Source organism: Bos taurus, chromosome 11 (genome assembly GCF_002263795.3).
Source record: "Bos taurus isolate L1 Dominette 01449 registration number 42190680 breed Hereford chromosome 11, ARS-UCD2.0, whole genome shotgun sequence".
Classification (NCBI taxonomy): domain Eukaryota; kingdom Metazoa; phylum Chordata; class Mammalia; order Artiodactyla; family Bovidae; genus Bos; species Bos taurus.
In genome coordinates this window covers 47,432,028-47,576,206 of record NC_037338.1, presented here as the reverse complement: position 1 = coordinate 47,576,206, position 144,179 = coordinate 47,432,028, and the positions used below count along the sequence as shown (strand labels likewise).

The 144,179-nt window shown below is 41.7% G+C and overlaps 2 protein-coding genes across 4 annotated transcripts; one reads left to right on the top strand and one right to left on the bottom strand.

Annotated features, from left to right (window-relative positions):
• The first annotated feature begins 30,676 nt into the window (after window positions 1–30,676).
• TEX37 (testis expressed 37) lies at window positions 30,677–35,763 on the top strand. 3 transcript variants are annotated; one of them, XM_024999192.2, is made up of 4 exons: window positions 30,677–31,145; window positions 32,083–32,119; window positions 32,836–32,948; window positions 35,234–35,763. In XM_024999192.2, exons 3-4 carry the CDS (start codon window positions 32,892–32,894, stop codon window positions 35,654–35,656), a joined length of 480 nt encoding a protein of 159 aa, XP_024854960.1. In that variant the 5' UTR covers window positions 30,677–31,145; window positions 32,083–32,119; window positions 32,836–32,891; the 3' UTR covers window positions 35,657–35,763.
• Window positions 35,764–60,465: 24,702 nt separating this feature from the next.
• EIF2AK3 (eukaryotic translation initiation factor 2 alpha kinase 3) lies at window positions 60,466–142,254 on the bottom strand. Its single transcript, NM_001098086.2, has 17 exons — window positions 141,751–142,254; window positions 124,571–124,700; window positions 99,797–99,991; window positions 97,656–97,789; window positions 95,089–95,323; window positions 93,879–94,041; window positions 92,613–92,753; window positions 91,639–91,761; window positions 89,433–89,650; window positions 88,952–89,064; window positions 83,882–84,004; window positions 79,675–79,824; window positions 77,198–77,975; window positions 73,753–73,920; window positions 69,394–69,495; window positions 63,898–63,960; window positions 60,466–61,670 (listed from the first exon to the last, which is right to left on the bottom strand). The coding sequence occupies exons 1-17, from the start codon at window positions 142,059–142,061 to the stop codon at window positions 61,470–61,472; spliced, it is 3,348 nt and encodes a 1,115-aa protein (NP_001091555.1). The 5' UTR covers window positions 142,062–142,254; the 3' UTR covers window positions 60,466–61,469.
• Window positions 142,255–144,179: the final 1,925 nt, after the last annotated feature.

Here is a 144,179-nt window from a genome sequence, read left to right as displayed (position 1 = left end):
TAAAGTAACATATTGTCAAATTCTAGAAAGTAGAACCCTAGTATCTTTGCAAGGCCAGTATTTGGCCTACGCACCGTACGCACCAACTATCTCAAGTATTTACGAAACTGGGAACTGAAAGTAGGGCTTTCAGAAGCAATAGCTAAGATGCAGACAAAGAGTTGTGTATGCACCTGGCACGCTCTCCTTAGCTCACTGGAGAGAGCAAGCTTTTCTGTCTGAACCTCAGCCCAAAGCCTTGTACCTAGCAAGTCACCACTGCTCTGCCCCTCGCTGTGGGATGGGTGAAAGGGATAGGACTTAATATGACTTTAAGTGAGACTGTTTAACAGTTTCATCAGATGTAAAGGGGGAATAAGAAGACACAAGAGACTTGGGTTCGATCCCTCGGTCGGGAAGATCGCCTGGAGTAGGAAATGGCAACCAGCTCCAGTATTCTTGCCTGAAAAAATTCCCATGAACAGAGGAGCCTGAAGGGCTACAGTCCAGGAGTGACAAAGAGTCGGACGCAAGTGAGCACACGCAAATGGTAACAACATGCATTCCACAGCACCTCCAGGGGATGAATGAGGTTGGTGCTAACAGCGCTTCATAAACTAAAGACTGGGTAAAAGTATATTGCAGTCAGACTCAGGGTATAAACTACATAACTGGAAGACTGTTAGAGGAAGAGGCTTGAGAGCCATCATTACTAACCCTCATGACAGATGTGATGTCTCGGGTTTATCTGGCTTCACCTGGCTGGAACCTAGATATCTGGACTCCTGGCTCCGTGTTCTTTCCATTGCATGCTGACATAATGGTGATGTGCTAAACTCTGTACATAGTGATCCATCCACTGGGCTGCTCTCTCCAGGGTTGTCCTGGGTCCCCCTCCATTGTTACTGCCAACCAGACTTCAGCCACCACCCTCCTGCTGTGTTATTTGAAGAGTGAGTAAGGCACCGTAGAGTCTGCCTGCAGTGCGCGAGACTCAGGTTTGATCCCTAGGTCCGGAAGATCCCCTGGAGATGGAAATGGCAACCCATTCCAGTATTCTTGCCTGGAAAACCCCACGGACAGAGGAGCCTGGCAGGCTACAGTCCATGGGGTCGCTAAGAGCCAGACACGACTGAGTGACTTCACTTTAAGGCGCCATGTGTCTCCTCTTCTGTTTCTCACATTGAGTGCTTGCTTGATTATCTCTTCTCCAGCTCCTACTTTGTTTCAAATCCTTTAGTGAGTTCTTGCTTTTCACCATTTTCAGCCTCTCCCTAGTTGTCTCTGCCTCCAAACTCAGTGCCACTGCATTTGTCACCTGCAGGATGTCAGTTCCTAATAAGCTTTGCATAGTATTTAAAATGTGTCAAACTTTTATTTTACATTTGACTTTTTATTAAGTAACAATTTACATACATTAAATTCACCATGTTTTTAGTGTACAGTTTTGTGAGTTTTGACAAACATATATAGAGGAGTAGCCACCCCCACAAACAAGAAATAAAACAAGTTCCTTATGGACATGTTTTTTTAGTCTTGTATCTGAAAAATCTTTGCTTATCCCAAAGGTTTTCTTCTATATTTTTTTCAGGAAGTTTTATAGTGTAAGATTTTACATGTTAGGTCTGTGATTCATTCTGAATTAATTATTACAAGGTATAGAATGAGATTCTATTGTTTACCTTATATACTATAATCTTGCCAAATTTTAGTTTTTGGAGCCCTTTTGTATATTCTTTTTTATTTTCTACATAGGTAATTCTGTTCTCTGCAAAAAGTGACAATTTCTTCTTTTCCAGTATCTATGGATTTTGCTTCTTTTTCTTGACTTATTGCATTAGCTAGGACTCCAATGACATTGAATAGGACTGGTCAGAGTGGATATCCTTGCCTTGTTTCCAATCTTAAGGGGAAGGTATGTAGTTTTGTACCATTGAGGAAGATGTTAGCTGTAGGTTTTCTAGTTGAGGAAGTTCTCCTATAAGTCTACCTGACTAAGAGTTTTTGTCAGGAACATGTGTTTAATTTTGTAAATACTTTTTCTGCATCTTTTGAAATGATGATAGGTTTTTTTTCTTTAGTCTGTTAATCTGATGAATTATTAACTGATTTTCAAATGTTAAACTCTTCACTCCCAGAATAAACCCCATATAGTCCTGAAGTATTATCTTTTTTAAAAGAATATTTCTGGATTTGATTTTCTATTTTGGTAAGAATTTTTATGTCTATGTTCATGAGAGATATTAGTATGTTTTCTTTTCTGGTAAGGTCTTTATCTGGTTTTGATATAAGGATAACGTCACTTCACAAAATAAATTGGGAGATGTTTCATTGTCTTCAATTTTCTGGAAGAGTATGCATAGAATTGATATTTTCTTCTTAAACACTTGATAGAATTCACCAGTGGAGCTAGGTAGGCCTGAAGTTTTCTTTGTGGGAAATTTTTAATTATGAGTTCAATTTCTTTAATAAATATAAGACCATTCAGGTTATTATTTCTTCTTAAGTATGTTTTAGTAGTTTGTATCTTTCAAGGAATTTGTCTATGTCATCTAAGTTGTTAAGTTTACTGACATAAAGTTGTCCACTTTTGGTTTTTTTATTGGCTGTGCTGGGTCTCTGTTGGGTTTGGGCAGGCTTTCTCTAGTTGTGGCAGGCAGAGGCTACTCTCTGGTTGTGGTGCGTGGGCTGCTCACTGCGGTGGCGTCTCCTGTCGTAGAGCACAGGCTCCAGGAGCTCAGGCGTCAGTAGTTGGAGCACTTGGTCTCAGTAGTTGTGGCGCTGCAGCTCCGAGGTATGTGGAATCTTCCTGGGCCAGGCATCAAACCTGTGTCCCCTGCATTGACAGGCAAATTCTCATCTACTGCACCACCAGGAAAGTCCTGTTCATAGTTTCTTATTATCCTTGTTATATTTCTAGGATTTGTAGAGGCATTCCCTCTCTCTCATTCCTGATGTTTGTTTGTTTTTCTCTTCTTCTTTTTAAAAATCTTTTAACCATGTGGCATGTGGGATCTTAGATCCCCAAACAGGAATTGCCCTATACTGGCAGCGTGGAGTCTAACCACGGGACCACAGGGGAAGTCCCGTGATATTTGTAATTTATCTCTCTCATGAATCTAGCTAAAGATTTATCAGTTTTATTAATCTCCAAGAACCATGTTTGGTTTCATTGATTTTCCCTATTGTTTTCTTGTTTATTTTTGCTTTGAACTTTATTTTTTCCCCCTTTTCCTAGTTCCTTTGACTTTAATTTGATCTTCTTTTTCTACTTTCTTAAGGTGAAATCTGAGAGCATTAATTTAAATAGATTACTTGGTGGAATATAGGCTGCTCAGTTAAATTTTAGCTTTACATAAAAAATGTTTTAATTTATCTTAAATATCGCATGGGACATACACTAAATAAAATTTTATTGTTTATCTGAAATTCAGTTGGGTATCCTGTATTTTTATTTGCTAAGTCTGGCAATCCTAACTTAAGACATTTCCTTTCTACTGTAGGTATTTAAAGTAAAAAATCTCTCTCCAAGTGTTATCTGTATCATACAAATTTTGATGTTACATTTTTGTTTTCATTCCATTTAAATACTTTTTAACTTCCCTTTTTTTTTATTTCTTCTTGAGTTTTTAGAAGTGTGTTGTTTAGTTTTCTGATGCTTGGAGATTTCCCAGAGAGCTGCTTAATTTCTAATTTAACTCTATTGTGGTCTGATAACATGCTTTGTATGATTTAAATCCTTTAAAATTTCTTAAGACTTGGAAACTTCCCTTGCAGTCCAGTAGTGAAGACTCCACGCTTCCAATATGGTGGGCATGGGTTCAATCCCTGGTAGAGGAATTATTCCTAATGACGCATGGCATGACCGCCCCCCCCCACCAAATTTTTTTTTTTCCTTTTCTTGAGACTTGTTTTATGGCCCGGAACATAGTCAACCTTGGTAAATGTTCTATGTGAATTTGAAAGGAATGTATATTTTGCTACTGTTGGACACAATATTCTATAAATGTTAAGTAGATTAAGTTTGTGAATTGTATTAATCAAATCTTCTATGTCCTTACTGATTTTCAGTCTACTTGTTCTATCCAACATTGATAGATAAGAATTGACATTTCCAACTTTAACTGTAGGTTCATCTGTTTCTCCTTGTATTTCTCTCAGTTTTTACTTTATTTTCGAAGCTGTGATATTAGATGCACAAATGTTTAGGATTGTTCTGTATTCTTCTTGAAGTGACCTTTTCATTATTATCTTTATCTCTGGAATCTGAAATCTTTATCTGATATTCATATATCCATACCATCTTTTCATTTCAGTGTTAGCATGGTATATATTTTTCTATACTTTTTTTTTTATTGTATCTTTATATTTAAAGTGGATGTCTCGTAGGCAACACCAACTTTCTGACAAAAGTCAGAAATCGAATAGTTTCTGACTTTTGTGGTGTTTAGGTGTTTATCATGTATTTACATGTCAGACATTTAAAGTAGCTCTTTTGCCTGAAAGAAGGAATACCAAGATACATATATTGAACAGAAAGGCTGGTCTTGAGTCCTGTAAAAAAAATTAAATGTTTTCAAGATTCGCATTTCAGTCTTGGTGTATTTATTTATTTGCATTTAATCTCAAACTTGAATAAATAAAATAGCACCAGGTCTTAAAATTCAGATTCTTGGCTCCACCCCTGAAGAGACTGATAGGAGTCTGGGTCTGTTCCTGGAGCCTGTACTCTATGATACACACTACCCCTCCCTCTGCCATCACCATGCAGAAGATTCTCAGATCAAGGCTCGAGGAACACTGGAAAGCAGGCAGGTGCACTAAGCATAATGTCATCTATTGTTCTTTTTGAGGTTACCAAAACTACTGAACAAATATCCTGGAGTTCACTTCATACCCAGCTGTGTGACAGCATGAGCTAACTTCCATTTAACTCAAGTCCATTTCCACTGAGAGAAGTTGAACCTTTAGGGAGGCAAATTTATTCTTCACGGCTAGATCTCCATCCTTTAGCAGAACTTATATCACCAAGAAATAGAAGAACAGAGGCAGCTACTAAGCAAGATCTGGTTTTTCCAGTAGTCATGTGTGGATGTGAGACTTGGACCATAAAGAAAGCTGAGCACTGAAGAATTGATGCTTTTAAACTGTGGTGTTGGAGAAGTCTCTTGAGAGTCCCTTGGACTTCAAGGAGATCCAACCAGTCAATCCTAAAGGAAATCAACCCTGAATATTCATTGGAAGGACTGATGCTGATGCTGAAACTCCAATACTTTGGCTACCTGACTCGAAGAAATGACTCATTGGAAAAGACCCTGATGCTGGGAAAGATTGAAGGCAGGAGGAGAAGGGGATGACAGAGGATGAGATGGTTAGATGGCATCACCAACTCGATGGACATGAGTATAAGTAAGCTCTGGGAGTTGGTGATGGACAGGGAAGCCTGGTGTGCTGCAGTCCACAGGGTCACAAAGAGTCGGACACAACTGAGTGACTGAACTGAGCTGAACTAATCTAATGAAGACAAAAGGTTTGGATGACTTATTCATTTGTATTTATAATAGCATACATACCCACAGGGAAGTATCCTGTACTTGGTGAACAATCATCTATTTTAAAACTATTTTTCCCCTTTTCTTTCTTTTTTTTGTTGGAAATTTTTTTGCTCTTGCTGGTTCCTTCTTCTGGAATGTGCTTTTTCTTCCCTCCCTTATCATCGTTCATCTGAATTCTGCCCATTCTCTAAGATCTAGCCTAAATAATTCCTTTTCACAAGTCTGCATGGACTGTATAGTCCATTGAATTCTCCAGGCCAGAATACTGGAGTGGGTAGCCATTCTCTTCTCCAGGAGATCTTCCCAACTCAGAGATCGAACCCAGGTCTCCTGCATTACAGGCAGATTCTTTACCAGCTGAGCCACCAGGGAAGCCCAAAGATAGGGCTGGTTCAGCTAATTGGTCGTTTGGTAAATTGATTTTCACCCAGTGGTATGCTGGGCCCGTGACATTATAACAAATCAACAGTCTTAGAAACCAGATGTGAAATGAAGAGAAGAACATTTTTTAAGTTCTCCAGTACTGGTTCCCTGGAGGATGCTGGGTTAGGTAGAAATCCCACCTGCCAGAGCAGGTACTGAGAAGGAACAACGAATATAAGAAGAGAATATTGCTGAATGCAGTGCATTAAAGCTTTTTTTTTTTTTTTTTAATTTCCTGGTGCTAGTAATTATATATATAATAAATTCAATAAGCTTTACCATTCCAGCAGCAAGGAATCATTCAACATCTCCCACACCTGGATTTTCAAATATAGTCTCAGCCTGTCTGAGATAGGAGTTGGGCGCATAAAGAGAGTGCTGTGAAAATCTGGGGCAATCAGAGAAGGCTTCTGGGCCAGGTGGCATTTGAGCTGGCTGATTGCTGAGGAAGGAAGAATGAGCATTTGGGACAGAATTTTAAGAAAGGAAGATGACAGATGGTAAGGAGAAAAAATCATCTTGGAAAATGAATGGAAGTGGTAGATGAAATTGGAGAAATGGAGAGGCAAGGTTGGGACCAGGCCAAGAAGAGCCTAAGATGTCCAAATTTTCTAATCTGTAAGAAGCCAGGATGCTTCCAGTTGGTGATGAGACCTCATCAGTTCACTCAGGGTCTAAAGGGAGCCATACAGAGATACAGAGACAGTATCTTGCATTTGTAGAGCAATTAAGTCAGCATTTGATTTTTTAAAAAATGCTTGTTGAAGTTTCTAGGCCACTTCACCAAGGATAGGCAGTGATCCGTGCACAAACCAAGCAGGGCACGAAGATAGATCACCCAGAGGAGGACTCTGTTTATCCACAAACACCCTGACAGCTTGCAGTGATGGAAGAGGAGACACAGCCAGAATGTCAGGTGGACTAGGCAACAGTCAAACTGGCAGTGCTTCTCATAAACCTCTCGGCTTTATTTGTTCTTCTCCTAACAGTGCTTCTGGCCCCTTGTGACTGCTCAGTTTTCTATGTGAATGACACTAATGCAGAGATCTCTTCAAAGTCTTCCTTCAAGCAGATGTTTATGTACCACTGAATACAACCCAGACAGTTTCAAATCCAGGAATAAACCCAGGAAGACAAAACAGGGATGTCAGACTTCCCAAATTGTATTATTAAAATATGTGCCACTATGTAGCATCTCCCCAGCTATCATTCAAACTGTGTCCAAGCCCTTTTTGGTCCTCATGCAATTCAATGTATTTCACACTCAATATTCCATATAGAATAGTATCTAGTATAGACAGTAGACATTCAATTAAAAAAGGACTTCTCCTGGTGGTTATTTGAATCTATACTTGATAGTAGGAGTCTCCTCATAGAAATAAAACATGAGAAAGATTATGAAAGGAGCACTGGACAGATGGAACTTGCATATTTTAAATACTAATTCAGATCATTGGTAAAAATTTCTTTAGAAAAAAACAAATTTATGTAGGCTGGCATCCGGACTGGAGTCTCTGTTGGTCCCTGTACGTTTATCTTCTTAGCATCTGACCTTGTTCTCTGGTATAGGCAGCATTGAAAGTTAGTTGGGGACTTCCCTGGTGGACTATTGGTTAAGACTCCACACTCCCAATGCAGGGGGCCCAGGTTCCATTCTGGTCCAGGAACTAGATCCCATATGTCTCAACTGAGACTTGGCACAGCCAAATAAATAAATAAATATTTTTAAAAGTTAGTTGGGGGATAAGAGTCAATGTGGCTATAAAAAAATTTGAAGGGAAACATATGTTTTGACCTTATAGATGTCAGTATCTTGTTACGCTATCATGCTATAGTGTTTTAAATTTAATTTTCGTTTTTTATTGAAGTGTTGTTGATTTACAATATTGTGTTAGTTTCAGGTGTGCAGCAGTGATTCAGGTATACATATATACACATCTATTCTTCTGATTCTTTTCCCTTGTTAGTTATTACAAAATATTGAGTATAGTTCTCAGTGCTCTACACTTAGGTCTTTGTTGGTTATCCATTTTATATATCCTGGTTGTTATCTATTTTACATATACATGTGCTGTGCTTAGTCGCTCAGTCATGTCCGACTTTTTGCAACCCCATGGACTGTACCCCGCCAGGCTCCTCTGTCCATGGGGATTCTCCAGGCAAGAATATCAGAGTGCCATGGGTTGCCATGCCCTCCTCCAGGGGATCTTCCCAACCCAGGGATCGAACCCAGATCTCTCACATTGCAGGCTGATTCTTTACCCTTTACTGTCTGAGCCACTAGGGAAGCCCATTATGTATACTGATCGGTTATCTATATTATATATGCTCAGATGCCCAGTGGTGTCTGATTCTTTGCAACCCCATGGACTGTAGCCCACCAGTCTCTTCTGTCCATGGGATTTTCCAGGCAAGATTTTACACATACTGGTTATCTATTTTATAGATTCTGGTGGTATCTATTTTATATAAAATGTTAATCCCGATGTGCTACAGTTTTTTACCATGTTGTTCTTGGGAGAAAATGGGGAAGGGTACACAGAATCTACATATTTCTTTTCCTTTCCTTTCTTTTTTTTTTTGTTTTTGGCAATACTGTGTGGCTTATGGAACTTTCCCAACCACCCAACCAGAGACCGAATCCATGACCCTTACAGTGGAAGCTCAGAGTCTTAACCACTAGACCACTGGGGAATCCTCTGCATATTTCTTAAAACTATGCTGGTCTATAACTATCTCAATAAATTTAATTTTTTAAAGCTCAAAAAAAAGTTTATACAGTATTATAAACTAATACATGTATATCAGAAAACTTAGAAAATATTCAAATGTTGAAAGCAAAGAAATAACACAGAGTTCCACCAATCTAAGACAATTACCGGTAACATTTTGGTGATTTCTTTCTAAACTTTTTTTTCCCTGCACACGGTTTTGAAATCTTTCTTAAATAAGAAGAAAATAAACTTCTGTCCAAGTGTTTAGGCACAGAGAAGCAGTTCAAGTCTCTGAGAATTACTTCTCACGTGCAGAGCACACCCTTGGACTGATGTCACCCAACTTCCAGATGTGCCAAGAGGAACACCTGGATCCTGGAGGCTTTAATATGAAACTGAACCCAGGCCTCTATTTCCTTAGTCAACAATGAGCCCCTCTTCTGTGCCCTGCGCAGTACCTGCCAGGCACAGGGTAACCTAAAAAACCACCCAGTTCTCCACTTAAAAAGCCACTCAGCTGGCTGAGTGTGAAAGTCAAGATGAGCTAAACCAAAACTTACAATCTCTAGAACCCAGGAGCATTCATTAGTCAACAGAGAATTTGACTGACAGCAAAGGCAGTGCCCAAGTCTGGAGTATAAATGGAAATCACAGAGAGAAAACACTTTTCTCAATGAAACAAAACCATAGGGGCTTCTCTGGTGGTCCAGGGGTTAAGACTCTGCACTTCCACTGCAGGGGACACAGGTTCAATCCCTAGTCAGGAAACTCTCTTGCATACCATGCAGTGTGGCCAAAAACAACACCCACGTGTGGTCAGCGCTCAGAAGATGCAACAGGATGTTTGGCTATAGGAGCATGATTGAATTGCCTCCTCAGGTAAACTTCCTCCAGTTTCTGGATCTTACTTCTTAAAAAGTAGGATCTACTTTTTCCTACTTCTTCCCCAACAGGAACAGACCAGTAGTGGAGACAGGTAGCCAGATGGCTCATCCATTTCCATGTCTCTCCCATGTCTCTTAGCTCCCCTGGACACTAATAACACCACCATAATTTATTGATGGCAGCTGAAGTCCAGAGAGGTCCTGGAACATCTACAAGTCCACACAGCCCAGCAAGTGATTTTTTTTTTTTGCTTTTCTGTTTGTTTTCTTTTGTCCATACCACTAAGTTCCCTGACCAAGGATTGAACACCTGCCCCCTGCATTGGAAGTGTGTAGTCTTAACCACTGGACCACCAGGGAAATCACCAGCCCAGGAAATGTTGAAGCCTGTGTCCAAATGGTCCTTGAATAAAGAAATGCCTTGTCTCTCGGAGCAAAATCACTGCCCTATTGGGGATAGAGGGGCATAGGGAAACATAGCTATCACCCTATCAGCCTTTCAAAAAGCTGTATCTACACATCAAAAGGGCTTCCCAGATGGCTCACTGGTAAAGAATTGCCCACAATGCAGCAGTCTAAGGAGATACAGGTTCGATCCCTGGTCAGGAAGATCCCCTGGAGAAGGGCATGGCAGAATCCCAGGGACAGAGGAGCCTGGCGGGCTATATATAGTCCATAGGGTCACAAAGAGTAAGACATGACTGAAGCAACTTAACACTCACACACATATCAAAAAGCAGGAGCTCCACATTTTAGTCTGCCTTCAGTAGCCAATCACTTGCATCATTGTCTTCTTCAAAATTGTAATGGCAGATAGTTTATTTCACAGTTGCACAGGGTAAGAAATGAAACCCTGGAGTCCTAGGGAGCCCATGTTTTTGTCTGCAGGCTATGGCTTTGACAAGGATGCTAGTGACATCCCTGCTCTTTTCTAGGACTTCTGATTTCTAAAATTGAGATGAAAAAAAATAAATAAATAAAAATGAGATGAAAGTAATTTTGATGACTGTGGTGGAGTAGGGTGGAAGGCGTGGGGGTAGGGGACGACTTCTCTGGTGGTCCAGTGACTAAGACTCTGGGCCCAGTTTCCATCCCTTGTCAGGGAACTTGATCCCACACGCCACAACTTAGATACAAGATCCCAAAGGCAGCAACTAAGATCCAGTGCAACAAAATAAATAATTTAAATAAATATTTAAAAAAGAGAAGAAGAAGAAGGGTAGGGTCAGCATTCCTGGGATAGTGGCTCTGCTTCCCTGGTCCCTTATCTCTGCTCTGTCTAATCATTTTGAAATTAACGGAGCCTCAGGGTTTTGTGGTTGGGGGTGGCACAAAGATGTAAAGAGAGAGAATTCCAAATTTTACTGCGTCGTTGATGGTATGAAGACATAGGAGCAAAAAAGATAAGAAGAAAGCTTTAAGGCTAGAAAAAGTCACTGGAAATCTTTAACCTTTCCCCTCAGCCTTTCAAACCAGATAAAAGCCCTCTTTTTGCATATGTGTGTCTGTAGGGCCCTCAGTGTGAGGTAATCTTCATGGAATAAGGGATAAAAGGAGAGTTGTAATTGAGGGGTTCAATAAAATGCTGTGACTCTTACTTAAATTCTTATGATGACAATTTTCAGTAATTCAGAGATGTTGTGTTTAGATTCTGGCCACAAAACACTTTCTGCATACAAAAACAAAAAACTCAGAGAAGCCTCCAAAAAACCTCACAGAGTGTTTTAGAATACACAGCTTTCATGGTATTTCAGAAAGCAATAACTTCATTTTGAGCTTCCTAAAGTTTTGGGAAAGGCAGCTGAAGAATGCCAGGGTGGGTTCATTAAGGAGTATGGAGGGTAGATTTTCACTAGAGAGGAAGTGAGATGAGATGTCTGGTGAAAAGCAAACACTTCACACTTCAAGGTGGACTGAAATTTCTCTCTTGCCCTGCCCTCTTCTCCCATGACCCCTAAGATCTGTGATGCACCTTAGCTGAAGTATAGATCAAAGGGAGAGGGTGACTCTTGACACAAACTAAAACTGTCCAGTTGCTTAATTATCTCCTGATGCAAAAGGCCACGTCTTGCTTTGCTTGTCCATCAATGAAAGCAGGTGGTTGTCTGGTACCATAGACTTTTTTTTTCTAGGACAGGTTTATGTTACCTAACAGAGAAAAAGTGGGCCAATGGGAGAAAATCTTGGATTTAATTATCCACTTGGGAATGATCTTAGAAGAAAACAAATTTTTTAGGCATACATGGAATTGAGACTCTGCTCTTTCAGTTCAAAATCAGCCTCTAGCCCTGCATGAGCTTAGGTTTAAAAAAAAAAAAAAAGTGTTCTGAATTAAATTGCCAAATTCCTTGCTTACTCTAAAAATAAACAGGTTGTATGGTAGTGCTAAAGACACCAACTTAAAAATATTCTATGCCAGTTCCGTTGAAGGATCTGTTTTGTCAGTTTCAAGGGTTTTTTGTTTGTTTGTTTTGTTCTTGTTTTAGATTTTTTTTTTTTTAAGTGAACCATTTTTAAAGTCTTTATTGAATTTGTTACAATATTGCTTCTGTTTTCTGTTTTGGTTTTTCTGGATCTTAGCTCCCTGACTAGGGATTGAATCCTCAGTCCCCGAATTCGAAGGAGAAGTCTTAAACACTGGCCCACCAGGGAAGTCCCAGTTTCTAGTTTTAGTGCTGTAAGACATTTCAGTAGAGGACTGTTCAAGGATAAAATGAACACTTCTACTTCCAAGGGGGTATACTCTATAAACATGTGTCCCCGTCCAAATTGAAGCCAAAACCAGAGAGGCAACATGGTAGCTGAAAAAGAGTGGCCTTTTAAGCCAAACAAACCATGGGTCACTTCCTAGCTATGTGCTCTTGGGCGAAGTCCTTAAATTCTCTGGTACTCAGTTTCTTCATCTGTAAAACTGGCATTCTCATCCATTACAGGATTGTCATGAGGACTAGTGATAATATACATGGAGTAGGTAGTGCATGATCACTTTTTAAAAAAAATTTTTTTGGTCATGCCACATGGCATGTAGGATCTTAGTTCCCTGTTGTTGTTTTGTTGTTGTTTTAGTCGCTAAGTTGTGTCCGACTTTTTGAGACCCCATGGACTGTGGCCCACCAGGCTCTTCCATTCATAGAATTCTCCAGGCAAGCATACTAAAGTGGGTAGCCATTCCCTTACTGAACCCATGTCTCCTGTGTCTCCTGCATTGGCAGGCAGATTCTTTCTCATCTGAGCCACCAGGGAGGCCCCTTTAAATTCCAAGTCCCCTGCAAATAGTAACCAGAAGAGATGACTATATTGTCAAGAGTCTGTATTTCTCTTATGTGAACAAGTGGCCTACTTTCGTAGCAAAGATGTTTCCTATCCCCTGATTGCTTCCTCAGATGGATTTGGTTCTGTAGCTCTAGGACTATAGCAATACTGAACATATTTTGCAAGAAACTTACAAATCAATTCAAAGGCAAAATCAGTTTAAAAATTAAAGATCTACAGTATCAGTTTAGCCAAATGATGTAGCTTAAATTTTGCTTAATTAGTGTTTAGTGAGATGGAAGAAGGGCTTATTATGATAACATGGGTTTGCAATATAGTATATAAAAAAGGGAAAACTACTCTGATAATGAATAAAGATAATAGTGGACAATTCATGAGCAAATATACAGTGATGTGTATGTGTTTAGAGGGAGAGATACAGAGTGAGAAGGAGAGAGAGAGTTATAAAATGCAAGTCAGAGGAAGAATATTTGCTTCACAAAGGATTTGCCTATTTGTAAATCTGTAGAACAATGTCTTATCACTGGGGTCAATGGATGGGCCTCAGGGGCTCTGAGAAGTCCTTGATGGTGCAGATAGGATTTTTTGCACATAAAATCCACATTTTTGGAAAAAGTTTCCATGGCTTTCATCCGATTATCCACAAAAAAAAGTGTGGAAGCACTAACTGTTGCTTTAAACATTGAACTTTTAAACCATTTCAAATGGGTTTTTATTACCTGTTTATGGGAAATGTAGTTAAAGTTGACTGTAAATCATCTTTGTATTTGGGCTTCCCTGGTGGCTCAGACAGTAAAGAATCTTCCTGCAATGCAGGAGACCGGGGGTTAGATCCCTAGGTTGGTAAGATCCCCTGGAGGAGGGCATGGCAACCCACTTCAATATTCTTGCCTGCAGAATTCCATGGAGAGGAGCCTTGCAGGCTACAGCCCATGGGGTTGCAAAAGGTTAGACACAACTGAGCAAGTAACACACACACACACACACACACACACACATACTCATTTTCATTTTCTTTTCCTTTTTTTTTTTTTCATTTATTTTTTACTGCACTGGGTCTTTATTGCTTCCGGAGGGCTTTCTCTAGTTGTGACAAGTGGGAGTTACTCTCTAGTTTAAGTGTACGGGCTTCTCATTGCAGTGGCTTCTTTAGTTGCAGAGCATGGGATCTATCGCACACAGGCTTTAGTAGTTGTGGTGCACAGGCTTAGTTGCTGTGAGACATGTGGGAGCTTAGTTCCCAGACCAGGGATCAAACCCACATCCCCTATTTTGGCAGGTGGATTCTTAACCACTGAACTATCAGGGAAGTCCTCTATTATGTTTTATCACAGGATATTGATATAGTTCCTGTGCTATACAGGACCTTGTTGTTTACTCATTCTGTATATACTAGTTTGCATTTGCTGATCTCTAACTCTCAGTCCTTCATTCAGTTTCTGGCTCAGAGAAAATGCTCGCAGATGTCTGCTGTGGTCCCTGTGAGTCAGGAGACAGAAGAACCATGTGCAGAAGAAGCACCCAGGCATTTCCCCCTTACTACTGTGAGCTCCAGGGTCTTTTGAGCTGGGCCTTACCAGTTGTTCTAGGTAGAACCAATAAAATTCACTAGGTGGTATGTAAATATAAACGTCCTTTGTTAGTACAGACACTGCCATCTGCCATCAGCAGTCTTGGAAATATGCCTCATGGTTGGCTTTCTCAGCTGCAGGGCAGAGCAGTGCCCTGGGCCAGCACAGAGCTGGCACAGACAGCAGCTGGCAGAACCCAGTAACTGAACTGAATTCAATAGCAGTGTCAGAGGCCATGAAGCAGAGTGGCAAAGTCAACTGAAGTTTGACCCTCAGTGCCTCAGTTCTTTAACTTTGCAATTTAAGGCAAGTTACCTTTTTTTGTCCAAGCTGTGTGACCCACGGGGAAGGACAAAAAGAAGTGAGCTTTGCAGAGTGTTTTGTAAAATGTCTGGCACGTCATAATAAATGATGTTAAGTGGCATGAATTAAGCATTGGTTGCTGAGACTTCTCTGGTGGTCCAGTGGTCAAGAGTCCATCTGCCAGTGCAGGGGACATGGGTTCAATCCCTGGTCCAGGAACTAAGATCCCTCATGCACAAAGCAGCCAAGGAAAAAAGAAGAAAGAAAGAAAGAAAAACAACTACAACAAACGAGTAATAGGTGCAGGTCAAACCTGTGAAATCTTAATAAACTCCATGGATTATATCCATGTCAATTTCCTGGTATGACAGCATAATATAGTTACACAAGATGTTAACATTGGGGGCAACTCGAGAACACTCTGTACTTGTAACTTCCTGTGAATCTGCAATCATTTCAAATAATAAGTTTTTTTAAGGAGTTCCTGGTCTTTGTGTTGAAGAGGAAGAGTGGATGTCAGTGGTAATGTTATCCACAGAGACTTGATGGAGGTTGGATGGGGTAGTGACAGTGGAGGTGTGAAGCTTGGAGGGAAAGGAGAAAACTTTTGAGGCTGTGATGGAGTGGATGTAGAGGTGGAGGAAAGGCAGGAAAAGAGTCAGGAATAAGCCCCCAGGTCTTAGACCTTAGTAACTGGATGGATGGTGGTGTCACCAATTACTGAAATGGTAGAGAAGGGAAGAAGACCAGGCTTGAGTGGGCAACACAACTTTTCCTTTTGTTGATTGTGGAAAAAAGTTCACATAAAGAAAATTGCTTGGGGCTTCCCTGATGGCTCAGTGTAAAGAATCTGCCCGCCAATGCTGAAGACACGGGTTCAATCCCTGATTCGGGAAGATTCCACATGCTGAGGAGCAACTAAGCCTGTGCACCACAACTACTGAGTCTGTGCTCTAGAGCCTGGGAGCTGCAACTACTGAGCTCACGTTCTGCAACTACTTAAGCCCATGTGCCCTAGAGCCTTGTACTCTCAACAAGAGAAGCCACTGTAATGAGAAGCCTGCGCACCGCAACTAGAGAGTAGCCCCCATGCCTCGAAATTAGAGAAAAGGCTGAGCAGCAACAAAGACCCAGGACAGCCAAACATAAATAAATAAGGAAAAAGGAAAATGCTTAAAATGTACATGAAAGTGTTAGTCACTTAGTCATGTCTGACTCTTTGTGACCCCATGGACTATAACCTACCAGGCTCCTTGGTCCATGGGATTCTCCAGGCAAGAATACTGGAGTGGGTTGCCATTTCCTTCTCCAGGGAATCTTCCCAACCCAGGGATTGGACCCAGGTCTCCCACACGGCAGGCAGATTCTTTATCTTCTGAGCCACCAGGAAAGCTCTAATGTACTAATGTAATGGATTATTCTAACATATGTAAGTAATCTCTACCCAGATTAAGAAATGGAACCCTGCAAATCACTCCATCAGCATCCTTCCTGATCACAAATATCCCTCCCCACAGAGGTAACTGACATCCTGATTTCAAGTGTATTGCCTCCTCGGTTTTCTTTCCATGTATCCCCCCCAAATATGCATCAGCCACGTTCAGTTTGAGATGCCATGAGACGTTCAAGTAAATGTCTGAATTCAAAGAGCTCTAAACTTCTAACACCTTGAGGCTTGGAATATGGTCAAATCTTCATATCCTTTAAGGCTTTTATTTCCTTTTTGAGGCTGGAAGGAGGAGAGCCATTCATGACAACATCACGCAAGCTTGGATATTATAAATACTTGAGGAAGACAGCAAGAACTTCAGGGCTTGCTGCAAAGATATCCTTTTTGTCATGCTATTTCCTTTACTACTTGTAAAGTCTTAAATGTCAAGTTAATGGGACTTCCCTGGTGGTCCAGTGGCTAAGACTGTGCTCCCAATGCAGAGGGCCTAGGTTTGATCCCTAGTCAGAGAACTAGATCCCACATGCCGCAACCAAGACCCAATGCAGCCAAATAAATAAGAATTTGTTTTAAGTCAAGTTAACTTCCACACATATTTCCATAAAATAGCTTTGTGGGGAGTGCCCTGGCAGTCCAGTGGTTAGGACTCTTCACTGCTGTCACCCAGGGTTCAACCCCTGGTCAAGGAACTAAGATCCCAGAAGCTGCCCAGCACAGCCAAAACAAAACCAAAAACTTTCTAATGTAATTCAAAAGATCAGTGGGAGCATAGAACATTTGTTTCTGCAAAAGCGTGTGTTCTTTTAGCTCTCAGGACCAGGAGATATGAACAGCTAAAATGCTCTGTCTATTCTGATGGCCCTGGGATGGGAGCCTCCTGTCCAGTTCTGGCAGCACTGGTCTCATTCAAATGACAAGACCCATCCATGTGGCCAAATGAAGGGCTCTGTAGGTAAGTCCTTTTCACTGATATTGACATTAATAACCATAAAGATAGGATTGTTGGGTGGGTGTTGTCGCGAAGTCCAGGTCCCCTAGTGTTAACTCAGAGGGCACTGATTGGGCCAGAGAGTCAAGGCAGGGCCAATCTGGCTGCAGAACAGGGTGAGTGGGGGGTTGCGGGGGGACCTGACCTGCCATACTAAGGCAGCTCCTTCAAAAGTTCCTTCAGACATTGGCCTAGGCCAACCAATACCCTGAGGTGAGACCCTAACCTCAATGCTACAGGGTATCTTTATTCCTCAAAGGGCTCTGACCCTCTCACCACAGCCACTGACAGCATCAGTTCTGACTGGGTTCCTCCAAGCACACTGCTTCTTGGAAGCTCTTCTGTGTTGGTAATCCTTCATCAGTGTTACTTGTGTTTCTGTCTCAGAACCCACAGGCTTGAACCCACATAATAATACCAGAGCCCCCCAATAAATGGATCCCAATCATCAAATGATCTATTACTATGCTCATAAATCACGACCTATGCACACAAATATTTTCTGAAGCACAAATGTCTTATGTACATATTTCTATGTGTCCACACACAAGACGCTAGACAAACCTAAGACATTGCTGTTTTACATCCATTTTGTGAGTTCTGAGTAATCTACTCAGTGGTCTAATGTCTAAGACTCCATGCTCCGTGGCCTGGGTTCAATTCTTGGTCTGGGAACTAGATCCCAATATCACAAGTAAGACCAATGTCGCAACTAATTACCAAAGTAATTAATTCATTAATTTTTTTTTTAAAGATACAGAGCTGTTCCATCACCACAAGATCTTCCTTATGTTACACTTCATAGTGTCACCCAGTCTTCTTCCCCTGACCCCTGGCATCCACCCTATATGGGTGCCTGCTAAGTTGCTTCAGTCATGTCTGACTCTTTGCAACCCTATGGACTGTAGCCCACCATGCTCCTTTGTCCATGGGATTCTCCAGGCAAGAATACTGGAAGTCCACTCTATAATTGTCTATAAACTCCTTGTCTATCACGTTGTCATTTTGAGAATGTTGTATGAATGGGATCATGCGGTTTGTGACCCTTCAAGATGGGCTTCTTTTTTTCATGCATCATTTATATCCTTGGGATCCATCCGAGTCATTGCATGTATCCATAGCTGTTGCTTTTGCATTCAAAGATGGCTGTCACCTTCAGAAACAGAACCTGTCATTTCTGGTACAAGAGGGGCTTTCCCATTGCACTGAAACCAAAATCTACATACCTGGCTGACACATCTCTGCGGGCCTGCTGCCCTTCCCCTCCTCCTCACACACCATCCTTCTGCCCCTCCTGAAACCCACCCAGCCTGTTTCTCTGTGCTTCTCCCCTGGGCTGGTCTCTCCCACCTCGCCTTGTCCTCCAAGTCCCTGCTTAAGTGTCAGTCCTCAGAGAGGCCTTGCCTGCACCTTCCTGGGTAAATGCTGCCCTCCTTTCCTGTTTTACTGCTTATTTCCTCCTTTGCACTAATTCTATCTGGTATCAATTTTCTCTCTTTGATTACTTGTATAGTGTGTGTTGCCCTCCCCCTGGCAGGGTGACCAGTGTGTTATTCAGTTGCTCAGTCATGTCTGACTCTTTGCCACCCCATGAACCACAGCATGCCAGGCTTCCCAGTCCTTCACCATCTCCTGGAGTCTGCCCAAACTCATGTCCATTGAATTGGTGATGTCATTCAACCATCTCATCCTCTGTCACCCTCTTCTCCTCCTGCCCTCCATCTTTCCCAGCTTCAGGGTCTTTTCCAATGAGGCGGCTCTTCATATCAGATGGCTAAAAGTGCCTTGAGAACCCTACGAACAGTATGAAAAGGCCAGTGGGTAACAGACACTAACAAAGGAATGAGTTGAATCAAGCAGTTCAGTGGTCTCCGAAAGAGAATGTTGATGATCAGTAAGGTACATGTGTGTGCCTGGCCTTATTCTAGAAGGGTTCAGGGTGATTTGCAAAAATACAGACAACATAACAAGATACAAAATAATAAGGAAGGAAAAAAAGGATAAGAGACAATGAAGCCAGGGTGGAAACGCCCACAGTCTGCAGATGGGAGTCAGAGCTGGCTGGACTCCTGGAAGTGGTGTTACAGGTGTGAGAAGAAAAGAACAGCTTCTTCTTATTTCCAAATGAGGTGCTAAGGCACCATGTCCAACTGAAGCAGACAGATTCACCAGCAAGGTGTGAGGGTTATGAAGAAAATAAAAGTTAAACATGGTCACAGGATCTGCAGTACCCTTGAAATTTAAAATAAGTCTGGTTTGGGATAAATAGCAAAGTCCCACTATATAGCAACAGGGAACTGTATTCAATATTCTATGATAAACCATAATGGAAAGGAATATGAAAAAGAACATATGCACATATGTGTATAACTAAGTCACTTTGTTGTACAGCAGAAATGAACACAAATCGATGATACTTCAATAAAATAAATTTAAACAAATAAAACAAGTTGAGTTTGTTATTCCTGATTCAGAGAATCGAGGGGAAATTTTACCATAGATCCTAACATTTTTATTTTGAGGATAATTTTTTTTTTAAGACACAGTATAGTCCAACCCTAGAAGTATAATAGACAATAAAATGATGAGAGCTTTGGAACTTTCCCTGGTGGTCCGGTGATTGAGAATGCACCTTCCAATGTAGAGGATGCAGGTTTGATCCCTCGTTGGGGAACTAAGATGCCACATGCCAGGGGGCAACTAAGCCCATGCACCACGACTGAGACCGGACACACCAGATAAATAAATAGTTGGGTTTTTTTGTTTTTTTTTTTAATGACAAGAGGTTCTTGTCTTCTAGAAGTCTGTGTCATGGGGAAACAGGTCCCAGGTACCAATGATGTCTCTCTCTCTCCCTTTCTCCTCACTAGGTCCTGTTGCTCCTACCTCGTTCCTGCCCCCTGAAAAATTAAATGACCAGAGTGACACAGCTGGTTAGTGGCAAGCTGGGCCATGAAAACAAGTGTTTGGCTAGTCGGTCCACTTTCTTTCCACAACATTCACCCCTCTCATCAAGTGTTGAAGCTATTATAGTCTCAGCCTTGGCTGGCCTTAGGCCCCGTGTAGACTCCACAGCTTTTCTTTGTTAGTTCAGTTCAGCTCAAATGAATACCAAAGACAGCTTCAGATAAGGGGGTTGATTCAGCAAAAACCAGCTTACCTGCTGAGAGGTGTGCTTGTGTGTATGTATGTGAGTGTGTGAAAGGCAGAGCCCTAGCCATTCCCACACCTCACCTAGGGCTCAGCTCCCCCAGGAAGCCTTTGTCACCCTCAGCCTCCCCTTCACACACTGATTCTGAGTTCTGAGCCCTCCTCTGTGTCTCATAAGACAGTGAAGTGAAGTGTTAGTCGCTCAGTCCTGTCTGATGGAAACTGTAGTGTTTTCCAGAGGAGGAGAAAGCCTTGAGTTCACAGTGGGAGGTGTGCAGTGTTGGTGTTTAAGGTTTAGAAGGTGAGAGAGATGGTAGATGGGACATTGAAGCTGACGTAGAGGACGGGAGAACATCCCTGGGATGCAGGAGGTGACGCAAGGCTGAGACTGGGCTGTGGGATGGACCTGGTAGGGATCTGGGATCATGCCTGACTTGGAAGGAGTGGGATGGAGAGGAAAACCTGTGCTCAAGTCTGATGGAAGTCAGGAACTGGGTAGATGTCTGGGGCACATCGGGGCTTTGAGAGGCAGAGCCAGGTGTTACTGCCTTACTGAGTAGGGACCATCTACAAAAGCAGACGAGGAATGCTTCAGACACAACTGTCCTGGAGCTGGGAAGGGGCCTTCCCTGCCTAGGACATTCTGGTATGTGAGGCCTGGAAGAGTGAAAAGTCGTCACTGAAGGTTTGGCACCTGTGTCCATGATACTTTACAAATAGACATAAACAAGGAGGGAATCTTAGAACTAAGGGTAATTATTTCAACTTTTAAAATCTTTCTTTTTCATAAATTTGTATCTCTATCTCTGAGCTGTTCAATAAATGTTTGCTAAGTATCAGTAAATGCATATTGGACTTGCCTGGCAGTCCAGTGGTTAAGACTCCTCACTTCCACTGCAGGGGGCATGGGTTCGATCCCTGGTTGGTGAACTAAGATCCCACATGCCATGAAGTACAGCCACACACACACACACACACACACACACACACACAGAGTAAATGGCTTGTATCTATACAATATGTCTTGAAATTTTCTTATTTCTCTTCCTAACATTGTTTTTGGTGTTATCTTCCGTCTGATATTTGCTGGAATATACACAGAGGCACCCACTTAAATCAAGCTTCATTTGTTTCTTAAAGATTTTTTTTTTAATGTGGACCATTTTTAAAGTCTTTATTGAGTTTGTTACAATATTCCTTCTGTTTTATGTTTTGGCTTTTTGACCCTGAAGCATGTGGGATCTTAGCACCTGGAGCAGGGATGGAATCTGTACCCCACTGCATTGAAAGGTGAAGTGTTTATCCCCGGACTGCCAGAGAAGTCCCAAGTTGCATTTTTTACTTCTAGTTATTCTCTACCGCAGGATAATCGAGACATAAGGTCACTTGACTGTCTGCAAATGCTTCACACAAAGATATGATCAATCATCATGGGTTGCTGAAAGACTTGCCTATGGGCAAAATATCACCAAAGTCTGTCTAGGTTGTCCTCAAGCTTCAGGGCACAAAAGAATCTTCTTGAGAACTTGTCTAACATGCTGACTCCCATGCCTGACTCCAGCTTCTCCCATCAAAATCTGATTTGGAAGCTAGGGAATGGGATTTTGAGACTGTTTTTAGCAGTTACTTGTGGAGGTCCAAGGACCACACTTAAAGATCCACCAGCTTACCCTGAAAGTGTTTGTGCTCAAAAAAGTCAGTCTTTTTTCCCAACCTCTCGTGGCCAGGTTTGTGGTATGAGGTATGAGGGGGTCTGACCTCAAGGTGACTGACCAATCTGTCAACGGGGTTCCTTTGGAAGATGCTCCTCTCGGCACTTCATTCCAACGTGATGGCATAAAGGCAGATCCTCTCACAGATTACGGTGCCAGTGCCAGGTCAGGTAGGGAAGGGATGGGAGTGTGACTTACTGATCACCTTGCCCTTTCAACATCTAATAGCCCGACCCACCACTGACCCCAGACCCATGGCCCAAAAAGCACTGGAAAGAATTTAGAGAAGGCAACAGAGATAAACGGAGACAAAATAAGGGCTGCTAATATGCTGGAGTAACTGTTAGGCAAAGTAAGATCTTTTAGGGATAGTAGTGTTCTAATTCTTTGGGGCATAGAATCTTTACCACTTCTTTCTTCATCATCAACCATCACAATAATCACTAGTTACTGAGCAGTCAAGGGATACAGTTTAGATTTACTATGGAAAAGAGACCCCGAGAGGTGTAATTCTCCATTTCACCTCCAGGTCTTTAGGCAAAAGGATTTTATCCAACCATCTCTAAGGTTATCACAATTATTCTTTAATATCTTCTCAGAAATAGTATCTCCTTCTCATGGACATGAACATCCTCTCATTTCAGTTCATCTGAAGGTCTATTGTATTTCCTTTAAAGGTGTGCTAATATTTCAGTGTGGATTTTTCTATGTTTATTTAATCAGCTCCTGCCAATGTAGATTTCATTTGTTGCAAGTTTTTCCTGTTTCAAGCAATTCCGTAATGAACCATGCTATGCCTGTCTTGGTACATGTGAGTGATAATTGATGTCAGACCAACATCCAGGAGTGTAACTGCTAGGTCAAAGAGTACAGCCTTCTGATCTTTAGGCAGGTAGCTCTAACTGCCTTTGAAAAAGCTATGGTCGTTTATACTCATGACTATCATGTATGAAAAAGTGCCTGTTGCCTCATGCCAGTACTGGACATTATACTTATTAATAAAACTTCCTTTTGGCACTCATAAGTAGGAAATTTCATATTTATTTGCATTCCTTTGATTTGAAATGATACATTTATTGGTCATTTGTGTATTTTTATTCTGAGAAATGCCTAATCTTGTGCTAAACACAAGAAAAAGATTGTTTAATATGACACAGTTTAATTTTTGTAATATTCAATTTTTAGAAGAGTAAGCTTCATTATTGGGAAAAACGTATGATATAGGGGCACTCAATACCTCATTCTTCACCTATATTCCATAACTTAAGCCTTGTTTTAATACAGAGAAGCCAGTAATCTGGATGAATTTTTTAAAATGCTTTTGAGCACTGCTGAAATAACAATAAAATGAATTAAGAATTGCAGTCTAAGCTCTTTCTGCCAGTCACCATGCTAGACATGGCTACATGTTCTGCTGTTGAATTTTCTTTAATAAAAAAGTGAAAGTAGCTTAGTCGTGTCCAACTCTTTGCGACCCCATGGACTATATACAGTCCATGGAATTCTCCAGGCCAGAATATTGGAGTGGGTAACCATTCCCTTCCCCAGGGGATCTCCCCAACCCAGGGATTGAACCCAGGTCTTCTGCATTCCAGGCAGATTCTTTACTAGCTGAGCCACCAGGGAAGCCCTATATATATATTTGGCTGGGTCAGGTCTTGCTTGCTGCACACAGGCTCTCTAGTTGCAGCTCATGGGCTTAGTTGTCCCAGGGCATGTGGGATCTTGGTTTCCCGATCAGGGATTGAACCCTTGTTGGAAGGTGGATTCTTCACCACTGGACCAAAGTCCCTATTGAATCTTTTTAACAATTTGTTGATGTCAATATGATCCTCACTGTCACTTGAATGAAGAATTCTTTCTCTTTTCTTTAAAGGAGATTGTGTGTGTGCTCAGTCCCTCAATTGTGTCTGACTTTTTGTGAGCCCATGGACTGTAGCCCACCAGGTTCCTCTCTCCATGGGATTTCCCAGGCAAGAATACTGAAGTGGGTTGCCATTTCCTTTTTCAGAGGATCTTCCCAACCCAGGGATCAAACCGGAGTCTCCTGCATTGGCAGGTAGATTCTTTATCACTGAGCCACCTGGGATTACTACTACTACTACTACTACTACTACTACTACTATGTTGCTTCAGTCGTGTCCGACTCTGTGCAACCCCATAAACGGCAGCCCACCAGGCTTCCCCGTCCCTGGGATTCTCCAGGCAAGAACACTGGAGTGGGTTGCCATTTCTTTCTCCAATGCATGAAAGTGAAAAGTCAAAGTGAAGTCACTCAGTCATGTCTGACCCTCAGCAACCCCATGGACTGCAGCCTTCCAGGCTCCTCCATCCATGGGATTTTCCAGGCAAGAGTACTGGAGTGGGGTGCCATTGCCTTCTCCAACCTGGGATTAGGGGAACACAAAGATAATTATAGTGACTCTTTCTGAGGCCCCAGTCATGGCATAGCCTGACCAAGATCCCACTTCTGACAGAGAGAGGCAATCTGGGAAACAGCTTGGATATTGAAACACTGGGATTTCCAATGACTTGTCAGTGACTTCCATCCAGGAACCTGCCTGGGACTGAACAGCTGGGTTTTTGTCCAGAGAGAGAAGACACACAAGGGGGAGTTGTTAGAATGGGGTGTCAGGAAGTACTGATCATAGGATTTGGCCTTGAAAAATTCCCCAGACAATCAAAGAGTGTCATGGAAGACCCAGCATTTACAGGTCTAGTCTAGGCTCAGAGGGTGTGGAGAGGCAAAAGGCAGTTCAGATCTCTTGAGGAAGTAAAAAATGCAGGAGATCAGATCAGATCAGTCTCTCAGTCGTGTCCGACTCTCTGTGACCCCATGAATCCCAGCACGCCAGGCCTTCCTGTCCATCACCAACTCCCAGAGTTCACTGAGACTCACGTCCATCGAGTCAGTGATGCCATCCAGCAATCTCATCCTCTGTCGTCCCCTTCTCCTCCTGCCCCAATCCCTCCCAGCATCAGAGTCTTTTCCAATGAGTCAACTCTTCGCATGAGGTGGCCAAAGTACTGGAATTTCAATAGCATCTATAAAGTGACAGGTATCTGCTGGAGTGTCCTAAATGTTCAGAGAAAAGGAGGGTGGGTGAGCAGGGGTGGACAGGAAATGGAACCTTCAGAGAAGGGCCAGTTTCTGGCAAAATAAAGCTCGTCATTTAAGACTTGGTTTCACCACCACATCTCTGCTAGGTCTCCGGGCCCCATTCTATACCACATGGTCCTGCCTCCACACTTCCACCTGTGCTGGTTCATTCTTCCTCCTCCCCCCGACTCACCAGGTTATAAAGTGCTAGATGGCAGGAACCTGGTGTTTTTTTTCTTTTTCTTTTTTTGGTTGCACCATGTAGCATGTGGGATCTCAGTTCCCTGACCATTGAAAGTATGTATGCGCATGCTCAGTCATGTCCAATTCTTTTGTGACCCATGGACTGTGGCCCACCAGGCTCCTCTGTCCATGGGATTCTCCAGGCAAGAATACTGGAGTCGGTTGCCATGCCCTTCTCCAGGGGATCTTCCACACCCAGGGATCAAACCCACATCTCTTGTGTCCCTGCCTTGGCAGGCAGATTCTTTACCACTGCACCACCTGGGAAGTGCATTACCATTGGAAGTGCAGAGTCTTAACCACTGAACCATCAAGGAAGTCCCATGTTTTCCATTTTTTATCATCATTCCAACAACACACCCTTCCTACTACTACTACTATTACACACACATACACACACACAGCAGCAGCAGCAGCAGCATTTAACACGTCTCGCTCACCAAAGGTGGTCATACATGTGTGTTGAACAAATGGAGCCAAATGCCCCACATTCTTGTCCCAATTTAACAATTTCCCCAGCTCTTTTGGCATCATTTCTGGAGTACCCTACACATCCACCAGTGTACCAATCGCAGCCAGTCGATTGACTGCCCTTGTACAAGATCCTGGAAGGCTCTGGGTCTCAGCTTCCTCCTGCACAAAGGCTGGGGGTGGCCCAGCCAGGATTTCCTTCCAGAGGAGTGTAGGAATCCTAAGAATCACCGGGGAGGCTTGCGAAAAGGTAGATTCCCTAGTTGGCTCCCCCTCCCAGAAATTCTGACACTGAAGGTGGCAGCAGAAATCTGGTTTTAATACGCATCCCAGGCGACTCTGAAGCAGTCACCGCGCTGCCCTTGAAGAAATCCATAGCTTGGCGACCCAGGAATTTCCCAGGAATCTGGCGTGGAAGGGGCTAGCAGACCGTGTTGGGAGCTGGCGAAAGCATCCGTGTGGAGACAGACCTCGCTGATGCACAAACACAGCTTAATTTTCAGAGCCGTCCACTTCAAAGCTAATGACCCGGTGGTGAGCGTACAGGGAAAACCTAGAAGAGCGAGGCGGTGGGACCGTCCCGCGGCCCCTCCCCCCCCTGAAGATGCTTCCGCTGCTGCTGAACTCCACGGATCGACTTTTGTTTGTTTGTTTGCTCTTGGCGTGAAGGGGTTTCTATTTCTACTGAGGGCCTTCCCGGCTCAGATACCCAGTTTGGGAAAAGCAGCGTTTGCTAAACCCTCCGAGACTCCGGGCTCCCGGAGGGGGATCAATATCCCCACTGCTCTGGGAGGAGGCCTTTGTAGTGTCGACTCGCTGTTTGTGCTTCAGGCTCTGGGGGAAGGTTTGCTCCTAATTAAAGGCGTAAATGCTTTAATCCCCGGCCTGAGGGCTTCCCAGAGCGCATTAGGCGAATTAGGAAGGAAATGGATTGTAATCCCTTTAATATAAGCCTGGAGGAACTCGAGGGCTTCCAGAAGAATTTCCTCCTGTGATTTAACAACATTAGCAAGCTGAATTTGCATAGACAGAAACTGCGGGCCCAGGTTTTTCTTCAGAGAAAGCCAATAGGAATTTCTCTCAGATGAATGAAGGTTGCAATAATTAAACTCCTACAGCATATCAGATCAGGTGCCAAGGCATTGTGCGCGTTTTTCTCCTTTGTTTGCCTAATCGCTCAGCCCTTTCAGACTCTTTGCAACCTTAAGGACTCTATCCCAACAGTCTCCTCTGTCGGTGGGACTTTTCAGGCAAGAATACTGGAGTAGATTGCAGTTTCCTTCTGCGGATCTTCCCCACCCAGGAATGGAACCTGTTGTCTCCTGTGTCTCCTGCATTGCAGGTTGATTCTTTACCGGCTGAGCCACTGGGAAAGCCCTTTTCTCTTTTAGCCTTCCCTTCCAATCTATGAATATGTATTTTGTCAATAAGGAAACAAAGATGATTTGCAGCAACAGGGAGGGACCTAGAGATGATCACACTAAGTGAAGTAAGTTTGGACAGAGAAAGACAAATATCATAGGATATCACTTACATGTGGAATCCTAAAAAAAATAGATACAAATGAACTTTACAAAATAGAAATGGACTTACAGAGAGGGAGAAAAACAAATTCATGGTTTCCGAAAGGGAAGGGGAGGAGGGATAAATTGGGAATTTGGAATTAATAGATACACACTACTATATATAAAATAAACAGCAAGGACCTACTATCTAGCCCAGGGAACTATAGTCAATGTCTTCTAATAACCTAAAATGGAAAAGAATCTGAAAGGAATGTGTGTGTGTATGTGTAACTGAATCACTTTGCTGTATACCTGAAACAGTGTAAATCAACTGCACTTCAATGTAAAAAAAGAAAAGAAATAAAGATGCAGAGGTTAATCTCCTCCCAGAGGCAGGAGGGGAGGATTTTTTGAGGGCCTTTGCTGTGCCCTGTGCTTTGTTACTGGAGAAGGAAATGGCAACCCACTCCAGTATTCTTGCTGGGAGAATCCCATGAATGGAGGAGCTTGGTGGGCTACAGTCCACGGTCGCAAAGAGTCAGTTTATTGAATCCTGTCCACACACTGTCTTTTGGTGTGTGCTTTTTAAACAACATTTACTTCAGGAATACACTTGTGTTGGTGTATTATGAACTTATGTTGGTGTATTATGAAATTTAGTTTATCTTAGCCCACACAATTTGAAGCTAGCACTTGTATGTGATTTAGGCTTAAAAATAACAACCAGGATTTGCTTTCTGGTTTCTTTTTCATACCTAATGAGTGTGGACAAGATGCCCCCTGCCCCCCTGCCCCGCCACACACATGTGCTGTTGAAGGAGAAGGCAAGAACCATGAGAAATTTACCTGTGTTGTGTATTTCAGAAAAATAACATGTATCGCACTATAACTGTTGTTTTTATCAGACCCAATCTGGCCCTGTGCATGCATGCATGCTCAGTCATGTCTGACTCTGCAATCCCATGGACTGTCAAAACAGTGACGGACAGGGAAGCCTTGCACGCTGCAGTCCATGGGGTCTCAAAGAGTCAGACATGACTTAGCAACTGAAAAACAGTCATCACACTGTACAAACTTAAAAATTGGCACCACGTGATATTTTGCATGGTCCATCACAAGCTTTACAAAAATCCCTGACTATTTGAAGTCTGGTTGGAGGAAGTCTGAAACATAACAGTGTTTCAACTCTCAGTGAAGAAATAGGGACCTTGAGGTATGCTGTCTCAGAAAGAGAGATCCTCTTCCCCAAGAGCTGGGGATGGTACTCACCAGCCCACCTTGGGTCACCATCCTCTCCTTGAATGGCAGCCTAGAGCTGGAATTTTCTAGGGACAACAACACCCATTTAGAGCTGGGGTAGGATCAGCACCACTTAAACTACATGATTCCTGAAAGGGAGAGAAACAGCTCTCTAAAGGGAAGCTAGAATGAAAAATGGGAGAGTCACAGATGCACAACATGCTCCCTCTCTTGGTTTCATGCCCTCACCCACTCCTTTCCTTGGCTTTTCTTGTTCCACTCTTGATCCTGTCTTCCAAGCTTTGCAGTCCTGACCCCTGTGCTAGGAAGCCCTTTTCTCCAGGTCTTTCCCCACTGAATTATTGGGAAAGCCTTTTCTCCTTTAGTTTTCTCATCCAATCTATGAATATATGTTTTATCAATAAGGAACTAAAGATGATTTGCTGGCAACAGGGAGGGATCTAGAGATGATCATACTAGGTGCAGTAAGTTTGGAAAGGGAAAAAAAATATATGCTATCACTTACATGTGGGATCCTAAAAGAAAAATAGATACAAGTGGACTTTACAAACAGAAATAGACTCACAGATACAGAAAACACATTCATGGTTAACAAAAGGAAGGGGAGGAGGGATAGATTGGGAATTTGGTATTAACACATACACACCACTTTATATAAAATATATAAACAACAAGGACCTACTGTATATATAGAACTATACAGTTGCATGGCTGGTTCTTTCTGTGCTTAGATTGCTGCTTTAATATCTCTCTCCTTTTTGGACAACTTCCACCCCAATCTGAAGTGCCTCAGTCATTCTGCCATCTTGCTTCTTTAAAAAAAAAAAAATTATTTATTTGGCTATGCTGGGTCTTAGTTGTGGCATGTGGGATCAAGTTCCCTGACCAGGGATCAAACCCAGGCCCCCTGCATTGGTAGCACAGAGTCTTAGCCACTGGACCACCAAGGAAGTTTCCCTCACCTTGCTTCTTTGCTGGATCTAATGGAGGCTGAATCACTTAGTACTTGGTTTACTCTGTGTCTTGTTCACACCAGAGTGTAAGTCCTATGCAAGCAGGAATTTCCATCTGTTTTGTTCACTGATGAATCTGCAAGGTTCAGAACAGTGCCCAACACCAAATAAGTCCTCAATAAATATTGGTTGGGTCAATGAAAGGAGTCTATGGTGTATCTAGAGAGAAACCAAGGAAAGCTTTGTGGAAGAGGTGGCCCTTAGAGTGGAATTTGTGTGTATGAGAGTAAATATATTAACATTTATGCAAATGGTATATATATGTAAAGTTTATCATTTGAACCATTTAAGTTCACAGTTTGGTGGCATTAGATACTTTCACAATGTTGCACAATCATCACCACTCTCCATTTCCATAACTCTTTCCTCTTTCCAAACTGAAACTCGACACTCATTTCTCCCAGCTTCCTGGCAGCCACCGTTCTACTTTCTGTATCTATGAATTTGACCACCCAGGTGTTTTATGTAAATGGAATCATACAATATTTGTCCTTTAAGGTCTAGCTTATTTCATTTAGCATGTTTTCAAGGTTCTCACATGTAACATGTGCCAGAATTCCTTTCCTTTTGAAGGCTGAGTAATATTCCATTGTGTGTCTATATCACAGTCTGTTTATGCATTCATCCACCGATGGATTATTGGGTTGTTTCAACCCTTTGGCTATTGTGAATAATGCTGCCAGAAACACAGATGTATAAATATCTGCTTGAGTCCCTGCTTTCAGTTCTTTTAGGTACATATTCAGAGGTGGAATTGCAGGATCAAACAGCAAATCTATCAGAGAAGGAAATGGCAACCCACTCCAGTATTCTTGCCTGGAGGGTCCCATGGACAGAGGAGCCTGGTGGACTACAGTCCATAGGGTTACAAAGACTCATACATGACTGAAGCAACTTAGCACGAATGCACACACGCACGGCAAATCTATGCTTAATTTTCTGAGAAACCGTCAAGCTCTTATCCACTTACGCACAGTGGCTGCATCATTTTACATTCCTTCCAGCAATGCACAAGTTTCTCCCCATTCTCGTCTATACTTACTTTGTTTTGGATTACAACCATCCAAATAATTGTGAAGGAGAGTGGAATTTTGACAGACAGAGGAGGGATAAGCCAGGCTTTCAGGCAACAGACGCTTGGGAGGGCTCTGGTATGAGATGGATTCAGTCACAGAAAGTCTAATGTCATAATCCCCAATGAGATTCTTTTTAACCTGCAAATAGACTGATTCAGCAGAGCGTTGGAAAGCCTTGCATTCTGGGTACCTTTCGATGCTGCCAGGGTTCATGTTGGCTCAGGTGTGCTGGAATACCATCAGCTCTCCGTGAGAAAGGGTGGGGCCAGGGATAAAGGGACAGACACACAGGAGGTTGGCCAGTCACCCCATCACAATGCCCAGGGACTGTGACCAAAATAGCCAACATTGTATGGGTCAGGGTTCATCTCACAGACTGCTGTGGTGAGGGACACAGCAGCAAGCCTGTCCAGGTGGCAGGGACACTTGGAACTGGCAGGGCTGAAACATCATTATCCTCTCGGCAGAAGGAAGGGTAGGTGCTCTTTGCATTGAAGTTGGCTTCCTGTCTGGGAGAGGAGCTGTCTATGCACAAAAAGGAAGGGACACAGGGGCTATTTGAGGTCTCTCAACCACCCTGATGGTCCACGGACCCTGAATGGAATGGCGCTCAGGGCAGGATGCCACGGGAATGAAATGGAGGAGCCATCCAGAACCTAGAGAGCCAAGTACGTGAGATGGAGTGGGCTCAGAGAGCTCCCCCAAGCCCAGGTAGAAAGGCCTCCCCACTAAGATATCAGGAATAGGGAGTGATTGGACCCATCCACAGCTGTTGTCCACCAAGAATACAGAGCCTCAAAACCATCACCCTGGATCCCTTCAGTCTCCACTAGAAACATAGTTTGTGCTTCCGCATCAGGATGCCTCTAAGTTCCAGGCCTGACCATTGCTTTCTCAGGGCTGTTCAGAACCCTGGCTCCCAGGGACCCCATGCACTGGAGTTATCCCGGCTCTGGGAGCACATTCTGTTTGCATGAGTGCTAAGTCGCTTCAGTCGTGTCTGACTCTTTGCGACCCCATGGGATTCTCTGTCCATGGGATTCTCCAGGCAAGAATACTGGAGTGGGTCGAAATGGGCCAGGGTGGAAATGACTTAGCAGAACTTCGCAAATGCTATAACCTGGGGTTTATTTGCCTCCCCCGCCCAAAAAGGAGATTGCTAAACATTTACTAGCACAGCACTTGCTATCAGGTTCACCTCTGCCTGAGGGGTAAATCTGATGTTCTCAACAACTGATTCCCTCTGAGTCCTGCTGTAGCCCCTGTGCCCCAGGACCCCTGTCCACCAACCCATTTATCCCTGCTGCCATCACCAATGCCTGGCGATTGAGTCATATGATTGGTTGGTGGAGCTTTAGACTATTTTCCCTGCCTGTGGCAGAAACGGGGCTAATCATCTTGTCTGTGTCTAGGTCGTCTGCTATGTCAGGTGTGGTGTTCCCCGGACAGGTGAGTGTTGTGGGCTTCTGACCACTGTGACCACCTCAAGATCGGCAGCATTGACAAACAGCCCCAGGGAGGGCCAGGCTCCTTGAAGCTCCCTCTGGTTACCAACCCTGCATGGCGTTCTTTTTTTTTTTTTAAATAAGCAGAAGAAAGTTAAGAGTTTATAGTTTTCTGGAGATCCCTTTACTTGCTTCGTGTACATTTATTGTTCACCCACGGTGTGTCGGGCAGTGCATTGGGCTTTAAGGTTGAAAAGATGCCTAAGATTAAATCCTAATCGAGTATCCTTCACTAAGTCAGTGATAGCACACCGTGATAACTACTGTAGTGAGGGATGTAAAATGTGCCGTAGAAGCAGAGGAACAAGAGTTTAATTGTTGGAAGGTAGAGAGAGATGGGAGGGAGAAATTTGGGGGGAAGGGATTTAATATGGGTTTTGGAGGATGTGTAGGAATTTGCCAGCAGGTGAAGAATACAGCTCATGTTTTCAGCTGGAGATAAGAATATGTGCCAGCCACCTGGGAAGAGTCAAAAGCAGTGAGGCTGGGGTAATGGGCATAGAGTTGGGCCAAGGGGGTTTAGATGGTAGAATCAAGTAGAAACCAGATCATGAAGAGCTCCAAATTCCAGGCTCAAAAGTTAACCTTTGTCCTACAAACAATGAGAAGTCACTGAAAGCCTTTAAGTGGAAGAACGACATGTTGAAATCTCTTGTTTAGTGTTCTCCCTTAACCTTTAGGCCCCTGTGGATTTGGACATATACCAAAGCTCCTACATGATCGACTACAAACCTTATGGGAAGCACAAATATGCCAGGGTCACATCAGAAGTGGTAAGCAGTCACTCAGTCCTGCCTTCCATTCAACGGCCCACTGAAATCCTCTTTATCCATTTTTATTGTGAGTGTGGACATTGAGGGCACTTACTGAGAACAGTGTCTGAAGCCAGGAGATCTAAAGAGGTATTCTGTGTGTACGTGTGTGTACTGTTTTATTTCATTTTTGGCCATGCCTCGGGGCATGCGGGATCTTCCCTGACCAGGAAGGAACCAGTGCCCCCTGCAGTGGGAGGGCGGAGTCTTAGCCACTGGATCACCCGGGAAGTTTGTGTGTATTGTTTTCAAATATACACCAAGTAGGTCACCCATACAACACCTAGTAAATAAAAAACATTTACAGTTTAAATAACGTTGATAAACTCCAACGTACCTATTATCAGCCAGCTTAAAACACAACACATTAGAGCCCTGCGTGCCCCTCCCTGTTCCCACCCCTCCCCTGACTTCCAGAGGTAATCATTCTTCTGAGTTTTGGGTTAAGCACTCCCTTATATGTGTGTGTGTTTTAAATAGTTTTACCTTTATGTATGTATCTCTTTAAATGGGAAGCTTGGCATGCCGCAGTTCACGGGGTCTGGAAGAGTCAGACAAAGCTTGGTGACTAAACAACAGCAATCTCTTTAAATAAATTATTTAGGGTTGCTCTTTTGGAACTTCATTATATAATTGAATCATATTATTTGTCCTCTTCTCTGACTTCTATTGTTTTGCTGAACATTATGGCATGTTATTCATTTTCTGCGATATAAATATTATATTGCACAAAGATGCCATGACACATTTGTCCCCTCTCCTGTCAGTGGACATTGGGGTTATTTATTTTTTGTGACTCCTCCCACCCACAAATACTGCAATGAAGATGAGGCAGGGCCTCCTGTGCAGGCGTTCACCCCTCCCAGGAGTGGAATTACTCGTTGGAGGTGACATCACTGTTCCAAAGTGGATGTAACAATTTACTTTCCCACCAGGACAGTCAGGTAGCTCTCCAATCTTGTCATTCCTTGGGAGTGGTAGACTTCTTTTCAGTTCAGCCGTTCAGTTGTGTCTGACTCTTTGCGACCCCATGGTCTACAGCATGCCAGTCTTCCCTGTTCATCCCCAACTCCTGGAGTTTGCTCAGACTTATATCCATCAAGTCGGTGATGCTGGGCTTGAAATAATATTTTCTTGTGGTCATAATTTTCATTTCAGTGATTTCATCTTTCATTTGTTCATGGCTGTTTATTTTTCTGCTTATGTCACTTGTCCACTTTTCTATTGAGTGGCTTGTCTTCTTCTTCTTAATTCGTATGGGTTCTTTAAACATTCTGGACTCTTACATGTGTCAGTTATATAAGTGGCAAAATTCAGTCTGTGACTCGTCATGTCACTCTTTCACTGAATAGAAATTCTTATTTTAATATAGGTAGATGTGTCAGTCTTTTCCTTTATCATTTGCTCTTTTCATTGTTGTTTAGTTGCTAAGTCGTGTCCAACTCTTTTGAGACCCCATGGACTGGAGCACCACAGGCTCCTCCATCCATGGGATTCTCCAGGCAAGAATACTGAAGTGGATTGCCATTTCCTTCTCCGGGGGAATCTTCTTGACCCAGGGATCAAAACTGCGACTCCTACATTACAGGCAGATTCTTTACTACTGAGCCACCTGGGAAGCCCTTGCTCTTTTTAAGCCTTGTTTAAAGTTCCTATCTTGAGGTAACCCCACTAAAATTAATAAGATCTATACAAACAAAGGTGGAACCGTTTCTGAGATTATTTAGGAGAAGCAAAGTGCAGACTGGAATGATAATATGTATCACTTGTGTACAGATGGAAGGCATCTGGATATATACGTGTAAGTTTACATGTACATCAAATATTTCTAATAAGACACAGAACACTCTGATGACAGTGGGTGTCCCTGGAGAGGGGACCTGAGAAAGAAGGAGGGTAGGAAATAGACTTACTTTTCGCTATAAACCCTTTTGTACTATTTCAGTACGTCCTTCTGTTGTATATATTGCCACTCAAAAACTAATCTCTAGAAAGTAAAGAAAAGTATACCCTGTCTCATTTATTTATTTTTAAATTTAATTTTCTTTTTTTGGCCACCTTGCGGTATGTGGGATCATAGATCTCCAACCGGGGATTGAACCCATGCCCCTGTAGTGGAATCATGGTGTCTTAACCACTGGACTGCCAGGGAAGTTCCAAGTGTGCTCTGTCTTGGAGACTACCTAGGAAGAAGCTTCACTGTTGCCTCGCTCAGCCCTCTTTTCGTATATGATTTATTTCCACAGCAAGCAAAGCTGGACACCCAACTCCGGGACAAAGAGTTCTACAGACCCACCCCCAGCCCCAACCCCAAGCTAGAAGATGGATACCCTGCCTTCAAAAGGCCCCACATGACTGCCAAGGACCTGGGGCAACCTGGCTTCTTCCCACCCCAGGGCCGTGTGGGCCCAGTGGAGGATGAATGGAGGTTCACCAGCACCTGTCCATCTGTGTACCCAGCTTCCCACGCTCTGTACCTGGCCCACGGCGACCCAAACCGGATTCAACAGAGCGCCGACTTCCCCTGTCTTCTGGAGCCTGAGCACCAGCCCGCCCCAGACGTGGGCAAAGGCTACTTTCTACTGCCCGGCTGTGCCTGTACTTATCACTGTACAGTCAAGGTTCCCATATTGAACCGATGGGGCCCCTTGATGCCATTTTACCAGTAGGTAGGCTGAGAACACCTTCCAAGGGCCCTGTGGAAATTCCTTCTTCTCACAAGGAAATCCCTTGAAGTACGGATTGGAGAACTAAAAATAAAACTCTGGAAAGACGATCCAGTGGCACCAAGACTGTGCTTGTTTGACTTGGCCTGCCTGGTTTGACTTGACTCCCTGGCCTGCCCCGGGGCACAGCATCCCCGCCATAGAAGGAAGATGGGAGGGAGGGAAGAAGGGAAACTGGTATGTATGAAGGGTGGAATATGTGTGTTTCAGTATAAGTAAGAACCTTGCTGTAAGGAGTCTTACAAAAGGGAAAATAATCATGTTTCCCATAGTCATTGAAAGTTGGGTAAGATTATAAACCTTAAAATGCTGTTGGATAAGTTTTTACCTCAATGCTCTTAATTCATTCCGCACTCCCACCCTCGTAGCAATCAACAGTAACCATTTAGAGGGCTTCATTTCCTGTATTTCTTCTTGCTCAGTGGACCTTGGGGAACACAAATGTAAGGGTCAGTTAGGAAACAGGCTAAGGTGCTGTAACAAAGAGAACCAAAGTACAAAGTCTTGAAAAATGTACTAGTTTGTCTCTCATCTAACAGTTTAGAGGTAAGCAGGTGAGAGAAGAGGAAAGGGCGTTCTTTGTAGCAGTTTCTGGCTCTGAGTCCCAGGTGACTGCTGTGGAGTCCATTGTGCCCCCATCCAAATTCATATGTTGAAATCCTAACCTTTAACGTGACTGTATTTGGAAACAGGGCCTTTCAGTTCAGTTCAGTCACTCAGTTGTGTCCGACTCTTTGTGACCCCATGGAGTTGGGGGTAATTAAGGTTAAATGAGGTCAAAAGGGTGAAGGCTTAATCTGAAAAGACTGGTGGTCTTTAAAAAGAAAAAGAAAAAAGTAAACACACACACACAATGAGAGCTCTACACACACACACACACACACACACACTCCAAAGAAAGGCTATGGGAAGATACACACACACACACACTCTCTCTCTCTCCAAAGAAAGGCTATGTGAAGATGTAGCAAAACGTTAGCCTGGGAGCCATAAAGAGGTCTTACCCTGCCAGATCTTAATCTTAGATCCTCCAGCCTCCAGAACTGGAAGAAAGTAAATTTCTGACTGTTGTACTTTGTTATGGCAACTGAACAAACTCATACAGTGGCTGATTTTGTGACTGATAACTTTCAGTTAGCAGAGAGTTAGAAACAGGGCTTCCCTGGTGGCTCAGTGATAAAGAATCCACCTACCAATGCGGGAGACATGGGTTTGATCCCTGGTCCAGGAAGATCTCAGTGCCATAGAGTGGCTAAGCCTGTGTGCCACAGCCATTGAGCCTGTGCTCTAGAGCCCAGGAACCACAACTACTGAGCCCATGTGCTGCACCTGCTGAAGTCCGCATGCCCTAGAGTGGTTCTCCACAAGAGAAGCCACCACAATGAGAAGCCCTTGCACCACATCAAAGAGTAGCCCCTGCTTGCCACAACTAGAGAAAAGTCCTCATAGCAACAAAGACCCAGCAGAGCCAAAAATAAATAAATAAAATAAGTGCACACTTAAAAAAATGTAAGTAAGAAACCACCAGGGGGATTCAGTCAATGTCCCTTTTAGGGGCAGAAGTGACCCTCTTCACTTCCAGTCGTGTCCTCTTGGCCAGAGCTCAGCCACATAGTCCCACCCAACTGCAAGAAAGGCTGGGAAACATAATCTTTGTCCCAGGTGGCCATGCACCCAGCTAAAAGTGAAAAGTTAATGTAGAACTAAAGGTCGGACTTTGGTAGATCAGATCAGATCAGTCACTCAGTCATGTCTGACTCTCTGCGACCCCATGAATCCCAGCACGCCAGGCCTCCCTGTCCATCACCAACTCCCAGAGTTCACTCAGACTCACGTCCATCAAGTCAGTGATGCCATCCAGCTATCTCATCCTCTGTCGTCCCCTTCTCCTCCTGCCCCCAGTCCCTCCCAGCATCAGAGTCTTTTCCAATGAGTCAACTCTTCACATGAGATGGCCAAAGTACTGGAGTTTCAGCTTTAGCATCATTCCTTCCAAAGAAATCCCAGGGCTGATCTCCTTCAGAATGGACTGGTTGGATCTCCTTGCAGTCCAAGGGACTCTCAACAGTCTTCTCCAACACCTCAGTTCAAAAGCATCAATTCTTTGGTGCTCAGCCTTCTTCACAGTCCAACTCTCACAACCATACATGACTACTGGAAAAACCGTAGCCTTGACTAGATGGACCTTTGTTGGCAAAGTAATGTCTCTGCTTTTCAATATGCTATCTAGGTTGGTCATAACTTTCCTTCCAAGGAGTAAGCGTCTTTTAATTTCATGGCTGCAGTCACCATCTGCAGTGATTTTGGAGCCCAGAAAAATAAAGTCTGACACTGTTTCCACTGTTTCCCCATCTATTTCCCATGAAGTGGTGGGACCATTTTTGCCATGACACATGAGAAGGCATCCCCTTTATAGGATCGCACTAAACACTGGTGTTTCTGTAGGGAATCTTGTTAAAATGCAGATTCCAGTTCAGTAGGTCAAGGATGGAGACGAGGGACTTCCCTGGCGATCCAGTGGTTAGGACTTCTCCTTCCAGTGCAGAGGATGTAGGTTCGATTCCTGGTCAAGGAGCTAAGATCCCACATACCTCGCAGCCTAAAAAACATTAAAAAAGAAGCAATATTGTAACAAATTCAATAAAAATTTTTAAAATGGTCAGTAGTCCACATCAAAAAAAAAAGAAAAAGATTAAGAAAAAAAAAAAGAATGAGAACAAGATTCTGTATTTCCAAACAAGCTCCCAGATGATGCCAGTACTGCCGGGAGATAAATCACACTTCAGTAGTGATGCTATACACAGTACTCTATTCCTTTTCACACTCCATTACTTACAGATCCAATTCTTTTTCATGACAGCCTGATAATCCATTGACTTGATTTTTTGATATATTATTTTCATATTGGTAGATAGTCATGCTTTTTCCAATTCCCTCTCTACAAATCATGCCACAATAATTATTCATAAACATATATCCTTACAAATGGTGCTTTGATTTCTATTAGGCAGAATTGTACAAATGGGATTTCCAGGTCAAACCATGTGAGTATGTAGTGTTAATAGATCCTACCAGAACAGCCTCCTTCCTGCCAGCAGTGGGTAAGAGTGCCTCTTTTCCCATCTCCCCACCAGCTTGTGGATATTATGAATCTTTAAAAATTTTGCTAATTTGATAAGATGGAAAATGGTATCTCATCATGTTTTTGTTTTGGCGGTTTTTTTTGTTTGTTTTTGGCTTTTTTTTTTTTTTTTTGGCCACACCACAAGGCATGTGCGAACTCAGTTCTTGGATTGAAACCAAGTCCCCTGCAGTAGAAGCATAGAGTATTAACTACTGGTTCATCAGAATGTACCAGCATAGTTTTAATTTAACTTCTAGCAATATATTGAATCTTTTGGCTACTGAATCTAACCATTGGGTTTCTGAGTTGCATCTTTCTCCCTTGAATTATTTATCTTTTTTCTCATCAATTTATAGGAGATTTTTGCACATTGGTCGATATAAACATTTATCTAGCACATGCTCCAAATATGTTCACTATTTAGTTTCAAATATAAAAGGTTAAATATGTAATCTGCATATATTTTCTCTGGAATATGTTGCAAAATGAAGAAAAGTGTGAAGAAGAAAAAGAAACCACCTGTAATCCCACTGCTCACTGACAACTTTGGTTGACTTTTTGATGCCCAGGGAGTCAAGGTAACTCTTAAATTATTGTGCAGTGGAGCCAGACAAAACTGGAAATCCACCGGTTTGGGGGAGCCAGGCAAAACTGGGGTTCCTGAGTTCACAATTTACCAGCTGAGGAGTATTCTAAAGACTTATTTCATCTCTCTGAACGGTAACTTACTCATCTGTAAGGGGTATTAATAATGCTCATACCTTTTGAGTGAACATAACACCTGTGATACAGTCTGTGTTTAGTTATATGCACATTTTACATGTTTATATGCATATTTACAAATCTCACACTGAACACATTATTTTACATTCTGCTTGGTCTTGTTGCATTAAGTATACACACTGTTACTCAACCTTAAACCTTCATAAATATTATTGCACGGACTAATTATTGCATAATTAGTATTGTTCAACATCCAAGTTTCCAATGATGTATTTTCTCTTACAAGTAACGTCACAGAATAAACTTTTTTCTCCAGTTAGGTAGAAAAAGAAAGATGAAGTTACTGGGTCAAAGTGTATGAATATGTTCTTGATGTATATTACCAAATCACTTACTAAACGGGTTTGGTTTTAAATTTTTATTGAAGTTGATTTACCATGTTGTGTTGTGCCTCTTAGTCCCAAAGCCCAATCTCTGGCCCCTCCCCCTTTCTTCTTCTCACAGGTAACCTCCAGTGTGTTCTCTATGTCTGTGGTGTGTGTGTGTGTTTGTCACTCAGTCGTGTCCAACTTTGTGACCCCATGGACTATAGCCCACCAGGCTCGTCTGTCCATGGGATTTCCCAGGCAAGAATACTGGAGTGGGTCGGCATTTTCTTGTGTGTGTGTGTGTGTGACTGAATATATGTATAATGGAATATTAGGCTTCCCTGGAGGCTTGGATGGTAAAGAATCCACCTGCAATGTAGGAGACCTGGGTTTGATCCCTGGGTTGGGAAGATCCCTGGGAGAAGGGAATGACAACCCACTCCAGTATTTTTGCCTGGAGAACGCCATGGACAAAGAAACCTAGTGGACTACAGTCCATGGAATCGTAAAGAGTCAGACACGACTCAGCAACTTACACTAACTAATAATGGAATATTACTCAGCCATAAAAATGAATGAAAATTTGCCATTTGCAACAACACAAATGAATCTGGAGGGTAATATGCTTAGTGAAATAAGTCAGACAGAAGAAAGACAAATACTGTATGCTTTCACTTATATGTTGAATCTAAAATGTAAATGAATAAATATAACAAAACAATTGGACTCACAGACATTTGTCTCCTCATCAGTTGTGAAATGCTTCCTACCTAGTATGTTCCCTTCTCCCTTACCTGTTATATTCTTTAGTGAATCTCTTTTATCCATGATGCCTTCCAACATGTCCATAAAAAAGGTATCTAAGAATGAAATTGCACTACTTCTCAGTACTTGTTAATAAATAACATTTTCCCCAGTGTTGTCATGTGAATCAGCTGTTTGAACATATAGTTTCTTCCACAAAATGACTTAGTTGAGGTGAAAACATGAATAATATTGTTTTCTTTCTTTCTTTTTTTTTTTTATGTCTCCCTCTCTCTTTACATGTTTCTTTTTAAAAATATTTATTTTTGACTGTGCTGAGACTTTGTTGCTGTGCACAGGCTTTCTCTAGTTGCTGCCAGCAGGGGCTACTCTCTAGTCGTGGTGCTCGGGCTTCTCAATGCGGTGGCTTCTCTCCTTGTGGTGCATGGGCTTGGTTGTTCTCAGGCACGTAGGATCTTCCCAGACCAGGGATCCAACCAGTGTCGCTTGCATTGCAAGGTAGATTCTTAACCACTGGACCACCATGGAAGCCCCCTTTCAGGGGTTCATCCTAGCGTTACAAGGGGTATGACTGGCTCTGCTTAAGATAGACAATTGAGCGTCCAGACGTACCTGGACAGCTCCAGGACTGGACAGGGCAAGAAGACTAGCTGAGCCCTGGGTCACATGGAGCAGGAGAGGACAGTGGAGGGGAATTCCAGGAGGGATCCGCTCAAAAGAGGAGGATGAGACCCCAACACGTTGCATATGAGGCACTAGCTTCACGTTCTCAAGTCTGAAGGCTGATAAATTGGGCTTTCTCTGAGCAACAGCCACTAAAGTCCCAAGTTTCTGCCTCAGAAATCTCTTGACTTGGCTCTTCCTCCGGACGCCGCTGCAGCAATGTCCTCTGTTGGCACAGGAGCGCCCCCTGCAGTTCCTCCTTGTATTACCCCTAGAGGAACCTTAGAAAAAAGGTCGGATTATTTCTCATCTCCCTGAAGAACCACACCTTTGGGGTCGTCACTGTAAAGGCCCTTCATATGTGGCATCAACCTTTCCAACCCCACCTCCCTGCCTTCCCTATACACACACACACACACACACACACACACACACACACACATGTTTCACACTTCTGTGCTTTGCACTTGCTGCTTCTGTCTGTCTGCTAGAAAGTCCTGCTTTCTCCCAACTGCATTATCACCTCCTCCAAAGAGCTTGCCTTGATAATCTCCTGTCCCAAGCAGTTTGGGTTCCTACGTCCTTTCATTTTTCCACACTTTATAGGGATGCTGTGAGGGTTACATGAGTCAATGCCTAGAGCCTGGCAAACAGTGAAGGCTCAATAACAGTAAGATATTTTTAATTTTTATTTTTATTATCTTTACAATTATTAGGGCTTCCCTAATATTTTTTTTTATTTTATTTTTTTATTTTATTATCTTTACAATTATTAGGGCTTCCCTAATATTTTTTTTTTCATTTTATTTTTAGGGAATATTTTTATTCCCTAATAAAATTCAGACAGTAAAGAATCTGCCTGCAATGCAGGAGACCAGGTCAATTCCTGGGTCGGGAGGATCTGCTGGAGAAGGGAATGGCAACCCACTCCAGTATTCTTGCCTGGAGAATCCTATGGAAAGAGGAGCTGGCAGGCTACAGTCCATGGGGTGGCAAAGAGTTGGACATGACTGAGCAACTAACACTTAAGATTATTATTATTTTTTTTTTTAAGATTATTACTTAAAATATAAAATTGTTTTATTTATCTTGGTGGCTCCTGAGACCTGGCACACAGCAGGTGCTAGATAAACACCGAAGGAATGAATGGCAGAGGACAGGCTTTCCAAGCCGAGACATAGAAAGGAGGTGGTCCCAGGCCTGACCTCCAGACATTTCTGTAGCTGCTTTCCATGCTCTGGCCTCCAGCTGCATCAGGCTCCAGACAAGGTGGTCTGTCCAACTTCAGCCAGCGAAGTTCTCTGTACCTGGCCATGTCAAGTGAAATTACCTGGGCAGACATTCTCGAAGATGGCTCACACCTTTGCCCACTGAATTCTACTCTCTACCAATCAGAGTCATCTTTGGGAAAAGCAGGATGGTGAGAACTTCAAATATAGTTTTTCAACCCCCCGTGCCACCCCCCCACCCCCAATATCCCTGGCCCCATGCCTTCCCAGTCCTGATCCTAGCCTGGACTGGTTGATCAATGGATCCAGGAGAAGCCTGCTATGGCCAACAGACATGGCAATTTTCTCAGCAGAAGGCTTTTAGCTCCATGCCTGGTTATTCCTGCAGCAGAACATGGCTGGGTACTAGTAGCCACCCCATCCGTCTTCATTGCTCTCCATGTTTAGAGCTCCCTGAGGTCCCCGGGGAATAGGAGTAGAGCACAGAATAGGGAGCAGGGGCTATGGAGGGGACCCATGTGCCAATCCCAGTGTCAGGCCAGGCACATGCCTTATAAAATACCCCTCATAACCATTGAGAAGATAATCTACCTCTCACTCTGCTTTATAGCCGAGGAACCTAAAGGATCAGGTGATTTAGCCAAATGTCACAGGATCTGAAGCGTGGCTTCTTTCTTTCATGAAATCCCATTTCCATGAAAACCTTCAGTTTTCTCATCTGTAAAATGAGGATAATTATACCCATCTTACAAGGTGCAAATGTGCACGTTAGTTGCTCAGTTGTGTCTTTGTGACCCCATGGACCGTAGCCCGCCAAGCTCCTCTGTCCCTGGAATTCTCCAGGCAAGAATACTGGAGTGGGTTGCCATTTCCTTCTCCAGGGGATCTGCCCGGTCTAGGTATCAAACCAGGGTCCCTGCACTGCAGGTGGATTATTTACCATCCAAACCAGTACATGAAACATGATAACACAGGGAACTATACTCAGTACCTTGTAATAATCTATAGGGGAAAAGAATCTGAAACAGAATATATATATATATATATATATATATATATATGTATATATATATATATGTATGTATATAACTGAATATATATATAACTGAATATATATAACTGAATATATATATGTGAATCACTCTGCTATATACCTGAAACTAACACAACATTGTAAATCAACTATACCTCAATTTAAAAAAATAAAGAGGTGTACTTAAAAGAAAATAAAAAGAATGTACATTAATGGATATTTAAAAATTTTTGGTAAATGTTAGTAAAGTGTTTTACTTCATTTGCTTAAGACATGACACATGAACTGAGCTCCCCGCCCCCACCATGATGTCAATCTGATGGGATGTTTTTGTCATTCCTTGGCCTGGGGTGGGGCCTTGATGATGAGGCTGCAGAAACAGGACTGGGAGGCTTCTCTGAGATAATACTAACAGCCCTTACATGTGTATATTCTTCAGTGTTTACAAAACACAATCGCAGATGCTATCTCCCAAGATGTTCATCTCATCTCTGTGACTTGGGAATTCTTAGCCCCATTTCACAGAAGGATAAGTACCTAAGGCAGGGCGGGGCTGCAGACCTCAGGCTTGTGCTGCAGTGTGCCCTCTTCTGGATCAAGTGGCCATCCACTGTGGATTGGAAACTCTGAAGTCACGCCTAGCAGGCAATACTATCTGAGCACCTTGATAAAATGCTGATCCTCAGCCCCAGCAGGTGTGGGTGGAAAGTCACTAGGTCTGGAGCAAATGTCAAGCATCTGCATTTTCATCCAGTTTACCTGGAGATTGGCTCCCTGGTGCTCTGAGAAGCAGCAGAAGAGAATGCCGAGTTCCTGGAAGTCTTGACAAGATCAGCCAGTAGTAAATCTCTGATGGAGCTAAATCACAAAGTGGGGTGCAAGAGACAGCATGGAGGGGTGGAGGTGGATCAGAGTAGCAGCTTTTTTTTTTTGACCGAGACACACTGGCTTATGGGATCTTCCTTCCCTGATCAGAGATTAAACCTGGACCCTTTGCAATGAGGGCTTCCCCTAGTGACTCAGCAGCAACCCGTTCCAGTATCCTTGCCTGGGAAATCCCATGGACAGAGGAGCCTGATGGGTTACAGTCCATGGAGTCATAAAAGAGTCGGATACTACTTACAGACTAAACAACAAACAACAGCAATAACCTTGGCAGAGAAAGCCCCAAGTCCTAATCACTGGACCATCAGGGAATTTCAACACCTATTTAAATGTCTCAAGAGTATTTTGGCCACACAACAAGCCAGAATGTGTGCATTAATTTCCAAACATCTCCCTTGTGGCTCAGCTGGTAAAGAATCCACCTGCAACATGGGAGACCTGGCTTCTATCTCAGGGTTGGGAATATTTCCTGGAGAAGGGAAAGGCTACCCACTCCAGTGTTCTGACCTGGAGAATTCCATGAACTATACAGTCATGGGGTCATAAAGAGTCAGACACAACTGAACGACTTTCACTTTCAAAACATGTGTGTATGTGTATATACATATGTATGTACACACATACACATATGTGCACATACATGTACACATGTGTGTATGTGTATATATGTATATGTTTCACTTATAAGAAGTGCTTGGAGTAGTCAAACCCATAGAGACAGAAAGAGAAATGGTGATTGCCCAGGGATAGGAGGAGGTGGAAAGGTGATGATGTAAAAGTTCTGGAGGGGGATTGGTGATGGTTACACAAAAGTCTGAATATACTCAATGCTATTGAACTATACACTTAAATGTGGTTTGAATGGTACATTTTATGTTATGTGTATATTTTATCACACACAAAATATATAAATATGTGTGTGTGTTAACTCACTTAAGTCATGTCTGGCTCTTCATGTCTGGCCACCAGGCTCCTCTGTCCATGGGATTCTCCAGGCAAGAATATTGGAGTGGGTTGCCATGTCTTCCTCCAGGGGATCTTCCTGACTCAGGGATCGAACCCACATCACTTTATGTCTCCTGCATTGGCAGGCAGGTTATTTCCCACTAGTGCCACCTGGGAGGCCTATATATATATATACGTGTGTGTGTGTGTGTGTATTTAGAACACAAATGAAAGAAGCATCTGAGTCCCTTACATACCAAAAAAGAAAAAAGGCCAACAGTGCAGGAGAAAAATTATTTTTGAATTCAACTCCTTACTTGTTTGCAAATATTTGTTTAATGGTATATGCCAGGCACAAGTCTAAGGGCTGGGAATACAGCAAGAACAGTAAGACAAGGAGATTCCATACCAATTGGAAAAATGATAATAAACTAAAAAGGAAAGCAAGAAGGCTGAGCACTGAAGAATTGATGATTTTGAACTGTGGTGCTGAAGTAGATAGACTTCAAGAGAGTCCCTTGGACAGCAAGGAGATCAAAGTAGTCAATCCTAAAGGAAATCAACCCTGAATATTCATTGGAAGGACTGATGCTGAAGCTAAAGCTCCAATCCTTTGGCCACCTGATGCAAAACGCTGACTCATTGGAAAAGATCTTGATACTGGGAAAGACTGAGTGCAGGAGAAGAAGGAGGCGTCAGAGGATGAGATGGCTGGATGGCATCAATGACTCAATGGACATGAGTTTGAGCAAGCTCCCGGAGTTGGTGATGGACAGGGAAGCCTGGTGTGCTGCAGTTCATTGGGGTTGCAAGAAGTTGGACATGACTTAGCGATTGACCAACAGCAGGAGATGCTGGTAGAATTAACCATGGCCCAGTTGTTTATGCTACTTGTAGGTGGCTACTCATAGTTCCAGTCTTCTCTCCACACTATCATTCTGAGGCTAGGCTACTGGAGGAGTGCTGAAATAAATGGAAAACCTCACCCACATCTACCTCAAACGTTAATTTGCTTATGAATCATTTGGGGGCTCCAGTTAAAGTGTGGATTCTGAACCAGCCAGTATGAGGTGTTGAACCTGAGATTCTGCATTTCTGCCCACACTCCTGGGCCAGCAGGACTATGACTGTTGAGGCTTGTGGTTCCCAGCCTTGATTGTATCTGGGAATCATCTGGGAGCTTAAAAAAAAGCCTGATGTCTGGATGTCACAGACAGAGAGTGTGGGTTTTTAAGGCTGGAGTGTGGCAGGGGGTTAATGGCATTTTTAAAGGTCCCAGTATTCTAACCTGCTGCAGAGATAGAAAAGCAGAGCTTTAAAAATCATCCAGGGAGTTTTTGTTTGTTTGTTTGTTTTAATGTAGGTTCCCAGGTGGCTCAGTGGTGAAGAATCCGCTTGCCAAAGCAGGAGAGGCAGGTTCCATACCTGGGATAGGAAGATCCCCTGGAGGTGGGCATGGCAACCCAATCCAGTGTTCTAGCCTGGAGAATCCCATGGACAGAGGAGTCCATGGGGTCGCAAAGAGTTGACAAGGCTTAAGGACTAAACAACATGTTCTAGGATAACAATTCCTAAAGCCTTTGATTTTTCAAACCTTAGAAAAGGTTCCCCCAAAAATGTGCGTTTTAGCAGACACCCCTAGAGACTCCACTGCCCATGAATCGCATTCACGCGGGAGCGCTCCCCCTCCCCCGCTCCAAACGATGCCCAAGGCCAGCGATTATCTGAATCAGATACAGCGGGTTTGGACTCCAGGCTCATTCAATAGCTGCATAATTGCAGGTAAATCACCTTAAAACAAAACAAAACAAAACAAAACCTTATTTGCCTTTCCCACTAAGGTTAATATAGTGTGTGGCTATTTCTGAAAAATAGATTCCACAAGGGGAATTTCTGTATCAAGAAGAATTTGCTTGCAAATTTCAACAGTTACCAAAATTCATTCAAATGCATTCTTCTTTGCATTCCTAACACTGTGGAGAATTCTTTTTATCACACACGCACCCCCACAGGTGAATCTTTCAAATTCTTGCCATCGACGAGTGGAAAAATGGGATCCCCGTTGTTGCTTTCGTTCGTATTTCCCTGTTGAGCAGGGAGGTTGAGTTCTCTTCATTCATATATTTGTTTTAAAACATTTACAATCCGCCTGGTGTGCCTGATTATCCCTATTGTGGGTAAATCCTTCGACTTAGTTTTCCTTTCCTCCGCTATAGAATGGAGGCAATACTATCTCCCAAGGCGGTTATGAAGATTAGGAGATCTCATGAATATACAGTGCTTAGTATAGGAGTGGATGTACAGTAGGCTTTCCAGGAATGTTTGCCTTTGAAACTCGCGCAGGAGCCCACCCTACCGCGGGCAGCAGGTCTGAGCCCCAGGCAGGTTCATTCTACCCAAGGGAGGGGAGAGGGAAAGAGGGCCGGAGGTGGGAGGTAATTAACAACGCGGAGGTACCAGCTCCTCCGCGCAGTGCGCACCATTCGCGCAGCGTCCGCGGTCCATCACATCCCCACTAAAGTGTCCCCTGTCCAGTTCGCCTTCCTGCATCTGCCCCACATAGGGACAAGCCACTGGACAGACTAGGTACCACCCAGTCAAACCCCACGGTCCGCGGAGCTCCAGCCTTCCCTCGGTGTCTTATCGCCCCCACGTGGTCAATCTGAGCTCTCTTCCTCCCGGACCGGTCTTTGCACCAACAACAATTCCTGGCGCCGCTCCCGGCTGCGCAGGAGCCAGACATCAGACTGCGGGCCAGAGAATAGATGTCTCATTCACATACCTTTGGTCTTCAAACCCTCTGGCCACCCTGCGCCCCGGCTCCCCGCGGAGTCAAACCAAGGAAGATTCTCAGGCTGCCCTGTTGACCTGAAGCTTAGGGTCAAAGTTCTGAAAGAAAGGGGGAATTTTCAGCACCACCCCCCTCCTGCCTGGCCCCACAGGGCAGCCCCACACCCCTCGGGTAACAAAGGGCGTCTCTTGATTACTTTAATAATAACCACACTTTCATCTTAACCTAACACATTATCCTCGTAACATCAACTGTCAGCCTCTGGTCTTTGTCATATGTATATTCAATGTCTGTAGTTTTGCAGAAACAGTATGAAATTTATAAGCTACTTTGGGATCTTTCCTGCTTTCGTCTCCTGTTTCCTTCTTTTCTACTCCTTGAGGGCAGTTAACAGCCAGGGGTTCTTTCTCTACCTTCCTCTCTCCCCCATCAGGTAATCGTAGATTTGCATATATGCACTTTTGTGTGACTCTTTAACTGAAATTATGTCACTTAATCCTCATAGTAACTCTGCAACAAATTATGCCCATTTTATGTATTTAATTTTGACTGTGCTTGGTCTTCTTTGCTGCTCCGGCTTTTCTCTAGTTGCAGGCAACAAGTGGGGATTAGTGTTCAATGCAGTGTGTGGGTTTCTCATTGCAGTGGCTTCTCTAGGGCACTAGGGCACTCTGGCTTCCGTAGTTGCAGCTTGCAGCCTGGGTTGCTCTTTGGCAACTGGGATCTTCCCAAATTAGGGATTGAACCCCTGTCTCCTGCATTGGCGGGTAGATTCTTTTCCACTGAGCCACCAGGGAAGCCCTATTTGTTTACTTCTATTGTTGTTTAATTTTTTGGCCATGCTGCACGGCATGGGGGATCCTAGTTCCCAGATCAGGGATGGAAACCGAGCTCCCTGCATTGGCAGTGGGGAGTCTTAATCACTGGACCACCAGGGAAGTCCCAAATTATACCCATTTTAGAGTTGAGGAAACTGAGGTTATGATTTTGTTTTCATTTCTATTTATTGAGTGTTTACTACTTGTAGGATTCTGTGCTAAATGTTATATATCTTATCCCCTTGATCTTCAAAACCTGTTACTTGCAGTTGTGGAAACAGATTAAAGAGATCAAGGAAAATTATACTAAACAAGTAAATAGTAATATGGCTGATTGTGATTACAAAGCAGTCTCTCTTGTTACCTGTCACTCTTCGAAACTGCCCTCTGGATTGAAAGAAATCAGAAGTGAAATTGTGGGTAGTGGGATGATAAGTGGATTATTACAAGCTTCCTGCTTTGTGACTGTAGTTATTTTAACAATGGTGTTGGTTCCTTATGGATAAAACTGCTGTGAAAATATCTGAGTTGCAGAGGGCCCAGCAGAATTAAATGAGACCATATCACGTCTGTCTAAACTATAAGCAGCAGGATACAAAGATGAGATCAATTAAAATAGTGGAAATAGTTTATTGGTTTCCTTTTTCTTGTTTTATTAATTGATTATTCTTTGATCTTTTATAATTTTATTTTTATTTACTTGTTTAGTTTTGGCTGTGCTGTGTTTTCATTGCTGTACAGACTTTTCTCTAGTTGTGGTGAGCGGGGGCTGCTCTAGTTTCGGTGTGCTGGCTTCTCATCGTGGTGGTTTCTCTTGTTGCAGAGCATGGACTCTAGGTCTCACAGGCTTCAGTAGCTTCGGCTCCCAGGCTCTAGAGCACAGGCTCAGTAGTTGTGATGCATGGGCTTAGTTGCTCCGTGGCATGTGAAATCCGGACCAGGGATCGAACCCATGTCCCTGCATTGGCAGTCGAATTGTTTATCACTGAGCCACCAGGGAAGCCCTTGAATATTGTTAATCCTGAAAATAGTGCCTCTGTTGAAAGAGGTCAAAGGATGGGTGAGATGAAGATTGGAGTTAATAATCTCTTCCTTTGACCCTCCTCCCCTATTCCTCTCTCCTGAGATAAACAGTGTGGTGTTTGGTGTAGGTACTTCTAAACTTTATCCCAATGAAAATATTCCATTTAAACAGATATAGAAGCCATTCCATTTGGCTGCAATCATACTACTCACACTCCTTTGCAACCTGGAGATTTGTCACTTATCTGCTTTAATCATTCCATCTAGGCTGCTGACTCATTTGCAACATATCAGAGTACAAATGTATCTTCATCTATTCAGCCTTTAGTCTGAGTATTTCTTCAAAAGATACTTTTGAAGAAAGAACACCCTTTCCCCTTCATTACTTCTCAGAATTAAAGCCTCTCTCTGCCACTGGGCAAATTTCTGACCTTTCTGGGGAGTGCGGATTTCCTCTGTCTCCTGAAAGCACCTGAGTTCTGACTAGTGAACTCTGCAGTGTCTGGGCTCCTCTTCCTACCCATGTTCTTTCTGCTTGCAACAAAGCAGATGCCAAGGTTGAGCTGATCCCAACCTTGCTGTTATCCTTGCTGACATATTCTCTGAGTGAGCTCTTGTTGTTCAATAGCTCAATCATGTCTGACTCTTTGTGACCCCATGGACTGCATCACACCAGGCTTCCCTGTCCATCACCATCTCCCAGAGTTTGTTTATTTCATGTTTACTGAGTTGATGATGTCATCCAACTATTTCATCCTCTGTCACCCCCTTCTCCTCCTGCCCTCAATTTTTCCTAGCATCAGGGTCTTTTCCAGTAAGTTGGCTCTTTGCATCAGGTGGTAAGGATTGGAGCTTCAGCTTCAGCATCAGTTCTTCCAATGAATATTCAGGGTTGATTTCCTTTAGAATTGACTAGTTTGATCTCCTTGCTGTCCATGAACAGTATGAAAAGAGTGAGTTCTAAAAGTCCTTATCTCCCAGTTCATCCCACCCGCCTCCCTTCCCCATTTGGTATCCATACATTTGTTTGTTTGTTCTCTGTGTCTCTATTTCTGCTTTGCAAATAGGTTCATCTGTACCATTTTTCCAAATGAATTGTGAGATTGGGAATGACATATATATACACTATTGATACTGTATATAGCAAATAGACAACTAATAAGAACCTACTGTATAGTTCAGAGAACTCAGTACTCTGTGGTGACCTAAATGGGAAGGAAATTTTTAAAAAAGGAGGGATATATGTATACATATAGCTGACTCACTTTGCTGTACAGTAGAAACTAACACAACATTGTAAAGCAACTATACTCCAATAAAAATTGATTTTAAAAAAGTTAAAGTAGAACTACAAAAAAATCGTAAAATAAAAGCTCCCTGGACTTCCTTGGTGGTCCAGTGGCTAAGACTCCAGGCTCCCAATTCAGGGGCCCCAAGTTCAATCCCTGGTCAGGGAACTAGATCCCACATGCTGCAACTAAGACCTGGTGCAGTCAAATGAAGAAATAAATAAATATTAAAAAAAAAAGCTCCCTTCTTTTCAGGAGGCAGAAGACAGGGAGCCTCCCACTGTAACAGCGCCTGGAGAAATCCTTCCATACCCAGCACTAAAGAGTGATGACAGAAGAGTGGCCCTGGGCTCCTGGGAGCCAACCCAGGCTTAATCACTGGACAAGAGGTGTCTTCTGGCTCCCACAGACCAGGCTCAGGCCCTTTGCCCCCTCTTCTGGGTGAAGGCCTCTCTCTCCAGTCCATTCTCTTCCTCACTTGCCACAGGGATCTTAAGGATCACATCACATCTGAGCCTCCCTGGCTCAGAAACTTGGAATGGTTTCCCATTTTCTCCTGACTAAAGCCCCGGGTTTTTTTTTTTTTTTTTTTACCACAGAGACCTGGGAAATCCATTATTTTCAAAAGGCAGCAAACCAAACCATCTCCTCCTTCTTTTAGATTCTATGGAAGTTTCTGCGCTAGAAATCCAAGAGCCTGGGAAAGGAGGTGGGAGGGAGGTTCAAGAGGGAGGGGACATATGTATACCTATGGCTGATTCATGTTGATGTTTAGCAGAAACCAACATAGTACTGTAAAACAATTATCCTTCAATGAAAAATAAATTCATAATAAAATAAACCTTAAGAAAAAAAGAAATCCAAGACTCATCTTTTTCTCCTCTACCATTTATTCACTGACTTTATTTTTTGGGGCTCCAAAATCGCTGCAGATGGTAATTTCAGCCTTGAAATTAAAAGACACTTGCTCCTTGGAAGAAAGTTATAACCAACCTAAACGGCATATTAAAAAGCAGAGACATTACTTTGCAGACAAAGGTCCATCTAGTCAAAGCCATGGTTTTTCCAGTAGTCATGTATGGATGTGACAGTTGGACTATAAAGAAAGCTGAGTGCTGAAGAATTGATTCTTTTGATCTGTGGTATTGGAGAAGACTCTTGAGAGTCCCTCAGACAGCAAGGAGATCCAACCAGTCCATCCGAAAGGAAATCAGTCCTGAATATTCTTTGGAAGGACTGATGCTCAAGCTGAAACTCCAATACTTTGGCCATCTGATGGGAAGAACTGACTCATTTGAAAAGACCCTGAAAGGGTCAGTGATGCTGGAAAGATTGAAGGCAGAAGGAAAAGGGGAAGACGGAGAATGAAGTGGTTGGATGGCATCACCAACTTGATGGACATGAATTTGAGTAAGCTCAGGGAGTTGGTGATGGACAGGGAAGCCTGGCGTGCTGCAGTCCATGGGGTTGCAAAGAGTCAGACACAATCGAGCGACTGAATTGACTGACTGACTGACTGAATTATTCACTTAATTCCAGTGTCCCTGGCCCTCCTGCCTCAAAAATAATTGTCAAGTTCTTTTATTTCTCTCCACTCCCATTACAGAGATCTCACTTTCTCATTCCTCCCCTCCCCACCAAGCCTTTGATTGGGCTGTTCCTCCTGCCTTCCCCATTTTTCTTATTGCACCAGCCCGAGCAGGGGAAGCAGCAAAAGAAGATACTCTCTTGCTCTAAAGAGGGATGCTGAGCCAAGGATGAGGGATGCTAAAGCTGTTGGAAGTAGCCAGTACATATTGCCCTAGGTTTATTATTTTAAGTCATTGTTCACTTGAGGAATTTAAAAGTAGCTCATGGCAGAGGCATTATGGGACTTGTGATGGTTGAATTTTTTTATGTCTGGCATGTTTAAGTCAGTCACTGTGGACCTGCTTGTTATGGTGTTCTCATGATGTCTGGAGGAGGGGCAATACCTTTACAGGTGGAAGAGTGTTTTCTATTCCAGCTCTCAACTATAGATTTTCCTCAACTTACCATGGAGTTACATACCCATACACCCCTAAGTCGAAAATGCATTTAAATCAGCCAACCTTCTGAATATTATAGCCTCACCTATTTTAAATGTGCTCAGAATATTAGCCACAGTTCAGTTCAGTCACTCAGTCGTGTCCGACTGTGCGATTCCCATGGACTGCAGCACACCAGGCTTCCCTGTCCATCACCAACACCTTTAGCTTACTCAAACTCATGTCCATGGAGTCAGTGATGCCGTCCAACCATCTCATCCTCTGTCATCCCCTTCTCCTCCTGCCTTCAATCTTTCCCAGCATCAGGGTCTTTTCCAAGGAGTCAGTTCTTCACACCAGGTGGCCAAAGTATTGAAGCTGCAACTTCAGCATCAGTCCTTCCAGTGAATATTCAGGACTGATTTCCTTGGGATTGACTGGTTTGATCTTCTTGCACCTCAAGGGACTCTCAAGAGTCTTCTCCAACACCACAGATCAAAAGAATCAATTCTTTGGTGCTCAGCTTTCTTTATGGTCCAACTCTCACATCCGTACATGACTACTGGAAAAACCATAGCTTTGACTAGATGGACCTTTGTTGGCAAAGTAATGTCCCTGCTTTTTAATATGCTGTCTAGGTTGGTCATAGTTTTTCTTCCAAGGAGCAAGTGTCTTTTAATTTCGTGGCTTCAGTCACCATCTGCAGTGATTTTGGAGCCCAAGAAAATAAAGTCTGTCACTGTTTCCATCGTTTCCCCATCTATTTGCCATGAAGTGATGAGCCCAGATGCCATGATCTTAGTTTTTCGAATGCTGATTTAAGCCAGGTTTTTTACTCTCCTCTTTGACTTTCACCAAGAGGCTCTTTAGTTCCCCTTCACTTTCTGCCGTAAGGGTGATGTCATCTGCACATTAGTCAGGCAAAATCTTCTAATACAAAGCCTATTATTATTTTTAATTGCACTGGGCCTTTCATTGCTGTGGCAGGCTTTCCTAGCTGCGGTGAGCGGGGACTACTCTCTAGTTGCGGTGCGCATGCAGGCTTCTCTCTGCAGTGGCGTCTCTTGTTGCTGAGCACAGGCTAAGTGCACGAACTTCATCGGTTGCAGCACACGGGCTCGGCAGTTGTGCCACTGGAGCTCTAGAGTGCGGGCTCAGTAGTTGTGGCTCACAGGCTTAGCAGCTCTGTGGCACGTGGAATCTTCCTGGATTGGGAATTGAACCTGTTCTGCTGCTTTGGCAGGTGGGTTCCTATCCACTGAACCACCAAGGCAGAGTTCCAAAGAATAGCAAGAAGAGATAAGAAAGCCTTCTTCAGCGATCAATGCAAAGAAATAGAGGAAAACATCAGGATGGGAAAGACTAGGGATCTCTTCAAGAAAATCAGAGATACCAAAGGAACATTTCATGCAAAGATGGGCTCGATAAAGGATAGAAATGGTATGGACCTAACAGAAGCAGAAGATATTAAGAAGAGATGGCAAGAATACACAGAAGAACTGTATAAAAAAGATCTTCACGACCCAGATAATCACTATGGTGTGATCACTGACCTAGAGCCAGACATCCTGGAATGTGAAGTCAAGTGGGCCTTAGAAAGTGTCACTACAAACAAAGCTAGTGGAGGTGATGGAATTCCAGTTGAGCTATTCCAAATCCTGAAAGATGATGCTGTGAAAGTGCTGCACTCAATATGCCAGCAAATTTGGAAAACTCAGCAGTGGCCACAGGACTGGAAAAGCTCAGTTTTCATTCCAATCCCAAAGAAAGGCAATGCCAAAGAATGCTCAAACTACCGCACAATTGCACTCATCTCACACGCTAGTAAAGTAATACTCAAAATTCTCCAAGCCACGCTTCAGCAATATGTGAACCGTGAACTTCTTGATGTTCAATCTGGTTTTAGAAAAGGCAGAGGAACCAGAGATCAAATTGCCAACATCTGCTGGATCATCGAAAAAGCAAGAGAGTTCCAAAAAACATCTATTTCTGCTTTATTGACTATGCCAAAGCCTTTGACTGTGTGGATCACAATAAACTGTGGAAAATTCTGAAAGAGATGGGAATACCAGACCACCTGACCTGCCTCTTGTGAAATTTGTATGCAGGTCAGGAAGCAACAGTTAGAACTGGACATGGAACAACAGACTGGTTCCAAATAGGAAAAGGAGTATGTCAAGGCTGTATATTGTCACCCTGTTTATTTAACTTATATGCAGAGTACATCATGAGAAACGCTGGACTGGAAGAAACACAAGCTGGAATCAAGATTGCCAGGAGAAATATCAATAACCTCAGATATGCAGATGACACCACCCTTATGGCAGAAAGTGAAGAGGAACTAAAAAGCCTCTTGATGAAAGTGAAAGTGGAGAGTGAAAAAGTTGGCTTAAAGCCCAACATTTAGAAAACAAAGATCATGGCATCTGGTCCCATCACTTCATGGGAAATAGATGGGGAAACAGTGTCAGACTTTATTTTTCTGGGCTCCAAAATCACTGCAGATGGTGACTGCAGCCATGAAATTAAAAGACGCTTACTCTTTGGAAGGAAAGTTATGACCAACCTAGATAGCATATTCAAAAGCAGAGGCATTACTTTGCCAACAAAGGTTCGTCTGATCAAGGCTATGGTTTTTCCTGTGGTCATGTATGGATGTGAGAGTTGGACTGTGAAGAAGGCTGAGCACCAAAGAATTGATGCTTTTGAACTGTGGTGTTGGAGAAGACTCTTGAGAGTCCCTTGGACTGCAAGGAGACCCAACCAGTCCATTCTGAAGGAGATCAGCCCTGGGATTTCTTTGGAAGGAATGATGCTAAAGTTGAAACCCCAGTACTTTGGCCACCTCATGTGAAGAATTGACTCATTGGAAAAGACTCTGATGCTGGGAGGGATTGGGGGCAAGAGGAGAAGGGGATGACAGAGGATGAGATGGCTGGATGGCATCACTGACTCGATGGACGTGAGTCTCAGTGAACTCCGGGAGTTGGTGATGGACAGGGAGGCCTGGCGTGCTGCAATTCATGGGGTCGCAAAGAGTCGGACACGACTGAGCGACTGATCTGATCTGATCTGAAAGTGAAAAACAGGATAGCTGTCTGCGTGCAGAATGATTTTAAGTGTACTGGTTGTTTCTCTTCCTAACTGTGTGGCCGAATTCCCAGCATTACTAGAGAATACATCACGCAATGTATCACTAGCTCAGGAAGAGATCAAAATTTTAAATTCAAAGTACAGTTTCTACTGAATGTATATCATTTTCACATCAATATAATGTCCAAAGATCCTGTTTGAAAGGTCTGTGAAAGTGAAGTGAAAGTTGCTCAGTCGTGTCCGATTCTTTGTGACCCCATGGACTGTCCATGGAATTTTTTAGGCCAGAATACTGGAGTGGGTAGCCTTGCCCTTCAGGGGATCTTCCCAACCCAGGGATCAAACCCAGGTCTCCCACACTGCAGGTGGATTCTTTACCAGCTGAGCTACAAGGGAAGCCCCTGAAAGGTCTGTACTACTACTACTACTAAGTCATTTCAGTCGTGTCCGACTCTGTGTGACCCCATAGACGGCAGCCCACCAGGCTCCCCCGTCCCTGGGATTCTTCAGGCAAGAACACTGGAGTGGATTGCCATTTCCTTCTCCAACGCATGAAAGTGAAAAGTGAAAGGGAAGTCGCTCAGTCGTGTCCGACTCGATTTCTTGGGAGAAAAGGTGAAAATGAGCCCCCTGGTGGCAGTTACGGTAGTTGCAGGACTAGAATCTGGATGGGGAAGTCTCCTTAGGCAAAGTGCCTTACAAATCTAGTTCTCAAAAGAGCAAACGTCCCTGGAAGTGATCCAGAAAACATCCAGAGTTCCTGCTTTGCCCTTGACTTACTCCAAGAGTAAGACTGAGTCACTCCATGATCCGTGATTGCACTGGAAACTTGTTCTGTCTCCACTTCCTTGGAGAAATACAATCGCTTTTGGTGTAAATGCTTCCATAGGAAAGTATCAGTGAGAAACAATCTGGAAAAAGAAAACTGCCTGGAACATGCTAAGTGTCCGCTTTTCTGTTCTTCTAGGAGGCAAAGGGCAGGCTAGATAGCTCGTTTTCAGAATTTCTCACAGTCTTCCTGACCTCTGGACCAGTACTCACTGCCAAGGTATTGCTTTCCTGAGGGAAGCTGGAAGCTGGAAGCTGTGTGCATGTGCTTACTCCCAGCACAGAGTCTATAAGCTGTGTGGCTTCCCTATGGGACCCCACCCCTGCAGGGGTGGGGGATGTAACCCACTTCAGTGAAAAATGGAGAAGGTAGTAGGCTAAAGCAACAGCATCAGGCAGAGCCAAATGGATGCTCAGGGTCCCAGCCCACTTTTCCTCTCATTTAAATTAAACCCTAAGATCTCATTCCTTTAGAAAACTTCCAGGATTTGAGATTTTTAAATCTGTTTTTAACATTAGGATTGTTGAACCATCTTTTCTCCTTCACTTTGCAAATAGTTATTTATTGCCATGACTGGTACATTTCCTTTCTTCCTCATTTGGCTATTTTCTGAGGGCTGCAGCTATGTCAATTACATGTTATGTTCTCCAAATCCAGTTTGACAAATAAGCGATCAAGTACCACACCTTATGCTGGATGCTGATGGGATTACAAGAAGGGGTACCCATACCTTCTGAGATCTCAGCTATTAAGGAGATTGGTTTGTACCAATTACTGGCTCAACTGCATCCTGTGGGGCAAGTCTGGAGGGAGAGGGCTTGAAAAGATGTCAGAAAAGCAACAACTTGGAGGAGGAGGAGGTAGGGTTTGGAGTCCAGAAAAAGAGCTCTGGGAGACAATGCTGGAGACTCCATTCTGGCGACCCCTGAGGAGTTGTCAGGTTCTTGTGGCCCAGCCCCTGAGCTTCCAACACTGCTTTCCTACTGATAGCCAGCAGAGGCACAGGCAGAATTAAAATGAAAGAAGCGGGGCTTGCTTCCCTGCTGATCCATTGGCTAAGACTCCGAGATCCTAATGCAGAGGGCCAGAGTTCCATCCCTGGCCAGGGAACTAGATTCACATGTGTCGCAACCAAGATCACAGACCCCGTGTGAAAGTGTGTTAGTCTCTCGGTCATGTCCAACTCTTTATGACCCCATGGGTTGTAGCCCACCAGTCTCCTCTGTCCATGGGATTTCCCAGGCAGGAATACTGGAGTGGGTAGCCATTCTGTTCTCCAGGGATCTTCCAGACCTAGGGATCAAACCCGGGTCTCCTGCATTGCAGGTGGATTCTTTACCATCTGAGCCACCAAGGAAGCCCAGGTTAGATACTTGCAAATCCTTAAGACAGCTTGGTATGAGGGAGTAGGCAAGAACCTTAACTAGGGACTAGAATTCCTGGGATTTGGTCCCAGTTCTGCTCTGATTGGCTGTTAATAAGGGGCAAATCACAACATCTTTCTGGACCTGAGTTTTACAATAAGAATGGTAATAATAACATCTGCCATGGTATTTTTTATAACTTTTAATTTTATTATTTTACTATATATTTTTATTTATTTGACTGCACCAGGTCCCAGCCTCAGCAAGCGAGATCTTTTTTTTTTCAGTTGCTGCATGTGGAATCTGCAGCTCCCTGACCAGGGATCAAACCTGGGCCTCCTGCATTGGGAGCCTGGAGTCCTAGTTACTGGACCACCAGGGAAATCCCTAAATAGCTAGCTCTCAGGGTGGTTGTGAGGGTCAAAGGATCTGCAGCTGGAACCGAGTTGGCAGAATGGGAAGAAATCAACAGGATCCCTCGCTGGGGTGAAGAGGAAAATAGTCACTGAAGCAGGCTAAGAGAGGAAGAAAAAAAAGAGTTGAACTGGCTAGGAGCCAAGCTGAACAGGGAGGAAAGACAGTTGGAGCCTCATTAAGCAGTGAGAATCTGGGAAGAGCACACAAAGATCTGTGTCGTGTGCCCAGCTTACAAACTGCTCAAACTCTATGGGGCAGACATCACGTGTCTGTAAGATGGAAACAATCATTACAACCCTGAAGGCTGTGTCTGGCGAGTTTGTGCCTGGCAGCTCTGCACGCCAGATGCCTCCACCAGACACATCGTGATCGCAACACAACTGGCTTTGCCATAGCCTTTGCTCTGCGCAGCCTCCCTTTAGGGTAGAATGGTCTTTATGTCTCTGGCACAGAGTAGAAACTGAGCTAATGTGTTTGGATTATGAGTCCAGTGAATTTTGAAAAGGACTTGGTCCTGTGAAGTCTTTGGGAGAGGACGAGAAGATGCCTGTTTAGAACAGGTTCAGTTCAGTGTCCGACTCTTTGCGACCCCACGAACCCACAGCACGCCAGGCCTTCCTGTCCATCACCAACTCCCGGAGTTTACCCAAACTCATGTCCATTGAGAACAGGTTAGGAATAAGTTTTCTTTCTATTGTCTTAAATTAATTTTTATTGAAGTATAGTTGCTTGAAATGTGTTAGTTTCTGCTGTATAACAAAGTGAATCAGTTATACACACATGTATATCCCCCTTTTGGGGTTTCTTTCCCATTTAGGTCACCATAGAGCACTGTAATAGAGCTCCCGCTATACAGCGTGTGTGTGTGTGTGTGTGTGTGTGTGTGTGTGTGTGTGTGTGTGTGTGCTCAGTCGTGTCTAACTCTGCGACTCCATGGACTGTAGCCCACCAGGCTCCTCTGTCCATGGAATTTTTCAGGCAAGAATATTGGAGCAAGTTGCCATTTCCTACTCCAGGGGATCTTCCCAATCCAGGATCTGAACCCTTGTCTCTTGCGACTGCAGCATCGTCAGGCAGATTCTTCACCACAGAGCTACCTGGGAAGCCCTGTGCTACACAGTAGGTTCTCATTAATTATCTATTTTATACATGGTATCAATAGTGTATATGTGTCAAGGCCAGTCTCCCATTTCATTCCCTGGCCCTTGATGTCCATATGTTTCTTCTCAACATTTGTGTCTCTATTTCTGCTTTGTAAATAAGATCATCTATAAGGAATAAGTTTTCTTGAGAGTAGGGTTATGACTCTTTGGAGACCTATGATCCCATTTTAAAATCTGAAAAATTCCATTTTGGAGCTAGTTCTCTCAAATAAGAATCAACCATATATCATTTCTAAAAGTTTTATTAAACCATTTAGACTTGAAAGAAGTCACAATAGTTAACACACTTTTAAGTGCGTTCTGTACACCACCAACCCAAATGGATTGAGTTCAGAATTTTTATAAATAAAAAATAAACTTATTTACAGTGAAAAATAAAAACATGTTAGCAAGTTAGATGATTAAACTGTTATCTACAATCAGTTCTGAGACAGTATCAACCTACAGTATTATATTTAAGACATTTAAGATTTCATTAGATTTAAAAAGTCCATAATTGAAGCAGTTAGTTGTAATATATGATTTGTTTCTTACTACGGCTTTTTTTCCTTCTCCAAGCCAGAATTTTTGACCAATTTACACAAAAAGCTTCATTTTCCTTTTATTGGAGGTAAAAGTACAAAAAACCCTTAAAAACCTTTCTCCCTAGAACTATCTGAGGAATAAAGCTATTTAATGCTACAAATGACCCTAGAAAACTAGCTATATAATTTGTGCTACTTGTCCTCCAAAATAATGCAGCTTCCTAATTCACCCACCAGGGACAAAAATGGGAGTCAGCTTTGTTTTGAAATCAGTCTTAAAACTTCTACTATCTCTCTAGAAAGCGTCTTTCTATAACAATATGGTTACCACCATGTAGGGACTTTCATTTTTCTGTACTATAAAAATATTTCCATTTCGTAATTCTCTCTGTACATTTTAGGGATTGCTTCTACCTCCTTAGGCAAAACGTGAGGACAAAATGCTTGGCCAGCCAGTTTCAACAGACCAACGAGGGAAAGGACCGCATGTGACAGCCCTCCCCTCGACTGGAGCGAAAATCAAAAGTTGGCTTAGATGAGGTGTGAGCTCCAAAATCCAGTTTAAAATCTGATTTAGAAAAGGCAGCCTAAAACAAAATCAAGTGGAGAACCATATTTTCAAGTCTGCGATTTTGGAAAAGCAACATTCCTCTGAAGCAGGCTATTCTGACGTCACTTGTTAGGGGCGAGAGCGGAACTTAAGGCTAATTGCTGGGCAAAGGGCTGTGGGGGCTGCTGGAGTGTCTTGAATGTTTTGCTCCGGGCGAGCTCATGGAGCGAGACCTCTGTCTGAGGAGTGTCTTTTCTGGAAACTCCAAGTCCTCGAAGATCGCGTTTTCAATGATGCTCGCCGCTTCTGGCCGTTCAGTAGGGGATGGGGACAGCATGTCTTGCACCATGGCATACTGAAAGATAAAAATTGTTTTGTGATGGCCACTAAACCATTGCCTAAATCAGGAGTCCACCAAATATTATGTTTCCATAACTATGTTAAGTTGGTGAGCCAGTTTCTCTTTTTTTCTCAATTAATTTTTATTGGAATACAGTTGCTCTACAATGTTGTGTTAGTTGTGCTGAACGTTGTCGAACCTGGGTTTCTGGCATTGCAGGCAGATTCTTTACCATCTGAGCCACTTGATTCCATAGGGAATCAGTTATAGGTACACATATATCCCCCCTTTTTTGGATTGCCTTCCCATTTAGCTCACCACAGAGCACTGAGTAGAGTTCCCTTTGCTATAGAGAAGCTTCTCGCTGGTTATCTATTTTATACATAGGATCAGCAGGGTATGTATGTCAATCCCAATCTCCCAAGTCATCCCACCCCATCCCACCCACCTCACCTCACCCTCCCTTGTCCATATGTTTGTTCTCTACATCTGTGTGTGAGCAACTTCTCAGCTCTGCCACTGAAATACAAAAGCAGCCACAGACCGTACGTAAACAGGTGGGCCTGCCAGTGTTCCCATGAAATTTTATTACCAAAACAGGTAGCAGGCTGGATTTGGCCTATGGGTCATAGTTTGGCCAAGTCTTGCTCCAAATACACATGGACTATTCCAGGTTAATTGGTTGTTTCCTAATATAAAGGGCCTTAAATCACATCTCTGAAACACAGTCTGACCTTTAAAATAAATTCATCTTACAACTGCATGTGAATGTACAATTACTTCAATAAAGATGTCAATTAAAAAATAATCATACCAAATAGAGACACCGAGAAGGGACATGTGGACACAGAGGGACGGGGAGGATGGGATGAACGGGGAAAGGAGTGTTGATGTACATACACTACCATGTGTAAAAGAGACAGCTAGTGGGAAGCTGCTATATAGCACAGGGAGCTCAGCTCAGTGCTCTGTGATGACTTAGATGGGTGGGATAAGGAGGCAAATAGAGGAAGATACGAGAGGGAGAGGATATATGTAAATGTATAGCTGATTCACTTCATTGTACAGCGGAGACTAACAACACTGTAAAGCAATTATACCCCAATAAATAAAAATAAATCATGCCAGTGGTCAGTACCTAGCCCCTTTTCCTGATTTTTTTCCAACCACTTTAATATAACACAGATTCTTGTGAGTCCCCCAGGAACTGATTCACCACTTTGCAAAATATACAACAAACTAATTTTTAGTAAAATAAACTTCACTTTAAGTTAGCATATCTCTATATTGTTATAAAGTTCATTTTTAATGCAACCCTTCAATATACTTAAAATACTGAAAGATCAATTAGACTTTTTCCAATTTGATAATTAGCCACAAATTTTAATTTTCTTCAACTGAATTTACTAAGAAAATCCAAGAGCCATCAGTGCGTAAATTTTAAAGTGATGTGCTTGTGGACATAATATAAATAAACAAAAACTGCAAAAAGAAACTTCAAACGTTCATTACACACAGTTTTCACTATCAAGACCATTTTAACTTTCCCTTCCCACTATTCTGAATCATTTACTGTTTCTCTGAGGGGTATAATTCCAACACACAAAATCAGGGGAAATGAGTGACTTTTTTTTAAGAAGCTGGTTTTTAAGATCTGTGTCAAATTCATTAAGATAAAGAAATTAATGGCCTGATTATAATGGCAACTTGATTCCTATGAAGGTGGGGTCTTTAGGTTCAGCCTTACTGAAAGGTGTGCACATGCTCAATTGCTCAGTCATGTCGGACTTTTTGTGACCCCATGGACTACATACAGACTGCCAGGCTCCTCTGTCCATGGAGTTTTCCAGATAAGAATATTGGAGTGGTTGCCATGATCGAACCTGTGTCTCTTGCATCTTCTGCATTGGCAGGAAGGTTCTTTACCACTGAGCTACCTGGGAAGCCCTACTCAAAGGCAAGGTTGTTACAATCCCTGAATGGGCTGTCATGCAGCATGGAGCAGACTCCTAGCTGCCAGAACAGGGACTAAACTCACAACCCTGCAGTGGAAGGTCACACTCTTAACCAGGGAATTCCCCAGCCTTTGGTTTAACAAGTTGTATGTTGTTGGGATCAGGTCACTTTCCTCTTTAGACCTTAGGCCTCCTCATCTATAAAATGTGGAAACTGATGAGCTGACTGCTGACTTCACATCCTAAGTAAGATTTTAAAGAAAATAAAAGATGAGAATTATACCAACCTCACGAGGATATTTTTGAGCAAATAGTGGTGGAAATTTGAGATCTCTTACATCAGTTAGGATCTGCAAAGAAAGAAAAGTGTTACTTATCTTTAAATCCATTTTGATATGTTAATCTATTTAAACAGAGATATTTTTTGATACTGTAAGAAAGGCTGAACATTAAGTAGATAGAAAATTTATCAATAGCTTTTTCTGACTTGATAATCTACACATCAGTGCTTCCTGGGCACAGATTTATCTGCCACCAAATCACCATATAATTTACATATATTAGAACTGTACATGATCCTGACATCTGGATTTTAACTGAAAATGGACTGATCTGCATAAAAAATAATTCAATCATTCATGAACACACATTTGTGTTCTTAAGTGGGTAACTTTCTACTAGTCACTGATCACTTGTATTTGATATAAAAGGACACAGTGTTCTTTTTGAGTGAAGTAAACTAAGTCAATTGTGCTAAATTCTGAATATAAAAAATAAACTAGCTTTTTGGGAAATTTTCATACAAACAGGATAACAGTGTCTACTTTGTATGATTGCTTTGAGACTTAAATGAGGTAATTCAAGCAAACTATTTGGCACAGTGCCTTAAACTCCTTTAAAACATTTTTATTACTTATTTATTTTCGGTTGCTCTGGGTCTTCGTTGCTACACTTGGGCTCTCTCTAGTTGCAGCGAGTGGGGGCTATTCTCTAGCTGTGGTGTGTGGGTTCCTCACTGTGGTGGCTTCTCTTGTTGCAGAACACAGGCTCTAGGCACATGGGTTTCAGTAGCTGTGGCACGTGGGCTCAGTAGTTGTGGCTCCCGGGCTCTAGGCACAGGCTCAGTAGTTGTGGCTCAGGGGCTTCGTTGCCCCACAGCATATGGAATCTTCCTGGACCAGGGATTGAACCCATGTCCCCTGCATTGGCAGGTGGATTCTTTACCACTGTGCCACCAGGGAAGTCCCTGATACTCCTTTTGTAATGAATCAGTTTTGAGAAATGAAATAAAGCAAGTATGTCTTCATATTTCGTGAGAAATAAGCTAAAATGTACTTAAACAAAAACATGAACTGGGCTGGCATTTGTCACTTCCCACTAAAGGAAAACAGAAACTTCACTAGAAGAATCTATGACACAAGCCATAGAAGGGAGTGTTTCACCTGCTAATAGGTAGGTCCTACCAAATAATGTGCAGATAAATGCTTGAGTCTTGAATCACAGAATTTTTAATCCCATAACATGTTTTTTTTTTTTTTTAACCTGCTGCCCTTTCATTAAGAAAATGAAATGGGAAGCCACTGGCTGGAATAAATTAGTCATAATACATAATACATATACTTGGCAAAGGACTTGAAAAGATGGTCAAGGTCATTAGTCATCAGAGAAATGCAAAGTGAAACCACAATCTGATTGTATTGTACTCCTATCAGAATACCCAAAAAATGTAAAGACTAAAACCTAAGTGTTGATAAGGATGCCGAGGACCTAGAACTCGCCTACACTGTGGGTGAGAATATAAAATGGCACTTTCTTATACAGTTAAACCATTTACACATAATTTACCAATCCTACCTCCTAATTACCCAAGACTAATGAAAAACAGATGTGTGTCTACAAAGAGACCAGTTTACAAATGTTCACAGCAACTTCCACTTTATTCACAGGTGTTTCCAACAGGTAAATGGACACAGGAACTACGTATAGATACCATGGCATGTTACTTAATAAAAAGGAGAAACTGCTGACACACTGAGTAATGAATGAACCTTAAAACCTTTAAGGCGAGTCAAAGAAGGCAGACACAAATGTATATACATGTATGATTCCATTCATATGAAACTTTCTAAGACAAAATAGATGAGTGGTTGCTTGGAATCAGGATGGGATGAAAGAACAGGAGACTGACTGGGAAGGAACAAAAGGCAACTTTTGGGGATGATAGAAATATTCTGTATTTTGAATGTAGTGGTCATTACATGAAGGTTTAAAAGTATCAAAATCCCATAAAAATGTAGAAAGTGGGTACACTGTACTGTATGTAAATTATACCTCAATAAAATTAATTTTTCAAAAAACATCTTGGTCAAATCACTGAATAGTCTCTTTTACATTCACTAATAGAATCTCAGAGGGGTTCTGGCTAAACAACGCAGATTTTCTGGAATTCCTTGATGGTCCAGTGGCTAGGACTCTGCCCTCCCACTGCCGGGGGCCTGGGTTCAATCAATCCCTTGTTAGGGAACTAGATCCCACATGCCACAACAAAAGATCAGAGATCCTCTGTGCTACAACTAAGATCCAGTGCAACCAAAAAAAAAAAAAAAAAGAGTAAACATGGCAGATTTGTTTTTTTAACTACATTTCAAAGTAAACATTTTCACTAAAACAACTCCAAAGAAAGGAAAAACATTTTAAATCTTTAAAATGAGTGCAATGGAAGAAAAGATCACATCTTTGGAAAGAGAGAGAAAGTAGATGGAAACATAGTGTAACTACTTTAGCTCAACAGAGAAAGGTAAACCAGGGTGCCCACGGGGGATAAGGCCAACAGATGGGGAACTGCTTAGCTGTGTGGAACCTGCAGGAGGTGGGGGTGAGGGATGAAGATGGCTGTAGGAGAGCTGTGGGAAGTTCTGTATATGAAGTGATATTATATACCCCCATAGGACACAAAGGGCTTCCCCGACGGCTCAAACAGTAAAGAATCTGCCTGCAATGCGGGAGACCCAGATTCAATCCCTGAGTCAGGAAGATCCTCTGGAGAAGAGAATGGCAACCCACTCCAGTATTCTTCCCTGGGGAATCCCATGGACAGAGGAGCCTGGCAGGCTACAGCCCATGGGATAGCAAAGAGTCAGACAGGACTGAGCAACTAACGCTTTCACTGTTCACAGGACACAGAGGTTTGTCCTTTGAAGAAACTGAACCAAGGCATTCCAAACAGAGGCATGAGGATGAATTGGGGGGTGGGGGGCATGGAAAACAGAACGAGTGAAGATCTTCAACAGTAAGACACTCTCCACCCCCATCCATCCCAATTCTTTCTCAAGCAGGAGAATGAAGCTTCTTCTCTGGAGAGAATGAGGAAAGTCCGAGATGCTAACATATGGGGATGCTAACATGTGGGAGATGCTAACATGTGGGAGATGCTAACATGCTAACACTCGTTCTCCCCCACCTCCACCCTGAAGAAAGCACTGGATCATAACACTTAACAGTCATGTCCACTTCAGGGTTTTTTTCTTTTGGTTGCATGGCTTGCAGGATCTTAGTTCCCTGTCCAGGGATGGAATAGGGATCCACAGCAGGTGAAAGCTCTGAGTCCTAACCACTGGACTGCCAGGGAATTCCCTTTTTTGTTTATTTTTTAATGTCCACTTCTGGTTACCATTTTAGAGCACCATTCTTAAATATGAACAGTCAGGATTGTCAACATGTGAAACACACACACAAATCATTACAAAACTCAGAGATATTAGTAGGGAGAAAGTAAGTGTGACTATAAAGGGGTAGCAAGAGGGATGGAACACTTCTGTATCTAGACTGCAGTGTTGGTTACAGAAACCATAAAGAGATAAAATACCCAGAATACAAAGTACCAATGTCGAATTTATGTTGTACTATAATTATGTAAGACATAACACTTAGAAATTAGATGGAGGGTATTTCTTATATTATCTTTGCAACTTTCTGTGCATCTATAATAATTTCAAACAGAAAGCTAAAAAAAAAAAAAAGGAAAGAGACAGTATAGGGGAAGAAATACATACATACATATAATTGAGATTCTCAGCAATATGAAGAGACTGAATTCATGTAAAAAGAGTGCAAATACTACAAAAAAGGAACAATCTTAGACGATAAAAACTGAATTGTCAAAGGAATTACAAAAGTTAGAAGAACAAGTTAAGGAACTTCTGCAAAAAATAGTACAAAAAGACAATAATAGAAAATAGGAGGGAAAAAAATTAGACATTTTTAGGAATAAGTCAGGAGTCCCAGAAAAAACAAAAAAATCAAAGAATTTATCCAAGAAAAATATGAGAAACTTACTAGACTGAAGGATGAATCCTTCTAACTCAAAGAATCTACCAAGTGCTAAGTACAGTAAGTGAGCAGAGGGTGGGCGGGGTTGGTGGGGAGATCTGAAAGGATCTGAGAGGACTAAATTTCACAACGGCACTGATAAAAACTAAATCCCTAAAGCCCTCAGAAAGGAAGATATAACAGGTCCAAAATACCCCATATAAAAAAAAAGACACATCAAAATGGTATCAGCTTTTCAACAGCACTATTGGAAGCTATAAGAGAACGGGGCAATGCCCTCAAGGTTCTGAAGGAAAGTTATTTTCAATCTAGAACTAGAACCTAGTCAATTTATCAATTATGTATAAGGATAGGGAAAAAAAATACATTTTCAGATACCCGAGGACTCTAAAATTTTCCCTCATACATTCTTTCTGAGAAATTTACGGCAGAATGTGCTCCAGCAAAATAAGAGAGTAATAATAATGAGAGTAAACAAAACAAAACATGAAATCTAGGAAACAAGGGATCCAAGCCAGGATCCAAGGTGATTAACATCTGGGTTGCTCCTACCTACTAGTCATTATGAAAATGCTACTATGAACATCTGTGTACCAGTTTTTGTGTGGACCTATGTTTTAATTTCTCTTGGAGAAATAGGAGTAGAACCTAGGAGAAGAACACGGTCATTCCATGTTTACCTTTTTGAGGATGGGTCACACTGTCTTACACAGTGGAATGTACCACTTTACACTCCTACCAGCAATGCACGAGAGCGCTAATATCTCCATATCCTCACCAACACTTACTTTCTGCTCTTATTTTATTCTATGATAGCTATTCTGGATGGTGTGAAGAGGTATCTCACTGTGATTTCAATTCACATTTCCCTGATGAATAGTGATGCTGTACTTACTGGCCATCTGTAATCTTCAGAGAAATATATATTCAAGTCCTTTGCCCATTTTTTAACAGGGTTGTTTGTTTCTTGTTGTTGAACTCTAGTCATCCTTTATATATTCTAGGCACTATTTTTAAGACTTTCAGTACTATACTCCTTAAAGGCAATAGTCATGGTTTAGTTTGAGAGGGGAAAGAAAACTTAACTACGCTTAGTTTTTCAGCTTTTAAGCATATGACTGTGTGGTCATTTGTTCTCTGGAAAATTCTCTTGACCACCACCATCGCCCCACCCTGTGGTTCCCCTAGCTTTGCCCTTATGACAAATTTGAGTGCAAAATATGGTTAAGTTATGATGAATTTAAGCAACAGCAAGAAAACAGACAATTCACCACAATAATTTTTGAAGACTGAGCTTTAAATGGAAGCAAAGAGTCTACAAATTATTTCTCTTCTACTTGCAGTCAACCAAGTTGTTGGTATTAAGAATAACTTATTTTTCTCTTACAACTCATTCTTTTGTCAATTGAAGAGTATTTTCTTCTGCCTTTTTGGAGGGGAGGGGAAGAACTTACCCTGACCCTTTCCATTTGAGTGCCGAACGGGTATAGTAATTCAAACAGAATGAGGCCCAAAGAAAAGATGTCCACTTTATGAGAGTAGCTGTTGCCATGAATCTGAAATCCCAAATAAAGAAGATTAGGAGAACAGTCACAGAGACAGTATCATAGATGATCATATAGCGTGAGTGAATCCCAACACTGACTTAGTCCCTACTTGGTTTAAATGTAATCCTGCAGGTAAAAATGTTAGCAAAGAGTTAATCATCTCTGAAGCCTCTTTTCTTCAAGTTACCCACAGCAAGAGTAATTAAACTACTCAGCATCACAGAAGGAAGCCCAGGTATAGCACTGAGATATGCATCAGTAAAATAGGCCCAGCGGAAGCCAGGAGCCAGGAAAAGCTGCCCCCATACCCCTGAGGTGAAGTTTTTCAAAGCCGGCACTATCTAAAGCAAATCTCTCATTTCTGACTATCTTAGTCCTCACCTATTTTCATGAGAAAATCTTCCAAACCACTCATCAACTGTGGTTAGCCCTCATTACGGCACTTAATTATGGACTTCTCTGCATTCTCGGCTGTATTTTTCATGTGTGTTATTTCTTACTCTTCACAACTAGATTATAAAGACCTGGAGGGAAGGGAGCTGCTTCTTTTGTATTCCTACCATCCAGAACTGGGCAAAGTAGAGAGAAGGCGTTAACAAGAACTTATTTGCTAAAAGGAACAAACGAATTACAACCCAACAGACTCTTAAAAAGTCTCATTCAAATTAAAAGTGACCTCCTAGGACTCATAAGAAGCCTTTCATTTGGGAAAATGAAGCTAGCCACATAACTTGACACTTGGCAAAGGCCAACGAAGGCCGGAACTTTGAGAATACTCACATCAATATTTCTTTTTATTTAGTTAGAGGTATGCAGAATCTTAGTTCCCCAACCAGGGATCAAATACCCAAAAGTGAAAGGATGGAGTCTTAACCGCTGGACCACCAGCCAATGCACCAAGATTTTTTTTTAACTCTTATTTACCTAAAAATGCCTATTTTCTTTTACACGAATGACTTTTGTCCAGAAACATGATTTGCAGGTCATAGCTATTTTTCATCAAAACTGTACTTATTGGTTTATTGTCTTCTAGAGTTGAGTGTTACAGAAAACAAGCTCTTTAAGCTGTAACCTCTTTTTTTCCCTACCTAAATACTTTAATACTATTTTTCCTTTATCTTGAAATTCAAGATGTCTAAGTATAGGACTATATTAAAAAAAAACCAATTAAATTAAAAAATGAAAATGTTAAGCATGAAAAATAACACACTTAAATAATGCAAACAACTCAGGCAGTCTAGAAGGATACTGTACAACAGTAAAATAAAGGCTGATTCCTATGACTGGTCTCTGATAAAACCTTCCAAAGATAATCTAATCCATTGGTTCTTAAAGTGTGGTCTATGGATCCTTGGGGATCCCAACATCCTTTCAGGAGGTCTACAAAGTCAAGACTATTTTCATAATAATTCTAAGATATGATTTGTCTTTTCACTGTGTTGACATTTGCTCTGCTGAATCTTAGCACAAATTAAGGCAGTGGCACCAAACCATACTAGTAGTAATTATGTTCTTCAGTTTACATACTGGGGGAGTAGGGTGGGAGAAAAAAGAAAGCAAGAAAGAAAAAGAAAGAGAGAAAGAGAAAAGGAGAAAGCAAGAGAGCCAGAGAGAAAGAGAGAGAAAGAAAAAGCAAGAGAAAAAGAAACAGAAAAAAGAGAGAAAATGAAAGTAAGAGATACAAAGAGAGAAAGAGAAAGAAAGAGAGAAAAGGAGAAAGAGAAAGCAAGAGAGAGAAAGAGAAAGAGAGAAAAGGAAAAAGAGAAAGCGAGAGAGAAAGCAACAGCAAGAGAAAGAAAAAGAGGGAAAGAGAAAGCAAGAAAGAAAAGAGAAAAAGAGAAAGAGAAAGTGGAAGTAAGAGAGAGAAGGACAGTTTCACTTAAAATATCCTTGCTGAAGCAGTAAAACTGATTAATTTTATTATGTCTTGCCCCTTAGGCACGCATCTTTTTAATATTTTGTGTGACACAGTGAGCAGTGTTCATAAAGCAGTTCTGCTCCACGCTGAAGTAAAATGCTGTCTCAAGAGAAAGCATTTATGCAATTGTTCGAGTTCCTATGTGAACTTCTCACTGAGCACTTCTCATCGAGCACCACTCTGACTTGAAAGAAAAACTGGTAGACCAACTGTGGTTATTCAGACTTGGATACTTGACAGTATTTTCTTAAAGATGAATGAAGTGAGAATGGCACTTCAAGGAAAACTGACAGTTGTTGCCAAAGATAAAAGCTGAACTTTGAAGTGAACTTCAGAATTTTGGAAAATTTGTGTCCATCACTGGGAACCTGACAGCTTTCCTAATACTTAAAAGCGCTTTCTGGTGAGCTTGGTTGGTGATATTAAAATATTGATGATTTTTAAAAATATTATATGAGATTGAGAGGAATAGGAGAAGGGGGTGACAGAGGATGAGATGGTTGGATGGCATCACCGACTCAATGGACATGAGTTTGAGCAAACTCTGGGGGATAATAAAGGACAGGGAAGCCTGGTGGCTACAGTCCATGGCATTCAAAGAGTTGGACACGACTTAGCGAATAAACAACAACAATACTGAATTGTGACAATTTTTGGAAGACACATAACGTAGAGACCCAATAATTTCCAAATGACCAACGCACAACTTTAAAAACTCATGCATGAAAAAGAGGTCCATTCAAAGTGTGAAATGGGTGTTACAGTAACAGAATACAGAATGTCCACTGCTATGGTTTTAGATTCCACAGGGCAAATGATTCTTCAGAAACTTCAGAAACTTTTGCTTATTGAGTTTTGGTGATGCCCATATCTACCTGGAAATGGTATTAAAATGTTCCTCCCTTCCCCACTGCGTATCTGTTTGAGGTCAGATTTGCTTAATATACTTGAACCAAAATAACATAGTTCAAGGGATTAAATGCAAAAGCAGATATGAAATCTAACCCTTTTAAGTCAGAGAGTAAAGAGCTTTAAAAAAATGGAAATAAATACCACTATTCTCACTAGTTTTCTTTGGGAAAATATTTATTTTTCAGAAAGTATCTTGAAGATTTTATAGATTTAAGACAGTCATTTTTAATTGAATTACTAAAATTTTATAAATTTCTGCTTTCATCTCTAATGTGGCAAATATTGATAGATATAATCTTACAAGAAAAATTATTAAGCTCTCAATCATATTTAAGTATAAACAGGCACTGGCCAAAAAGTCTGAGAACCACTCCTCTAAGCATCTATAAGCTTGTGAATATCATCAGCTCTGGGGATGCTACACTCAATCTCCCAGGATGCCCTGCTCCCACCACTTCTGGTCTCCATTCCATTTACAGTTTTTCCCACAAGGCAACACAGCTCAGCCTGTCCGCCTCTGTTTCCTGCCATGCCTGTGGATGAACACAGAGGGCAGTTCACTAAACTACCTCCAACTGTCTCTGAAAACAGTTCCTACCTAGTTCACATAAGGGGAAATGAGAGTTAGGTTTGGGAGGAGGACATTCAAAGTCTCCTCTAAATTTCTGGGACTTCCTTGGTGGTCCAGTGGTAAAGAGTCTGCCTGCCAGTGTAACAGACACAGGTTCGATCCCTGGTCTGGGAGGGTCCCACCTGCCACAGAGCAACTAAGCTCGTGGGCCACAACTATTGAGCCAGTGATCTAGAGCCTGGGAACTGCAACTACTGAGCCCATGGGCTACAACCGAAGCCCGCTGCCTAGAGCCTGTGCTCTGCAATAAAAGAAGCCACCACAATGAGAAGCCTGCGCATCACAACAGACAGCAGCCCCTGCTTGCCACAACCAGAGAAAAGCCTGCAGCAATGAAGACCCAGCAGAGCCAAAAATAAATAAACACTAAATTTCTGGCTGTTGTCAGGTTCTGGTTCAGAAGGCAAGCACATTTCATGCATTGTGAATATTTTTCTTTATCTACCCCCAATCCAGGTTGCAGGAATTGCACCCTAGCTGTGTTGCCTGTGAAACACTACTATCAGTTTTCATCATTTTCAGATTTTTATTTTATTGGGTATTTGAAATGTAGCACAGATGGAGATTCACAGGGGTACATCTAGCTTGCTGCCATCCTCATTAATAAATTATTTAGGGACTTCCCTGGTGGTCCAGTGGTTAAGACTCTGTGCTTCCAAAGTACGTGGCATAGGTTCGATCTATCATCAGGGAACTAAGATCCTGCAGGCCAGACTTCATGGCCAAAAAAAAAAGACAGAGCATACCTAAAAAAACTATTTTAACAAAAATCTATTTATCCTCAGAAGGCAAAGGAAGAGCTCACCTGTTCCGGGCTCATATACAGCTTGGTCCCCACCTGTCCCGTGTGCCTGGCGTAGCCCGGCATTGGGGTCAGAACCATCTGATCTTCCTCGTCTTGGTCCATTGCTGTCACCAGTCCAAAATCCCCAACCTTGACCACATCATCCATTGTAAAGAATATGTTGGAAGGCTGGGAAAAAGCAGGTAAAAGCACAGTGGGTGTGTATGGAGGAGAGACAGGGACGAGAACTATTTAAATGACTACAGAAAATAAACACAGGACACTTGATATTCTCAGGCATCTTTCCCTTTACAATGGACTAACATGAAAATGAAAACAATCCTTCATTCTAGACAAGTACTGTGAATAAAGAAAAGGCAAGGGGAGCAAGTGTTCATTGAACATCTGTTTAAATAAATCCTTAGAGATTCACATTCCCTAGTGTCTAGGGTACTTAATCCTCAATCTCCTTATTCTTTTCTTAATTTTTTATTTTGTATTGGGGGTACAGCCAATTAACAATGTTATGCCAGTTTCAGGTGAACAGCAAAGGGACTCAGCCACACACACACACACGTATCCATTTACCCCCAAACTCCTTTTCCCATCCGGGCAGCCACATAACAACTAAATCTCATTATTCTATACACTCGGCAAGCTCCTCTACATTCTGACCTAAAGGATGATTATAATAATAACAAACACACACAGAGCACTTGCAATAGGCCAGAAGATGATCTAAGTGGTTTATTACTGTTTATTATTATTAACTCATGCAATACTCATAACCCTTTTAGTCCTATTGGTCCCTCCTTCCACAGATATGAAGACTGAGGCCCAGAGAAGCTAAGTAAATCACCCAAGGTCACCCAGTTAGTAAGGAGTGGAGCAGGTTCAAACCCAGGCAGTCTGGCTCCATGAGAAAAGGTATCTGCTCCACTGCCACGTGTCCAATTCTTGCCCTACGGTAGCAAATCACTACTACATGGTGAAGGAATGAAACAGACTGACCTTTGGGCTTGTTATAAAAGGGAAATGTAGGCTGTCAAGGAGAATAATAAGAGCTCTTAACAACAATCTTTATATATATATACATATATATATATATATTTTTTTTTTCCTGGCTGTGCAGCTTGAGGAATCTTGGTTCCCTGATCAGGGATTGAACCTGGGCCCCACATTAGTGAAAGTGCAGAGTCCTAACCACTGGACTGCCAGGGAATTCCCTTAACTACAATCTTATGTTGTCTCTTCTAATACAGGGTCCCATATACCTTGTCCCAAATTCTAAACTTTGTCCCGAATTCTAAACTCTTATATGCAGCTGCTCATTGGCTACACCTAACCATGGGCTCCTCACATTCAAAATCCTGCACAAGAAATATGTCACCCTGGGACTTCCCCGGCAGCCCAGAAGCTAAGACTTCGCCTTCCAATGCAGAGAATCAGGTTGGATTCCTGGTCTTGGGGAGCTAAGATCCCACATGCCTCTTGGCCAAGAAACCAAAACATAAGTCATAGTAACAAATTCAATAAAGACTTTAAAAATGGAATGGTCCACAGCAAAAAAAAAAAAAATATATATATATATATATATATATATATGCATATATAATATTATCATCTTTTCCTACAGCTTACTCTAACCTCAGCTAACATGACCACCATTCATAGGCCTTTGAAATAAGAGGGAAAAAAAGCCATTTAGCTCATAAAATTTACTTTCGTTGGGCTTCAAATGGGGCTTCCCAACTGGTACTAGTGGTAAAGAATCTGCCTGCCAATGCAGGAGATGCTGGAGATGCAGTTTCAATCCTTGGGTCAGAAAGATCCCCTGGAGAAGGAAATAGCAACTCACTCCAGTATTCTTGCCTGGAGAATCCCATGGACAGAGGAGCCAGGTGGGCTACGGTCCACAGGATCAAGAAGAGTTGGACACGACTGACTGACTTAGCACACAACACCCTACTCTTCCTCAAATAACCTTGTACAAGAGATAGGATTAGACTGTGCTGCCTTCAATTTCCTCACTCCTCCCCTCTCTGGGCTCTGGTGTCAGCTTCTATGTAACCAACACTAACAGACTTTGGTTCCTTTTTGGTTCTCCAGCATCTATCCATCCCTCTATGCTTCTACCAGAAGCATCTGGAAGTGACTTTAGGGATTCCCTTCTTCTGGGCAGCAAGTTCATGGTTCATGTGGGATGTTATCTGGAGGTGGCATCTAGAGCTTGCATCCACCAATAAGCATAATCCCAGCTCCTGGCCAGAAGACTGGTTTGGGGATAGTATTTTGGTCACCTGATGGGAACAGCCGACTCATTGGGAAAGTTCCTGATGCTGGGAAAGATAAAGGGCAGAAGGAGAAGAGGAAGTCAGAGGATGAGATGATTGGTCGGCATGCAATGGACATCAACTTGTGCAAACTCTGGGAGATGGTAAGGGACACTGAGGCCTGGTGTGCTGCAGTTCATGGGGTCACAAAGAGTTGAAGACAATCGGCACCTGAACAACAACAGTGTGTCCCTGGCTTATTAATTAGAAGAAAACCCAGGACTTCTTAATCAACAGCAGCAGAAAAAAATACTTTTCTCCCTAGCACCTCCAAAAGACTTAAAACACGGAGCCCTGAGAACTGCTGGCAGTTATGCTGAGACTGACATGTGACAAACACGTGACCAAAATATAAAAAAGTTATAGGGCCTAGAAGGCTTAACATTAGGCTCAGTGACAGGTCAGAATGAACACAGTAAAGAACTTTTCAACTGGGAATATATATATAACTGAATCCCTTTGCTGTTCACCTGAAACTAATACAACATTGTGTTACTTCAATAAAAATAAATAAGTACTGGAGAAGGAAATGGCAACCCATTCCAGTATTCTTGCTTGGGAAATTCCACAGAGAGAGGAGCCTGGCTGGCTACAGTCCACGGGGTGGCAAAGAGTCAGACGTGATCAAGCAACTGAATAATAACAACAAACTGAGACTGAGATGTGCAGTCACTCAGCTCCCAGGGGGCTGGCCCAGATGGGCCTGACTCTGAAAAGTGGTTCAGAAAAGTCAAGTCAATCTTCTAAAAAGAAAAATAAATAAGTAAAGGACTTCCTTGGTGGGCCAGTGGTTAAGAATCCACCTGCCAATGCAGGGGACACTGGTTCGATCCCACGTGTTAGGGAGCAACTAAGCCCATCAGTTCAGTGCAATTCAGTTGCTCAGTCATGTCCAACTCTTCCCAAGCCCATGGACTGCAGCATGCCCATGCACCACAACTACTGAAGTCAAAGCACTCTAGAGTCTGTACTCTGCAACAAGAGAAGCCACAGCACTAAAAGATCCTGTGTGCTGCAACAAAGACCCAATGCACTCAAATAAATAAGATCAATTTTTAAAAAATAAGTAAATGAAATAAATAGAAAAATAAAACAGGTTGAAACCCTCAGGTGACAAACCACAGATAACAGACCTTGAGGTCCCTGTGCATGAGCCCTTTGCTGTGCAGAAACTCCACCGCCTCTGCAATCTGCAGAAAGATGTGCAAACATACGCTCCTCTCTCTCGCCTCAATGGTGCAGCGGCTGTTCAGCCAGTCTTTGAGGTTTTCCTTTCTGCACAGCTGCATCTGGATGTACAGATACACCTTGGGCGAACTGGGCTGGAGTTTCCCCACCGAGCTTTTAGTGAGGTCTAAACTTAAAGTGGTTGGTCTTGACGGAGAAACAGACACAGTAGGTTCCGAAGATTTGCTACCGGAATGCCGGAGTGCAGACAGTTTATTCGCATAATGGTTGCCCACAGGGGGTTGGTTCATTCTGGGCTCCTCTTTGCTGGACGCGTTATCACAGCCAGAATCTTCAAATACTATAGACGAGGAGGTTCGCTCCCTGGACCTTATGTAAGGAGAAGCTTCCGAAGGACAAAGTTCAAAGGAGTGCCCTTCATCATTACCATCCATGGTACCATCCTCCCCCTCGCAGTCTGTAAGGCAGCTGTCCTGGAGTTGGCATACTGCATCTGCTGACTTGCTCACATTTCCGTGGTCCATCCCGGAAAACTCCAGCGGAGAGAACTGGCTCTCGGATGAACTGGTCTGGCTGCAAGAAATCCCAACTGAAAAAGACCTGCTGCTGTGTGGCGAAGGAGCTATGATTTCAATACATTCCTTTGTAGAGAAAGGATCCATTCTGCGTATTTTAACAGAAGGCGCGTCCACGGGACTAGGAGAGCTGAGCGGCCAGTCTGTGCTAAGAATGGGAGAAGTAAAAGGCACAAGAGTGAACATGTGCAGATTAAATTGCATGAACTACATCCTCTGTCTGCTTGTTTATTAAATTTTTTTAGAGTATCTTTTTTTAAATTTATTTTTTTACTGAAGTACAATTGTTTTACAATGTTATGTTCTTCCCAAGTGGCACTAGTGGTAATGCAGGAGATTTAAGAGACGTGGAGGAGGGCATGGCAGCCCATTCCAGTACTCTTGCCTGGAGAATACCATGGAGGGAGGAGCCTGGCGGGCCACGGTTCATAGGGTTGCAGAGTCTGACACACTGAAGCGACTTAGCATGCATGCTGTACAACATGAATCAGCTATAAGTATACATATATGCCCTCCTTCTTGAGCCTCCCTCCTACCCTCTATTGATTTATTTTTATTGAGGTATAGCTGACTTACAATGTTGTAACTACACCCTTTGCTTCCAAAGCTTCAACTGTAATAAAGCCAGTTACCAAAGGAGGACACAGAAATTCAATGAAAACATGCCACAGGAGACAAAGATCAGTCGGGCCATTCCTTAATTGGAAAGCTTGATTTCATACCAGAAACTGTTATCTGGGACTGTCATGCCCAGAGCAGCCAGGTTCTATGTAAAACACAAGGCACAAAGGAAGATCAAGGCCAGGAACCCTCAGTACCTGTGATTTGGAAGCCCCCATCCAAATCAGGGCTTGACATACAGAGCCACTTCTCCTGGTCCTTCTGTGGTTGGGCTATAGACAATGGTCACTGTAGCTAACTAGGTACCTCATGTGGACCTAGGGCTGTGTTAGGTACTTTTAGGCAGAAATTTTATTCCAGCTGAATAAAATGCAGTTTATTTAGTAGCTAAGTAGTCTACTTAGTAAGTAGGCTTCCTAGGTGGCTCAGTGGTAAAGAATCCACCTGCCAATGCAGGAGACACAGGAGATATAGGTTTGATCCCTGGGTGGGGAATATCCCTTGGAGGAGGAAATTCCACTCCAGTATTCTTCCCTGGAAAATTCCACGGACGTAGGAACCTGGTGGGCTACAGTCCACTGGGTCACAGAGTCGGACACAACTGAGTACTCACGTGTTCGCACACACGCATGTACTCATGCTATTGAGTAAGTAGTCTATTTTTACTCCAGCCCTTTGGTAAGTAACCTGTTTCCTTTTTCTTTTTATTTAGTAGTTTTTAAAAGGACCTTCTCTCCTAGGGAATAGCATATTTAACATAGGAATTATCTACAGGTTGCCTGAGTTCATATATTTTTAAATGCAAGTAGTTTAAAACTACTTCAGAAAGGAGTTGTAAAATTGCTAACCATCAGTCCTAAGAAACTAAATGAAAATTGAAAATAAAAAATGGAGACAAAAGTCAGACAGTGTCTCTCATTGAGAAAGGCTACTGTAAATCCCTCAGTGAATTATAAATCATAGAGCCCTATCTACCAATGAGTTTAGAAATTCATGTTCTGGACAAACAAAGGGAAAAAAAAGTTCATGTTCTAAAAACTAAACCAACTTAAGTAATTAAAGAAGATTCTAAAACATGATAACAGAATCAGTAATGTGCTATTCTTTTGTTGAAAAAAAAAACCAACCTCTAAAGTTATAGTAATAGAAAGGATATTTTATTCATGTAAATCAAAGATTAACCTGAAAGAAACACTCATTTTTAAGTCGATGTCAAACCAAGTTACCTGTCATCTTTCAGCCAAATTTCATCCATTTTTTCTTGCCACTTTTCTGGTGGCGCTTCCAACCAAGCATTGAAATATCTCACAATTCCTGGGTGTTCAAGCTTGGCTAAGGCTTTCACTTCTCGCATTACCTTCTCCCGAGCCAGTTCCCTGAAACAGAGAAACAAAGAAGACACTGAAGGTTGCTCTGAAGAAGCAGTTATATCCAACAGTGCAAAATACTAAGAAAAGAATTCTTGCTTGACTCTAAAAATCAGAAACAGAAAAATCAGCCTAGTAGCATAATTCTAAAAACCAACAAAGTGTTGTATTAAAAAAAAATGTATAGTATTTATTTTCTCTTCTAGAAATAAGTGCTACAAGTGTACCCATCCACTCAAATAAAGAGTTCTTAACTGATGAAAAATGAATGACTACAGACCCTTGAAGGTAATTGCTTAATGCTCATTCCTTAATAGGGAGATGAAGAGGTGGAAGTGAAGTATTCAGAAAAGAGGGCTCAGCCTGGCAGCTCTGGAAGACAGAGAAGAAGCACCCTGACAAGGTATACGCAAGAATCCAAAAGGCTTGTATGTGTGTCCTTCTCTGTTTAAAGCCTCAGGCTTCTCTGGTGGCTCATACGGTAAGGAATCCGCCTGCAACAAAGGAGATCCAGCTTTGATTCCTGGGTCAGGAAGATCCCCTGGAGAAGGGAATGGCAACCCACTCCAGTATTCTTGCCTGGAGAATTCCATGGATAGTGGAGCCTGGCAGGCTACAGTCCATGGGGTCGCAAAGAGTAGGACATGACTGCGTGACTAACACTTTCACTTTCACTGAATATCACGGCAGTAATGTTTAGCCAGAAAAGCATCTGGAGTTGATCTGCTCTGACACCTTTTCTGATGGATCTAAGCTCACATTCAAGGGATTCCACCATCACCTGAAACAACATAATATTAATGAATATGTTATATCCTCTTCCCTCCCTAAGAGTCAGCTACTCCCACTTTTCTCGCTGGGCTTTATTACTGTTAATGGTCCTGCCCTGAAAATTCCAATAGATTTCTGAATTCTTCACATTCAGTGACCAAATCCTATCAGCTCCTCCTTTTAATTCCTGACACTCATTTCTTCCTCACTTGGAGAACAGATGGGGGAACAATGGAAACAGTGACAGACTTTATTTTCTTGGGCTCCAAAATCACTGTGGCGGTGAATCGACTCATGAAATTAAAAGATGCTTGCTCCTTAGAAGAAAAGCTATGACAAACCTAGAAAGCATTTAAAAAGCAGAGACATCATTTTGCTGACAAAGGTCCATATAGTCAAAGCTATAGCTTTACCAGTAGTCATATACAGATGTGAGAGTTGGATCATAAAAAGACTTAGTGTGGAAGAATTGATGCTTTTGAACTGTGGTGCTGGAGAAGACTCTTGAGGGTCCCTTGGACTCCAAGGAGATCAAACTAGTCAATTCGAAAAGAAATCAAGCCTGAATATTCACTGGAAGGACTGATGCTGAAGCCCCAATCCTTTGGCCACCTGATTTGAAGAGCCTACTCATTGGAAAAGACCCTGATGCTGGAAAAGACTGAAGGCAGGAGGAGAGGGGGCGACAGAGGATGAGATGGTTGGATGGCATCACTGACTCAATGGACATGAGTTTGAGCAAACTCTGGGAGACAGTGAAGGATAGGGAAGCCTGTTATGCTGCAGTTTATGGGGTGCCACAGAGTTGGATGCAAGTGAGCGACTGAACAATTCCTTCCTCATCTGTCTCTACTTCTGCTGCACTAATGCTCTGCATCTTAGGATTGAACTTCTAAAAAAAAAAAATCTACTGAACATGCTTACATGCTTGTCTCTTACTACATACCACCTCCACTTTGATCATGTCCTTCTTCTGCTCAAAGGCACAAAGTTGACTGTCTATGGAATAAAATCTAAACTCCTTGCCTGGCATTTCAGGTGCTGGAAGCCACTTTTCCCATCTTTCTTCCATACTCTCCTCCATTTTTTTTGGCCATGCTGCAAAGCTTACAGGACCTTAGTTCTCTGACCAGGGATCAAACCCATGCCCTGAGCAGTGGAAGCATGGATTCTTAACCACTCGTTCACCAGGGAAGTCCTACCCCTCCATTTTTACCCTTGCTTCACTCCTGCCAGAATCCTTACTAATATTTACACCTCTGCGAGTGTTTGCCCAGAGACTACGCTCAGCCCATTCAGTGCATTTGGCTGTCCTTCCCCTACGTGTGTCCACCAAGGGACAGGCTCCCCTTGAACATGGTACAGACATCACCACCATCATAAGGCTTGCTTTCCTTGACTGCTTTTTGGCTATATCTGTGCTTTCCTCATGAGAACCTATTTACTAAGCTAAGCCATGGGTGATAATCTCACTCGCTTTGCAGTTATTTGAGTACACATACAAGGGCCTCAAATAGCTACAGGGTCTGGAGGGCAGAAGCCTTTCTTAATTTTACATCCTATCCAGAGCCTAATATATAGGAATATTTAAACTACTCAAAAATTATATACCAAAGAAAAGAAAATTATATATCAAAGCACTCATGTTACCAACCAGGGTTCTTGGCTTCCTTAATCAATAGAAATTGATCAGAAGCCAGATAAGAAATTCAGGCAAGGCTTTACGGGGGCCCCTGCTATAGCAGGGGCAGCGAGAATAAACAACAGGTTCCCTTGCTCACTCACTGCCCGAGGAGGAGCAAGTTGGTTCCTTACATGGGGTGAGTGTAGGCATGCGTCCAGGGGTTGTGCCAGAGGGGTGGCTTAGGTGGTGTGCCCACCCCTTAGGTGGTGTTGTGTGCAGAGGGCACGCGCAGTGCCCTGCTCTTGCTCCAGGATCTTCAAAAGAGGCAGTTGGGGTTTTTGATCTCTTCGTATCTTTTGTCCACAATTCGCCACAACTGCACATGCGTGCACTATTTATTAGTCCTATGTATTAATAGTTTCTTTGTATTTTGTTGCTTGAGGAGAAGTGTGTCCAGGTGCAAGCATCGCAGCAAAGGGTCCCAGGTTCCAGCCTGTCTCACTCAGACCGTCTCATTCCTGTGTCTCTATCTGTTGGACAGCACGTTTAACTATTCATTAGAATGACAGTCCAGCAATTAGTGAACGTTTAATCAAGAATCCAAAGGAGAGGATGTCCCTGGCGGTCCCTGGTTAAGAATCCACCTGCCAATGCAGGGGACACAGGTTTGGCCCCTGGTCCAGGAAGATCCCAGATGCCCGGCTGGAGCAACTGAGCCTGTGCGCCACAACTATTGAACCCATGTGCCCTAGAGCCTGTGCTGCGCAGGAACAGAAGTCCCCTGCTCGCCACATCTAAAGAACGCCCTCGTGCAGCAACAAAGACCCAGCACAGCCAAAAGTAAATAAATTCATTATTTAAAGAAAAGAACCCACAGGAGGCTTCCACAATAGATGGCAAGAAAGGTATCTGAAAGCCAATCATTTTAAGCAGCACACGTTTTGAGCCCAAAATTCTATTTTCAGGAATCTATCCTAAGGAAATAGATGTGATCAAAATTTTCTATAAAAGACGAACACTGCAAAGTTATTTTTAATTTCAACAAATTGGAAACCTAAGGATTTAATAACAGCAAACAGTTAAATAAGATATGGTACAAGTATTCGTTGGACTATTATCCAGGCATAAAACATCTTCAAAATATTTTAGCATTTCAATAACAAACCCTTAATTTCAAGGAAAATACTGAGCACACAACAAAGGAAGCAATAGATACACTGTATTATATTGATAACTGTGCTACCAATGAGGTAAATTTATGACCAGTAAAAAAAATCAAAAGAAAATACCCTAAAATGTTAAAAGTCTTTATTACTGGGTAGAGCAGACATGGATTGGTCTTTATTTTAATACTATTTCTTATTTTCCACAATAAATATAGATTATTTTTCAATGGTGATATGTACTAGAAGTTTGTAGTTATCGAAATTCACTGTGGGAATGCCCTGAGTTGTTAAGAATCAAAAACAGGGCATATTTTTTAAGAGGATACAAAGCGGTCAGAGTAGATGATATTTTTAAAAGGGCTGATTACCTGGTGGCACTTAGGACATAAGATTCAGAAACTATGTTTTCTATAGTCTCTACGGGGTATAGTAAGAAGGACATATTGCCTATGAGATTAGATAATACAGTTCCAACTCCAAGTTTACTAAAAGTATCATCCATTACCTGTTGGGGAGACGGATTCTCTTGATAGCATAATTGCAGTCATCAACCTTGTTTCTAGCTTCAAAGACAACTCCAAACCCCCCACGGCCCATGCACTGAATTGGTTCAAAGTCTGTTAGATACCTAAAAAAAAAAAGTAAATTTCTAAAAGTTTGCAATAGTTTTAAATTTTGCTTTATATAAACTAAATCTAGAAATTATCTTAATAGACTGTAAATAAATTCTTATTTAGCTTTCTTTGCTTTTCTATTTGTATAAATGAAGCAAACACATTTTAATTTTTTCCTTGGGAAATTTATAAAAAGTTAAAAAGCTTCTGCTTCATGGGGAATCACTTATTAATCATTTATTCTTACAGCAATTTTTTTCTTAATTTATTTAATTTGAGGCTAATTACTTTAGAATATTGTAGTGGTTTTTGCCATACATTACCATGAATAAGCCATGGGTGTACATGTGTTCCCCAACTCCCCTCCCACCTTTCTCCCCATCCCATCCCTCAGGGTCATCCCAGTGCACCAGCCCTGAGCACCCTGTCTCATGCATCGAACCTGGACTCGAATCTGTTTCACATATAATAATATACACATTTCAATGCTACTCTCTCAAATCATCCCACCCTCGCTCTCTCCCACAGAGTCCAAAAGACTGTTCTATACATCTGTGTCTTTTTTGCTGTCTTTCATATAGGGTCATCGTTACCATCTTTCTAAATTCCATATATATGCGTTAGTATACTGTATTGATGTTTTTCTTTCTGGCTTACTTCACTCTGTATAATAGGCTCGTTTCATCCACCTCATTAGAACTGATTCAAATGTATTCTTTTTAATGGCTGAGTAATATTCCATTGTGTATATGTACCACAGCTTTCTTATCCATTTGTCTGCCAATGGACATCTAGGTTGCTTCCATGTCCTGGCTATTATAAACAGTGCTGTGATGAACACTGGGGTACACGTATCTCTTTAAATTCTGGTTTCCTCGGTGTGTATGCCCAGCAGTGGGATTGCTGGGTCATATGGCAGTTCTATTTCCGGTTTTTTAAGGAATCTCCACACTGTTCTCCATAGTGGCTATACTAGTTTGCATTCCCACCAACAGTGTAAGAGGGTTCCCTTTTCTCCACACCCTCTGCAGCATTTATTGTTCGTAGACTTTTTGATTGCAGCCATTCTGACTGGCGTGAGATGGTACAACACTGTGGCTTTGATTTGCATTTCTCTGATAATGAGTGATGTTGAGCATCTTTTCATGTGTGTGTTAGCCATCTGTATGTCTTCTTTGGAGAAATGTCTGTTTAATTCTTTGGCCCATTTTTTGACTGGGTTGTTTATTTTTCTGGAATTGAGATTCAGGAGCTGCTTGTATATCTTTGAGATTAATTCTTTGTCAGTTGCTTCATTTGCTATTATTTTCTCCCATTCTGAAGGCTGTCTTTTCACAGCAATTTTAAAACTCTTCTGTCCTATCCAATACTTTCCATCATCCATCAAAATAATCCTTAATTCTGTAACCTTTTATCTCCTGTGGCATTCTGTACTCAAGTAGAAAATGTATTTTACTCTTATGTCAGTGCCTGTATATTTTATGGAAAAGATTTAATCAGTCCTATTATATTTAAGTAACTTTTTTTTTTTGGCTGCACCATGCAGCATGTGGGATCTTAGTTCTGCAACCAGGGATCAAATCCTTGCCCCCTGCAGTGGAAGCATGCAGTCTTAACCATGGACTGCCAAGAAAGTCCCTTAAGTACATTTTTATCCAGAAATCTCTCTAGGAACCAAAGCTATCTGAAATTTGCTGAGATGCCTCAGGAGTCAGTGTGCTCATCACCAAAGGTATTTGGACAGAAGCTAACTCACCCTCTGGCACTTACAGGCAGACCTCCACTTTGTAGCCTATTTCCCCATTACTGTCTGGCCTTGCTTCTCTGCTCTGTATATTCCAGTCAGCTTGCACCAGGTTTTCTCAAACTTGAGGGCTTTTGCTTCCACTATTGGCTCCAATGGGAACTTATTTGGACTTAATAAAATTCTATTCTTCATTCATTCTGTTTATCTCACCACCTCTGTAAGGCCTTCCTAGACCCCTGTCTTAATGATCTTATAGCACTTTGCACACAGTACATGGAATATTTAAATTAAGTCTTACTATTTTGCAGTTATTTACATGCAGCTTTCTCTCTCCGCTGCCACTGAACTGTAGGGGACTTGACTACCTGGTGGCTCAAACAGTAAAGAAACTGCCTGCGATGCAGGAGACCTAATTCAATCTTCTTGCCTGGAGAATCCCATGGACAGAGGAGCCTAGCAGGCTAGAGTCCACGGGGTCGCAAAGAGTTGGACAGGACTGAGTGACTAACAGACTTGACTGCAGGAAAGCATTCTTTTTTCTCTCTGTATTTCCATAGTCTGGTTTTACTTGGCAAATAGAAGGTCCAACAAATATCTATCAAATAATGCAAGAATTAATAAATAAATGAATGCATGCATGTGTGCTGTGGAAGATATTCTTCCAGCCACGGAAGGGAGTGTTGAACTAGATTACCTTTGGTGTCCCTTATAAGGCTAAGTTTATTACTTTATGACTTGCACACTCATATTAATTTAGCAGTTGGCTCAGCTGGTTAGAGTGTGGTGTTAGGAGGAGAGACAATACATCCCAACCCTCCATGGGCCAATTACTGTCCAGAGAATGAAGAGTCATAATCTGTATGCCTAAAAATACCTACTCAAGGTAATTCAGTACAAATCCATCTCCCCAACTGCAAAAGCCCATGAAGTTCACATCCTCCTCCTGGAGGGCCAACTGAATTATCTTCCTACATTAAAGAAAACACTAACATGAAAATAGATATATCTTTTGAAAAAGAGATATATCCATTATATATAAAATCATATCCTATACATGATTACAGACTCTATAAACCTAAGTATCACCTTGACTCAGGTCCCAACTTAGGACTTAAATTCATGACTAAATCCAGAGTTCATGCTCTTAATGATGCTTAGAACATAGTAGGCACTCAATAAACACCAGGTATTACACAGAGCTCCGGTATTTTAAAAACAACAGCATTCTCTTCATACTGAATAAAATGAAAGGAAAATTAAGTCTGATTCAATTTTAGAGTACATTATTCCAATTCTCTTCAGAACAGCCTTACAAATATATGCTTATTCATCATACCCCACTCAACCTCCATCTCCACCTGTCACTTACTCATGATTTATGCTTTAATTAAAATGTGACCTCATTTATGACACCTTGAATCATCAGGGTCAGGATTAGTCACTTAGCTCGTGGGTTTTTTTCTTATATGTTTTATCTAGTATCACCTTCCTCCACAGATTTTAAGCTCCTCCAGGTGATAAGCCCAGTCTTTTTATTGACATTTCCCCCAAAGCCTGAGTTACTGTCCTGTACATAGTTCCGCAGCATAGATGTTGAATGAACAATGAATGGCTTGGGTAGTGAATTGCCCATGGAGCTGGTGGGCCCGTCTCCTCTCCCTCCCTGCCTGCTGGTGGTGTTGGCCACTGACATGTAAGTCAGCATCTCTATTAGCAAGGGTATTAAAGCCTTTACCACTTGCTGGTCACCCAGTACGTTTTGCTAGAACATACTGATTACAGTCAATTCTCAATTTTTGAGGATACAGTATGAATGCAGCTTAGATAAATCCACAGATGATCAAAATAACACACATTTTAGTTGTAATTATCAGTCTTTTCTGTCATAAAGCTGTTATTATCCTGGATATTAAGCAATAAGTTTCATACAGAACGTCCCCTTGTCCCCACATTACGGAAGTGCTAGGCACAGTATCAAAACCAAGGGGAAATGTAGCAATAATCCATGGAATAAGAAAACCAAACCACAGCATCATTTCTAGTCCCACAAAGCATTAAAATCTGTACACCTGACAGATCTGCTAACAGATTCTCTACTTATATTTTACTTTCAAATTATTTGAATTGGCTGCTTTTTAAGTAACCCATCTCTTTTTTATGCTTTTAACAATGATCTATTCTATTGGTGTATTTCTCCCATTTTTCTGCTTTTTATTTTAGACAGAACAAGGATAAGATAAATGAGGATTAAGTAACACAGGAGATCTACATCATACTCTAATAATATAATAATTAACATTATTATTTATATCATATTTTAGTAATGTAATAATTATCAATTATTAATGTCAAGCCCAATACATGGTAAACCCTCAATAACTAAGTTATCTGAATAACAACTCAATTTGATGGCCATAATTCTTTTTTTAATTTCAATTTTTCTGAGATGTAATTGACATACATGGTGGCTGTAATTCTAAACTTTTGTAACACTATGCATCTATCCATCTTTTATGCCACTTTGAATGAGTTTAAGTCATTTGAAGGATAAGTCTGTTTCAGGGCTTCCCAGGTGGCGCTAGTGGTAAAGAACTCGCCTGCCAATGAAGGAGACATAAGAGAATAGGGTTTGATCCCTGGGTCTGGAAAATCCCCTGGAGGAGGGCATGGCAACCCACTCCAGTATTCTTGCCTGGAGAATCCCAAGGACAGAGAAGCCTGATGGGCCACAGTCCACAAGGTCAAAAAGAGTTGGACATGACTGAAGCAACTTAGTACACATACATTAAAAAAAAAAAAAGTTAAACAAGATCTTAGTTTAGAGGTTGTTTCTTCTTTTTTAATTGAAATATAGTTGGCATATAATATGTAAGTTTCAGCCGCATTATATAACGATTTGGCATTTGTATACAATATAAAATGATCACCATGGTAAGTCTAGTAAGCATCTGCTTCCATAGACAGTTACTGCAGTATCATTAACCATATTCCTTACACTGTCTATTATATCCCTGTGACTTACCATATAACTGGAGGTTTAGAGCACATGTCAAATGAACAACTACTCTAGTCTTCATCTATTTCGCTCACCAGTCCCACTCCTCTCCATTCTGGCAATCCATTTGTTCTCTATATCTAGGGCTATTCCTTTCTGGATTGGAAAAGTTACCAGCAAAAGCTACAGCACACACACACTTTAGCATAAGACTCTTACCGTGACACGTATCCAGAATTTTTTATGTCATTCCAGCTACTGTCATTAGCTTCTCCACTGACAGCATCATATTTATTTTCAGTTTGACACTGAGTTTCAGATTCCTTCCTTTGCTGAAGAGGTGGGGGAAAAGAAATCACTCTCAGTACAAAAGCTGAACTGAAGTTAGCTAACAATATTAGGCTGTAAAATAACATGGAAGAACAAACAATACTGAAAAAATGTATTAGAAGAACACAAAACAACAGCATTTTCTTTGTCAAAGGGAAGGGAAATGATCAGGGTGGAGCCAGGGTTGAAGAGTGAAGGAGGGATGACAAGCACGTGGAAACAAAAATATAGGCAACAGTGATTTCAGGGTGAAATTTAAGGAAATGTACCCTTTGCCCAGCACATGGGCATGTGTGCACGCACACACACACATAAAGTTTTCTAGAGTCCCAACACTTTGAAATAAATGAGATTCCAAAAAATGTCTTACTCTGTGAGGATGAGGATGGAAGAGTCTGCGTACAATGAAAGTTGTTGCTACAATACAAAACACGATGGTTCCAACTATTTCTTTCCACCAGTGTAAGAGAAGAACAGGGTCCTTCTTGCGGATGTTCTTGTAATTCGGGTTGTCAAGAAATCTGACCGTGATCTGCGTGCTCCGTTTGTTTCTTTCCCTCTTATAGTATGGCAGATAATAACCATTATCTTCAAAAAAATAAACATTAGAAGTGGGTTTCTTTAAAAAGATAAACCAATATAGTTCCACCATTAATTGCCAATAATTATCTAATTTCCTATGACTTATAACACTTTTAATTCCTTTTTTTAAAATATCATCTCTTTAGCAAATTTCCACAGCCTCATTTACCGTGCTTTTTCTTCCTTCTACACAGATATATTTTTCTTTATTCCATAACACCATACATTTTCTTTCTACTGAATAATAAGACGACTAAAAAAAAACTCTTATTCATTTTCTCATTAATAATTCAATCCTTTAAGTGGAAAATAAAATTAGTATTCAAACTTCCTTCAAGAATTTTAAACTTTCCTTTCATTTAGCCCCAACAAAATACCAAAATACCAAATTTTAGCATGACTTGTTCTTCACAAGGAAAGGAAAACATTTCCACTGTGCTCTCTGGTTCATTTCAGGCTGTCAAAATGAGTCTGTCCTAGAAAGCAGCTTTCTTTTTAACTTCTGTTTTACACAGTATGGGCAGATTACACAATTCTCTTTTGCATTCTATGTTGATCAATAACAGACTTTAGCACCTTGTTCTGTTTTGTTTTTTTTTTTTAATGAAATCAATTTAAATTCTACAATAACCTCCCAGTTCTATCATCTAGGGTAACTAACTGATGAGGAGCCTATGTTTTTGCCTAATACAGATTTGAGGATTTTTTTTTTTAATGTTCAACTGTTCAAAAGATGTTCAACTTTCATATCTGAATATACCCAGCTTTCCCGGTGGCTCAGATGGTAAAGCGTCTGCCTACAATGCGGGAGACCTGGGTTCAATCCCTGGGTCGGGAAGATCTCCTGGAGAAGGAAATGGCAACCCACTCCAGTATTCTTCCCTGAAAAATCCCATGGACAGAGGAACCTGGTAGGCTACAGTCCATGGGGTTGCAAAGAGTTGGACACAACTGAGCAACTTTACTTTCACTTTCCTAAATAAACAGGAATGTGTTGCATGCCAAATTTCACCTATTTTTGACTTCCATGCTAATTTTCCTTGTCTTAAAACAAAATTAAAATAATCCCATTGTATAGCATTTTCACATAGCTCTTATGGGAAACATCTATTTTCACTATACAGATGGATATTACATAGACTACATTATATAAGCTGATCATTAAATAAGAGGTAATAACAAGAACTAATGCTTACTGAACATTTACTATTTGCCAGACTTGGTGCTAATTAAGACTAAGCATTATTGGATTTCCCTGGTGGAGCACTGGATAAGAATCCACCTGGCAAGTTCAGGGGACATGGGTTTAATCCCTGGTCTGGGAAGATTCCACAAGCTGAGGGGTATCTAAGCCCATGTGCCACAACTGTGTTCCAGAGCCTGTTCAGTCACAACCATTGAGCCACAATTACTGAAGCCTGTATGCTTTAGGTCCCACAAGCCACAACTAATGAGCCCGGGCACCAGAACTGTTGAAGCCCTCGTGCCCTAGAGACTGTGCCCTGCAACAAGAGAAGCCAACACAACGAGAAGCCCTTGCGTACTCATGGTGGGAAGCCCCTGCTCTGCATAACTAGAGAAAGCCCACATGCAGCAATGAAGACCCAGGGCAGCCAAAAACAAATACATTTTTTAAAATAAATAAATATAGCAATGTGTACGTGTCAAAACAAAAAAAAGACTACATTATTTCATTTAGACCTTAGAACAATTCGATAAGTAGATATATAGGATTATCATATCTTTGTTTTACAGATGAAGGAATAGAGACATAGGTAAGTTAGGTGTGTCCAATCTAGCATGTGACAAAACCCCTGCAAACAGTCTCTGGAACCTTGGCCACCATATACAACTTTTGCTTCCCAAGATATTTTATTTTTTACCCTCCAACTGATTACCCTGCATTTGAATTCTATTAATTAATTTCAAATTAATAAACTAAAATAAATAGAAGAGTCAGACACCATTTTCAGTTCAAAGGTAATCACACTTACCGTAAGGATACTGCAAGATTGAAAGCGCACCATTACTGTACTCTTCGTGAGAAAACTTATCATTACTAAGACATTTGTCAAATTCATCAGAGCCCACCAAGACAGGAGTTCTAGAAGGAGAATCTAAAAGAAAACGGTGAAATCTTCACTGTTATGATTTTAATGAAAATGTGCATGCCTCATTCATTCAAAACACAGATATTCAACCATAGTTCAGTTTAAATATGTTAGTCAAACAATGGCCCAAGATTTTTTCCCTTGAAAAGCAGTCTTGTAGAGAAGATGAATCATTTATACAAGTCATTAAAATCTGATGTGGTGTATGTGATAAAAAAAACATATACAAGGTACAGAAAGACAGCCGAAAAAAATAGATGGCTTAATATTTGAATTCAATTCATTTGAGTGTCTCAAAGAATATGATGTGATAGCCAGATAATGTTTCACAAATATTCTTAACATAAATATAAACTAAATGATACCAAGGCATGGTCAGAGAATGATTAAAAATTTTTCTAATCTGTCTAGAGAAACATTTTATTAACACTGATTTCTACAGAAGCAGCTGTTGCTTCGATGAAATCATGTTGTAAATGATAATTAAAATTCATTAACTTCTGAAATACCTTCCCCATTTATTAGAAAGTACGAGCATGTGTGCTCAGTAGTGTCCTACTCTTTGCGATCCCAAGGACTGTAGCCCACCAGGCTCCTCTATCCATGGGGTTCTCCAGGCAAGAATACTGGAGTGGGTAGCGATTTCCTCCTCCAGGGGATTTTCCTGACTCAGTGAGTGAACCTGTCTGCATTGGCAGGCAGGTTCTTTACCTGCTGAGCCATTAGGAGGGCCATTAGAAAGTACAGAGTATATAATTAGTTGTGATCCTCGTGAAACTCAAAACTAGGGCAAAGACAGTCATGATCAGGCCTCTGAACATCTTAATAACATTTATAAAAGTTCACAGTTCACTTACGAATTAGAGGTTTCCATTTGATGGTTGGCAAAGGAATAATAGCATTTTCACTACTGACAGATTCCAAGGCCTTGGGACTCGTAGGAAACTTTTCTGAAATTCTGACTGATGATTGCAGATACAGCTGGCCTCTGTACATTCCTAAATCAACCAGAACCCTGTCAATTACATTTAGAATCAAGTGCCAATGATTTTTTTTTCCAAAAAGGTTCATTTTGATTTAATAAAATTAGACGAATTTCAGTTATTTATTCATGTGCTACACAGCTCTTTTCAAAGACTCATGCCTGAAGCACTCAAATTTGACCCAAAGGTTATTCAACAAAAACAGGGCAGGAAAGTTACGTACACGTTACAATGTTTCTCACTGAATAATCTTTGGTAAAAACTGGAAAACCCCTCTGGCAGGAAAACTGAAAGAAATAATTGTAATCTTAGGAAACTAATAGCTTAGATGAAGTAACCTTTTCTTTAAGAAAACCTAAACACCTATCATTCACAAGATACTAACAATTCAATTAAATACTGTCATATCATGTGTGTGACATGTTACTCTTTCAAATTCTTGCATTTCACTGAGATTGAGGGGTGGGTAGCACATTGATAGCGCTAAAAGAATTTTATGAGAATTTGGCCACAAAATTAGTTCAAATAATTAGATTCTAGGGTCTTCAAAATGTATTATATTAAAGGCTTTCAATTGCCCAGTAGCACACAAGAATTTTGTTTTAATTTTTCAGGTAAGCTGTATAGATGTATCAGTTCAGTTTAGTCGCTCAGTCGTGTCCGACTCTTTGCGACCCCGTGAATTGCAGCATGCCAGGCCTCCCTGTCCATCACCAACTTCCAGAGTTCACTCAGACTCACATCCATTGAGTCAGTGATGCCATCCAGCCATCTCATATAGAAAAAACTAAATATAATCTTTAACAGGGTGCAAGCTGATAGGGATACAAATACAAATGTAAAAAGTTTTAGACTTTGAGGATACATAAGTAACATGAAACCATGCTATGTAATGGCAACACTGTTAAGCATTTTAAATAAAGGTCTCTGAGAAAAAGAATACACTATGGTAATTAGAAGTTTCAAAACGGAAAGAATGAGAAAACACTGCAGAACAGAAATCAAAGTATAAATCTTAAGGCCAGAGAATGTACTAAGAAATTAAAACTCCTATAGGCACACCTGAAGTAGGGAGAGACCATGTAGAAATAAAACCTAGATTCAACATGTACTATCTCGAGCTAAGAGACGTCCACTCACCCAAGTAAACACTGTTTTCTGTGGCTCCCCGGGCAGCTTCTACAATATCTTCTTCATCTTCTAAAACTCCATCATTGGGCGCGTAACTTGTATCATCAAAAAGACTGATGGGAATGACTTTGCCATCCTTAACCAACCAGGCAGATGCAATGGGAGTACAAAACTAAACAAACAACAAAAGGAAAAGAAAATTTAAATATCTTCAAGCAGTATTTATATGTATCCCAACTCCTGAAATACCATTTAAAGACACAGATTTATTTAAAATTTTTTCATTTTCCAGCTTTTTTGTTATTGTTCAGCTTTACTGAGGTATAATTGACAAATAAAAATGTATGTACTTATGATATTGTTGTTTAGTTGCTAAGTCATGTCCAACTCTTTTGTGACCCCATGGGCTATAGCCTGCCAGGATTCTCTCTCCACGGAATTTCCCAGGCAAGAATACTGGTGGGGGTTGCCATTTCCTTCTCTAGGAAGAAGATCTTCCTAGACCCAGGATTTCTCTAGGATCTTCCCGACCCAGGGGTTGAATCTGTGTCTTTTGCATGGCAGACGGGTCTATACCACTGAGCTACCTGGGAAGCCATTTATCGTATAGAGTATGATATTTTGGTACATGTACACACTGTGAAATAATTAGCACAATCAAGCTGATATAGCCATCATTTCATAGTTACTTTGTATGTGTGTTGTAAGAACATTTAAGACCAACTCTTCACTTCTGTTTAATATTATAAGGATCCTCCATGCTGTTTCCCATAACATCTAGGTCAAAGAAACGCTGCTATAAGCTGTTCACCTCACCCACACTTGCTATCTTCTGTCTTTTTCATAATAGCCACATTCTAACAGAGGGCTTCCCTTGTGGCTCAGCTGGTAAAGAATCCACCTGCAATGCAGGAGACCTGGATTCAATCCCTGGGTTGGGAAGATCTCCTGGAGAAGGGAAAGGCTACCCACTCCAGTATTCTGGCCTGGAGAATTCCAAGGACTGTATAGTCCATGGGGTCACTGTATAGTACAGTCCAAGAATCAAATACAACTGAGCAACTTTCACATTCTAACCGATGTAAAATCACAAATTTCTTAGAGCACAGAGAACAAGTTGAAAAATTGCAAAATGGCAGTCACCTCCCCTTACCCAACGTGTCTGGTCAGACTGAGAAGGAAAGAAACGCAGTCATAAATTCTCAGCGGTTCTAGGTACCTGGTATTCCCACTCCAGGTGTCCTCCCTTCTTATTAAACGCCATAACTTTCCAATCTGCAACGGAGACCTTTATCACTGTATCCATCATGACAGCTTCCTGCTCTTCCACGTCTGAAATAATTTTAGACTGTTCTTTGTTTCCACTGGGCTTTAAGGTGCTTTCAATAAATCCGGCTCTAGTTTCCATGTCTGGAATATACCGAAGTTCAAAGTGGCCAACACTGAAATTCCACCTTAAATTTACAAAGACGTGTTTTAGAAATTTACATTTTAAAAAAGGGACCAAATAATAAAGAACTCTTGTAGAGTGAAGAAACAAACACTAAAATTTGGGTAATGAGAAAAGAACAATTAAACACAATCTTCTGGAAAAGAGCACACTATACTGATTTCAGCCACAAGAGGGCATAAGTTGGGTCCTGGCCCTTTAGAAACTGGTTCTGAGAGCTGTGATCTGACAACAGCCATGGGATAGATTTTTCTCTCAAAGATTAACAAATGTTCACATTTCTAAATCAAGGCAATCTTCTCAAAACACATCAAAGTCACATCAAAATGACGCAGCTTGCAGTCGGTCCTACTTCTTAATTAAAGTGTGGAAACATTTCACTCAAGTGTAGAGAAATTAACCCTTATTGGGATATCCCAATAAGCCAATGTAAAAGGCAAGATGAATACATCAAGTTTAGATTTTTATGAAAATAGAGCCTTGAAAGGCAATGTGACCCAGTATACCAAGTCTGAAGGTCATAACACCTCAGTTTCAATCTTAGTTCTCTTTGGTTAGCCTTAACCTTGCCTGAGTTTCAGTGTCCGTATCTGTAAAGTGGTAGCAGTAATGTTCCTCTATAATTAACATATAGAAAAATCACATATCTATTGACACTATAATGGTCTTGACACTTAGATATAAAATGGCCCTAGAATTCTGACATCTGTTAAAAAGTAGATACTCAAGGAATATGGATCTCAGGCAGCAGATTCTTCCCATTCTGATAATTCAAATTCTGTTAAGTTGCACATCTGCTCCTATGGTGGCTGAACACCCAACAAGCACTCAACATTTAGGGAAACAAAATCTCATCAGGATAAAGGAGCTCCGGTTGCCAGCAAAGCCCTCGACTTACAGTCCAGGGAATGAAGAGAGAATACATTCTTCACTGAACTTGAGAAATGTTTTCAGGAAACAATGATTGTGCATCAAATTAGACAAAATCTCAAAGAATGGTTCAAAGTCCGGTTCACTTTCAAAAAGATAAACATGGGCTCTCAAATTCTTTTTATTGCATGGCAATTTAGAATTTAAACATTAGGTTTAAAAAAACTCAAGCATGTAATTTATGACCACTAGCATATCTAATCCAATCACATAATTTTATCTTAGTTTTTTAAATATTTATTTTATTTGGCTGCATTGGGTCTTAGTTGTGGCAAGCAGGATCCTTTGCTGTGGTGTGCGGGCTTCTCTCTAGTTTTGGCTTGTGGGCTCAGCAGATGTGGCATGTGGGCTTATTTGCCCTGTAGCGTGTGGGATCTTAGTTCCCTGTCAGGGATTGATCCCAGATCCCCACCCCCCACACTGGAAGGCAGATTCTCAACCACTGGACCACCAGGGACGTTCCTATCACATTATTTTAAATGTAAAAATTTACATTATTTGAAAAAGGAAACAAAAAAGTATTTGACCAAATAAATTATACTTTAACACTTTGAGAAAATAGATTAAAATATTATTTTAAAATTGAGGTGGTAGTCAGACAAACCACAAAACTATCTACCAGAGAGAACTTCAGAGTCCAACAGGCCCAAGTAAAACAAAGCACATCAGCTTTGTCTGTCTGTATTCAAAGAACTTTGACCAGTGAGGTTGCTGTGAAAAGTATCATAACCTAAAACTAAGCTAATATATGGGCTTCCCTGGTGACTCTGGTAAAGAATCTTCCTGCAATGCGGGAGACGCAGAGATTTGGCTTTAATCCCTGAGTGGGGAAGATCCCCTGGAGGAGGAAATGGCAACTCACTCCAGTATTCTTGCCTAGGAAACCCCATGGAAAGAAACACCTGGGGGGCTACAATCCATGGGGTCGCCAAGAGTCAAACACAACTGAGCGACTAAGCAATCACAACAACAAAGCTAATATACAGTCATCGTATGGGACTCCTCCTGGTTACCATATCCAAAAGCACATGGTGAGAAGTTCAGCTCAAGATTTGTTAATATTAATAGTCATGAAGCCGTTTTAAATTTAGGGGCTACAGGGAGTTCCCTGATGATCCAGTGGTAAAGAATCTGCCTTCCGATGCAGGGGACGTGGGTTCAACCCTTGGTGGGGGAACTAAGATCCCACATGCCACACATCACAACTGGAGAAGCCTGTATGCTGCAGCCAACACCCAGCACAGCCTAAATAAACAGATAAATTGAGGGGCTACATTTCTCTTTAAAAAGTAGTATGCTTTTGGGGAAACAAAAACAGTTCAGAAAATCTCAACAAAAAAAAAGCCGATGAACTCTGGTCTTACTGTACTTCTAAACATCAACAGCAACATCATCTAAATACACACTTCTCATTGCCACTGCGAGGTCCAACGGCTCTCACAGTTTTCTGGGTGCGCTGCAGAAGCAAGATGTCTTCTTCTTGTTCCATTTCATCATTATCCCACTGGCGACAACCCAGAGCTGAACAAATGTACCTCACCTGAAAAGACAGGTGTAAAATTAGTAAAGAGAATACATTCCAGGAGATCAGAGACAGTAAAAGACTCTCGATAATTTATAAAAAGTGAAAGGAAATTGAGGAAATGTATAAAAAGTACCCAAGGATTAAGAAGCAACAGCTGTACTGTTTAGCACAGGGGCCTCTACTCAATACTCTGTAATGGCCTATATGGGCTTCCCTGGTGGCTCAACAGTACAGAATCCGCCTGCCAAAGCAGGAGACATGGGTTCAATGGAGAAGGAAATGGCAACCCACTCTAGTATTCTTGCCTGGAAAATCCCATGAAAGCTACAGTCCAAGGGGTCGCAAAGAGTTGGACACCACTTAGCGACTGAACAACGATGACAGTGGCCTATATGGGAAAATAATCTTAAAAAAGAGTGGATATATGTACAACTGATTCACTTTGCTGTATACCTGAAACTAACATAACACTGTAAATCAACTATACTCCAATAAAATTTTTTAATAAATTTTTAAAAACTGGAAAAAAAAAAAGCAGCAATAGCTAGATTAACACCAGTTCCTAAAATGAAACATTCAGAACCATAGAAGTGCCAGTGAATATTTACTTCAGGGAACGAGTTTCAGGATTTAGACAATTTCAGTCTTACTGTGAGCATTTATTTCCATGAAGAAATGGAGAGCTAGTTGTGATCTCTTAGTAATAATACCATGAATAAAATCCAAGGTGAGCTAAAAAAAAAAAAAAAAGAAAGAAAAACCACCTCGGAGATTCCATATAGCAGATGCATTTAGTTCTAAAAAATTCAAACCTTCTCTAACAGCTGTTAGCATTTTCAAGTACCTCTTTCAAATCCTCATTCAAAGGAAAGGGGAAATTCTTTGAATGGTGTGACCAAAATCCTCACAGAAAGAAGCGTACCTGCTAGGATACCAGAATTTTGGAGCAGCACATCAAACCACAAAACTAGCTGCCCAGGTTCAGTCCCACTGCTTCACAAATGAGAACACTGAAGGAGAGAGAGGACCATAAGGCCTCCTCAGTACAATACAGATGCAGGTGGCTGGAGAAGGCAAAAAAAAGCTTGCGAGAACAAGAAGGGCCTATGGGCCGAACACTCAGACAAGGGATCATCAAACTTGAAAAACTCAAGGATCAAAGACCTTTTCTCTATTCTTCCTTGTTTTCAAGTCTATATACAAATATTCAAGTATCAATGTGTTCAGGGGTTAGAAAGAGATTTTTACCTTTCTAAAAAAGCGTATTTTTAGTTATTCCCAACAATGGATTTATAAGACCCAATCTTAACAGTCAGATTATTTCCTAAGAGCTAAGAATGGAGAAAGCATAGGTCATTAACAGCATGACTTTTTCATCAGACAGATTTAAATCAAATCTGACCTTGGAAGTTTCTGAACCTTTGAAAGCCTCAATTTTCTCATCTTAAAATGAGCACGAACTTGCCTCTTAGATTCTCTCATGACAGGCTCAAACTAGAGAAATAAATAAGTAGTAGCGCTTATTCTTATCATCAGGATTATTATTAATCCTTGGAGCATTCCTCATCTATCCAAATAAAAAATTTTAAATGTAACCATTAGAAATATTGTGATGATTTCAAAATGATGCATGAAAAATGCATCTGACACACAGCAGACCAGTTATTCCTTCTCTTCCTTCTGCTGTTCCTGGCTCTGCTGTTTGACTCTGTTGTTTATTCTGTTGTTTTGGATAAATTCAGTTTTTCTTAATAGTACTTCCCCCTTTCTACTTCACAGTTCTTTTATCAAAAGAAATGATATCCTTGGGGAAAAATTATAACAGACCTCAACCAGTAATAGTACAGTTTAAGAAATTATTTCTTCTATTCTTGTTTAGTCTGACTGTGTTCTTGCCTGGAGAATCCCATGGACAGGGGAGCCTGGTGGGCTGCCGTCTATGGGGTCGCACAGAGTCGGACACGACTGAAGTGACTGAGCAGCAGCAGCAGCTCCCCAAACAAACTAAACATTTTTACTCACCTTTCCACTATATGCACTGAGTCCATATGTAGTGAGAGACTTTCCTCCAACCAAGACAACATCATCTCCAAACTTATAAGACGATTCGAGAAGTGATTCAACTGTAAACGGAACTGTTTCCATGCTCTCACGGTCCCGGTCCCACTGGAAGAGGTCTCCATCCAGGGAAGGAATGATCATCTTGTTCCCAAATACCTAAAATAAAAGCTAACTTTTAAAAGGATTCTATGAATGAATAAAGAAGATGTGCTACACATATACAATGGAATATTACTCAGTCATAAAAAAGAGCGGAACAATGCCATTTGCAGGAACATGGATGGACCTAGAGATTATCACGCTAAATGAAGTAAACCAGACAAAGATAAATATCATACATATCACTTATATGTGGAATCTAAAACACAACACAAATGAACCTAACTACACAAAAGAAACAGACTCACAACAGACACTGAGAATATACCTGCGGTTGCCAAGGGATGGAGGGTGGGGGAGGGATGGATTGGAAGGTTAAAACTAGCAGATGTGAACTATTATACATAGAATGAGTAAACCAACCACAAGGTCCCACTGTTTAGCATAGGGAATTATATTCAATATCCTGTGATAAATCAAATAGGAAAAGAATATGAAACAGGATATATATATATATATAACTGAATCACCTTGCTGTACATAGAAATTAACACGACATTGTAAATCAACTATATGTCAATAAAACAAATAAATAAATAATAAAAATAAAAGGATAAAAATAAATATAAATATAATTAATTAATAGTTAAACAATTGACAAATTAATTAATAATTAAATAATTACCAAATTAATTAATGATTAAATAAATAATAAATAATTTTTAAAATAAATAAAAGAATCAGCAGGAACTAACAGCCGTGGTCTCATGCCTGATGTACTTTGGCCTCTGGAGCAGCATACAAAGTTGTACAGCTTATCAACCAAAAGCAATTTAAAAGAACCACCCGTCTCTCCTGGGGCCCACAGGTACACTCCAGTATGGTTTTCCTCAAACTCTGTTCACCAGGAGCCAAGAGTGTTCCATAACAAGACCAAATTGAGAGTTCTGTGACTAAGTGTGTTCAAGCAGAAGTTACTGTAGGAGTTCTTATGGTGATTACTATGCTAATGGATAATGTAATTTTCTAGTAAAGGGACAGTTTATGCAGCACTTTCCAGGCCTATTTTACCCAAGCCAGTTACCATCAATGATTCAGGTCTAAGGAACATAGGTTGATTTAAGCAGCATCCCACTCTTTCTTTCATTCAATTTCTCAGATCTGCTATGAGCAAGAAGCCTGGTAACCAAGCTTAATGATTTCATGCTCTTAGTTGTCCTTCCTTCTTTTAACAACGTTTATGGAGGGCCTATTACATGTCATAGGAAATACTGCCGTGGTCTCATGCCTGATGTACTTTGGCCTCTGGAGCAGCATATGAAGTTGCACAGCTTATCAACCAAAAGCAATTTAAAAGAACCACCTGTCTCTCCTGGGGCCCACAGGTACACTTCAGTATGGTTTTCATAGGAAACAGAATAGGAAAGACTAGAGATCACTTCAAGAAAATTAGAGATACTAAGGGAATATTTCATGCAAAGATGGGCTCAATAAAGGACAGAAATGGTAGGGACCTAACAGAAGCAGAAGATACTAAGAAGAGGTGGCAAGAATACACAGAAGAACTATACAAAAATGATCTTCACGACCCAGATAATCAGGATGCTGTGATCACTCACCTAGAGCCAGATATCCTGGAATGTGAAGTCAAGTGGGCCTTAGGAAGTATCACTAAGAACAAAGCTAGTGGAGGTGATGGAATTCCAGTTGAGCTCTTTCAAATCCTAAAAGACGATGCTGTGAAAGTGCTGCACTCAATATGTCAGCAAATTTGGAAAACTCAGCAGTGGGCACAGGACTGGAAAAGGTCAGTTTTCATTCCAATCCCAAAGAAAGGCAATGCCAAAGAATGCTCAAACTACCGCACAATTGCACTCAGCTCACATGCTAGTAAAGTAATGCTCAAAATTCTCCAAGCCAGGCTTCAGCAATACGTGAACCGTGAACTTCCAGATGTTCAAGCTGGATTTAGAAAAGGCAGAGGAATCAGAGATCAAATTGCCAACATTCGCTGGATCATCGAAAAAGCAAGAGTTCCAGAAAAACATCTATTTCTACTTTACTGACTGCCAAAGCCTTTGACTGTGTGGATCACAATAAACTGGAAAATTCTGAAAGAGATGGGAATACCAGACCACCTGACCTGCCTCTTGAGAGATCTGTATGAAGGTCAGGAAGCAACAGGTAGAACTGGACACGGAACAGACTGGTTCCAAATAGGAAAAGGAGTACGTCAAGGCTGTATATTGTCACCTTGCTTATTTAACTTCTATGCAGAGTACATCATGAGAAACACTGGGCTGGACGAAGCACAAGCTGGAATCAAGAGAAATACCAATAACCTCAGGCATGCAGATGACACCACCCTTATGGCAGAAAGTGAAGAACTAAAGAGCCTCTTGATGAAGGTGAAAGAAGAGAGTAAAAAAGTTGGCTTAAAGCTCAACATTCAGAAAACTAAGATCATGGCATCTGGTCCCATCACTTCATGGGAAACAGATGGGGAGACAGTGGAAACAGTGGCTGACTTTATTTTTGGGGGCTCCAAAAATCACTGCAGGTGGTGACTGCAACCATGAAGTTAAAAGACGCTTACTCCTTGGAAGGAAAGTTATGACCAACCTAGACAGCATATTAAAAAGCAGAGACATTACTTTGTCAACAAAGGTCCGTCTAGTCAAGGCTATGGTTTTTCCAGTAGTCATGTATGGATGTGAGAGTTGGACTATAAAGAAAGCTGAGCGCTGAAGAACTGATGCTTTTGAACTGTGGTGTTAGAGAAGACTCTTGAGAGACCCTTGGACTGCAAGGAGATCCAACCAGTCCATCCTAAAGGAAATCAGTCCTGGGTGTTCTTTGGAAGGACTGATGTTGAAGATGAAACTCCAATATTTTGGCCTCCTGATGCGAAGAGCTGACTCATTTGAAAAGACCCTGATGTTGGAAAAGATTGAAGGCAGGAGGAGAAGGGGACGACAGAAGATGAGATGGTTAGATGGCATCACCAACTCAATGGACATGAGTTTGGGTAAACTCCGGGAGTTGGTGATAGACAGGGAGGCCTGGTGTGCTGCGGTTCATGGGGTTGCAAAGAGTCGGACACGACTGAGCGACTGAACTGAACTGAACTGATTACATGTCAGGGACTATTCAGTTGCTTAGGATACACAAGTAAGCAAAACAAAAAGAAAACAAAAACACCTGCCAATGTGGCTCTCAAACTCTGGACTGGGGAGTTAAAGAACATAATAAATAATTACAGACTATGTTAGGGGATAAATGCCATAAGGAAAAAAAATAGAACAAGATGAAGGAGGAAGGGAAAGTATATGCATAGGAGGGGAAGGGACTGTCATTAATGGTTAAGTTCAGGGCAGGCTCCCATAGAGAAAGTAACATCTGAGCAAACTCTAAACACAAGTACTAACTCTGATGATATAGGGGAACAGCCCTTGCAAAGGTCTTAAGCAGGAAGTACACGGTGACAGCGGAGGGGAACAGGCTGGAGAGACAAGGATGGAGAGCAAGCGGAAAGCCCAAAACTGTGGTGGTTGTGGACAGTGGAGGTGATGCCGGTGGTTAGATTAGGGATGCGATTGGAAGGTAAAGCCAGTAGGATTTCATGGTGGATTCCCTGTACACACGAGTGAAAGAAAAGAGCCCAGGATGACTCTAAAGGAGCCCAGGATGGCTCTAAAGGTTTTGGCCAAGAACACCTTGTTTCTGGAGAAAGAGTTTAAATTAGTACATGCCTTTGTGACACTGGCCTTTCAGCATTAACAAATAGACGCAACTCAGGAATTCCCTGGTGGTTCAGTGGTTAGGACTTGGTGCTGTCAGTGCTGGGATCCAAGTTCAATTCCTGGTCAAGGAACTAAGGTCCTGCAAGCCATGTGGTGCAAAAAAAAAAAAAAAAGGACACAGCTTGACTTATTTCAGCTAATGCCACAACTATTTTCCTGACTGTGAAGGCTCAAAACTTTGGAAAAGGGGCTATGAAAGAAGTATGAGTTTAAAAACCAAAAGCCTCCAAACAAATGTCGATATAAACGTAAAAAAAAATTTTTTTTTCTCTATGGACTTTTTTGTTCCTTAAGCAGCAGAATCTTTTCTTTAAAGAGATACTTACAGGGATATTTTAAAGAGATCCTTTTCTGTCACAAAGAGTTTTAAGTGTTGTTCAGTTAATATATTCTTTCCCCCACCCCTTACCCCCAGGTTTGTCCCACACTCCTGGAGTTCTAGAAAACAGGTTGAAAAACACGACTCTAATCCACTTCTTTCCTTCATTTCGTAGTTCAAATCCTTATATCTCTGGTTTGAACTATTATAATAATCTCTTCACAGGTCTTAGCTGGAAATTTCCTCAACCTAACCTCTGCGTATCTTCTAGATTAATCTCTAAGTCAGTTAAGCTTGTTATGACACTATTCAAAAATCCTCAATAGCTCTCCATTATCTTCTTACTAAAGACCCCAAATCCTAAGTCCAACATTCAAAGTCCTCTAAACACAACCTCATACAACCTTCTCCTCCTTGTCTTTCTTTTTTAAATTAAAAAAATTTTTTTTTCCTCCTTGTCTTTCACCTTTCCCCACGTGGGTGGAAATCAGGCATCATTACTTAGGCAGGATATTTAATGTTATTACTGTTATTGTTCACTTATGTCATTGTCAATGTCATTCATTCTCCCTGGAACACCCCAGTACCAACTCTGTCCACTGAAATCCCATTCGGCCTTCAGGCTAGCATCACTTATATTTTTCCTTTGAAATCCAAGAAAATTTTAGCAGTGGAAGTTCACTGACCAAAGTCTTCCTACTATACTTTTTGCTGTGACTATACTGAGGCAATATTACAGTCTCCAAAAGTGTTCACTGTACTGTTAAATGTTAAATATGTTAATGTGTACGTGTTTATGCTTATACAGTGGCTATAAAATTAATGCACTCAAACCTAGTGGGCAGACTCTATCAAACTCCGTTCCCTCAGCAAGAGAACAAAGGCCTCTGAGAGACATGGCTGACTCTTGGGCTGGGGCAAGGCAGGTAGAAGGTGAATCTTTAATATTTTATTGGTCTGAAAAGTAAGAATATATACAAAAAAAAGATGGAAACATGTCACTGACCACATCTGGAACTGAAGCACCAGAATGATTAACTACTGAATTATAAAGCATTGAAAAAAAAATAAGGAATTTATGAGTCCATATTGTTAACAAATAGATAAAATAAACAACATATGGGAGAGAAGGGAATGCTTTTACTGCAATAAAATGCCAAGAGTCTACTGATATATTTGAAGGGAGGACTGCAGTTGGAAAAATTAGCATCTTGCAGTCATCAAAGTTAAGACTGTGTCAGGCAAAAATCAGCCATGGTGTTAAATCTAGGGGTAATTTTGACGAGGAGCAGGATATCTGCATGGTCCTAAAGTATCTTCCTGCACTTCCCTGGTGGCTCAGTGGTAAGGAATCCAACAGCCAATGCAGGAGACGCAAGTTCAATCCCTGGGTCGGAAAGATCCCCTGGAGGAAAAAATGGCAACCCAGTCCAATATTCTTGCCTAGAGAATTTCATGGACAGATGAGCCTGGCAGGCTCTAGTCCATAGGGTCGCAAAAGAGTTGGACATGACTTAGCAACTAAACAATAACAAAGTATCTTCCAAACTGCTTATGAGTAACAGTAGATTAAAAACAAAAAAACAGAAAAGTCATTATATAGCGGAGAATTTAGACAATACCTTGACCAGATGATCAAATGAGTTTGATAGACAGGAAACCCTAAGAGAAGGTTACCTACACAGCATTCTGAACCAAGAATGCACAGCCTGGATCTAATTATCAGGAAACATCAGACAAGCACAAAAGAAGGAAAATTCTATTTTATTTTTAAGTAAAAAGCCAGAGAGACAATATTTTTCAAAAATGTCAATGTTGTAAAAGATAGTGTCTGTGGGGGAAAAAATCCAGATTAAAAGAAGCTAATGTGACAAGTAACTGTACTACCTGACCCTAGACTAGATGCTACACTGGTAATGAAAGACACCATAAAAGACATTATTAAGTCAACTGATAAAACTGGAATATAGACGACAGATTAAAAGTTGATGACTGTACTGTGGTTATGTAAGAGAGTATCTCTATTAAGAAATGCATGCTGAAGCATTTAGGTGTAAAGAGCTATAATGGATATTTCATTTATCTTTAGATATTTCAAAAAAAAAAAAAAAAAGAGTATGTATGGGGGTTTGGGAGAGGAGAGATTACACATACAACTCAAATGATAGAGCAAATAAGTTTTGAGCAGATTAATCTGGGAACACAAGGGTTGGTTCTTTTTTTTTTTTCTTGGTACTACTTTTCATACCAAAACGTGTGCAACTTCTTGTACTGTGAAATTACTTCCAAATAAGAGATTAAAGAGAACAGATACTCAGCTTTGCAGCTGTAATTAAACTCAGAAGGCTATACCATGAAATTGAAGGTTCATCATAATTCTTGCTATTTAAAGATCTCCAACTATTTCTCTTTATTTTTTAAAAATCTAAATTTGGGGAGACTTCCCTGACGGCTTAGTGGTTAGGACTCTTCCGCTCCACTGCCAGGGGCCTGGGTTCAATCCCTGGTCGGGAACTAAGATCCCACAAGCCATGTAGCACGGTCAAAAGTAAATAAATACATAAATAAAAATAAGCATTTGATTTAATGAGCTCTCAAATGACACGGGCATGTATACATATACACCACAAATTATCTTAGAATTTTAACATTACTATTTTATTCTTTGCTTTCTTCTATTTATTGATAACAGATAAAAAAATTCTAATTTCAAAAATCAAAGCTTTTCATCTTTTGAAGAATGTTCAACTCAAAGTTGTCATTAAGAACAGATTTAGGTCATGGTGAAGCTACCAAAGTAATCTCCCCTTTTAAGTTACACATTAGTCAGGAAATCAAGAGTTTATTGTTCTCTACCATCCACATTCTCTCTTCTATTTACTAGAACAATAAATTCAAACTATGATATAAAAATGATAATAAGGGACATCCCTGGTGGGCCAATGGCTAAGACTCCTGGCTCTCAATGCACGGGGTTTGAGTTCAATTCCTGGTCTGGGAACGAGATCCCACATGTTGCAACTAAAGATCAAAGGTCCTACATGCCACAACTAAGACTTGATGCAGTGAAATAATATTTTTTTAATTATAATAAAAATAATGATAATAAAAACTTCAATAAAATGATAAAATTAAAAAACAGGTATTGTCTGGTAATGTCAACAGCAAGCACTGGCTGAGGACAAATAGGCAGAGCAGGTGTGTATCACTACAAGAAAGAGGAAGAGTGGTTGCTGGGTCTGCAGGAAACAAATAACATTTATTTTTACTTGTTTCCTCTTCCATTAAACAACTTCTCTTTCTCTAAACAAGCGGCAAGTCCTTAGGGAATGCAAAGGCTTCGAAGTGCAACCACCCTCAATCACTACCCCCCCACCCCCTACACACAAAAAAGAACAAACAAAAACCTCCATCAGATGAACAGGAGCTAAAGTTCACCTTTGCTTCCAAATGTAAAAGAAAGTAAACTTATCTGCAATTAAAAATATGGTTTAAACAACCAAGAAGATGTCATGTGATTGACCATATGGAGACAAACTGCCTTATTTTATTTGCCTTTTTTTTTTTTTTTGGACTTATTTTAAAAGAGGACAAAACCCAAAACAAAAAAGCATTATGATTCCAGCCTTGATCATGTCATATTTCTGGATGATGATTTTAAAGTTTACTTTCAAATAGCTGCTCTTCACTAATTGGCTGCTTATGAGTCATACTCACGGCTGCTAACCTCTGCACCAATCTTTGTGAAGTCTTTGAGGCTGCAGCTGTGAAAGCAGATGGTGCTTTTTCCTTGAGAGCCACAGAAGCGGTCGAGGCCTGCAGTTCAGGTAGAGAGATGACCTCACCTCTCAGAAAAGCATTACCTCACCCTCCCAGCATAGGAATGAGTCACCCGGAGAGTCAGCTGCAAATCTCTTGGTATAAAAAAAATGTAGGTTATGGTGATGCATTTTCACATTCCACCAGTTTGTCTCTGGAAGGAGCCATTTGTTCTGATTCGCTGCTCTGCATCTCAGACTAATTACGTGCTTCGCTTCCCACTTCAGTCATTTTCAAAAACACACACGCTTATTATTTGGGGGTGGTGGCGGGGTTTCCCCTCTATTTGTTTTTTCCTGTGAATAATTTTAAAATAAAAGGTTTGTCAAATTGGCAGGCAAACTCGGTATCAAAGATCCAACCCCAGTCTTTAACCACCAAGTCACAAAGCAGCTTAGTAAAAGTAATTTAGTTACCATTTCTGATCAAAACCTGAATGGCATAATGCATACCAGTGGCACCCGGAATCAAGGACTGCTATTTGAAATCAGAATGTGAGGATAAGAACTCTGTTTTCAAGTGGCAGAAGGAACTTCAACTGAGAAAATAAAGGAACTGACTGAAAACAAAAATTCCTTTTATTTGAAAAAAACATATTTTCATTTGGTTCTTCGTTCTTTTTCTATGCGATCACCTCCCCACCCACCCAGCCCCAACCTCCCACCATCAACACATACACTTTGGGTGGGTAATATTCAACTTTAACTTAAAATGAAAGTTTTGAAACATCAAATGTAAAGAGATGACTATAATAAAACCCCATGTGTCTATGACCCAGTTTCAACAATCATCAGCATTTTGCTACTTTCCATTCATCTGCTACATCTATTTGTTAGGGCAGTATTTTAAAGTCAGTCACAGGCATCATGTCATTTCACCTACACATACTTCAGTAGTTGCTGCTGAGAAATAAGTACCACGCCAAATGTTACATCTAACAGAATTAAGAGGAATTCCTTAAAAATCATCTAACATTCAAATTTCCCTGACTGTTGCAAAAACATACTATATAATTGGGGCTTCCTTGGTGGTGCTAGTGGTAAAGAACCCACCTGCCAAGGCAGGAGATGTGAGAGATGTGCGTTCAATCCCTAGGTCAAAAAGATCCCCTGGAGGAGGGCATGGCAACACACTCCAGTATTTCTGCCTGGGAAATCCCATGGACAGAGGAGCCTGGTAGGCTATATAGTCCATGGAGTCTCAGAGTCAGACACGACTGAAGTGACTTAGCACTCAGAACTATATAATTCATTTGCTCCAACAGGAATATAAAGTCCACATATCACATTTTATTCTTTTTGTCCCCTATCAGGCCCCTTTTACTCCCTTTTTCTTGCTTTGGTTTACTTGAGAAACCAGATTATTCATCCTACAGAATGTCCCTCAGTGTGGATTTTGCAAGTGACTTGTTACTTTATTCCCAGTATTTCTTTCCTTTTTTTCCTTCCCCCCCCCCCCCCCTTTTTCTTTTCAAAATTTATTTGGCTACGCCAGGTCTTGGTTGCAGTGTGTGCGATCTAGTTCCCCGACCAGGGATCAAACCCAGGCCCCCCTTCATTGGGAGCATGGAGTCTTAGCCACTGGTCCACCAGGGAACTCCCTATTCCCTGTATTTCTTTAAAAGGTGTAATAAAAACTGGAGCTTTGATCTGATGCAGCTTTGATGTTTTGGGACAAGACTACCTCACAGGCTGTGCTGTATATTTCCTATTATATTAACAATCAAGGTCAGACATTCTCATTCATTTCTGTATCACCTATGACTGGTTTCTCACTACAAGTAGAAAGACTGCATAACCCACAAAGCCCAAGATATTTACTATCTAGCCCTTTACAGAAAAAGTTTGCCAACCCCTGAGTTATGTCATATGTGTTACTATTAATCAGTGGATTCAGTACAGTCAGTCTGGTCCCTCCATTTTAAAGAGTCCCATCAACTTTTCACCATTTTAGTATCAACTGAGGATCTACTACTTCAATAAAATGATAAAAGAATGACTTTCAATTCTATCATTCTTTCTTCATTTCTTAGCTAGAATTTTTCTAAAAAAGAACTTCCCTTGTTTGGCTTTAGATGCTGGATTTGCCTCTAGTTCCCTGATCAGGGATGGAATCTGGGCGTCCTGAATTGGGAGCTTGGGGTCTTAACGACTGGACCATAGGAAAGTCCCCTCCATAGCTATTTAAAAAGGTATGTCTACAATAAACGCTGGAGAGGCTGTGGAGAAAAGGGAACCCTCTTACATTGTTGGTGGGAATGCAAACTGGTATAGCCACTGTGAAGAACAGTATGGAAATTCCTTAAAAAACTGGGAATAGAACTGCCATATGACCCAGCAATCCCACTGCTGGACATATACCCTAAGGAAACCAGAAATGAAAGAGATACATGTACCCCAATGTTCACTGCAGCACTATTTACAATACCTAGGACATGGAAGCAGAGAAGGCAATGGCACCCCACTCCAGTACTCTTGCCTGGAAAATCCCATGGATGGAGGAGCCTGGTGGGCTGCAGTCTATGGGGTCGCTAAGAGTCAGACACAACTAGGTGACTTCACTTTCACTTTTCACTTTCATGCATTGGAGAAGGAAATGGCAACCCACTCCAGTGTTCTTGCCTGGAGAATCCGAGGGACAGAGGAGCCTGGTAGGAAGCTGTCTATGGGGTCGCAGAGAGTTGGACATGACTGAAGTGACTTAGCAGCAGCCGCAGCAGCCGCAGCAGGACATGGAAGCAACCTAGACGTCCATCAGCAGACGAATGGTTAAGAAGCTGTGGTACATATACACAATGGAATATTACTCAGCAATAAGAAGGAACACATTGGAGTCAGTTCTAATGAGGTAGATGGACCTGGAGCCTATTATAAACAGTGAAGTAAGTCAGAACGAGAAACACAAATACTGCATATTAACACATATATATGAAATTTAGAAAGATGGTAACAATAATCCTATATGCAGGGCAGCAAAAGAGACACAGATGTAAAGAAGAGACTTTTGGACTCTGTGGGAGAAGGCGAGGGTGGAATGATTTGAGAGAATAGAACTGAAACGTGTATATTACCATAGGTAAAACAGATGACCAGTGCAAGTTTGATGCATGAAGCAGGGCACCCAAAATCATTGCCCTGAGACAACCCAGAGGGGTGGGGGGGAGGGTGGTGGGAAGGGGGTTCAGGACAGGGGACACATGTGCACCCATGGCTGATTCATGTTGATGTATGACAAAAACCATCATAATATTGTAAAGTAATTATCCTTCAATTAAACTTAATAAATTAATTTTTAAAAAGGTATGTCTCTTGGTTCCCAAACTACTGATGAATGTTTCTACCATTTTGGGGATCCTGCTTTTCCCATTCCTTCTTCTGTTCCCCCAATTCTTCCACAGTCAAAACAGAAAGAGTTTTGGTGTTTTTTTTTTTTAACATTTTCTTCTGCTTGAAGACCTTCAATCAGACTTTGACAAATCAAAGGGTTCTCTTAGTGAGGCACCTGCATTCTAAGCATATTTGTAAATACTTTTAAAGAATTCACACCAACCAGGTGGGTAAATCTACAAGAGGGCAGGAAAATCCTAAAATTCTACTAAAGCTAATCTATCCTTGAAACCCTTTTCTCTCTGATTCATCACTCTCTACTTGAATTTTAATAAGTTAGTGATTCTGCTGCTGCTAAGTCGCTTCAGTCGTGTCCGACTCTGTGCGACCTCAGAGACGGCAGCCCACCAGGCTTCTCCATCCATGGGATTTTCCAGCAAGAGTACTGGAGTGGGGTGCCACTGCCTTCCACTCAGCCATAAAAGGGAACAAAACTGGGTCATTTGTAGAGACATGGATAGACCCAGAAACTGTCAGAGAGTGAAGTCAGTCAGAAAGAGAGAAACAAATATTGTATATTAATACATATATGTGGAATCTAGAAAAAACTGATGTAGATGATCTTATTTACAAAGCAGAAATAGAGACACAGATGTAGACAACGAATATGGATACCAAGGAGGAAAAGTGGGGGTGGGATGAATTGGGAGACTAGGATTGACATATATATATTATTGATACTATGCATAAAACAGATAACTAATATCTACTATATAGCATAGGGAACTCTACTCAGTGTTCTGTGATGACCTAAATGGAAATGAAATCCAAAAAAGAGGGGATATATGCAGATAGTGGATTAACTCTGCTGTACAGCAGAAACCAACCCAACATTGTAAAGCAACAAAACTCCAATATAATTTTTAAAAATGAAAAAAAAAAGTGTTAGGGATTCAGAAAGGTTGGTTGGAGGTCATTTTCTCACCATACTCCTCTACCAAGGGATGGTTTCTCTCAGTTCCCAGGACACTAACACTTCTAACTTTTCTCTTCAGCACAGACTTTTCCTCTGTGAGCACCAGACCCACATATACAAATGCCTTCTTAACATCTCTGCTTGGAGAGCTCTCAAAGTCACTTTGAACTCATCACATCTAAACAAATTCATGTTCTCCCTCTCTACACCTGTTCTTAAGTTACTACTAATTCCTCCTTTGGTCTTCTAATTTCACAAAGACTTCCCTCCCTAAACATCTCTTCAATCCATCACTTTACTTCCCTCCACTTCCTGTCTCACTCCAATCCAAGCTATCCCCATCTGTTCCAGACCAGTCTCTTAACTAGTCTCCATACTTCTGCTCTTCTTCCTCTTCCAGTCCATTTTCTATGGTTGTTGTTCAGTTGCTCAGTCGTGTCTGCCTCTTTGAGACCCCATGGACTGAAGCAAGTGAATCTTCCCTATCCTTCACCACCTCCTGGAGCTTGCTCAAACTCATGTCCATTGAGTAGGCGATGCCTTCCAACCTTCTCATCCTCTGTAGTCCCCTTCTCCTCCTGCCTTTAACCTCTCCCAGCATCAGGACCTTTTCCAATGAGTCGGCTTTTCCCATCAGGTGGCCAAAGTACTGGAGCTTCACCTTCAGCATCAGTCCTTCCAATGAATATTCAGGAATGACTTCCTTTAGGATTGGCTGGTTTGATCTCCTTCTAGTCCAAAGGACTCTCAAGAGTCTTCTCCAACACCACAGTTCAAAAGCATCAATTCTTCAGCGTTCAGCCTTCTTTGTGGTCCAACTCTCACATCCATACAGGACTACTGGAAAAACCACAGCTTTGACTATATGGACCTTTGTCAGCAAAGTAATGGTTAGTAAAACTATGTAACATAGTATACTATGGTCAGTACAGACAATATACATAGTCAGCAGAGTACAGGAGAGGTTGGTTTAGTAGGATTTTAAGAATTTATCTACTTTCTTCCAGATTTCCACAACTTCTGGCTGGTGTGAATACATCATAAATATTTTATTCTTATTTATTTGTTTGGCTGCACCAGGTCTTAGTTGCAGCACTCAGGATCTTTAGTTTTCATGGCAGCATGCAGGATCTTTTAGTTGCTGCATGTGACCTTTTAGTTGTGGCATGTAGAAAATCCCATGGACAGAGGAGCCTGGCGGGCTACAGTCCACGGGGGTCGCAGGGCTGGACACGACTTAGCGACTGAGCACACTCATGGGCTCTAGTTCTGTGACCAGGGATTGAACCTGGGTCCCCTGTACTGGGAGCATGGAGTCCCAGCCACTAGACCACCAGGGAAGTCCCTTTACAAATATTTTCTAAATGTAAATACTTCCACAGTTAGAGATAACTGGCTTATAATACAAATGCCTCACTGTGCCAACCTTCTGATTCATCAGTCTCATTGAAAGTCTCAGCAAAACAGAATGTCAAAAAACCCTTTCCATTTTGACTATGGAGGAGTCTCTCCCAGTTAAAGCCTTTCAGTGGCTTTCCATGGCTGAGGATGAAATCCAAAACGCTTCCCATACATTATGAGACCACTTACAGTCTGACCCCGGCCTCCCTCTATGGACTCATCTCTACCTCACCCTCATCCGAGTTGCCACCCTCGCCTTCTTTAGTGCTCTGAGCACACCATGATCATTCCTGCTGCAAGGCCTTGACGCTGGCCATTTCCTCTCCCAGAGCAGTCCTTCTCTGCATCTCTGTCCATCTCTTACAGCTCTTTGTCCTCAAAGGATCTCAGTTGTAAACACCGTTTCTTCTGAGCAGCCCTCTCTGACCTCCCACCTTGGGAGGTCAGGTACCCTTGCTAAGCCTCTCTTAGTTCTACCCTTCCTTGTGGCAGTTACCGTAATTTGACTATGATATTTACACTATAATAATTTTATATCTGGCTCCCCTGCTAGCTCCACATAGTGCCATGTAAGTTCCATAAAGGCTAGGATCTTACCAGACCTGCTCATTGCTGTAACCCCAGCCGCACAGTCCCGCAAGACCCTCTGCCGCCTTAAAGACCAGTTTGAGTTTGGGGTGTGTTAAAGTTCAAGTACCACTGACTCTCTCATTAGGGTTAAGAAGCAGGGACTTCTCTGGTGGTCCAGTGGTTAAGAATCCACCTTCCAATGCAGGGGATGTGGGTTCCATTCCTGGTTGGGGAACTAAGATCCCACATGCTGCAGGGCAACTAAGCCCACGAGCTGCAACTAGAGAGAAGCCTGCACATAGCAATGAAAGATCCTGTGTGCCGCAACTGAGACCCAATGCTGCAAAATAAATAAATAAATATTAAAAAAAAAAAAAAAAAAGCTGCAGCAGCAGTCAGGTGCTCACAGTGCACTGAGCACCATGGTAATTTGCTCTCTATTATGATGGGCTTCCCTGGTGGCTCAGATGGTAAAGAATCTGCCTGTAATGCAGGAGACCCAGATTCTATCCCTAGGTTGGGAAGACCCCTTGGAGAAGAGAATGGCAACCCACTCCAGTATTCTTGCCTGGAGAATTCCATGGACAGAGGAGCCTGGCAGGCTATAGTCCATGGTGGTTCGCAAAGAGTCAGACACGACTGAGGGACTAACATACGATGTCTTTGTCCCTAAATTTCAATGAGAATGTTGAAATTAATGTGAGGGAGAGTAGAGGAAGCTTATTTGCTGAACATTCAGTGTTCCAGGGAATCATACCTCCTCAAGGATTAAGGACAGGGCCTCAGGGTTAACAACTAGTTGGTTGATCTAACATGAAGAATTATGAAATCTTTCAGTAGATTTGGATATTAGTCAAAGGCATCCTGTGTGACATGCTTAAAAGGAAATGTAGATTTAAAAGAAGAAGAAGAAAGAAAGAAAGAAAATGCAGAAGAAAAAACAAATCCTGAAGTAATTTGGTATTTATAATCATCAAAGATTCTGAATTATTGCGCAAGGGCAGTGAGATACCAAGTAGATAATCATTTTTTCATTCTTTCTTTCCTTAACCTATACTCAACCTATAAAACAAAATACCTCAAGGAAAACTACTAGCTTAACTGCTTAAGTATACTTTTGGCATTCATGGTGAAAAATAGAGTTTAGTAACTACTTCTGCCTTCACTTAGATTAATAAACATCCATAAAGTAGATAAATAATATGCACAAGGGGTCAGTTTCCTACAAAACAGAGTCAATCAATTTCTCACTTGACAACATGCGTGCTGGAATAAATCGATTTAGTTCACAGCACTGCTTTCAGACACGCTAAGGGATGAAAAAGACAAAATTATGTCAAAGCACTGTTTCACTTCTATAATTAAAAGAAAAGCAATTAACCTAAGCAATTATTTAAATATTGGCTTGCTCCATGACTGACAGCGACTTTTCCAAATAAACCACCATCTGAGATGGTGCTCATCTAACATTCACATTGTGCTAGTTTATGTACAAATGAAAAACTGCCAAATGATCAGACATCTTTCAGTATAAATTATAGAATCTTTAAAAGAGATTACAGAGTCTCTTTTAATAAAGCAATGCTCAAAACAGTCTACTGATGGACCCTTTATGAACAAATCAAGTAACCATTAAAAATGTACTCTTTTTCAAAGGCTCCCTCCACCAACCCTCAGCCTCTTGAAGGCCCATCTTAACAAATGCAGTCTGATGCAGGGCAGGGAGGAGGCTGGAAGGCTCTCGGATTATAGTTGTTTCTGCACCTGTCTGAAACCAAAGGGCAGTGTGTCCCTTGGGGAGAAACATGCCTAAAATAAAATAAAACAAAACCCCAAACTCTAAGTATAGACTTATAATAGAATTGTTTGTTCCTTTTAAGAGGAAAAAAGGGGAGGACATTTTAACAGAAAAATGAAACAAAAAACAAATATGGTATCTCTAAATAAAGAAAAGGTAAAAATATTGTCTAAGGATAGACTAGCTATATATACACAGTTATAATATACATTCTAAATACAGATAAGGAAGGTCTTTGTATTTATAAGTGTGTTTCAAAACATAGAGAAGTAAGCAGATAGTTCAAGAATCTGATGTCTACTTAGATTTGGTGAACTGTAATCCTAATGCCATCCAGAGACCCCACAGAAAAACCATGCTACTACTTACAATAGCCAGGACACGGAAGCAACCTAGATGCCCATTGGCAGATGAATGGATAAGAAAGCTGTGGTACATATACACAATGGAATATTACTCAGCCATTAAAAGGAATGCATTTGAATCAGTTCTAATGAGGTGGATGAAACTGGAGCCTATTATATAGAGTGAAGTAAGTCAGAAAGAAAAACACCAATACAGTATACTAATGCATATACATGGAATTTAGAAAGATGGTAACAATGACCCTTTATGTGAGACAGCAAAAGAGATACAGATGTAAAGAACAGTCTTCTGGACTCTGTGGGAGAAGGCGAGGGTGGGATGATTTGAGAGAATAGCATTGAAAAATGTATATTATCATATGTGAAACAGATTGCCAGCCCAGGTTCGATGCATAAGACAGGGTGCTCAGGGCTGGTGCACTGAGATGACCCTGAGGGATGGGATGGGATGGGGAGGGAGGTGGGAGGGGGGTTCAGGATGGGGAACACATGTACATCCATGGCTGATTCATGTCAATGTATGGCAAAAACCACTACAATATTGTAAAGTAATTAGCCTCCAATTTAAATAAATAAATAGATTAAAAAAAAAAAAAAACTACCATGCTAAGGAGATCCAACCAGTCCATCCTAAAGGAGATGAGTCCTGAGTGTTCATTGGAAGGACAGATGTGGAAGCTGAAACTCCAACACTTTGGCCACCTGATGTGAAAAACTGACTCATTTGAAAAGACCCTGATGCTGGGAAGGATTCAAGGCAGGAAAGAGGGGGACGACAGAGGATAAGATGGCTGGATGGCATCACCGACTCAACAGACGTAAGTTTGGGTAAACTCCAGGAGTTGGTGATGGACAGGGAGGCCTGGCGTGCTGCGGTACATGGGGTCACAAAGAGTCAGACACGACTGAGTGTCTGAATTGAACTGAACTGATGTCACAAAAAATTTTAAAACCATCAGTGAAGAACCATGGCCAAATCTCCTGAGTGCTTTGACTCTGCATATAAATCACTAGAGAAAAGCAAATTGGATTTCAGGTGGTCCTTCTAAAAACTGAAAACAAAATTCTTAACTACTGTCAAAAGTATTTGATTTAAATAGATAGCCAGTGGGAATTTGCTGTATGACTCAGGGAACTCAAACTGTGGCTCTGTGACAGCCTAGAGGGGTGGGATGGGAGGTGGAAAGGAGGTTCAGGAGGGAGGGGACATATGTATACTTATGGCTGATGCATGTCGATATATGGCAGAAATCAGTACAATATTATAAAGCAATTATCCATCCATTAAAAATAAATAATTTTTAAAGAAAGTATTAGATATAGAACCTAGGAGCACATGTGCTGAAGGTAACAGAGTGTACTTTAGGTTCATCATTCATTCTGACACACAGACACACACACACACATTTTAGCTTGGTTTATATCACTGTTCTTTTGAGGAAGTTTATAAATACCTAGTTAAGAGGAAAGAGTGGCAAATCAGATCTCTGTCCCAAGGCAACTCAACCTTCCTGCAGCTTACAGTTCATTCTAAAAATAATGTGAAACTCTTGTTTTTAATGGAACCATCAATCTCTCTTATCCTCTGGGAACTCATTTTTTTTCCTTAACACAATTGAAACATGACTAAAGCAACATAATAAGCTATTTTATATGCCTTTTTAGTCAGAAAAGGTTAAGGGCATCATCAGAGCAGGTTGAGAGGCAACAAGATATGTACCTAACGGTTGTGAATTTGTGTTATTTTTAAACGAATCCTTAAAGGTACTAAAAAGGGAAATAAAAAAATTCCTCTAGATAATTTATAAGGGTGTTTCATGTATTTGATGGTACCTGAGCCCTGAAGTTAGGACAATCTTTAGAAATTTAGTCCTATCCATCATTTTACAGAGAAGGAAATTAAAGCTCTCCTGAAATAAAGAACATGAGTTTGCACAAGCTCTGGGAGATGGTGAAGGACAGGGAAGCCCGGAGCGCTGCAGTCCATGGGGTCACAAAGAGTCAGACACGACTGAGCGACTGAACAACAGCAACAACAACTGAAATAATTTAGCCAAGTCACACAGCCAGTTAACAGCAGCATCTCAACTAGAACTAGCCCCTGAATCCTGGTGCATACTCCATACCACACAGACTACAAAGTTCCTGTGATGCTCTCACTTTATTATCACGCAAAAGTACATGTGACTCACAACCAATTCCTCTAGCACTAATAACTTTAAAAGTTTCTTTACCACTGAGTCACCTGGGAAACATCAGATCAATCACTTTAATAATCACTGCACAGAGGACTTTCCTCGTGGTCCAGTTGTTAAGAATCCGCCTGCCAATGCAGGGGACACAGGTTTGGTCCTTGGTCCAGGAGGTTTCTATAAGCCATCGGGCAGCTGAGCCCAGGCACCACAACTACTAAGCCTGCACTATAGGGCCCACATGCTGCAACTACTGAATCCCGTGTGCCTAGAGCCTGGGCTCTGCAACAAGGGAAGTCACTGCAGTGAGAAGCCCGTGCACAACTAGAGAAAGTCCACAAAGCAGTGAAGACCCAGTGCAGCCAAAAATAAATAAATAAATAGCAAAAGAATAAAAATAAAAAATAATCACTGCATAGAGAATTGGAGAAGGCGATGGCACCCCACTCCAGTACTCTTGCCTGGAAAATCCCATGGACGGAGGAGTCTGGTAGGCTGCAGTCCATGGGGTCGCTAAGAGTTGGACATGACTGAGCGACTTCACTTTCACGCACTGGAGAAGGAAATGCACTTCAACCCACTCCAGTGTTCTTGCCTGGAGAATCCCAGGGACGGGGGAGCCTGGTGGGCTGCCGTCTATGGGGTCACCCAGAGTCGGACACGACTAAAGCGACTTAGCAGCAGCAGCATAGAGAATATGTTCATCACAGCACTGTTTATAACAGCCAGGACATGGAAGCAACCTAGATGTCCATCAGCAGATGAATGGATAAGAAAGCTGTGGTACATATACACAATGGAGTATTACTCAGCCATTAAAAAGAATACATTTGAATCAGTTCTAATGAGGTGGATGAAACTGGAGCCTATTATACAGAGTGAAGTAAGCCAGAAAGAAAAACATCAATACAGTATACTAATGCATACATATGGAATTTAGAAAGATGGTAACAATAACCCTGTATACGAGACAGCAAAAGAGACACTGATGTATAGAACAGTCTTTTGGACTCTGTGGGAGAGGGAGAGGGTGGGATGATTTGGGAGAATGGCACTGAAATATGTATAATATCATATATGAAACGAGTCACCAGTCCAGGTTCAAAGCATGATACTGGATGCTTGGGGCTGGTGCACTGGGACGACCCAGAGGGATGGTATGGGGAGGGAGGAGGGAGGAGGGTTCAGGCTGGGGAACACATGTATACCTGTGGCAGATTCATTTTGATATATGGCAAAACCAATACAATATTGTAAAGTTAAAAAATAAAATTAAATAAAAAAATAAAAAAATAAATACTTACTATAAATAGTTTGTAAAAAAAAATTAAGAGATCACTGGTAAGCTCTTTTATTTTCAATCATCTATTCATTTAAATAATGTGTTGCAATAAGACATAATCCTTGGTAATCAAAAGACTCAAGTCATAATTTCATCCATAAAAATGAACTCTGTATGTATTCAAGTAAGGTTTATATAAGGTACATAAGATTTATTCTGATTCTAAAATTGTTATGATTTAGAAAATTATGTTTGAAATATATTCAAAGCCAATAAAAGTTTGAAATCTAAAAAAAAAAAAAAGAATACACCTTCTCTGGTCTTCTGGGTTTAATCTGTTTTATCTTCATACCACTCCTGATGAAAGTATGGAGAAACTGACACTCTAATAGAGGAGTCAACAAATGGAGACTTACTGTCACCTGGGTGGCTCCTGTTACATCTCCCCACGAGTTCCTTCTGCCTGCTGGGTTCTACCCAGTCCTTCTCTCTACACTATCTGCCCTAGCAAATGCTGAGCTTCAGACAAAGAAAATTAATTTTTCTCCCTAAAAGCTAAGGACTGTCATAAAATAGTCTATCAGATGCATTCAGAAGGGTACTGTCACGCTATGCATCTAATCTGGGGCATTTCAAATAGCAGTTTCTGTTCCTCTTTTGGTGGTGTGTCGTCCAGTTTCTGAACATAACTTCTAGAGGATGAGTGACGCACACCTTGCTGAGTAACGGGTGACCCAAGCCCACCTGTTCTCTCTCCTTGTTAATGTTTATAACCTTACCAATACTCTCCTAATACTTCTATTATATACTAGATCAGTTGGTCTCAAAGCACGGTCTGTGGATTCTGTCTCAAGTGCAGATGGTCAAGCGGTTTTCATAAGAAGGTGGTGCTATCTGCCTTTCCCTGGGGTGATATTTGCATTTACGGTGTAGAAGCAACAGTAATTAAAACTGTGCTTTAGCCTGAATCTAGCACCAAATCTGTAGTCCTGGAATCTTCACTTGTCACACACTTGTGACAAAATAGAAGGAAAAAAGTTTCACTCAAGAATGTTCTGATGATACCCCAACGTTCATTGCAGCACTATTTACAATAGCTAAGACATGGAAGCAACCTAGATGTTCACTGACAGATGAATGGATAAAGAAGTTGTGCTCCATATATACAATGGAATATTACTCAGCCATAAAAAAGGAAAGCATTTGAGTCAGTTCTAATGAGGTAGATGAAACTGGAGCCTATATACAGAGTGAAGTAAGTCAGAAAGAGAAAAACAAATACCATATATTAACGCATATATATAGAATCTAGAAAGACGATACTGATGAACCTATTTGCAGGGCACCAGTAGAGATGCAGGCATAGAGAACAGACTTATGAACAAAATGGAGGAAGGAGAGGGTGGGACGAGTTGAGAGAGCAGTACTGAAATATACATATGACCATATGTAAAAGAGATAGTCAGTGGGAATTTGCTGTATGATGCAGGGAGCTCAAATCTGATGCTCTGGGACAACTTAGAGGGGTAGGATGGGGAGGGAGGTGGGAAGGATGTTCAAGAGGGAGGAGACATACGTATGCCTATGGCTGATTCATGTTGATGTACGGCAACCACTGCAACATTGTAAAGCAATTATCTTCCAATTAAAAATAAATTTCTTTAAAAAACAGTGTTCTGATGAAACAATAAAAATTAATTTCATCAAGTTGTGACCCAAATACATACCTTTCTACTATTCTTCCCAACCAACCAGGAGGTATACATTAAGGACTTCAGCCACAAATGGAAGCATGTTTTGAGAAAAAGCAATTGTGAGACTGAGTTTTGAGCTGAACTAGCAGCACTGCTCACAAAGCTCCATTTTTACTTGAAAAACTGAAAGGAAAGCTATGATTATGAGACTTGGGTATCTGGCAGACATTTTCTCAAAAATAAACAAAGTGAACCTCTTACTTTGAGGAAAACAATTGACTGTGTTAATGATCAAATCTAAGTTGCCAAGTGAAAATTAGAATCTTGTAAAAGCTGCATCTTCCCATGTGAGCTTCCCAGTACTTAAAGGATTTTCTCATGAGATTGGTGGGAATAAAAAGTTTGACTTTATAAAACATTCTACAAGGAAATATGTCAACATTTGGAAGATCTGTGTAACTCAATGAATCAATATTTTCCCAATGATGTTAGAAGATCAGGCATGAGTAAAAAGCAAGACAGGCCAATGGATGTTACTGCAACAGAGTACAACTGCTCATTGATATGATTTCAGATTCCACAGGGCAACTAACCTTCCAGAAACTTTCACCTGTTCTTGTGTAGAACCAAAAAAGAATGACCACAATTATCTGAAAAGGCTACTAGAATACTCCCTTTTCCCAACTACCTGTGGATTTTCTTCTTCAAATAGCTCAATCAAAACAACAATGCAACATGGTGAAGGCAGAAGCATGCAGGAAAATCAAGCTGTTGTCTATTAAACTAGAAACAGGACATTTAAAACAAGAGAGTCCCATAACCAGTGCGAGTCTGATATTTGAAGCAGGGCACCCAGAACCAGTGCTCTGTAGCAACCTGGAGGGATGGGGCGGGGAGGGAGTTGGGAAGGGGGTTCAGGATGGAGGGGACACATGTACACCTATGGGTAATTCCTACTGATGTATGGCAAAACCCATGACAACACTGTAAACTAATTATCCTCCAGTTAAATAAATTTCAAAACAAAAAAACAAGAGAGCCCTAATAAACCACAGAAAATGGTAGGGACAGTGAGAAAATTGAATTGTAGTTTAAAAAACAGCTAATATAACTACTATAGTAAGAAAAGCTTCAAGGTTGACCGGCTGCTTATAATTTAAACACACTCAATGGCACTCAGGTTATCACAACTATTTGTCATAACATGCAATTTCTCTTTTTGTCAGTATGTGTATTTTAGTTTGTAAAAGCACACATGCTTTACACCACTACAACACACCAGAATGTTACCTCAGGCGTAAACAGCTTACAGTCTTCTGATTTTGCTCATCATCTTTTACGTCTAGTTTGAAAATAAAGCAAAATGTGCATGCCCAAGCATTATCCCAGGAGGACACAAATAAATGACTCTTCAGTCTGGGTAGTAATTCATTTGACTATGGCACCTGATTCAAAATTTGTAACTTAATTTATAATCAAAGTGCTTTTATATTAATAATTCACAACACAGAAGTTCACGATTCTCGACAGATGTTTTCAGCATCCTGCTGGATAAGCAGCTGGCACTCTGAAAGTCTACTCAAAGCTTAGCACATAGCAAGCGTGGAGGCTGGGCAGTGCCACATCCCTAAGTATCTGCCTGGGTGCTCCAGAACATAATTCAACCTGGGTTTCCTAGAGAGCAGTGGGGTCACTGATGCAGTTTTTCCATCCTAATGTTCCATCACCACTAATCAGGTCATTCTCAAGCCCCTCATGCTAGGTTTTTCCCAAACTTGGTACCAGCTTAAAGCTTTTTGAAAGGGGAAGATTGACAACGAAAGGGGAAAAAGAGGAGGACTTCCCTGGTGCTCCAGAGGGGCCTCCCTGGTGGCTCAGACAGTAAAGAATCTGCCTGCAATGCATGAGACCTGGGATCGATCTCTGGATGGGGAAGATCCCTCAGAGAAGGGAATGGCTACCCACTCCAGTATTCTTGCCTTGAGAATTCCACAGACAGAGGAGCCTGGCGGGGCTACAGTCCACGAAGTCACAAAGAGTCAGACATGACTGAGAGATTAACACTTTCCCTGGTGGTCCAGTGGTTAAGACTGCATGCTTCCACTGCAAGGGGCTTGGGTTTGATTCCTAGTCAGGGAACTAAGATCCCACGTCCTACAAGGTGAGGCCCAAAAAAAAAGAGAGGGGGTGGGGGCAGAAGGAGGAAGAGTACCCTAGTGATTATCCTCTAAGAACAAGGTAAAAGGCTGAGAATGTTCTGGAAAACAGATGACTGCTTCTATGTCAGCAGTCATAACTCAAAAGAGGGACCTGTTTTAAATGATTTAAACAAGAGGGTAGAGTGCCAGAAAAGGAGAGAGTCTTCATCTAAGTCTAGACTAAAGGTGAGAAAAATAAACTTCTGTCATTTAATTCCCCTTAACCTGTTCCTCTCATTGAGGTAGGTAGGCAATGTCGTGACTTTATCGATGCAGATGCTAAAGCTCTGAGGGGCTAAGTCACCTGCACAAGTTCAGGAGTCACGTGCCAGAAAAGTTTTGAAAGCAACTAATTGCAAATAATCCAATTTGTTTAAAATTACAAGAAAATTTCAGGTGAATTATATTTAAAATTAAGATGGACAACTGAGGGAACACATAGGGAATAATTTATGGGGTTTTGCAACATGTATTTCCAACTGTTAAAACACAGTTGTTTACATTTGTTTTATTATTCCTAGGGACCTCGTGATGATGATGATGATGATGTTAGGAAGAAGAAATTATGATCATGTTACAGCTCAGAAAATGAGCTTTACTGGTACAGCAGATAGTATCCTCAATTACTCATTTATACGATTAACTCATTTCAGGCCCCAAACAATCCTAAGAAGTAGGTGACATCATCCACCTCATTTTACAGAAGGGGGAACTGAGGGAAAGAAGAGCTAAGAAAATGCCTCCAGGGGACACAGCTTGCTAGAGACAGACACCCCCCACACCTAGGTGATCAGCTCCTGAGCCCCAGTCCTATAAGCAAAATCTACTAGTAATAGCAACAAGTGCTCATTTTAACTAAGTTTCCCTGTCGACACATAACAGAAAATACTCACCTCTGGTTTGCTAAGGCTGGATGACACCAAGGAACCAGACCCCACGTCCAAATCCCACTGCTTTTTCCCATGATTCTCAGGATCCAAGGCAGCAATTCGGCCATCTAAAGTGCTGATGATCACTAATGATCTGTAAAATTCAAAACGAAAAGGACAGAGTTAAAAAGATACCAAAGGCATACACTTAAAAGAAACCAGCCTCTCCTGGACTTCCCTGGTGGTCCAGTGGATAAGACTCTACCTGCCAGTTCGGGGGACATGGGTTTGATCTCCAGTCCAGGAAGACCCCACACGTCACAGTGCAAGTAAGTCCATGTGCCACAACTACTGAGCCCAAGCTCTAGAGTCTGTGCTCCACAACAAGAGAAGCCACCACAAGGAGAAGTCCATGCACCACAACAAGAGAAAAGCCAAAGAGCAGCAACAAAGAGCCAGTGCAGCCAATAAAGAATGAAAGAAAGAAACCAGCCTCTCCCCAGGGCTTTGTCTGTAAGGGCCGGGAGCAGGGGTACATCCCCATGAGACTTGTAGTCTTTCCACCTTGTCTTGAGCTCTCCAAGACAACCGCACTATGCCCTTTATCTGCTTGTGCCACTTATGAAAAGCCCCAGAATCCAAGGTCACTCCTCGTCCCCACACTCTAATCCCCACTTGGAACTCAACATACCCTGTTCTGTCCTTTACTCTTGTATTTCCCCAACTCCTGAAGCCTTCACCCTAAAACAGCCTCCCCTGAACGTCCACTCACCTTCTTGCTCTAAAAGAAACCTGATGACACTCCTTCAGAAGCTATGAGAATTTTTTTTCTCCATCACCCTTACCACGTCCAGTGATGGGATAAGTGTAGTCCTCGTACCGTGCTACCATTTCTAGACTATTTTCTTTCCTTCCTCTCTAAAAACCCTCAGGATCAAATCATTCCATCCATTACCCCTCCTAATAATTGTCTTTTGATCTTTGGGTCGCTGGCTCCATTCCTTGGGAATTCTGGGATCCTGGTTCATTGTCACTATTAACACATTCTGTGGGTTTTCATGATCTGTCCACCTTGCCTCAGTCATTCCCATGAACAGACCTAAGACCTTGTCATTACCTCTCACAACTTCTCTGTCCCACTGAAATTTTAAGCATCCAACCCCAAGCCACCAACTCTTCTTTTCAGCTCACCTCCTCTACTTCTCTGACCCCACCAGAATCTATTAGCTATTGATCCTACCACTGTTACCCTGAACTTCACTACCATTATGCCTTTACTTTTTCCTTATCCAGTTTTTCATTTTGGTTTTTTCCTTAAAGCCAAGATAGTTTTTATTTACTTGACTGCACCGGTCTTAGTTCTCACATTAGGGATCTTTGCTGCCGAGTGTGTGATCTGGCTCTCTGACCAGGGATTGAACCCAGGACCCCTGCATTGGGAATGCTGTCTTAACCACGAGACTGCCAGTGAAGTTCCTCTTATCCAGCTTATATTCCACATCTTTCATCTTAGGCACTTCCCTGCTCATGCCTTCAATTCCCTTTTTCCTCTCCTACACATCACACTGGACTAGCAGAACTCCAACCTGAATTAAACTCAACTTTCTGCCTTTGCTCCATCTTGCATCTGTGCGGTTGAAGACAAACATAACCATGCTGACAGGTCTCACTTTTATTCAATTACCATCAACATCAAAAGGGCTACAAATGTTGTTCCACAATCATAATATGGTTCCTAGTCTATCCTCTCCCACTGTCCCAGGTTAACTATTTCATTCTGCCTTTGTCCTCAGACTTCCTACACTACTTCTTCCAAGCTCATGCATCCGAGGGACTAGGCCTCCTAGATAGGTGTTTACTAACAAAAACAGAAATAATCAAGAGATCCCACCATCTCATCTCTCTGTGTATCAGCACTTGGACCCATGAAATCCCCTTCGCCTCCTAGTACTGCAAATGAATTGTCCACATTCCCATCCACTCCCAACACTTCCACTCAGGCAACAGGTCTTTCCCCATGCATATGTGAGGACTATTTCCTCAAAATCTTTCCTCTTGCTTTCCCATCAATTATTTCCCCTCTAACACGGCACTCCCCACCCCCAGTCATCAAACCTGCTACTATTTCTCCCAACTTAAAAACCAAACCAGATTACACATAACCATCAACTCTCCCTGCTCCAGCTTCCAATCCATTGCTTGCCCCACTTTGGAACAAAGCTCCTTGAAAGAGTTGTTGTGTAGTCTTAGTCTCCAAATCCTCTCCCCACTTCCTGTACTGAACTATTTCTAATCAAGTTTTTGTCTCTACCCCTCCATTGAAAAGGCTTTAATGGAACTCACCCATGCCTTTCACAGTGACAAATCCCATTCACTTGACCATCCAGTAGCACGTGACCAGCCACTTCTCCTGCTCTCTATCAGCTACATTTTTTCCCCCTAGTTTACTGGCACTTTTAAAAAAAATTGTAGCTGATTTACAGTATTGCGTTAGCTTCTGGTATACAGCAAAATGATTCAGTTACATATATCTATGTTCTTTTTCATATTCTTCTTCTTTTTGCTTTATTATAGGATATTGAATGTAATTCCCTGTGTTACATCAAGAAGAACTAAAGAGCCTCTTAATGAAGGTGAAAGAGGAGAGTTAAAAATGCTGGCTTAAAACTCAACATTCAGAAAACTAAGATCATGGCATCCAGTCCCATCACTTCATGGCAAATAGATGGGGAAACAATGGAAATAGTGACAGACTATTTTTTGGGGCTCCAAAATCACTGCAGATGGTGACTACAGTCATGAAATTGAAAGACACTTGCTAAGTGTCTAAGAAAAGCTAAGACTAACCTAGACAGCATATTAAAAAGCAGACATTACTTTGCCAACAAAGATCTGTATAGTCAAAGCTATGGTTTTTCCAGTAGTCATGTATGGATGTGAGAGTTGGACTATAAAGAAAGCTGAGCGCTGAAGAATTGATGCTTTTGAACTGTGGTATTGGAGAAGACTCTCAAGAGTCCCTGGGACTGCAAGGAGACCAAACCAGTCAATCCTAAAGAAAATCAGTTCTGAACATTCATTGGAAGGACTGATGCTGAAGCTCCAATACTTTGGCCACCTGAATGTGAAGAGCCAACTCATTTGAAAAGACCCTGATGCTGGGAAAGACTGAAGGCAAGAGGAGAAGGGGACAACAGAGGATGAGATGGCTGGATGGCAACACCAACTCAATGCACATGAGTTTGAGCAAGCTCCAGGAGATGGTGAAGTACAGGGAAGCCTGGCATGCTGCAGTTCATGGGGTTGAAAGGAGTCGGACACGACTGAGCCACTGAACAACTCTGTGTTATACAGTAGGATTCTATCCATGAACAGAGGAGCCTGGCGGGCCCCAGTCCATGGGGTCGCAAAGAGTGGGACACCACTTAGTGAATAACACACACATTAGGACCTAGTTGTTGATCCTCCATCAGCCACCCTTCACACAGCTTCCAGAACACCATTCTCTCCTGATCATTTTTTCTCCATTCTAAGCTTCCTTTCTCAGTCTCGTTTCCTGGTTGCTCCTCATCTCTCCTATCTCCAAAAATATTCTCTACTTACATGTACTTTTCTTTAGTGCTCTCCTAGATTAAAATATCATCTATTCCTGGTGGCTTAGAAAGTAAAAAATCCACCTGCAATGCAGAAGACATGGGTTTGACCCCTGGGTTGAGAAGATGCCCTGGAGAAGGAAATAGCAAACCACTCCAGTATTCTTGCCTGGAGAATCCCAGGGACAGAGGAGCCTGGTGGGCTGCCATGTATGGGGTCACACAGAGTCAGACACAACTGAAGCGACCTAGCAGCAGCAGCAACAATAACGACGTACATCTGCAACTTCCAAATTTATATTTCTGGTTCTAGGCCCCTTCCCTGAACTCTGGGCATACATATCTAACTGCCTGCCAGATTCGGACTGTGTAACAGGCTTCTCAGTGTCCACATATCTAAAATCAATATCCCCAGACTGATTCCCCCAATTCCTCAAACACATGGTGCGTAATTTTCCCTCAGATCTTTCTGGAACATACACCCCAGGTACATGACAAGCTCTCAATAAATATTTGTGGAATGAAAAGATGTGTTGAACAGTCCTTCTAGGAATTTGTTAGGTGTATTTGTCTACTTCTCAAAGATGATACAAATTCCAAGCATAGACAGTTATGTTCCTGGTTTGGATTATAAAATGCTACTTTTATCTATTCTACTTCATATACGATATATAGAAATTCAAAGTAAAGCTACAAGTTGACCAAGACAAACCAGTTCAAGTAGTCTCCTTTGAAACCTTTCAAAGAAAATAAGACAAGCCAGTTCAAGTAAATTCCTTTGAAACCTTTCAGAGAACTTACTCATTTAGCAAATGAATAAATTTATCAAGAGAATAAAAGTGTTAATATAATTTAGTTCCCTATCTATACCAAGGGAACATTTCATGCAAAGATGGGCTCGATAAAGGACAGACATGGTATGGACCTAACAGAAGCAGAAGATATTAAGAAGAGGTGGCAAGAATACACAGACGAACTGTACAAAAAAGATCTTCAAGACCAAGATAATCACGATGGTGTGATCACTCACCTAGACCCAGACATCCTGGAATGTGAAGTCAAGTGGGCCTTAGAAAGCATCACTACGAACAAAGCTAGTGGAGGTGATGGAACTCCAGTTAAGCTATTTCAAATCCTGAAAGATGATGCGGTGAAAGTGCTGCACTCAATACGCCAGCAAATTTGCACAACTCAGCAGCGGCCACAGGACTGGAAAAGGTCAGTTTTCATTCCAATCCCAAAGAAAGGCAATGCCAAAGAATGCTCAAACTACTGCACAATTGCACTCATCTCACATGCTAGTAAAGTGATGCTCACAATTCTCCAAGCCAGGCTTCAGCAATACGTGAACCGTGAACTTCCAGATGTTCAAGCTGGTTTTAGAAAAGGTAGAGGAACCAGAGATCAAATTGCCAACATCCACTGGATCATGGAAAAAGCAAGAGAGTTCCAGAAAAACATCTATTTCTGCTTTCTTGACTATGCCAAAGCCTTTGACTGTGTGGATCACAATAAACTGTGGAAAATTCTGAAAGAGATGGGAATACCAGACCACCTGACCTGCCTCTTGAGAAACCTATATGCAGGTCAGGAAGCAACAGTTAGAATTGGACATGGAACAACAGACTGGTTCCAATTCAGAAAAGGAGTTCATCAAGGCTGTATATTGTCACCCTGCTTATTTAACTTCTATGCAGAGTACATCATGAGAAACACTGGGCTGGAAGAAGCACAAGCTGGAATCAAGATTGCCGGGAGAAATATCAATAACCTCAGATATGCAGATGACACCACCCTTATGGCAGAAAATGAAGAGGAACTAAAAAGCCTCTTGATAAACATGAGAGAGGAGAGTGAAAAAGTTGGCTTAAAGCTCAACATTTAGAAAACTAAGATCATGGCATCTGGTCCCATCACTTCATGGCAAATAGATGGGGAAACAGTGGAAACAGTGGCAGACTTTATTTTTCTGGGCTCCAAAATCACTGCAGATGGTGACTGCAGCAATGAAATTAAAAGACGCTTTCTCCTTGGAAGGAAAGTTATGACCAACCTAGATAGCATATTGAAAAGCAGAGACATTACTTTGCCAACAAAGGTCCATCTAGTCAAGGCTATGGTTTTTCCAGTAGTCATATATGGATGTGAGAGTTGGACTGTGAAGAAATCTGAGCGCCAAAGAATTGATGCTTTTGAACTGCGGTGTTGGAGAAGACTCTTGAGAGTCTCTTGGACTGCAAGGAGATTCAGCCAGTCTGTTCTAAAGGAGATCAGTCCTGAGTGTTCTTTGGAAGGAATGATGCTAAAGCTGAAACTCCAGTACTTTGGCCACCTCATGCAAAGAGTTGACTCACTGGAAAAGACTCTGATGCTGGGAGGGACTGGGGGCAGGAGGAGAAGGGGACTACAGAGGATGAGATGGCTGGATGGCATCACCAACTCAATGGACGTGGGTTTGGGTGAACTCTGGGAGTTGGTGATGGACAGGGAGGCCTGGCGTGCTGCAGTTCATGGGGTTTCAAAGAGTTGGACACGACTGAGTGACTGAACTGAACTGAATTGAATTTATGAAAATAAGATTTTGCCATACTATGCTATGCTATGCTATGCTAAGTCACTTCAGTCGTGTCCGACTCTGTGCGACCCCATGGATGGCAGCCCACCAGGCTTCCCCGTCCCTGGGATTCTCCAGGCAAGAACACTGGAGTGGGTTGCCATTTCCTTCTCCAATGCATGAAAATGAAAAGTGAAAGTGAAGTCACTCAGTCGTGTCCAACTCTTAGCGACCCCATGGAATGCAGCCTACCAGGCTCCTCTGTCCATGGGATTTTCCAGGCAAGAGTACTGGAGTGGGGTGCCATTAAGAAAAGGAACAACTGGACTTCCTTCCCCACACATTATCTTGCATTCTAAAGAGATCTACTGGGAGTTGGAGAAGAAGGATAAAGTAAGTCAAAAAATTATATCATAAGGAAAGGTATAAAAAATTCAAACCACCATGGAAAAGAAAATGAAAAATAATATACATATATGTATATATAATTGAGAATATTATATACTTACAATTGAGTGAGTCACTTTGCTGTATGGGTTCAATCTCTGGTCTGGGAAGAACCCAGATGCTGCAGAGCAGCTAAGCCCATCTGTCATAACTACTGAGTCCACGCTCTAGACCCTGCAAGCCATAGCTACTGAGCCTGTGTGCCACACGTACTGAAGCCCGCGTGCCTAGAGCCCGGACTCCACAAGAAGAGAAGCCACAATAAGAGTCCAAAGCACTGCGGATGGCAAGCAACCCCCTGCTCACCACAACTAGAGAAAAGCCCAAGCAGCTACGAAGACAAAACAGCCAAGAATAAACATTTCTTAAAAAAAGATGCATATGTCTTATGTAAAGATTATGCTTTTTAAAATAAACAAGATATTTTCAGAAAATAAGATATTTTCAGATGATGAATTGTATCTAGAGGGTATGTGTGAATTCAAGCAATAAGTGAAAGAAAGAAAAACATGCAGGCAGGAACAATTAAGTACATCATGCTCTTAACTGGTTATTGATATTAGTATCAAATTCTTAGATCTGTATGGCGTATCCTTAATTCTTTTTAACTCTTCTTAATGGGAATAACAGAAATTTCCATAAAAAACCCTGTCAATTCTTCTTGCACGCTCAGGTATGTCCAACTCTTTGCGACCCCATGAACGTAGCCCACCAGGCTCCTCTGTCCATGGGATTTCCCAGGCAAGAGTATTGGAATGGGTTGCCATTTCCTTCTCCAGGGGATCTTCCTGACCCAGGGATCGAACCTGTGCCTCCTGCATCTCCTGCACTGGCAGGTGGATTCTTTACCACTTGAGCCACCTGGGAAGCCCATGTCAGGTGTCCAAAAAAAAATTCATTATCCCCACTGCTATAATTTATGGGCTGGGTCTTAAGCACATCACTGGAAGAGGGCTTTCCCTTCTGCTGCTGCTGGAAATAAGTAACAGCTGGAGGGCAAAGAGATACTTAACAGAGTTACATCTTATCACATTCTTGGAGAGAGATGCTCTGAAATACTATTGGTTGAGAGCCACATGAAGGAGACAGACACTGCTGAAAAACAGTCCTCCAGCTGAGGTCAAAATAAGATCCCCTTTCCTCAAAAACAAACAAACAAACAACCCCCCAAAAAACAGGGAGAATCTAAGGCCATTTATCTCCCCATGATCCACTCTATTTGGCAGTGTCTATGAACGAGATGAAAAACTCTTTAACTTATTTAAAAATCAAAAGAACTACACAGGCAGCATTTCCAGGGGAAAGAATCAGAGCTTTGAAGTCAACCCTGTGTGCCCATCCCCACAGCCCTGCTGTTGTTCTGCTCATGGCTCCATTCAAATTGCTTTTTCATGGATAAAACAGGACGATTTCACCCAGCTCAGCATAACTCAAATTGACCTGATTACCAAAATAATCTGGAGTGCTTGTTAAAAACCAGTGAAGATTCAGAGGTTCCCTCTGCAGAGGGGTTTCAGAGATGGTGGCTTAACAAGTACCTGAAGTGAGTCTCAAGACCAGTCCGGCAAAGAGTGATTTACCTCAAAGGGCGATTGCCTGGGAGTAAAAAAAAAAAAAAATAATAATAATAATCCATTACCTGGATTAAGATGGCCTACTAATCAACGCTATCAGCAAACTCTATAAATTTCTCTCACTTACAGGCTGCTTCAGTTTACAAAGTCATTTGTTTGGGTGATTCAGCAGCAAGCACTTTCTCTCACTCATAGTGTGATTCTTCAAAGCCCCTTTCAAGAAAGGTTTGCAATGACCTCTCTTGAGGCCAGGTCTCCTCCCCTCATCAGGTTTGTCCCTCCAGAGGTAGCTGGAACACAGTGCGTGTGCTCACTCAGTCGTGTCCAACTCTTTACAACCCTATGGACTATAGCCCACCAGACTCCATTGTCCATGGGACCTCCCAGGCAAGAATACTGGAGAGGGTTGCCATGCCCTCCTCCAGGGGATCTTTCCAACCCAGGAATTGAACCTATGTCTCCTACGTCTCCTGCATCAGCAGGCAGATTCTTTACCATTGAGCCACCAGGGAAGACCTTAGTCGGAACACTGGCTGTCTCCCATTCTAGACCAGTTCTTGCCCCCATCCTCACCTGCCATCCTTACAGCTTTCAATCTCCAAAATGTAGGCTGAGGAATTCTAGTTTTATCCAAAGTCCATCACTTACTGTATGTGTAATCTGACAGCTCCCTAAACTAATGTAGTATTTACAGTTCATCCCTCTCCCAACCCCAGTTCAGCATTTTCAGCAGGGCATCACCACAGTGCATTCAGAAAGCTTCCCTTCTCTCCCCAGGCTTTCTGCATCCACCCTATCACTGAACATCTATATCAGAAATGAAACCTGCCTCCTCCCTCACCCCCTGCATTTCAACAACAGTTGTGTACTCTCGATCTGTTTTTCAAGCTTCCTTTAAATCTTTTCATTCTTCTTCAGTCCCAGTGCCCTTGTTCTATGACATTAGAACATCTTAAAAAGACGTCCAGCCTACAAACCAAAACCAAACCAAAAAAAAAAAAAGACTAAAAAAAAAAATTAACAGAAAGCAAAACCCAAAACAAACAAACAAAAAAAGACTTCCTGCCTCTGGTTTCTTCCTTCCTCTACTCTTCTGACAGTTTTGTTTCTATAATTGAGATCTGATCAACTTCCAAAGCTCCCTGTGCCCACTGAATAAAGGCCACACTACTTGGTATCACACATAATCTGGCATAATCTAGGTTTCTAACTCTTTGAACAAAGTTCCTTTGTTAACTTGGCTCATATCTTTTTTTTCTTTATTTTTTTGTTGTCTCATGTCTTAAATGATTTCATATGTCCCCCAAATATCACTTCTAATGAATTTTCCTATCTTTAGAGAAACTATTTAAGTACTAATCACAATATTCAAGACTTTTGGAAAGAAAGAGCTGATATTACTAATTAAGTCTGGTATTTAGTTCCAGTGCAAAACCGAGAAAACTTGACTTTTTAATTAGCCTTCTCCTCAGTGAATGGCCAATCTCCCTTAGGTTATTTGGAAATCATAGAACCAATCTCCTGGCTCCCCCACAAGCAAGTACATAAGGGTCCCGGAGCCCTGGTTTGGCAACCACAGCTTTGAGCCTGTGCTCACATCATCCCAGCAGCTGAGACCTTCCTTGACACTTCATATTCAAGGGCTCACTCAGTTGACGTCTCCGTTCTCTTCGCTCTCAAACTCCTCTTATGTCGTTATCATCCATCTCAGTACAGTTAATTCTTTAACACTTGTAGCTCCCTCTTAGGCCTGGACTCAAGGACAGTCCACGTATCCATCCCCAGCACCCAATAGTGTGGAGCTCCTAATAAGATGCAGTAAATGTTCGTTGGATGAATAAATTTTGCTGGGGCAGATACTACTACTCACATAAAACAAAAAAGGAGCTGAGAAAGATGTGAAAAGATGCAACTTGGCTAAGGTCATGCACCTAAAAGAGATTTTGGACAGAACTGTGAAGTATAAATTTCGGGTTTTTTTTAAACTCTAATTCAACTAGTCTGTTAACTATATGTCTACATAAGTGGCAACTCCTATATTACTATAAGGTGCAGCTTTTATTCCCCCCAGAAATCTCATCAAAATGTCACACATCCTGTTACTGTTCTGATTATGCCCTTAACTGAGCAGAAATGCTCTTAGACCACAATGAATACCAATTTTAAAAAAGTTTGTTTGCTCTGACTTCCATCACCCAGAATCCCTGCCTATTATAATTAAGTTTATCAGAGTCTGATAAGTAAATGCTGAATTCTTTCATACAGTAACTTTGCCTGAATACATTTTCCATTTGAAACAGAAGTAGGTGACAGTAGAAAGTTCTATCGATTGAATGGTTTCTACGTTAACAACTGCTTATTTTAAAATTGCGTATTTCCTTTCATAGGAAAAAAAAACAGTCACAATATTAAAAATGTGATTGGGTTAAATCTGCTTTTTTTTTTTATGTAACAAAGAATCCTCTGCCTAAAATATATGCTCTCACTCAAGGAAGCCTATATTCTTGTTGAAAAACAAACGTATTAATTGGACTTTACTTCGTAGTCCTCACCTACTAAGTAAATCTTCAGATCAAACTTCCTTTATTTAAACCTGTCACAAGACTAGTCATGCCCCCAATACAAACAAATATAGTGCCAAAAATTACTAACTATATAACTCTGACATATCAGCTAAGCCTTACAGAAATCCAGTGTAAGTTTTCAATAGCATAAACCAAGTGAGAGCAGCAGATATCTGTTTCCAATTAGAATTAAACATTTTCAAAGCATTTTGTCTGCTTTATTCCATGAAATCTTTTAAATAAAATGGTTATTGACAAATAGAACAGCGTGGAAAACATTAAAACAATGGTTTTTAAACTTTTTATTTTGTATTGGGATATAGCCAATTAACTGGAGGAGGAAATGGCAACCCACTCCAGTATTCTTGCTGGAGAATCCCATGGACAAAGGAGCCTGGCAGGCTACAGTCCAAAGGGTTGCAGAGTCCAACGTGGCTGAAGTAATTTAGCACACAGCCAATTAACAATAGTGTGTTAGTTTTAGGTGAACAGTGAAGGCACTCAGACATCCATATACATGTATCCATTCTCCTACAAACACCCCATCCAGGCTGCCACATAACACTGAACAGAATTCCATGTGCTATACAGTAGGTCCTTGTTGCTTATCCATTTTAAATATAGCAGTGTGTACATGTCCATCCCAAATTCCCTAACTACCCCTTCCCCCCAGGCAACCATAATAAGTTTGTTCTCTTAAGTCTGTAAGTCTCTTTCTGAAAAACTTAAAAAAAATTTCCCCCTCTCACACTTAGTTCTAAAATCTACCAGCTTTACTTCCTGCATTTTAAAATGTTTTGTAATAGAAATATACAATCAGCTATCTTACCAAAAAAAAAAAAAACAAAAAAACTCGATGGAGTTTCCAGACAGTATTTATGGAATGAAGGACCATGCGGAAGCCACAGCTTACAGCAGGTGATAAAGACAGGTCACCTTCTGCGCCCAGGAGTGTGAATACAGAACAGTTTCCTCTACCCTGTCAATCTCAAAGCCAGAGTCCAGATGTCAATTACACTAAAAAGACAATTATAGACAGGAAGGATAATCTATTATTCACCAAGTATATTTACTTTGGCTTATAGCCTGCCTTGAAAGTTATGCACAAATTCTTCTTTCAGTGTGATTCTTAATCAACTTTAAAAGTCTGGGATCTTATGGTTGCCAAGGGGACGGGATAGTTAGGGAGTTTGGGATGGACATGTACATAGTCCTATATTTTAAATGGCAAGCAACAAGGACCTACTGTATAGTACATGGAACTCTGCTCAGTATTATGTGGCAGCTGGATGGGAGGAGAGTTTGGAGGCGAATGGATACATGGTATCTATGATAAGGTTCCTTTGCTGTACACCTGAAACTGTCACAACATTATTAATGGACTAGACCCCAATACAAATTAAAAAGTTTTAAATAAGTGGAAAAAAAAAAGTCTGGGGTCAGAAAAGTGAACAGATAACTGAGTTTCCTTTCAACTCTGTATCCTATAATTCTATTATTCAATGGTCATTTTAGTTGAAAAAAAAAGGCTTGATTATGAATTTGAAAATCTGAGGAAGACTAGATTTCTAAACCATTGATTCAGATCAGATCAGCTTGTAAAGGATAGAGAGGAGAAAGAAATACAGAGGAATTAAATCATCTTATATTTGGGAAGTGTTTTCCTGTTTCAACTCATTAAATCCAAAAATTCCAGTTTACAGATGCACAAATTAAAGAAGCATGAGAGATGAAATGAATGTCAAATGTAGTGACTCTTTTGTTAGAGGGGAATCAGAGGCAAAAGGAACATAATACTTTAAAAATTGGTGTGATAGCTAAAACTAGTGCTTTACAACTTCCAAGGTTGTCAGATGTCAATCTGAGGATGCTCAACCCATCACAAGAATGCCAAATGACATCTTGCAGTTTGCTTTTTGTGCTGAAGTCAGAAAACTGGTAACTCATCATTTAACGCCAACGTGCATGCACAAAACTGAACAGTGAGGTGAGATTTTGACTTTCTTCCCAACACTCTGAAATGACCGTCTCATTTAAATTTCAACTAAATGTAATATTTACCAGAAGAACCGCTGACAACAAGACTGCTACAAGAAAAACAAGTTCATTTTAGCTACTTTTTAAAGGGAAAAAAAAATAGTTTATTCACTCATTTACATGTCTGAGATGCAGAGTAAGCATTCAGATTGAAAATTCCATCACAAGAAAATAAAAATTCCATCAAGAGAAAAAAAAAAAAGAATGAGCAAGTTGCATTCTGCTTCTTGGGAGACAAAATACAACCTGTAAAAACAAAGATCTCAATTTCCCACCTCCTACTTTTAAAAGTTTTGCAAAGACTATGGCTCTTCACAGTTATCTGAAATAAACACTTGGTTAATCCAAATTTGTTCCCCTAATCTTCCTTCTTTAAATAAACAGGATATTGGTTTATTATTATAGAACTGATATTCTTTTTTTTTTTTTTCCACTTTTTTCTGTAGCGCACTTAAAAAAAGTTTTTTACAAACTACATATTTATCTCTTGCTGATTCTACCAATTTACTTACTCAAGGTTTCTCAAACTTTCCATACTATTTAAGCTACTAGGCAGACACCTAAACCCCAGCCCATATTATCCTAACCAATTCTGTTTGCCAGGATCTCTTATTCTCTGGCAGGCAAAACTCCTCTCTTTTCACTCTTTTTCTTTCTGAGAAAGAAGCAGTTCTGCTTGCCAACTACCTTCGCCTCCTCTCCTATTCCTTTCTTTTCCAACCTGTCTATATAAGCTCGCACTCTCTGAATATATAAAGAAGATCAGCAATCCCAACAGGTTTAACAGTGAGGGACTGAGGAAGTGGGGCCAAAAAGGATGAATCTTTTCTTTGGGGGTTGCGGGGAGCAGGGAGCTGTGTAGCGTGGCTTTAAGGATCTCAGTTCCCCAGCCAGGGACTGAACCTATGCCCCCAGCAATGGAAGCTCAGAGTCCTAACCACTGAACCACTAGGGAATTCCCAAAAATGATGACTCTTTAACCCCTTCTCTAAGTATGCTTGCTTGCTTGGTAAGTCACTTCAGTTATCCAATTCTTTGCAACCCTATGGACTGTAGCCTGCGAGGCTCCTCTGTCCATGGGATTTTCCAGGCAAGAATACTAGAGTGGGTTGTCACTCCTGACCCAGGGATTGAATCCTCTCTTACATCCACCTGCGTTGGCAGGTAGGATCTTTAGCACTACCTTCATCTTCTCAGTCCTCACCCTATGCCTCCTGTACAACCTGGCCAGCTGTACCTGTCTCCTTTGCCAACTTATCTCTCCAAAACATAAAGGGCATTTCCTGAAGTTTTTATCACAAGCTCCTCTTTGCACAGTTTCAACCATTTACCCTGACATCTCTCCATCTGCAGGCACTGTTCCTACTTAATGTCTCCCTCTAGACTTCCTGCCAGCACTACCAAGTCACCATGTCCAACACCAACCCAGTTACCTTTTCCTCTCTGCTCCCCTTAATCTTTCCACTTTCCACCTGTGCTCTACTCCCTAGCCATCCCATCTGCATCTTTAGCTGGTGGTGCCAAGAGAGGAGGAATCAATTTATTTGCCAAGAAACAAGGTTCCACCTGCAATCTAACTCTACCCACTCTGTTCTCTATCCACTGGACAGTGTACCTCTCATGGGCACTGCTATAACATGCTCCTTTTGGTTTCCACACCTCAAGTTTTTTTACTGTACACAGTAATGCCGGAGAAATAGTCCCTAAGCACAAACTTAGATCAGGCCTGGCATTTGACACAACACTTCTCAAACTGTAGTGCGTGAGGGACTTTCCTGATGGTTTAGTGGTTAAGACTCCTCACTTTCATTGCAGGGGGCACGGGTTTGATCCCTGGTTGGGGAACTAAGGGAGCTTCCCAGGTAGCGTTAGCGGTAAAGAACCCACCTACCAATGCAGGTAGACGTAACAACACAGGTTCGATTCCTGGGTTGGGAAAATCCCCTGAGGAGGAAATGGCAACTCCCTCCAGTATTCTGGCCTGGAGAATCCCATGGACAGAGGAGCCTGGCAGGCTACGATACACAGGATCACAGAGTCAGACACGACTGAAGTGACTTAGCATGCACCCATTCAGGGAACTAAGATCCTACATGCCAAGGGGTGCAGCCAAAAACAAACAAACTGCAGTGTGCATGTGAATTGCATGCTGATTTTCTTAAAATGCAGATACTCATTCAGTGGGTCTCAGCAGTGCCTGATTCTGGATTTCTAACATTTCCAGGTGTTGATGATGTTACTAGCATATGGCTGTATATATACAACATGGCTGCAACCTATTTTTCTAGGCTTATCGTCTACCCCTCCCTGCCCAGCACATATGTATGTATGTTTGTAACTCTTTCGTACCTACAGGTCACTCACATGCACACATACACACAGATGCATACAAACAAAAATAATGCGTGTGTGTATGCACTCAGTTGTGTCCAGCTCTTTGAGGCCCTGTGGACTGCAGCCTATCAGGCTTCTCTGTCCGTGGAATTTTCCAGGCAAAAATACTGGAGTGGGTTGCCATGCCCTCCTCCAGGGGATCTTCCGGACCCAGGGATCAAACCCGAGTCTCTTGCATCTCCTGCACTGGCAGGCACTTTCTTTACCACTAGCACCACCTGGGAAGCCCTCCCTAAACACACAGTTTCTGTGCCCCTGGCTGTTTCCTCAAGTCCAGCCTCTGCTCATCACATTTCTACCCACTTTTGAGGAAGCAACTCATTCTGCCAGAGTGTTTTCTTGTCTTCTTTCCTACCTCACCCCAGTACCACTCACTGAACACCACAAGAAACATGGGACACTGATAGCACTTAATTTGCATGGCTTCTGCCCTGTAATGTCATTACAGGTCATCTTATTTAATCCTCACTGCTGGACTGCACCTCTTCCTGGAGGACAGGGGCTATCTGCCTAACCTCTGTAACCCCAGGGCATCATGGGGGGGCCTTTTAAGCACCAATAAATACCTGCTCCAGTGGATCTGTATTTTAGGAAAAATGAAACATACTACTCCACTTCATGTAACTCACTTTGGGCAAGTGCTTCAGAAGTTTAAGATAAATAAAAACATTCTTTCTGGATAGCTAACTAATTCATTAGCAAAACCTCTGAAAATTCTGTCAAATGTTTGGCATTTTAAAATCATCTACATATAAACATTCAAAGGGTGTTTCTAAAATTTTAGTACTTCCCAGGTGATGCTAGTGGTAAAGAACCCACCTACTAAGGTGGGTCGGGAAGATCCCCTGGAGGAGAGTATGGCAACCCACTCCAGTACTCTTGCCTGGAGAATGCCATGGACAGAGGAGCCTGCCGAGCTACCGTCCACAGGGTTGCAGAGTCTGACACGACTGAAGTGACTTAGAGCCCTCACCCAGGCATATAGATCAAAGCGCTGATATTTAACTGAAAAATTAAAACTAATTTGTCATAATCTAGTCATTACTACATTTAAACTTAAAATGCTTTCTAATTCAGTAACCCTCTCTGGTTTAATTTACCTAATGCTGCTGTTATCATTCCATCCATTAAATGGGATCTCACTTTCTCCTCGGGTGTGCTAAAGTTAGTCATCTGCGAAATAATTTACCATTAAAATGCCTCACATGTGCCCAGCCATGAAAAGTGCTTTAAAACATGTATTTTGAAGAAACGTTTTTAAGGAGATGAAACAACTCAACCAAAACAGCCCTATATTAAATGTTTATATACTAAACCCTCTAAATATCAAAGAACTGCCGAAATTCAAACAAACAAACCATAGCTTCTGAACTTTAGTGTGTTCAAGAATTGTCTGCAGTGCGTATTAAATGTGCAGATTCCAGTTTCTTACCTTGAGGAAGTCTAATCCAGTCAATCTGGAATGGGATTTAGAAAACTGTACAGTCAACTAGCATCCCCGGGCGGTTCTAATGCAGGTGTTCCACAGATCTCAATTAGAGAAATACTGACCTCAACCCTGGTGCGTGGGCACTACAGGGATGTATTTAAAGAAAAATGTTGAAATCTCTTTATGAAGTTCTTTCCCCAAACAGCTGTCACACTAGCACAGACATAAGGTAATTCATTAAAAAAAAAAACGATGAGGAGTGCTGTAAGTTGCTTGGGGTAGGAGTAAAGCTCGAAAGCAATTAAAGAAGGAAAGTAACGTTTCTTTCCCACTTCTTACTCCGTTCTCCTAGCATCCTCCAGGTACCTTCGAGGATGCTGCTCGCACCAGGGAACTACAACTGGGCGCCAGGGAGCAGAGTGAGGCCCTTCTCTGGTCCAGGGGATGGGCAGGCGGCCCCGCTCTCTCCCCCAGGTCGTCATCAGTGGTCCTCTGCCAGCTAGAAGTCGCGGCGGAGGGGGGACCGCGGGCCCCGGAACCTCCGCGGCGCACGCGCATAAACAAGTCGCCTCCAGGGGTCAGCGATCCCGGTGCTCTACCCGCGCCCCTTACCTGCCGCACGGCCGAATATCGGGCTCCTCTTCCGGCTCCGGCTCCGGCTCCCGCGCCTCCTGCTCGCCTGCAGCCGCCGGCAGCGCCTCGGAGTCCTCCACCGTCACTTCGGCTGCAATCACGGCTCCCGTCGCCGGCACCCGCGTAGCCGAGGTGGGAGCCGCCGCGGCCCCAAGGCCGAACGCCGCCTCCGCTGTCGGTGCGAGGAGGTCAGAGGTGCGCCGCGCGGTCACTGTCCCAGCCACGAGCCCCAGCAGCAGCGGCAGTAGCAGCGTCCGTGCCAGCGACCCCGGGCCGGTGGCGCGCTCCATCAGCGGCCCGCCCCGCGAGCCGGCATGGAGGTGTAGCCGCCGGCGCCCGCCTCTCCCGCAGTTCAGAATCCCCGACTAAGGCGAGGACGCTCTAGGGACTCCGCCGCCGCCTAGATGGTCAGGAAGTCCAGCAGCTTTCCCTTGGCCACGTCTTAGCCCGGCCTCCGCCAGCGCCACCTGAGTGACAGCCTCCTCTGGACATCGCCCATTGAGCGAGCTTTCCGCGCATCTGCTCGCTGATTGGCTGCAGACTCTGCCACTCTGGGTACCGACGCTAGTCTTGTTGGAGCAGGTGGGCTCTCCCGGGTTGTCAACAGCAAAGCTGCCAATCAAATTGTATTGCCTTTAGCCCGAGGCCCGCCCTCTTCCGGACGCGCTTACCAATGAGAAACGACTCTCCAGGCAGCATTTTTACCTGATTGGTTGATTTGGCAGTACCCAGAACACCATTCCCCAGAGAAGATTGGCCATTGTGCTGATTGGCCTCGCCCCTCAAAGCGAGGCGCTAGAGAATACTTGAAGATCATTGGTGAAACTGGATGTCCCTCAAAAGTCTGAGATAATTTCCTCTTGATTGGTTGGAAGCAGCACTTACTACGTGGCGGATTCTGACTGCGGAGAGGATAGTCCCAAGTGAAAGGAAGAGTGAAAGGCGAGTCCCTGGTGGTGGGGAGGCGACCGATCTTCAAGGAGTTACCGCTGTAAAGCCTGGTCCGTTTGGAAAGCCAAAAGAAGAGCGGGAAAAATAAGTGACCGCACAAAACATGTAGTTCCTGAAGGTGAAAGGGGTAACGTGAGTTGGATAGAAGATCCATCCACTGGGCTGGGAATTACTGCTTGTTTAAAGATGCTGATTTCTTCGGTGACCTACAGCAATCTAGTCTATCCGACACGCCCCTTCCTTGTTAGAAAGGAGAAGGAGCACAGGCCTGGTGCACTTACGTCATTTGTCTGCAGTCACATAAGTAGTTATTTACAGAACCATGACTTTTCATCCAAGCCTTCTGATCTTGGTCTGCCATGCTTTGTAGTTCACTAACAGGGCAAGAAAGAGATAAAACCACAAAAGGCCAAACTGGAGATTTGAATGTTTGGCCAAGGCATAAGAACTTTTCACGCAGCAGTTCCGGACACCCTGAAGATTCCTGACCAGATGAGTGAAGTGATAAGAGTTGTGGTTTAGAAACAACCCAACTGCTGTGAATTCCTCAGCAGTGTTTTCAAAAGAGCATTAAAGATGAGACCAGTTGTGTGGCTATATGTGAGAGGCTATGTCCCCATCAAAATTTTGAAGATCTTAATTTTTTTAAGCTACTGGCATACAGACATGCTCTTAATTTCTTCAGTCCAAAAGCAAAACCCTCCACTTCCCTTTCCACAGTCAACTATATTTCATAGTTGCTCAATACAGGAAGAACTCTAAAGTGTCTTCGATTCCTCTCGTCCCCTTGTCAAACACACTACTTTTGTTGCCACAACTCCACCAAACTGCTCATGCTGTGGCCGCCATTGCTAAATTCAAAAGACGATTATCCTCTTCATTTTATCATCTATATAATAAACCCAGACAGAGGATGAATGGTTGGATGGCATCACTGATTCAATGGAAATGAACTTGGGCAAACTCTGGGTGATGGTGAGGGACAGGGAGGCCTGAACTGCTGCAGTCCATGGAGTTGCAAAGAGTCAGAGAGGACTTGGCAATGGAACAAACAACAATAGCTAACCCTGTACATCAGTCTTTCCTGTATAAAACACTTAACTGGTTTTCCAGCTTCCACATGGGCCAAATCATAGCCCTCATTACCACCTCATTTTAACTTAATCTCCTTAAAAGATTTCTCTCCAAATAAGGTTACATTCGGGGGGTACTAGGGTCAGGACTTAAACGCGTGAATTTCAAAGGAGACACAATTCAGCCCATAACACCCAGATACTCATGAGACTAGTTCTCTCATTTCTTTCAGGGCTCTGTTACCTTCCCAGTAAAGCTTCTCCTGACCCTTTTTAAAATTGAACCCCCTACCCCACCTCAATTCCTAAACTACTCCCCTGCTTTATTTTTCTCTTTAATAAAATCTTTTTGGTTCAGTCACTCAGTCCTGTCTGATTCTTTGG

Coding starts and splice junctions, on each gene's coding strand:
- TEX37 (XM_024999191.2), top strand. CDS start 32,093: ATGTCAGGTGTGGTGTTCCCCGGACAG. Junction 32,120..32,855: donor GTGTGGTGTTCCCCGGACAG/GTGAGTGTTGTG, acceptor CTTAACCTTTAG/GCCCCTGTGGATTTGGACAT. Junction 32,949..35,233: donor CCAGGGTCACATCAGAAGTG/GTAAGCAGTCAC, acceptor TTATTTCCACAG/CAAGCAAAGCTGGACACCCA.
- EIF2AK3 (NM_001098086.2), bottom strand. CDS start 142,061: ATGGAGCGCGCCACCGGCCCGGGGTCGCTGGCACGGACGCTGCTACTG. Junction 95,324..97,655: donor CCTCGCAGTGGCAATGAGAA/GTGTGTATTTAG, acceptor TGTAAATTTAAG/GTGGAATTTCAGTGTTGGCC. Junction 69,496..73,752: donor TGTATATGAGCCCGGAACAG/GTGAGCTCTTCC, acceptor TTGGGATTTCAG/ATTCATGGCAACAGCTACTC.